Below are 144,179 nucleotides of genomic sequence, written 5' to 3'. Positions count from 1 at the left end.
CCTGTGTGGTGTAGGGGTATGCTCTCCTGTGCTACATATTATTATAATAACTCCAAATAAAAGGGTTATTATTATCCAAATTGTTTTTACAGGGGTTGCCATGTGCGGTGTAGGGGTATGCTCGCCTGTGCTGCATATTATTATAATAACTCCAAAAAAAGGGTTATTATTATCCAAATGATTTTTACAGGCTTGTGTGTGTGGTTTAGGGGTACGCTCTCCTGTGCCACCAATATTGTGCGTGTATTAGATATGGGCAAATTCTAGCACATCCCATGTTTTGCACATACAATTAATTTGGTGGTGCAGAATTTTTTGAGAAATGACAGGGGCGTGCAGGAGATGCTATCGGTGGGCCAAAAAATTGCAGGCCATGTTCGACATTCAGCCACTGCATGCCACTCCTAGATGGGCCAGGTATTTGTGCCGCACACTTGTGTTGCTTAGCTTAGCCATCCAGCTACCTCATTGCACCTCTTTTTCTTCTCTGCATGATCTGCTGTTTGGGGCCTGTTTTTTAAATCTGTTATCTTGTCTGCCACTGCAGTGCCACTCCTAGATGGGCCAGATGTTTGTGCCGCACACTTGTGTCACTTAGATTAGCCATCCAGCTACCTCATTACACCTCTTTCTCTTCTTTGCATGATGTGCTGTTTGGGGCCTAGTTTTTAAAATCTGCCATCCTGTCTACCACTGCAGTGCCACTCCTAGATGGGCCAAGTGTTTGTGCCACACACTTGTGTCACTTAGATTAGCCATCCAGCTACCTCATTGCACCTCTTTTTCTTCTTTGCATGATGTGCTGTTTGGGGCCCAGTTTTTAAAAGTTCCATCCTGTCTGCCACTGCAGTGCCACTCCTAGATTGGTCAGGTGTTTGTTCAGCACACTTGAGTCACTTAATTTAGCCATCCAGCTACCTCATTGCACCTCTTTTTCTTCTTTGCATGATGTGCTGTTTGGGGCCTATTTTTTGATCTGTCATCCTGTCTGACACTGCAGTGCCACTCCTAGATGTGCAAGGTATTTGTATCGCACACTTGTGTTGCTTAGCTTAGCCATCCAGCTACCTCATTGCACCTCTTTTTCTTCTTTGCATGATGTGCTGTTTGGGGCCTATTTTTTAATCTGTCATCCTGTCTGACACTGCAGTGCCACTCCTAGATGTGCAAGGTATTTGTATCGCACACTTGTGTTGCTTAGCTTAGCCATCCAGCTACCTCATTGCACCTCTTTTTCTTCTTTGCATGATGTGCTGTTTGGGGCCTAGTTTTTAAAAGTGCCATCCTGTCTGCCACTGCAGTGCCACTCCAAGATGGGCCAGGTGTTTGTTCAGCACACTTGTGTCGCTTATCTTAGCCATCCAGCTACCTCATTGCACCTCTTTTTCTTCTTTGCATAATGTGCTGTTTGGGGCCTATTTTTTTCAATCTGCCATCTTGTCTGACATGCAGTGCCACTCCTAGATGGGCCAGGTGTTTGTGCCGCACACTTGTGTCTCTTAGCAAAGTAATCCAGCTACCTTGGTGCAACCTTTTAGCCTAAAAACAATATTGTGAGGTGTGAGGTATTCAGAATAAACTGTAAATGAGTGGAAATTAATGTTATTGAGGTTAATAATACTGTAGGATCAAAATTACCCCCAAATCCTGTGATTTTAGCTGTTTTTGTGTTTTTTCAAAAATCATCCATAGCCACAACCAAAACCCAAAAGGGTGGTTTTGGCAAAACCAATCCAGATCCAAAACACGATTGAGGATCCAGATCCAAAACAAAAAACATGAAAAGTGCCCACCGCACATCTGTACAGGGTTGCTTGGCTGTCATATGTCTAGGGGCACATAAGGTGAATGGGGCATACACCCTCACTGTCTGTGCTGTGAATGATTTGTCACTTTAAAAAATAATAAGTCTGATATTGGCTGGCATTCTGCACCTCCAGCAAACTCGGACCCAATTACATATAACCCAATGACTTCTGCCATGTACATATTGATTGGAAATAAATTACTAGATCATCATATCATGTGAAATAACATGTTTACAAATTTCCTTTACTGTTTAATATTTAGTTTTTGCCCCAATTATCTCAAAAGAGCTTATCCACTTATTTTTACATGTAGACTGTATATTACAGGGTTTGTCATGGGCAAGACAACTTATAAAAAAATGGCACAAATGTTATTGTTCAACTAAGTGGCTGTAAATGCATAATGTAAATACTGTTTCTACTTGTATCCCTTCCCAAACATGTTGTGAAGGTAAAAATCTCTAAATGATCCTCCATTTCTCTAAACTTATGGAATAGCTTTAGTATGCTCTACAGGGTCAGCGCAACATGCTCAGCGAGGGTAGGCAAAGCAGGGAGGTGTCGAGCTGGAGAGGCAACCTCCCGGCTCTGCTACCCTGGTGTGGCTGCTGGCTGCTGCAATTGTCAAAATGTATGACAGGCAGCGGAATTGGCAGCATGAAGCATGACTCCCCACTGGGTAAGAGCTGGATGGCGGTAGGTTAGGTGGCAGAGCTAGGCACCACCCACACTCAGCCATGCTCTCCCCGTGTGATCCATGGGGGTAAGAGAGGTGACAGGAGGGGTGGTGGAACAGGACAGGGGAGAACAGGCAGGATGGAGGGCAAGAGAGGTGACGGGAGGTGAGATCAGTAGAGGGGTGGGCATGAGGTGACAGGGGGTAAGAGCAGGAGAGGTGAAAGGAGAGGTGGTGGGGGCATGAAAGATGAAGAAAGGGGAAGTGGGAGCAGGAGAGGAGAGAGCCAGCAGGAGGGAGAGAAAGATAGGTGACAGGATGGGAAACCAGTAGAGGGGTGGACATGAGGGGGGCCAGAAGAGGTTACAGGTGGGGTTGAGCAGGAGAGGTGACAGGAGGGGAGGTGGGGGCAGGAGAGGTGAGGGCAGGAGAGATGACAGGAGGCGAAAGCAGGTGAAGTGATGGAAGGAGGAGGCAGGATAAGTGACTTGGGGGGCAGGAGATGTTACAGGAAGAGGGACAAAAGAAATGACTGGAGGGGGAAGGCGTGGCAACAGGAGGGGGGCAGGAGAAGTGATAGGAGGTGAGAGCAGGATAAGTAACAGGAGGGAAGGGCAGGATAGGTGACAGGAGGAGTCACAAGTATAATGGCAGAAAGAAAGAAACATTCCAGTAATATTGTAGAAAATGGCAACAGGGCCGGCACAACCTGTCTAGCAAGAGCATGCATTGCAGAAAGATACTGGGCTGCAGAGGTGCTCTCCCCACTCTGCTACCCTGCTGCTGTTGTTGCTGGCTGCCGCTGCACAAGTCAAACTGTATGACAGACAGAATTGCCAGCAGCGTGAAGTACGGCTCCCCGTGTCCAAAGCCTCCGGCTTCCTCCTTCCACTCTCCTACCCACTGTACCCATCAAGCTGTGTAACAGGAAGCAGCAAAAGCAACTTGAAGAAGTGGATGTGCAGACTCCAATCCACCTGCTAATCTCCCATGTAAGTACCACACTCCACCCTATCTCCCCTCCCCTCCTTTGGGCATAATGTGTATAAGCTGCACTATTTTTGTGGGCTTTATGTGTATAAGCGGCACTACTACTGTGTGCATTGTGTCTAAGGAGCACTACTGTGCGCATTGTGTATAAGGAGCACTACCGTGGGCATTGTGTATAAAGAGCACTACTGGGACATTGTGTATAAGGAGCACTACTCTGGCATTGTGTATAAGGAGCACTACTGTGGGCATTGTGTATAAGGAGCACTACTGTGGCATTGTGTATAATGGGCACTACTGTGTAGCATAACATGAATAAGGGTCACTACTATGTGTCATAATGTGAATAAGGGACACTACTACTGTATCTGGTGCAATATAAAGTAGGACCACTAAGTGCGGTGTAATTGTAATAAGATTGTGCTACTGTGTGTTTAAATGTGGGAAAAATTGTGTGACCGTACCCTTTTTTTACAATACACCCCTTAGGCACATACTGTCCCTTTGTAAAGTAAGGGAGGGAAGGCACAAATTTATAGTTTGCAGGGGGGTGCTGAACATCTTAGCACCGGCCATGAGCTACAGTACATCCAAATTATTCATAGGAAGCTTGAATCATAAATATGTTTTAGGGTTTTAACATAGAGCAACAAGAAATGCAGTGAAATTGAGGTTTATTGATAAAAATCAAAATAAAATTTGATTCAAAACCTACTGCCATTTTTTATTGATTGAAAATAAATGACTGAAACTACATCATCATTTCACATTGTGTTACTTAACCACTTGCCTGGCATGGTCGCATCAGATGGTCGCATCAGATGGTCGCATCAGTGCTCTATCTGACCTGGTCGCACAGAATGTGACCAGTCAGATAGAGAGTGTTAGCAGCGGCGGGGAAGGGAAACTTCCCTCCTCTGCTGCTGTCAGAGGGACCGGAAGGTCCCTCTGCCCCCCTGCACTCCCCCCTAGTGATTGCCATGCTGCCGATCACTGCTGATTGGTTATCACGACAGGATCCCCCCCTCCAGCGGCTGCAGACAATGGCAGCCACCAGAGAGTGTAAATTAACCCTCCCAAACCACCCCCAGACCCCCCCCCCCCCTGTATACCTGGAGGCTGTCCCAGTTTTCAAAAATGAAAGCCGCGATGGTCGCAATGTTCCCGATCGATGTTTGAAAAAATATATAAAAAATAAATTAAAATAAATATTTTTTTTCTTTTTTTTTAACTAAAATCATTTGGGATAGGGTTAAATTCATATTCTTCACCTAATTCACTCATAAGAAAAAACAGACAATTTCGGAGCGGTTTTTGGCGAAATAAATCATCAGTTAAGTGGTTAAAATGATGCAAATTTCATTTACAGTTTAATACTTTTACAGACAATATTTTTCTCAAAGCCTTTTTCACAACTTTATTCCGTAGACTGTAGATCAGAGGGTTTATTGTGGGTGTAACAACTGCATACAATGCTGTAAAGACTGGTTCTAGGACACTAGAATATTTTGATGGGGGCATCATGTACGCACCCAAAGCCGTCATACAATACATAATGATAATGATGAGGTGGGATGAGCAGGTGGAGAAGGCATTCTTTCTTCCATCCTTAGATTTCATCTGCAAGATGACTCTGATAATTTTTAGATAAGATGTCACACTTAACATGATTGGGAAAACTCCAAATAGCAATAACTCCATGCAAATGACAATAAAATAGTCTTCACTGCCAGCACAGGCAATGCTAAACAGAGCTTTAACATCACAGAAAAACTGATGTATGATAGGAGACTGACAGAAGGACATGCGTGACACTGGGAATGTAAACACAAATGCATTTAAGCATCCTGATATCCAAGTGCCAGATACAAATAAGAGACAGTTTTTCCTGTTTAGGATATAGTGATAGTGTAAAGGATCACATATAGCAACATATCGGTCATATGCCATAATGAGTATTATTACATCCTCTGTGGTACCAGCCATAGCATGAAAGTACATCTGGGTGAAGCATTGTATTACAGACACTGTATTATCACCAGATAGTAACATGTGCAGCAGGTTAGGGACAGTAGTGGTTGTATAACACATATCTACTAAGGCCAGGTTACAGAGAAATAGGTACATGGGGGTGTGTAACTGAGCATCAATATATATCACTGTTATTATAATAGAATTGATGAGCACTCCAAATATATATAGGAAGAAAAACACACAGGTTACATTGCTGTGTAGTCAGATTTGGAGAAAAATGTCAACAAGTAGAATTCTCTAATGTAAGTCTGGTTCTTCATGTCATTAACAAGTTTATCTGTAGAGAAACATTATTATTGCTATACGAGAGGTCAATGTGTCGGATCAAACATTAAGTAAATGTTATGATAGAATGTAGTGACTGTGCACCTTTCATCCCCTTATGTCCAGCTCATCCTACTACATTGATTTACAGGTAAAACTCGATACAGTATCTCATAAAAGACATAAAAAAATATATAAACTTGGAAAAATAAATCAGATATAAATAAGTAGATCATCCCCCTTGAACTGTGCTTCCTACGGTAACTTTAAAATTCCCAAGTTACTGTACTGAAATAAACTGCAATATTCTAATGTTCATAAACATCAATTCTGCTATAATTATTTACTCATTTATAATTATATCTCTACAGGGCAAATGCAGTGTTTTTGGAGAGGGGCTTTCCAAATGTTTGAATTTAGAGCAATTGTCGCCAGCCAATGAATAATGCATTATTGGCATGTAACAAGACATAATCTGCCGCAAAGTGCGGTTACACACATACACACACACACTGGACCTGGTAGGGAAATTTGCCATTGCGCATGTGCATTCCTCATATTATACTGCATGTAGTGGACGCTGACTAGGGTAGAGAGGTTTCCAGGTAACTGGAACCTTCCCTTCATTTGCCTTAGCAATAATGGATTCCATTAGAAGTACCTAGTAACAACACTGGACATTAATGTAAACATTGGTCTTTTTATACACTATATACTGTAATATTTAACACTATAGATCACGGGTAGCCCACCCTGGTACTCAAGAGCTACCAACAGTTCGCGTTTTCCAGCTCACCTACCAGGTGCACAGGTGAAGTCATTACTCACTAACACATTTTAAAAGATCCACAGGTGGAGCTAACTACTTAACTTGTGATTCTGTGAGGAGACCTGTAAAACGTTCACAGTTGGTAGCTCTCGAGGACCACGGTTGGCTACCCCTACCATAGATTGACTATAGAATAGGCTGTATCAAATGTAATTAAATTATATGTATATATATATATATATATATATTTATATATATATATATATATATATATATATATGTGTTAATTGGTCAGGAAAACATGTATCATACCTAAATAAATAAAGTCAATAATTAAATAAATAAACCCTCAAACATAATGGCAACAGTACTGCACTTTCTAAGCACACATTCTTCCACCTAATGGTAAGGCTCCTGTCTCTTCTTCTTGCTAGCAGGTCTATGGTCCAGAGCACTGATTGAGATCCACACTCACAGCAAACTTGGTAGAAGTTCCTACCACTGGCCATGTGCAGAAGACCTGCTCTGTCACTTAAAGTGCATGATGTGACTGCAGCTCTTGTAATCATCAGAGATGTGCACCGGACATTTTTCAGGGTTTGTGTTTTGGTTCTGGATTCGGTTCCGCGGCCGTGTTTTGGATTCAGACGCGTTTTGGCAAAACCTCCCTTAAAAAATGTTGTCGGATTCGGACTTTTTTTTTCAAAAACCCCTCAAAAACAGCTTAAACCATAGAATGTGGGGGTAATTTTGATCCTATAGTATTATTAACCTCAATAACCATAATTTCCACTAATTTCCAGTCTATTCTGAAAACCTCACACCTCACAATATTATTTTTAGTCCTAAAATTTTCACCGAGGTCACTGGATGACTAAGCTTAGCGACCCAAGTGGCCGGCACAAACACCTGGCCCATCTAGGAGTGGCACTGCAGTGTCAGACAGGATGGCTCTTAAAAAAATTGGCCCCAAACATAACATGATGTAAAAATAAATAAAAAAGAGGTGCAAGATGTCCTTGGGCCCTCCCACCCACCCTTATGTTGTATGAACAGGACATGCACACTTTAACAAACCCATCATTTCAGCAACAGGGTCTGCCACACGACTGTGACTGAAATGACTGGTTGGTTTGGGCCCCCACCAACAAAGAGGCAATCAATCTCTACTTGAACAAACTGGCTCTACAGTGGCAAGATGTCCACCTCCTCCTCATCGTCTGATTCCTCACCCCTTTCACTGTGTACATCCCCCTCCTCACAGAGTAATAATTCGTCCCCACTGGAATCCACAATCACAGGTCCCTGTGTACTTTCTGGAGGCAATTGCTGGTTAATGTCTCCACGGAGGAATTGATTATAATTTGTTTTGATGAACATCATCTTCTCCACATTTTGTGGAAGTAACCTCCTACGCCGATCGCTGACAAGGTGAGCGGCTGCACTAAACACTCTTTCGGAGTACACACTGGAGGGGGGGCAACTTAGGTAAAATAAAGCCAGTTTCTGCAAGGGCCTCAAAATTGCCTCTTTTTACTTCCAGTATACGTACGGACTGTCTGACATGCCTACTTGGATGCTGTCACTCATATAATCCTCCACCATTCTTTCAATGGTGACAGAATCATATACAGTGACAGTAGACAACATGTCAGTAATCGTTAGCAGGTCCTTCAGTCCGGACCAGATGTCAGTTTTTGCTCCTGACTGCCCAGCATCACCGCCAGTGGGTGGTTTTGGAAATTTGATCTTTTTCCTGGCAGCTCAAGTGGCAGTAGAAAATGAAGGAGGAGCTGTTGGCAGGTCAAGTTCCGCTTGACTTGACAAATGTCTCACCAGCAGGTCTTTGAACATCTGCAGACTTGTGCCTGCCGGAAAGAGAGATACAACGTAGGCTTTAAACCTAGGATCGAGCACGGTGGCCAAAATGTAGTGCTCTGATTTCAACAGATTGACCACCCGTGAATCCTGGTTAAGCAAATTAAGGGCTCTATCCACAAGTCCCACATGTCTAGCGGAATTGCTCCATTTTAGCTCCTCCTTCAATATCACCAGCTGCTTCTGCAAAAGCCTGATGAGGGGAATGACCTGACTCAGGCTGGCAGTATCTGAACTGACTTCACGTCTGGCAAGTTCAAAGGTTTGGAGAACTTTGCACAACGTTGAAGTCATTTTCCACTGCGCTTGAGTCAGGTGCATTCCCCCTCCTTTGCCTATATCGTAGGCAGCTGTATAGGATTGAATGGCCTTTTGCTGCTCCTCCATCCTCTGAAGCATATAGAGTGTTGAATTCTACCTCATTAACACCTCTTGCTTCAGCTGATGGGAGGGCATGTTCAGGAGTGTTTGCTGGTGTTCCAGTCTTTGGCACGCGGTGGCTGAATGCCGAAAGTGGCCCACAATTATTTGGGCCACCGACAGCATCTCTTTCACCCCTGTCATTTTAAAAAAAAATCTGCACCACCAAATTCATTGTATGTACAAAACATGGGACGTGCTGGAATTTGCCCGCACAATATTGGTGGCGTTGTCCGACGTCACAAATCCAAAGGAGAGTCCAATTGGGGTAAGCCAATCTGCGATGATGTTCCTCAGTTTCCGTAAGAGCTTGTCAGCTGTGGGCCTCTTATGGAAAGCGGTGAAACAAAGCGTAGCCTGCCTAGGAATGAGTTGGCATTTGCGAGATGCTGCTACTGGTGGTGCCGCCGCTGCTGTTCTTGCTGCGGGAGGCAATACATCTACCCAGTGGGTTGTCACAGTCATATAGTCCTGAGTCTGCCCTGCTCCACTTGTCCACATATCCGTGGTTAAGTGGACAATGGGTACAACTGCATTTTTTAGGACACTGGTGACTTTTTTTCTGACGTCTGTGTACATTCTTGGTATCGCCTGCCTAGAGAAGTGGAACCTAGATGGTATTTGGTACCAGGGACACACTATCTCAAGAAATTCTCTAAGTCCCTGTGAACTAACGGTGGATACCGGATGCACGTCTAACACCAACACTGTTGTCAAGGCCTGAGTTATCCGCTTTGCAACAGGATGACTGCTGTGATATGTCATCTTCCTTACAAAGGACTGTTGGACAGTCAGTTGCTTACTGGAATTAGTACAAGTGGTCTTCCGACTTCCCCTCTGGGATGACAATCGACTCCCAGCAGCAACAACAGCAGCGCCAGCAGCAGTAGGCGTTACACTCAAGGATACATCGTAGGAATCCCAGTTAGGAAAGGAATCGTCACACTTGCCAGTGACATGGCCTGCAGGACTATTGGCATTCCTGTCTAAGGAGGAAATTGACACTGAGGGAGTTGGTGGTGTGGTTTGCAGGAGCTTGGGTACAAGTGGAAGAAGGGATTTAGTTGTCAGTGAACTGCTTCCGCTGTCACCCAAAGTTTTTGAACTTGTCAATGACTTCTGATGAATGCGCTCCAGGTGACGTATAAGGGAGGATGTTCCTAGGTGGTTAATGTACTTACCCCTACTTATTACAGCTTGACAAAGGCAACACACGGCTTGACACCAGTTGTCCACATTTCTGTTTAAAAAATTCCACACCAAAGGGGTGATTTTTTTGGTATTTTGACCAGGCATGTCAATGGCCTTATTCATCCCATGGACAACAGGTGTCTCCCCTAGTGCCTGACTTAAACAAACCACCCCTCCATCAGTATCCTCCTGGTCAATTTCCTCCTCAGCGCCAGCAACACCCATATCCTCATCATGGTGTACTTCAACAGTGACATCTTCAATTTGAATATCAGGAACTGTACTGTGGGTGCTCCTTCCAGCACTTGCAAGGGGCATGCAAATGTTGGAAGGAGCCACCTCTTCCCATCCAGTGTTGGGAAGGTCAGGCATCGCAACCGACACAATTAGACTCTCCTTGGGGATTTGTGATTTAGTAGAACGCACAGTTTTTTGCTGTGCTATTGCCAGCTTAACTCTTTTCATTTTTCTAGCGGGAGGATGAGTGCTTCCATCCTCATGTGAAGCTGACCCACTAGTCATGAGGAACATAGGAGAGGGCCTTAGCTGTTATTTGCCACTCCATGTTGTAAATGGCATATTGGCAAGTTTTGGCTTCTCCTCAGACACTATTAATTTAGATTTTTGGGTCATTTTACTGAACTTTAGTTTTTTGGATTTTACATGCTCTCTACTATGACATTGGGCATCGGCCTTGGTAGATGACGTTGATGGCATTTCATTGTCTCTACCATGACTAGTGACAGCAGCTTCAGAACTAGTTGGAAGTGGATCTTGATCTTTCCCTATTTTACCCTCCACATTTTTGATCTCCATTTTTTAATGTGTGGAATTATATGCCAGTAATATATCTGGAATTAGATGGCAGTAATGTCTGGAATTAGATCCCACGAGATAGATACCAGATACCACTGTGACTGGAATGATGATGACCTATGCACAGTGACAGGACACTACCACAGCACCCTACAGCAGCAAGATGCAGCACAAGACACTGGACTTTTAGACACCACAATGCAGCACTGATAATAATGAGCACAGATATTGAGCTCTGTTCAGGATAACAGAACTGACACTGGGCAGCGAGAACAGCACTGGACTACTGTACTGCTATATACTGGTCAGTGGTCACCACAATGCAGCAATGATAATAATGAGCACAGATAGATACACTGAGCACTGTTCAGGATAATAGAACTGACACTGGGCAGCGAGAACAGCACTGGACTACTGGACTGCTATATACTGGTCAGTGGTCACCACAATGCAGCAATGATAATATTGAGCACAGATACATACACTGAGCACTGTTCAGGATAATAGAACTGACACTGGGCAGCAAGAACAGCACTGGACTACTGTACTGCTGTATACTGGTCAGTGGTCACCACAATGCAGCAATGATAATTATGAGCACAGATAGATAAACTGAGCACTGTTCAGGATAATAGAACTGACACTGGGCAGCGAGAACAGCACTGGACTATTGTACTGCTTTATACTGGTCAGTGGTCACCACAATGCAGCAATGATAATAATGAGCACAGATAGATACACTGAGCACTGTTCAGGATAATAGAACTGACACTGGGCAGCGAGAACAGCGCTGGACTACTGTACTGCTATATACTGGTCAGTGGTCACCATAATGCAGCAATGATAATATAGTGGGCACAGATAGATACACTGAGCACTGTTCAGTATAATAGAACTGACACTGGGGAGATCAGCACTGGACTACTGTACTGCTATATACTGGTAAGTGGTCACCACAATGGAGCAATGATAATAAAATGAGCACAGATAGATACACTGAGCACTGTTCAGGATAATAGCACTGACACTGGGCAGCGAGAACAGCACTGGACTATTGTAATGCTATATACTGGTCAGTGGTCACCACAATGCAGAAATGATAATATAATGAGCACAAATAGATACACTGAGCACTGTTCAGGATAATAGAACTGACACTGGGCAGCGAGAACAGCACTGGACTACTGTACTGCTATATACTGGTCAGTGGTCACCATAATGCAGCAATGATAATATAGTGGGCACAGATAGATACACTGAGCACTGTTCAGTATAATAGAACTGACACTGGGGAGATCAGCACTGGACTACTGTACTGCTATATACTGTTAAGTGGTCACTACAATGGAGCAATGATAATAACATGAGCACAGATAGATACACTGAGCACTGTTCAGGATAATAGCACTGACACTGGGCAGCGAGAACAGCACTGGACTATTGTAATGCTATATACTGGTCAGTGGTCACCACAATGCAGAAATGATAATATAATGAGCACAAATAGATACACTGAGCACTGTTCAGGATAATAGAACTGACACTGGGCAGCGAGAACAGCACTGGACTACTGTACTGCTATATACTGGTCAGTGGTCACCATAATGCAGCAATGATAATATAGTGGGCACAGATAGATACACTGAGCACTGTTCAGTATAATAGAACTGACACTGGGGAGATCAGCACTGGACTACTGTACTGCTATATACTGTTAAGTGGTCACTACAATGGAGCAATGATAATAAAATGAGCACAGATAGATACACTGAGCACTGTTCAGGATAATAGCACTGACACTGGGCAGCGAGAACAGCACTGGACTATTGTAATGCTATATACTGGTCAGTGGTCACCACAATGCAGAAATGATAATATAATGAGCACAGATAGATACACTGAGCACTGTTCAGGATAATAGAACTGACACTGGGCAGCGAGAACAGCACTGGACTACTGTACTGCTATATACTGGTTAATGGTCACCACAATGGAGCAATGATAATAAAATGAGCACAGATAGATACACTGAGCACTGTTCAGGATAATAGAACTGACACTGGGCAGCAAGAACAGCACTGGACTACTGTACTGCTATATACTGGTCAGTGGTCACCACAATGCAGCAATGATAATAATGAGCACAGATAGATACACTGAGCACTGTTCAGGATAATAGAACTGACACTGGGCAGCGAGAACAGCACTGGACTACTGTACTGCTATATACTGGTTAATGGTCACCACAATGGAGCAATGATAATAAAATGAGCACAGATAGATACACTGAGCACTGTTCAGGATAATAGAACTGACACTGGGCAGCGAGAACAGCACTGGACTACTGTACTGCTATATACTGGTCAGTGGTCACCACAATGCAGCAATGATAATAATGAGCACAGATAGATACACTGAGCACTGTTCAGGATAATAGAACTGACACTGGGCAGCGAGAACAGCACTGGACTACTGTACTGTAATACCATATACTGGTCTCCATAATGCAGCACTGATACTAAGCACAGATATTGAGCTGAGATTTGCTAATAATTATTGGGCTATTTGGACAGAGAACGTAGCAACGTCCTCTCTCTATCTCGACAATGCACAATGCAGTGAAAATGGCGGTGACACGCGGTTCTTTATATGGAACCCGATTCTCGCGAGAATCCGACAGCGGGATGATGATGTTTTTCCCCATTCAGGTTTTGCGTTTAAGGCGTGAAGAACCGAGGCTGCCTCGGACCAGTGTAAACCCCATAAAGTTCGAAGGGTTTCGGATCTCGACGAACCGAACCTGCTCATCTCTAGTAATCATGTTATATACTATTGCTGTTGTCATCATTTGAGCCACTTTCCTGGAGGAGGGGGTTTCCGGGCTACTGGAACACCCCCCCACCCGTGCTTGCCTATGACTAACTACAGTTCTTCTCTCTTTTATGTCCATACTTTCTCTCATCATGGTGGGAAACTCAGCAGATACTGTGCTACTCTTAGAGGCTGATGTTGAGCATGCATCAGCATAGATTTTTTTTTTGCAAATCATGCATTTTTGAACTCTAAATGTGCATAACAAATGTATATGCTACACGTACCTGTATATAGATTTTGTTACATTCTGTGCTTATGATTCTTATGACACTCACAGGCTGGTTCAGAGGTGCATTAGATGGCAGACAACTGTCTGCAACTTTATGCTAATGCCACTACAAAGCCCTCCACTGGTGCATATACACCGTAGATGTGCAAGGACTGAGATATTAACTTTCAGTGTCAGCATGCACTGCAACACTGCCTTGTACATCCTTAGACAGCACCTACAGTATATGGCAGGTGCAGATTTAAAGCATGAGCATTGTTTTCAAAGTGAACAGTATAGCATCTCAGTACACACTTCAATGACACACCCACGGCACACCCATAGCATGCCCATAAGATGGTGCATCTCCATGTGTCTGTTTAGACACCTCCCATTCACAGCCCTGGGAATGCCCAAACATCTCTGAGTAACACATGCACTGTAAGAGATTTTAGGGCGATTGCACATGCGCAGTATCCAAGAGTCACTCAACTCTACTGACAACTTTTTCAATAATCATTGTCTTCTGCTATAGTAACATAGTAACATAGTAACATAGTTTCTGAGGCTGAAAACAGACGATTTGTCCATCGAATTCAACCTATTTGCGGTCTCCTACGCTGTATTATTTTTAGGACTAATTTTATCTGCTGTGGATGTCGGCCGTTGTGTTTATTCCTCTTTTTTTAATTATAGTGCGTGATCTACCCACCATAACCCTGTATATCCTTATCCATTAGGAATTTATCTAGCCAATACTAAAGTATTGACCGAGTCCGCCTTTACTACTCTCTGGTGTAAATGAGAATTATATACCACTGCGTTATACTGGAACATGTGTTACTGTTTTCTACTGTATCTATGCTGCCTTTTATAGAGTTGGATGCATTCAGGGAGTAGAGCAGTACAGATCAGTGGCGCACCCAGTGGGGTTTCCGAGCACCCAGAAACCCCCCTCCTCCAAAAAAATAATAATATTTTTATTTTATTTATTCTTTGCTGCATGAGTATTATGAATTGCTTTTTAGTGTCCTCTGCAGCCTGCTGTCTTCCTGGTGGGACTTGTAAGTGCTTAATAAAAGTATACTTTATTTTAATTATAGTACATATAGTACATATACAGGTTGAGTATCCCATATCCAAATATTCCGAAATACGGAATATTCCGAAATACGGACTTTTTTGAGTGAGAGTGAGATAGTGAAACCTTTGTTTTTTGATGGCTCAATGTACACAAACTTTGTTTAATACACAAAGTTATTAATTATATTGTATTAAATGACCTTCAGGCTGTGTATATAAGGTGTATATGAAACATAAAAGAATTGTGTGAATGTAGACACACTTTGTTTAATGCACAAAGTTATAAAAAATATTGGCTAAAATTACTTTCAGGCTGTGTGTACAAGGTGTATATGTAACATAAATACATTCTGTGCTTAGATTTAGGTCCCATCACCATGATATCTCATTATGGTATCTAATTATTCCAAAATACGGAAAAATCCGATATCCAAAATACCTCTGGTCCCAAGCATTTTGGATAAGGGACACTCAACCTGTATATCCATGTGCAACTTGTGCATACATATATACACATGCATATACATACATATAAACAAACACACACATATGATATATATACATTCGTAAATATACGTGTGTGTGTGTGTGTGTGTGTGTGTGTGTGTGTGTGTGTGTGTGTGTATATATATATATATAAAGTCCAGAAAGCGAGCTGGCACTCAAAGTATAATGCTAAGGTACCTGTGTGCCATTGCTATAATGTAAACTTCCCATCAAGTAAAGAACAGTGGTTCCAAACTAGGCACGGCACTCCAGGGATTTATTTTCAGGGTTTAATGTGCAAATTCAGATCCATATTAAAGCAGAGTCAATGCAGCATTTCGGAGCCAATTAAAGCTCCTTCATCAGGACATGGCTGTCATATATGGACAAATAAAGTGCTAAAGCAACAAACAAACATATTTATATATATATATGTATGCATGTTTAATATGCTATGTGTATATGTATATGTGTGTATATGTACAGATGTAGCCACCTTTATCTTGACTGTTTCTCCGCCGAGACGGGCGTCTAGCCACGCTAATGCGATAGCTGAGTTTCATCACAGGCAGGCGCGTTGAGACGATCTAGATACTCATCATGCATTACACATCTCCACCACTGTGTCGCTAATGCTCCACTAATCCAGTACTTTCGATCGTACAGTATAGCGGCGGATTGATCTACAGCTCTGGCAATACTGTAGGCGTAACGGGAGGCGGTGGAAAAAAGTATGGAGTACTGTACAGTATGTGTATGGAGACGCAACTACAGTAATTGTGTAAAAGGAAGAATGTACAGTACAATGTATAAACACCGTGCTTTTAAAATATATGAGCGTCTGAGTTCGCTAATGCATAATGGGAATGGAGGACTAGCAAATGCGAGCGTCCGAGTCCTCTAAGGCATAAACCAACAGCAATGGGGCGGGGGCCGGGCGCTGTTTGCAGTACTTTCACACATGAAATTGGAAATCTCTCATGAGGCGTCGTGGGCTAGGGGTGAAGGCTCCCACCTCCCTCGCTGGGAGTCCAGGGTTCGAGACCTGATGTGCTTTCTTTCTTTTTTTTTTTTTTTTCTGTAATAATGCACTGTATTATTTTATTTACATTGTAAGACAGTCAATGGAAGGATGCACACAGGTTTCACATAAATCAAAGTACATCTGCAGGAGCGATTCTTTACGCTAAATGCACCTAAACAGCGGGAATGAAATGAGTGTATTCTGACGCTACCAACTGAGCAAAACAGTACTGTACAGTAGATCTTCAGCGTTTGTGTATTGCACAGGACCTGAATTTCCTCCCTGTGCAGGCCCCCAGGGGGGAAGGGCGATGGGGGTAGGGGGGAGACGATGGAAAATACTGTGCCTTTGAAATGCAATTACATGAGCGTCCGAGTACACTACGGCATACTGTAAACCAACACCAATGGGAAGGAAGTGCCAACCTTATTTTTAATGTGTTCCCGTGACATTCACTTTAAAAAAAAAAAAATTATCTCCAATACAGTACATCCAATGGAAGGATGCACACAGGTTTCACATAAATCAAAGTACATCTGCAGGAGCGATTCTTTACGCTAAATGCAACCTACAGTACAGTACGGTACTGTAAGTGAGCAAAATAGTACTACAGTGGGCGTTTGTGTATTGCACATGACCTGCATTCCCTCCCTGTCTACTGCATGATCTGTGCAGGCTCCCATGGGGGAAGGGCAACAGGCTAGCAGGAGGCGGAGGAAAACACCGTGCTTTACAAATGCGAGCGTCCGAGTCCTCTAAGGCATAAACCAACAGCAATGGGGCGGGGGCCGGGCGCTGTTTGCAGTACTTTCACACATGAAATTGGAAATCTCTCATGAGGCGTCGTGGGCTAGGGGTGAAGGCTCCCACCTCCCTCGCTGGGAGTCCAGGGTTCGAGACCTGATGTGCTTTCTTTCTTTTTTTTTTTTTTTTCTGTAATAATGCACTGTATTATTTTATTTACATTGTAAGACAGTCAATGGAAGGATGCACACAGGTTTCACATAAATCAAAGTACATCTGCAGGAGCGATTCTTTACGCTAAATGCACCTAAACAGCGGGAATGAAATGAGTGTATTCTGACGGACTGTGCATCTTCGGTATTTGTGTATTGCATAAGAACTGTGAAGGCTCCCAGGAGGGAAGGGCGTAGGGCAAGACAGTGGAAAATACTGTGGTCAAAGAAAGGGCATATTTAAAACTAAGGGAAACTGTCACAAAGTACAGTAACTACAGTACTGTACGTTGAATGCCTGGACCGCACGACGTCTGAGACGCACGACGTCTGAGGCGCTCATTGAGCATAAGGACGGTTATGGCTGCTGCACGGGACCGTCCCTATGCTCTTGGTGAGCTGCGTCTCCTCGTTCGCTGGCGGGACAGAACTCTCGCCAGCAACGAGGAGAAAGTGAGGGCATACCGGAGGGCCAGCAGGGATATCCTCCGGACCTACAACCGGAGGAGAACGGTGAGGTCTCTCCAGAGGAGGTGGAGTGACCTCGTGAGGCGGACCCCACGACGCCTGCAGGCCATAAGGGATTGTAAGTACAGTACATTACTGTAGATTACTGTACTTTAAGTTACTGTAGTTACAGGTACAGTACATTATAGCAGGGGCTGCTGTAGCAGCAGGTATCCGGTCTATACAGCACTGTACAGTATTTGTGGTAAACAAATGGTTAAACAAGGACCAAACGTTAACCCGGGTCAAAAGGTCAATTTGTTTTTTTGCGTCGACCTAGATGGTGCGGCTTTTGAAATTGGTTGACACCAGTTACTGTAGGTTGACATGGTCGTTAAGTTGACATGGAAAAAGATCGACATGCGTTTTACAAAAACAATTGTTATTTTTTTAAACTTGTGTATATACAGTACAGTAGTTCTTTACAATCCAGGTGGTCTACGATTGTGCAGTGTACAGTATCATGCAGTGTACAGTATATGCAATGTATCACAGTGTATCGTGCTGCGTAATTGCAGCGTGTCATGCAGTGTACATTCAGAATATGGTATTGTGCAGTGAGTGTAATACATAGTGAATCACATCGTGCAGCAGAGCAGGCCTTAGGCATAGGCAAACTACAGTAGGCAAATGCCTAGGGCATTTGCTATGCTTAGGGGCACCAGCAGCTTCTGCTGATTAAAATGATATGCGGCATGCCTATATTTTGCGTGACTGCGGCTGTATCTGTACCTGGCTAGGGCCAGCACTGTCGTGCAGTGTACTGTATACACATGTGGTAATTGCAGTTTTTTGTGTAGTGTACATTGTATCATATTTTGCAGGGAAATGTGCAGTTTGTCATATCACGCAGTCGTGCAGTGCATTGTGTGGTTTAATTGCAGTGTGCCGAAATTTGTGTTTCAGATATGTAGTACAGTGTTCTAAGGGATGTTACTTTGGCAGAAATTATTCTAAGGGATGTTACAGTGGCCTAATGTGTTCTGACGTGCATTACTCTTGCATAAGGTTCATGACTGGCAGATCTCTACTTTGTGACGTAATGTGGATATACTACTGCACTACTGTGACGTACAGTAACGTGAATAAGGTGCTCTACTGTGTGACACAACGTGAATCAAGGACAGTACTGTGACGTGAATACGGTGCTCTACTGTGTGACACAACGTGAATCAAGGACAGTACTGTGACGTGAATAAGGTGCTCTACTGTGTGACACAACGTGAATCAAGGACAGTACTGTGACGTGAATACGGTGCTCTACTGTGTGACACAACGTGAATCAAGGACAGTACTGTGACGTGAATACGGTGCTCTACTGTGTGACACAACGTGAATCAAGGACAGTACTGTGACGTGAATAAACTGCACTACTGTGACATGACGTGAATAAGATGAATTCAGGTGAGTACTGCATCATCTGTCATGAAATCAATTTGTAATGTAATGAACAGTACTGAGATGGTTAAGGGTGGGAGGGCTGCATGCTGATGTGTGTCATAATGTTTATAAGGGCAATGCTTATGTGTGTTACAATGTCTATAAAGGTAGTGTTCTGTCTAATACCCTGGACCTACTGTACTGTAGCGATACTGTAAGTGTACTGTTTGTCACATTTAGAAATGTGCCCCTTAAGTTTTGAAGACAGTACAGTACACTATGCCCTCCTGAGTGATTAGGTGCAGGGTACTAGAATGAACAATTCCATTTATTGTGATGTCATAAAGATGCTGTCAATGTTGAATTTCATTGGCTGTACAGTATGCTGCCATTATACTGTATATATATTTTTACAGGGCTGGTAGCACGACGTCACAGGAGGCGGGACAGGCGCCGCCAAGCTCAGTCCTCAGGACCCCACACAGTGCAGGTTTTGCAGGTCTCACAGAATCACAAGTGAAAAAATTAGCTCCACCTACTGTATGGACCTTCTAAAATGTGTCAGTTAGTAATGAATACATCTGTGCACTTGCTGGTTTACCTGCAAAACATGCACTGTGTGGGGTCCTGAGGACCAAGTTTGAGAACCACTGCATTAGACCATGCAGTAGTGCCCTTTCCTTATGTTACACCAGAAAATATTGTAGTACACCTTATACAGTACACATACAGTACAGTAATGCCACACATTAGTAATACATTTCATATTTAAATTTTCTGATTTAATTTCATAGAGCCGCAGTCACTCACAGAATATAGGCATGTACTGTAGCATCTCATTTTATTCTGCAGAAGCTGATTATTCCCGTTTCGCTAGTTTGCCGCCTCTGTACAGTATATCACAATAGAAAAAAGTTATAGTGTCAGTGAAAAAAGCACCTCATGACAGATACTGTACACAAGCTCATGTCTAAATACTGTATACTGTAAGCAGTGACATTAAGGGGTACAGTACTGTATATGCAATTGCAGTCGAATTCCGGCAGGAATACGGAAAAAATGGACACGGGATCCCCCATCTTTTTAGAACCAGCACCGGGCTCTGCGCCTGGTCCTGGTGCAAAAAATAAGGGGGACAAAAAAAGCGTAGGGGTTCCCCATATTTTTTGAATCAGCACTGGGCTCCACTAGCTGGACAGATAATGCACAGCCGGGGGAGACTTTTATACCGGTCCCTGCGGCCATGGAATTAAATACCCAACTAGTCACACCTGGCCGGAGTACCCTGGAGGAGTGGGGGCCCCTTAAATCAAGGGGACCCCCCTCCAGCCACTCGATTATCTCTATCACCCCTGTGTATTGTAGCTAGGGGATTGTGACGCTCCTTCAGCATTGCCCCGTACCCTGCACAAAGTGGTCGTTTTGACAGTGTGCTATGCGATTGAGTCCGGTGTACCGTAATACTGTATGCAATCCTACAGTAGCTTATCCCTCCCCTGTGTATTTTGGCTAGGGGATTGTGACGCTCCTTCAGCATTGCCCCATAACCTGCACAAGGGTTCAGGGGCGGCGGCCATTTTGCCAGTGTGCTACAGTATGTCATCGAGTCCGGTGTACCATAATATGCATACTGTGTATTTTAGCTAGGGGATTGTGACGCTCCTTCAGCATTGCCCCATAGTCTGTACAATCTGGACTATTACTTGCTCCGTAGCCTAGGGCCTCTGTGGTCGTCCATGCCGCTGACTTCGTCCAGTCCGCTGCGGTCCTCCAGGCCTCCTCTGCGGTCCTCCAGGCCTCCTCTGCGGTCCTCCAGGCCTCGGTCGTCCAGGCCGCTGACTTGAACCGCTTGGTGGTGTGTTGCAATGATGGTGCGGCAAACTCCAACTTGCCATTCTTCCCTCGTTTGTTCAATGACTTTCTTCATGGCTTCTACCATCTGTTCCTTTATGCCTTCTTTAAGGCCAGCCACATCGGTCTGCAGCTGATTGACCTGTCCACCAACTTCTGACTCCATATTGGTCACCTTACTGAGTAGCTCCTTTAGTAAAACAGGACAGGTACACTGGCAGTCCTGCACTTTGGTGTTCACATCTGTGAAATGCAACCTTCTTCGTGGTGAATGTGTCATGTCTTCTTGTCCAGGGGTGGCTACATGGTCCAAAAAAGAAGCTTCCTGATGCAGCGTGTTTGTCACGTCCTCTAGCACCGGTATTTCCAGATTCATTGGCTGAACACTGTGATCTGCAGGAGATGGAACAATTACATCATTTGCCACACCACATATCAGCTCCAACGTATTATTCTTTGCCTTGGCATTTTTTCGTGGTTTCACCACATTTTCTTTCTGAGCCGCCTTGGCAGTTTTCTTCTTCTTTTGTGGGACTACTGCAGCAAGTTTCTGTGCCACTGATGGGTGGGTTTTGGCACTCCCGTAAAATCTGGTAGTCTGCATTCTTTGTCTTTTGTCTAAAAATATAAAAACCACAATAAGAAAACATGTAAAGCACAGCATGCTAAAAATAGCAAACAACTGTACATTTTCAAATAAAGTGCACAACAGTAAAGTGCAAATACAGTACTGTACAGTATTTGCCTTTTTTCCCTGTGCCTCCCAACAAGAACCTCTGCAGGAGGGACAGAATGCTCTGTTACGGACTTCAGTTTAAATATACAGTATGATTACCATCACCTGTGCGAACAACTATACTGTACAGTAGTTACTGTATTTGATAAGATAGGTGTTTCACCACAAGTGATAGCAATCATTCAGTACTACTGCACATAGTACACCGGGATAAGCGAGGTCTATGCACATTACGTTATACCGAGCTGGATCGCTTAGCAACCTGACAAAATGGCCACCGACCGTGAACTCCCAGCACATGGCAGCGCTTGGATATGGAGTGAGATACAGTATGGTACAGTCCAGGGGCAATGCTGAAGGAGCGTCACAATCCCCTAGCTCAATTACTAGAGCCATCTTAACAGCAGTGTGGGCCCCTGGACACAGCAATGCACTGGGGACCCTACCCACTCACCAGCGGAAGGGGTGGGGGGAGCTATCAGCGGCAGCTTTGATGCTCCGCGGGGGATAGGGGGGTTCTATCTTTCGCTCAGTATGTACAGTAGGACCTGGAGAAATAATTTCTGCTAATTATTCCTTTACTGCACAGATGGGGCAGGAAGGAGAACACTAAACTGTAGAAGGGGGCATTGTGCTGAATGAAGGGGCCCTGGTACATGACTTCCAGGGTGGTAGGGGGTGTTTAATACACAGGGGAGGAGTGGATAATGGAGTGGGCTTAATATTAGTGTTATGGACTGCAATTAGTTTCCTGTATGAAACAGATACAGTACAGTAAATAACCCTCCTTGGAAGTGCATGGGCCCTGTGAGACTTACAGTAGTGTACAGCATAAGGGTCGACTGACATGATGTACAAGCATTACATACAGTACATGTCAGTACTGTATGTAAATTCTTCAATTATTGCCTAACAACAATGCTGCTTACTGTATATTAAATACTGTAGGCCTAGAAATGTGCATCTCAATATAGTAGTTAAAAACACAGGGGCCTATGTGGATAAGCGAGTTCTATGCACACTAAAAATGGCCACCGACCGTGAACCCCCAGCACGTGGCAGCGCTCGGATATGTAGTGAGATACAATATGGCATACATTTCACAGTTCAGGGGGCAATGCTGAAGGAGCGTCACAATCCCCTAGCTCAATTACATTGGGATAAGCGAGGTCTATGCACATTACGGTATACCGAGCTGGATCGCTTAGCAACCTGACAAAATGGCCGCCGACCGTGAACTCCCAGCACGTGGCAGCGCTCGGATATGTAGTGAGATACAATATGGCATACATTTCACAGTTCAGGGGGCAATGCTGAAGGAGCGTCACAATCCCCTAGCCAAAATACACAGGGGAGGGATAAGCTACTGTAGGATTGCATACAGTATTACGGTACACCGGACTCAATCGCATAGCACACTGTCAAAACGACCACTACCCATGAACCCCCACCTCCTGAACCCCCACCTCGTGGCAGGCAGCAGTTGGGTATGGAATGAGAAATGGCATAAGCTGTGCAGGCTACGGGGCGATGCTGAAGGAGCGTCACAATCCCCTAGCTCAATTACATTGGGATAAGCGAGGTCTATGCACATTACGGTATACCGAGCTGGATCGCTTAGCAACCTGACAAAATGGCCGCCGACCGTGAACTCCCAGCACGTGGCAGCGCTCGGATATGTAGTGAGATACAATATGGCATACTGTACATTTCACAGTTCAGGGGGCAATGCTGAAGGAGCGTCACAATCCCCTAGCTCAATACAGTATCTCACGCTTACAGTATCTTACAGTATACGCTTACAGTATCTGTGTATTTTGGCTAGGGGATTGTGACGCTCCTTCAGCATCGCCCCGTAGCCTGCACAGCTTATGCCATTTCTCATTCCATACCCAACTGCTGCCTGCCACGAGGTGGGGGTGAATAAAAAAAATAATAAAGTGTGAAAAAAACTACAGTAACATGCATTAGTACTTAAGGAATCGAACCCTGGACTCTGAGTATAGGAAGCGAAACACTTCACCACTTCGCCGCAGACAAATGTATAAATCCGTTGGTTTTGATTATGCTGTAATGGCTACGGGATTAAGACGATAACATACTGTAGAAAATTCCTAATCTTGAGAGGCAATAGTGAACTTGTAACACACATCCATTTGCGACAGTGTACACTACTGGTTTTACAGTACTGTGTTTTGTCTGCGGGACTCGGACGCTCACATACAGTATTCATAAAGTATTGTAGATGGATCATATACTGTATGCTGTACTACTGTATTTGCGTCGGTGTCGTACTGTATATACTGTACAGTACTGTATTAAATAATGCAGCGTAATGAGTACAGTATTTGCTGTATGCAGCGTAATGAGACGCCTTAGTAAAGTAGTCCTTATTATGTATGTCAGTATTGTATTTTACGGGAGACCACACGCATGCGCAGTGGTGATTGTAAAAAGCGACATCTGGTGGCTGATCGCAGGTATTACACGTAAAGGTAACGCCAAACGTCAAATGTCTGTCTCCGTGCGATTAGATAGCCTCTCTGTGGCTATGCGCGCCTCGCTACGCCACAGTGCGCTGCGTATGGTCGAACGGGCCAACCGCCGCGGCCACTCAAGATAAAGGTGGCTACATCTGTATATGTGTGTATATATATATATATATATATATGTGTATATACGGTATATATATGTGTAGATATGTAAATATGTATGTATATATATATATATATATATATATATATACACACACACACACACACACAGACACACTAGTTTTATGGACCCAGCATATACTGGGTCGCCTCAGTCCCCACCCTCGTGCTTGGCTCCACCCAGTTCTGGAAAACCCCCATGAAAATCCTGCGTTTGCCACTGCAGATGGTCTAATGGTTAGCATTACTGCCTCACAGGAATGAGGTCATGGGTTCAATTCCCACCATTCTGCAAGCATGGAAAAAAAATTACAAACACCACACAAATAGGGCAATTGTGTGGAGTTTGTATTTTCTCCCCATCCTTTCATGGTTTTCCTCTGGGTTCTCCGGTTTCCTCCCTCAGTCAGAAATCTACTGTTGGGTTAATTGGCTTCCAACAAAATTAAACTCTGGTGTGTAAGTGTGTGTTTACATGGGCAGACTGGGTATGGTTCAATAGATCTACTGTACATTGAAAAGTTTGACACAATTTGTTTTTGTTTGTTTTGTCACTTTTTCCCACCAAAGACCCCATTAATGTACTGCACCACTCGCCACACTTTGGGCAAGGAGCCTCACTAGACTACTGATATGCATGGCACAGGTTTCTATTCCCATTTGTAGTTGATGTGGATGGAAAAGTTGCGAAAAGTGAAAAGAAAGTGTTTTTCAAAACTGTCTACCAAAGAGTATGTGTGTATACCACTGTCATGTTCACCTTTTGTACCTGTAGACCTGATGCATGTCAACCATTTTGGGCCGACATATTGACTGTCAACATTTTTACTGTCAACCTATCAACCGAATACTGAACAAACTAGATGGGCCAAGTAGTTCTTATATGCCATCAAAATCTATGAGGTAAATTTACTAAGATTCATGTTTCTGCTGATGTTGGCCGAGATCAATATTGGCTGACTTCAGCCTTTTAATTTTGCAACTTTTTGTTCATGTTTGTTCAATTCGAATTTTTAAATGTTGATGTAATTCGTAATGCAAAGCAATGTTTTATGGGGGTGTTTAGTATAACACTGCTGAAAATGTGGGCATGAAGCCAAGTTGGATCAGTGAGATTCGTGCAGGGCTTCTTTGTGTTAAGTATTTAAACAGTAAAAAAGAAATGTGGTCCACCCCAACTGAACATAACCACCCCATGGCTTTCTGAGCAGGTCCAGGAAAAAATTGCCGAGAACATATTAATACATGTGCCTGCAGCCATGTCATTACCTTCCCAACTAGTCAGCCCTGGTTGGAGTTCCCTGGTGTATTGGGGACCCCCAATAAAGTGACACCCCCTCTTAACAACCAATGGGCTGGGCTGAAGCCCGGGGCTGTCCCCAGCATTCCTGGGCTGTGAATGTGGGGTTTACAGCTATTGTATAAAATGAAGATAAAATATTGTCTTTAACTTGTTGAACTACAGGTCCGAGCAAACCTCCTCTCCTCCTACTTGAAGATTCATTCAGAGGGCAATTGGGTAAAGTACTGTACTTACTGGTGCAGATATTTGCGTGATATATATATAAATATAAATATATATATAAAACAAATGACAATGTCACTCACAGGACTTTTCTGGTACAAATATGTTCAAGTGTCTCCTCAAGTTTTCCAACATGTCAGGGCCCGTAGTTCCTTTGTCAAGGTGTAAACAAATACTATGTGTAGAAAGTCTTACCTTATAAAGTGAGTAGCCAACCAGTGAGAAGGAATGGAACCTGAGTTGCCAGCTCCGTTGGACTCCGGAAAAGTTCTGGTGTCCCTGGTTGATGATGTCACTCCCCTTGCCTGCCAGGTTATCATGGCACCAAACCCAGGCTACCGGGGTAGTATGCACTGGATCCATGCTAAAAATTAAAACAGTGCATTGTTTTCAAATTACAGTGTCCACTCCCATAAACACCATTATCAATGTTATGAAGGAGAACAGTTTTAAATACCCAAATTGGGCTAACTTAGTGCAGTGGGTTTTAGATAAGGAGAAAAAAAGTAAATTCTGATAGAGTCATTCAGTTGATTTCAACAACCGAAAGAAGAGGAGATACTGTTGCAACAATCCAGAATTGTAACATATAAATTAAAACTGTGGCTAGGCTAACTGTGGCTCTTAACAGAGAAATGTTTTGCCACCGGTTGATTTGTGACTTTACCTGCAAGGGCTACTCATTTTATAAGGTAAGACCATCTACACTGTATTTGTTCACACCTTGACTAAAACATTGAAAAAATTGATGTGACATTTGAATATATTTGTACCAGTAGAATCCTGTGAGTGTCAATGTCTTTTGTTTTGCTGCATAATGATTTTTACAGATGCCACCATGGCAAATTATGTATGTGTCAGGAGTGCCGAGCACCCAGACTGCATATATATTTATATATATATATATATATATACACACATATATATATATATACATACCGTCGCAAACCATATACCAGCTCCAAAAAAATAACTTGTGTCCAAAAGACCACTAAAACTCCAATTGTCTTCTACTGTGGAATGCAGTCATGTTGGCTGCTCAACCATCAAGAAGTAAACTATGGCATCCCTTAAACCTGCAGACAGTGAACAAATATGGCCAGAAATATGAAGGATTACAGCACCCAGTTCAGCCATTGGTGGTGCATGCACAAACAATAAAGAGCCAAAGAGGAAAACACTATATATTTCAAACACATTTGGTAAATTTAAGGTGTATACTCTTGTCACTAACGAAGAATATAGGTTCTCCGATAAAATGGAAGAATACAGAAATAAACAGAATAATGGAGATCTCATGTTATGTAATATGGGATATGTACCAAGCCTTGGGGGGAGATAAAGTGGAGAAATTGTAAACTATTTAATTCAAATATAAAAACTGTAAAAGCTTTATTACAACCAGATGTTGATGTACAGTATGTGTTCCCACATACTGAATTTGAGAGTAGGCTTAGATTTCCCCACAATTTTTTACTCTCATTTGCATTCTAGCAGGTGATCAACTGATGTAATTGCACAGTTGATAAACCTGGAAAAAGTGTAAAACGTTGAGTTGAGTTGCCTTGAGTTGATTTTCCATAATTAAATATGAGCTTACTTTTGGGGTGCACATATTTTCTGGTGAATGTTCTGGTCACTGCTAAGTCCAAGGGCCACTATTCACTTCTTATTCTTCTAGATCTCTCTGCTGCTTTTGACACTGTTGACCACTCTCCTCTCATGCAAACACTACAAGCCCTAGGTTTTCAGGAAACAGCCCTTTCTTGGTTCTCATCCTACCTAAAAATGTAGCCATGCTCATCTTACTGTGATGTGGCATGCTGCATTGATGCAAGCTGCATGGTATGCAAGGCTGTGACTATTTGCAGTCGGCAATTGCTCAATTAATTCTGTTAGGAATTAATGGAGAGATTTACGGCTGCGAAGAGTTGCAGCCCAACATGCCATGCATTGCAGCAAAGATTAGCATGGCTACATCTGTAATGAATTGGTCTTTCAGTGTCTGCTTCTGTGAATCCACCTCCCCTCACTACCTCTATCAGTTGGAGTACCACAAGACTCTGTCCTCTGCTTTTCTTAATCTATTCCACATACAGTATCTTGGCAAACTAATCAGCTCTTTTGGATTTCAGTATCATCTGTACATGGATGATACTCAAATCTACCTATAAGAGCCTCATTTGTCACCATCTATATTGGGCCGTGTCACTGAATGACTTTCTGCTGTTTCCATCTCGCCACCTCAAACTTAATATTTCCAAATCAGAATTAATTATATTTCCACTGACCAATAGTAGTTATCAACCTGATATATCTATCACTGTTGAGAACTTGGCAATCAATCCTACACTCAAGCTCACTGCCTAGGTGTCATGTTTGACCGTGAACTGTCCTTGGTTCCCCACATTCAATCTGTCTCTAAATCTATTTTCCTGCACTGTAAAAACTCTAACCCATGCTCTCATTATCTCTAGCATTGATTATTGCATTAGTCTTCTGTTTGTTATTACCAAAAAGAGACTACAATCCATTCTGAACGCTGCTGCAAGGCTACTCTTCCTAGCTAGACGTTCATTGTCTGTGGAGCCGTTCCTTCAGTCTCTCCATTGGTTACCTGTTTTCTATTGTATTCAATATAAAATACTTTTACTCACACACAAGGCCATTAACCATTAACTACACCAACATACGTTTCTTCGCTTATCTCAAAATATCTCCCAACATGACCTCTTCACGCTTCACAAGATCTGCGCCTTTCATCCACACTCATTGTTCGCTCCCATTCATCATTTTAGGACTTTCTTCGTGGCTGCACTCACTCTGTAGAATGCCCTCCCATGCACAATAGTCTACAAACTTTCAGCTCTTCAGGCAAGCTTATCAAATTCTGGAAATGCCCACACAACCTTCCTTAACTTTCCTATCCAATTACTTCCCCACTGTAAAGTCTGCTCATATACTCACATATTTTCCCATTTTTTGCTTTCCCATCATCCTGACCCCAGGCCAACATTGCTGTGTGACCCTATTATACAGCCCATGAACCGTTGCAATCTTGTGGACCTTTATGCAATAGATAACACCTCTCCTTGTGTATCAATGCCTACTTCCCTATAAATTGTAAGCTTGCAAGAAGGGCCTTCATAACTCTATAACTGCCTGTTATTACAAAGACTTGTTTTTTCACTGTTTTCACAAATGTTTTGTTTTCTGTTATCACTATTTCCAATTGTAAAGTGCAATGGAATTTGCTGTGCTATATAAGAAATTGTTAATAAATAAATAATGAACATGCTTGAAACATCTTACACATTTGATATTGACATTTAGAGTATTCACACTTCATTATTCTCTAAGCATCCTGACTGCCACAATGTTTTTTTAATATTGCATGTATTAAGGAAAACAAGATCTAGTTTACTAGGTAGTAAATTATTATGAATGGGGCACATTTGTGGAATACTTCAGCATTTCATGGTCGTATTCCTACTTGTTTTTTCACAACCACCAAATTGCTGGACAGATGATGTAAGTTTTTTCTTAATATCTATTCTGTTATAGAGATGTTTTCTTACATACTGGTTGTCTGTACATACAGTATATGATGAGAGAAGCCCACTGTGACTTAGATACTCAGAGAGTAGTAGCGTGCTATATTATTCTTTACTTTGTGCATCTTAGTCGCATCCCAGACACAGCGAGAAGTTACTCACAGTGTATCAGAGACTCTAAACTGTGACTGTAATGGAACAGAAATTGTTTTACACACATACAAATTTACAAATGAAGCACAACAGAACTTGGCTTGAGGAAAAGCCTCGGTAACTTACAGTACATGGGAGATCTTTATACACAGATTGAGATTCACACATAAATGTAATCATCATCATCATCATCATCATCATCATCATCATCATCACCACAATAATCATCATCATCATCACCATCATCATCATCCTCATCATCACCACCATCATCACAATAATAATAATCATCATCATCATCATCATCATCATCATCACAATAATAATAATCATCATCACCACCACCATCATCATCATCATCATCATCATCATAATAATAATAATAATAATAATAATAATAATAATAACAATCATCATCATCATTTATGTGGATAAGAGGCACATTTTGCCTAAAATGGATGTCGCAATGGACCTGGTGTACTGAGGGGAGCATGTTCTGAGATTTGGCATGACTGAAGAAACAGTAAGAAATTACATATCTGTACTCTAGAATTTCCTCCTACTGTAATGTTTTTTCTATTCCCCTAAGTGATTGCATCTTCAATCGTTATTTTTCCACTTCTTAACATGGACACTTTCAAAGTGTAAGTAGCATACTGTAGGTGTTTCTATCATGGGTGCAATGTGTGAGGTGCACACAGGCTCCTGGATCCAGCGGGGAGTCCATACCGCACACATTGCACCCATGTTGTTCTATACTTACCTTCCTGGAGTCCTGAGAGGGCTCTGCAACTGCAGCAGTCGAGGCAAAAAATCACTTCCAAAATGGCAGCCATGCATGCACAGTACTAAATTTGCCTCTGGATCATGGTAGGCACCATGTTTTAAAATTTAACTTTTAATAAGTTCATTAAGATTGTTCCAAAAAAGACGAAATATTTGACAATACAATACATCAAATACTAACTGTGAGTGAAATAACAAAATAAAGTGAAATTCTTAAAACCAAAGGCTCGCTACCTGTGTCATGTATTATATTATTCTACTTGATTAGTATAGTAAGAAACACTTACGGATCTAAATGTTCTGTTATAATTGATCTGTGGGATTATGATCAATCCACAGGTTCAGTATCTGCGCAAATATCCAATGTGTTCCTGAAGGATTACTGTATTACGGTTATTATGGTATAGTAGCCAATATGATCACTTATATGATGGCATTACATAGTTACAGTAATTGTATATTATCTTTATTATCAGTAGTGTGTAACTGTAGCTGGAACCCTTAAGAGTCAATATTTTCAGCAAATAACTATTTTATTACTGACAGGTAAACACAATGGATTATGTGACTATGATTGGGTAACACATCCACTGTTATATACAATGTAACTGTAATAAGAGAAAATCATCAGATAATGTAGTGCGTTAGTGTAGACACGCCCTGTTAGTAATATCATACATCAACATTAAGTACAACACTGGTGAATGCTGTAGCTAACAAATATTGTATTCTACAGCATTTCTTGGAGTATTATATAGTTGTAATAATTATATGTTGCCCTTATTGCTAACGGCTCTGCCAAACAGGGGTATACCACTGTAGCTAAATCACTTAGGAGCAGATACTCTCTGCAGATAACTGTTTCTATTGCTGACAACTAAACACAGTAAGGGCATACCTCCCGCACATATATTTTCTTATATAATAACATTGTATGATTACAGTAATTGTATATTACCTCTATCACTGTGTTAGTTAACAGTATGTAACTGTAACTGAATCGACAGCTACATATAATATGTAGCTGTAGCTACTTAATTGATTAGCAATTAATAATGATTGATAATTTGATAGCCACACTAAATTGGTGTATTAATATATACAATAGGTATCTTTCTCAAAAGTTACCAAAAAGACTGTCTATTTAAATCTTGTACTGGATCCATAAATATCAAAATATCTAGCCTGTTTTATTATTGGCAGTTGTATCAAATAAAGGTGTGTAGTAATAATTGGATCACTTAAGAACGAATGCTTACAATAAATGACTGTCTTATTACTAACAGCTAGACACCATATGAATATGTCATTGTAACTTCGCTTGAGAGTAAATGTCTTTGACAAGAAGCTGTGTTAACTGCTGTTGCATACAGTGTAGCTATTGAAATAAATGAAAACATCAGGTGGTATAGTATGTTAATATAAGCACATCCTGTCGGTAGTATTCCACAGCAGCATTGGATATAATACTATTAGATACTGCAACTAACGTGGATTGGCTTGAGAACAAGTGCTTTTAGCAGTATGATGTATCTTCCACTTATTTAGATACAGTGTAACAAAAAAGTTTTTAATAAATGAAATCACCAAGTGGTGTGATATGCAGCACTAGTGGACACTGCAGTTATCAATCATTATATTCTAAAACGTTCTTGCTAGCAGCTGAACATCATGTGGAAGTGTAACTGTAACTATCTGGAGAGTAAATGTTTTTAACAGGAAACTGTATCAGTTTCTATTGCATACAATTGTAGCTATTGAGATAGAGTGAGAACACCAGGTGGTGTAGGATGTTAATACGAACACATCCTGTCAGCAGTATTCTGCAGCAGCATTAGATATAGCACTATTAAGTACTGCAGCTATTGAGTTATAACATTCTAGAGCATTTCTAACACACATAGCATAGCACTAACTGATAGCGTGGAGCTCCTAATTCAAAACCACATTAAATTAGTGTATCAGTATATTCATTAGGTAGCTCTCACATGGATTGACCCAGACACTATCTATTTTCATATTGTACTGAGTCCGTAAGTGTCAGAGTGTTTAATCTATTAAATGCAAATCATTATGTTTGGACAAGTCAGGTAGCGGCCATTGTACCGCCGACACGTGTTTCGTCTTTTTAAAAAAACTTTTTCTAGGCTACTACTTTTAAAAAGACGAAACACGTGTCGGCAGTACTTAATAGTGCTATATCTAATGCTGCTGCAGAATACTGCTGACAGGATGTGTTCGTATTAACCCTTATTACTGTTTGGCAGAGCCGTTAGCAATAAGGGCAACATATAATTATTACAACTATATAATACTCCAAGAAATGCTGTAGAATACAATATTTGTCAGCTACAGCATTCACCAGTGTTGTACTTAATGTTGATGTATGATATTACTAACAGGGCGTGTCTACACTAACGCACTACATTATCTGATGATTTTCTCTTATTACAGTTACATTGTATATAACAGTGGATGTGTTACCCAATCATAGTCACATAATCCATTGTGTTTACCTGTCAGTAATAAAATAGTTATTTGCTGAAAATATTGACTCTTAAGGGTTCCAGCTACAGTTACACACTACTGATAATAAAGATAATATACAATTACTGTAACTATGTAATGCCATCATATAAGTGATCATATTGGCTACTATACCATAATAACCGTAATACAGTAATCCTTCAGGAACACATTGGATATTTGCGCAGATACTGAACCTGTGGATTGATCATAATCCCACAGATCAATTATAACAGAACATTTAGATCCGTAAGTGTTTCTTACTATACTAATCAAGTAGAATAATATAATACATGACACAGGTAGCGAGCCTTTGGTTTTAAGAAATTCACTTTATTTTGTTATTTCACTCACAGTTAGTATTTGTTGTATTGTATTGTCAAATATTTCGTCTTTTTTGGAACAATCTTAATGAATTTATTAAAAGTTAAATTTTAAAATTATTCAATGTGCGCCAACAAAGAGACATTCTTTGCTCTCCTTTTTTCTTCTGTATGATATCATTGTCTCAGGGTGCACCCCCAAATATCCAGTAAACACTGATTGTCTTATTGAAGGATATTGATTGGGGCCGTTTTCTGCAAATTAACATTGTCAAAGCTGGTGCAGAGCATATCCCATTTTCCCCATCCCTTTTATGCTTTAGGCACCATGTTTCCAGAGACCTGCGAATGCGCAGTAGACTCTGGCACAATGCCAAAGCCTATGGCGCCATGGAGAGGAGGGTTCCCACCCAGAGTTTGTACCCAGGCCCCCTCCTCTCTTGAGATGCCCTTGGCACATAGCTATTAGTATTTAATGATTTTACATAGTTCTTTAAAATAACTTTATGTTCTATGCATATTAAAACCAGGTCTTAGAATTTAATTTGTAATGAGTTAAGATTATGGGTAAAATCTAGATTTCTATCATTATTGTTAAATATTTTTTTAAAACTCTGTTAAAGTTTTAATTGCACTATTCCAGTCTATATCCAATAATATTGTCTATAGATTGCAAGGGGAACAATTTACTAAGAATCAATTTTAGGAAATATTGTGAATTATTTATAATCACCCCTTATCACACCTAATCGCTGTACAAACATTGCACATTTACTAACAAGAGTTATCACTTGCATCTTCGTTTTTAATGGTGTTTTCTGCCCCCACCCTGCAATGCACATAGTTTTGCCCAACTGCTTACAAATTTTTTGCTGCGATCAGATCTGAATTACCCCCATTGTGTATGTGTGATACAGTTAATAATCTGTGATCTGGATTTTTGGTAATACAAATGAAGGAATACAGTATATATTGTACCTACCAACAAAAATCTTGTATACATGTATTTCACATGAAATGAAGTCTTGTAATATTAATAAACATGAAAAAATGATCAAGAATTGAAATCTGCATTGTTTATTACATGCAGACTTTTATTGAAAATATTTTGTATAATCAGTCTTTTCGTACTTTGATTTCTACAAAGTTCCTCAAATTTTTTGTAGATTCAATAATATTGTTTCCATACAATCACACTCTTATATTAAATGAAAGGTTTTGTAATGTTGTTACTAGTCTCTCTTGGAAAAAAATATTTGGTATTAATTCTGTCGTGGTCCTATAAAGTTTGGAGAGGAAAAACTGTCTTTAAAAAAACCGCAAGTTATAGGAAACGTTACTGTTGCATCTTGTTGGCAAATTGCAGTTTAATAGAATACACAAAATAAAATTAAGAAATATAGCACAGTGACATTAGATTTTTTCATTGTAATATAATCATCATGACTCCCCAATAGACAAACATAAAAGAGAACACAGGAAAGGAAAGGTTCTTACTTATAGTGTGTGCATCCCTTTCCAAACTGTATTAAGATGTTACAATGGGGAGTTGAAGAGACTAAGAAATGATAACACCCTTACAATTTGCCCTCTGAGATTTGATCGATTTTTAAATTTAAGCAAACAAAAATAATTGTGTTCTAATTTTTATGATTAATTCTATTAATTAGATTTAGCTTTTGTTTGTTTTATGAAATAGTATTGATTTTCATTTCATATTGTACATTTAGATAAAGAATGGATTTACACAAAGTAATGAAAAATAGATACTTGGCTTAAACTGTTTCATGGGCAATATTATTAAGGTTTTAGTTTCTTTTTTTCATTCTTCTATAATATTCAGTGTTGCACCACTTGCAAGAAAAATAAAATGCAAAATAATTTATTCAGAGACTAAAGTTTTCAGGTTTGAAGTATTGTATGAGCAATGCTGTGTGTACTCTAATTAAAGGCATACTGTATGTATATTGATTTGGCTTCAAATTCAAATCTATTGTTTTAAAAGTGAATGTCTGAAGGTCACCTTGGATAATGTGCTAATATCCAGGATCTTGCTGGTAATGTAAATAACAGAAGTTTTGATCATGTTACTTCAAATCGCAGCCTATTACCCCTTCTGGCCATCTCTTTTATTTATATGACCTTTTTCATTTCCCTTAAAAATATAGCTTGTTCTAGCCTCATCCATGACTTAAATTAATGTGGAGATAGAGAGGGAAAAGAAGACTTTCTATAATAAATATAATTTTTGCTGTTGGTAACTTTTTGTATTTCATCATTATTTATGCACAAGTTAATGTTGTTACCCTTACTACATGCACCTGATTGGTACAACCTTCACCTCATTGAAAGTATTTCATGGCTCTTGACTGCAATTAAGTTCTGAGCACCAATAAGAAGTTATTCTGGTCATCACTTATCCCTTATGTCCGGGATATACTTACTCATAGTCTAAGGGGGGGAAGTTAGGTTAGGAGCAGTCAGTATTTCTGCCCAGAAGTCCAATATCACCTTCACTCTGATTTTGGAACACACCAGGAACCCAAATCCCTCTCTGTCCTTCTAGATTCCAGTACTGCTGAGAATTCCATTACCTTTGATTATACAGTATGTGGAAATTTAAACTACAGTACCTACTGTATAAAGCCTATCTCTCTTACTGATGTTAATGGCAGTCGAATTCTGGATAGTGACATCAAGCATCAAACCCTTCCTTTGAAAATGTGAATGGAAGCATTGCATTCAGAAGATCTGAAATTCTTGATTATTCCTGAAACCTTTCATGTCTTAGTCCTTGGCCTTCTATGGATTCAAAAGCATAATTCTCTGTTGGATTGGTCAAATCAGCAGATCACCTCTTGGGGACCTTAGTGTTTCAATTATTTTCTTCAATGTGTCATTCCGTTCCATAGCATGGATACACCCAAGTCAGAACATCTTCCTATGCTTTACAAATAGTTTGATGATGTCTTCTGCAAACAAGTTACTGATACCTTACCTCCTCATTCAGAGTGGAATTGTCCTATTAACTTAATTCCAGGGAAAACACCTCCCAAGGGTTGTACCTAACCTTTGTCTCTTCCAGAAATTAAGGCCACATAATTACAGATGTAGCCATGCTAAAAGTTCCAAGCATTAGAGGGAATACTTATCTTAATTGTATGTATGTTAACGCTAGAAGCCTTACAGAGAAAAAGGGGGAACTAGAAGTCCTTGCAGCAAACAAACAGTATGATATTATAGGTATTACTGAAACTTGGTGAGACGAATCTCATGATTGTACAGCTACTCTGGAGAATTACACGCAGTTCAGGAGAGACAGATTGAATAAAAGGGGTGGAGGGATAAGTCGTACATTCTGCGTCTAATTTACAATCAGCAATGAATTTCACAGGGTCAATATTGGAGGGCAAACATGCCCGTAGCACTGTCCGCCAATCTTTGTTTGTGGGTTCGGTGGCGTTACCTAGTTCTCTAATAAACCTCTGACATGCGGCTAGATCTTTTCTGGGATCGGGAAATTCAGACATAATTGTCCTCAATTCTGTCCGGGACCAGGGACAATGCATAGCAATGTTCCTGACGGGAGTGATTCCCTGAGCGTCAGTCTTCCCATTGGGGACTGCGATCACCCTGACAGGATTTAGTTCAATTACATCATTCTTGGTTGCTTCTACAATGTGAGGTGCAATTGTCTCTGCATAATGTACTGTGCCGTACTTACCTGTGGACACGACCTCACCTGTCCCTCCGCTAGGGGCCTTTGCTACTGTTCTTACTGGTTGGGCCGTGCCCACTTGTGTGTCTTGTATGGTGGCTGCCAGAGAGAGTGCCGATATCGTGCTGGGCTCAATTTCTTGGTCGCAGTCCTGAGGGAAGTTTAAGATGGGATACAACTTGCACGGGTTAGCATTAATACATTTATCAAGTTCACACTTATCATATATCAGTATGCCATTGTCTGTAGCCACTTTTTCCCCTGTAATATATGGTGGTGGTGGTGCAGTTGCAATCAGTTTCCTGCTAGGGTTGGAACCAGCTGCGTGAGCTAGTTCCCTTTGAATATCACTCTCTCGTTGCCATAAATGTAAACAGTTTGCATGTCTGATCCTTTCTTTTCGGGATTTTAACAGACATATCCTAATCCTTAAATTTTGCAACACTTCTGGATTAAAACTGCCTACCTTAGGGAATGGTTCCCTATCTTCCGCACTCATACGTTCCCATTCATTGCATAAAACCTCTGTGTGTGAGCCATATTTCTCACACATTATGTACCTCGCCGACCCCTTGGGCCGCGGAATATCAACCCGAACCCTAGTTGATCGTCCCTTACTTGAGCAACTGGCCCCCATCTTTTGCAGGTATTGCCTTCTCAGCAAGTTCCTACAAAAAAACAAAATACTCAGTAGTAAGGCAACGGTGAAAGTTCTCCGAGCGCTCTCACCCACTCACACCCACGTTGGCCAATACACCTAAACACTGTCGTCAGCGCCGGTCGTACCCAACCTCGGGCCCCTGTGTAACCTTCATTTACTGAGAGTGTGTAGGAGTGACTTACCCTTCCCAGTAAATATTGGTCGTTGGAGATTTCCTGAGTGACCAGCGAAACTCCCTTAAAACAAAAAAATTGTTACACAAATCACGTTGCGTGTGCTACACTTAGCGCCAATGATCCCGCGATTATTACGCACAACTCGTAAAAGGGTATCGAGGTGGGCTAAGTATCACACTCACGAACGCGCGGTACAATCGCACAGCGTATAGGTAACTGTTACTTATCCGCTGTACGACCAATGGAATCGTTATTCAGGCTGCGAAACCTCAGCCGGAGCGTATCTGAACGGGCCTATATGGGTACTACGCCAACCCCCTGGGCTGCGCTCTCTACACAAAACCTCGCTGACCTTTTAGGCCACGGTATTCAGAGCTTTGCGTGACTTTGTCAGCAGTTTTCTGACTTCGCTGACTTCTTGGTCTGCTGTTATACTAATTGCTCCTTTACACCTTAATCAATGTTAACGTGAGCAAGCCACTCTCACGCCACCAAGTGTCCACTCACCATGTGAGGTGATACAGTAAAAAAAGGTATTTAAACTAAATATTGGACACTGATCAATTTGTGCTATTATCGCGTGGCTACCGTTTTGCGCCTAAACTAAAACAATGCTATTGTGTGCTTTGTACTTAGTGGGCGTACCTTTACGCACGTTGCGTGAACACGCCACGTGTGAATGCCTTTACGTTGCGTACGCAGTCCTGTACGCTGCCCGAGACACGTGTACAATGGCCGTACGTCCGCAGTACTACAAATCCAACACTTCTATAAATGTAAGAGATATTTAACTATAATCGCTCACTTAACACACCACACAGTTTCTACTGTATAAACCTTTACAACTAGGCCAGGCTGCGTGTGCATCTTACACTTACTTCCTAAACTCTTAACTCTTTATTTTAACTAAATAGCAACAAATTTTCTCAGTACAGGTCAAAATGAATCTAGTAATCAATGCTTATGGCAATAATGCGAGCAGATATGCAAAGTACAAAATACAGGTGTATGCGTGTGTTGCGTGCGCATTTGGCGCCAAAACAGAAATTTAAAGATTTTAAAAAGAAAAATAGCTTTTGCGTTCTTACCTTACGGATCCCTCCAGCATCCCTTCAAACCATGCAGCGCAGACGCTTATCTAATCAGCACTTATTGTATCCACGGACCAAAAGAAGGCTTACAGGGGATACCTTTCCGCCCTTTGCTGATAGATAAAGTCTGCGAAACCCTGCTAGGCTGCGGGTATGAGGAAGAACCGGAAGAGCCTCCAATTGATAATGTCGATATTATCTTAGACCGCAAAGCTATACCTCTAAATACACTATTACTATGGAGCCGCTATGGCCGCTAGACTGAATACACGTGCTACGCACTTTGTACGCTATTTGCGTACAGAGTCCTGCGCATGGTACGCACTTGGCGTACACACGCCGCGCTGAGTGTACAGAGTACACACAGCGAGCGCACACACAATTGATAACCTTTAAACATTGTTAATGATACAATGTAATGATTTGATTGCACTTTAAACCCTTAGCAGCAAAGTACTGCAACGATGTTAACTCTTAAACCTTAAGTAGCGCTGATGGTATAAAGTACCCGCAGTGCGTACACCTTATCAATACCTATTCACCTTATACAGATAAGTACACTTTAAAGCCCTGGCAAGAAAGTGAAGACACCACACCGATTTGTAGTTGCAACCACAGGGTTCTAAGGCCACAGTGGATTATTTCCAAAAGGTAAAACAATACAAATCCTACACTACAGGCTAACAAGATAAATCTAAACAGAATAATGGCTACAGAGAATGTACATATGTGAGAATGTTCGCAAGAGCAACCCGGCCGGTCCTCCGCTGATCATACAGATAGCATTCAGAGTCTTCTGACCGGCCAGGCAACAATGGGCTTTTTATACACAACATGCATACACAATACAATGGTCAATGTAATCTCATTGTCCATTGTACACAGGGATGTGTCTTTACATTACAGAAGAGGTCATAGGTGGATTTGAAAGGGTGGTCGATGTCTTTCCCCAACTGCTCTTGTGGGTGGTATCCTCTGGATTCCCGCCGCATACATAATGTACAGTAAATACAGTTAATGTTCATATTCTGCTTCTGCGCATAACTATACGCAGGAACATGCGATCTTTCTCTAACCAACACCGGAATGTTACCCTCAAAAAAGCCTACAGCTGGATACTAGACATCACCTTCCAACCTTTATCTGACCCTTCCTATCATGCAAAGGTAAATCTCTCTGTCCAGGAACTGTTTAAACTATTAATACTCGCTGACATGGTCTAGGGGAACTATATCTACAATGTACACTATAAGGGTTAAATATGTAATGTTCTAATTACCCTCTATGCGTTCACAAACCCTACCGTAAATGTGCATACCACGCGCTAAGGCGCATGGCCGTGAAAAGCTCCGTTACGCAAATTGCGGATATGCGCACGCACGGCAGCGTGAGTGCACGCGCAGCGGGCATGTGCATGGGGTTAGTACAAGGCATATGCATTACAATATTTTTCGACTTTGACAAAGTCCAGTCCAGTGGTGCTGTCTTGTGCTGCATCAGTCCAGTGGTTGTGTCCTATGCTGTCATAGGTCCAGTGGTGGTGTCCTGTGCTGCCATAAGTCCAGTAGTGCTGCTGTATATGTCCAGTCCAGTGGTGCTCTTTTGTGCTGCATCAGTCCAGTGGTGGTGTCCTGTGCTGCCATAAGTCCAGTGGTAGTGTCCAGTGCTACCATAAGTCCAGTGGTGGTGTCCTGTGCTGTCATAAGTCCAGTGGTGGTGTCCTGTGCTGCTATACGTCCAATGGAGCTGCTGTTTAAGTCCAGTGCAGTGGTACTGTGTTGTGCTGCATCAGTCCAGTGGTGGAATCCTGGGATGTCATAAGTCCAGTGGTGGTGTCCTGTGCTGCCATAAGTCCAGTAGTACTGCCGTATAAGTCCAGTCCAGTGATACTGCCATATACTGTAAGTCCAGTGGTACTGCCGTATAAGTCCAGGGGTACTGCCGTATAAGTCCAGTCCAGTGGTACTGCCATAATAGTCTAGGTGTACTTCCGTATAAGTCCAAGGGTGCTGCCATATAAGCCCAGTGGTGCTGCCGTATCAGTCCAGGTTGCTTCCGTATAAGTCCAGGGGTACTGCCGTATAAGTACAGTCCAGTGGTACTGCCGTATAAGTCATGGGGTACTGCCATATAAGTCCAGTGGTGCTGCTGTATAACTCCAGAGACACTGCTGTATAAATCCATTCCAGTGGTACTGCCATATAAGTCCAGTCCAGTGGTACTGCCATATAAATCCAGTGGTGCTGCTGTATAAGTCCAGTGGTGCTGCCGTACAAGTCCAGGGGTGATGCTGTATAAGTCCAGGGGTACTGCCGTATAAGTCCAGTCTTGTGGTACTGCCGTATCAGTTCAGGGGTACTGCTGTATAAGTCCAAGGGTACTGCTGTATAAGCCCAGTGATGCTGCGGTATAAGTCCAGGGGTACTGCCATATAAGTCTAGTCCAGTGGTACTGCCGTATAAGTCAAGTCAAGTGGTACTGCCGTATAAGTCCAGTGGTGCTACTGTATAAGTCCAGTGGTGCTGCCATATAAGTCCAGTGGTGCTGCCGTATAAGTCCAAGGGTACTGCCGTATAAGTCCAGTCCAGTGGTACTGCTGTATAAGTCCAGTCCAAAGGTACTGCCACATAAGTCAAATGGTACTGCCGTGTAAGTCCAGTGGTGCTGCCATAAAAGTCCTGGGGTAATGCCGTATAAGTCCAGTGGTACTGCCGTATAAGTCCAGTGGTGATGCCGTATATGTCATGGGGTACTGCCGTATAAGTCCAGTCCAGTGGTACTGCCAAATAAGTTCAGTCCAGTGGTGCAGCCTTATAAGTCCAGGGGTACTGCCATATAAGTCCAGTACAGTGGTTCAGCTGAAAAAGTCCAGGGGTACTGCCTTTTAAGTCCAGGGGTACTGCCGTATAAGTCCACCAATATTGTGCGTGCATTACATCTGGGCAAATTCCAGCACGTCCCATGTTTTGCACATACAATTCATTTGGTGGTGCAAAATTTTATGAAAAATGACAGGGGCAGGCAGGAGATGCTGTTGGTGGCCTTAAAAATTGCGGGCCACATTCGACATTCAGCCACTGCGTGTCCCTCCTAGATGTGCCTGGTGTTTATGACGCACACTTGTCGCTAGTCATACAGCTACCTCATGGCACCTCTTTTTCTTCTTTGCATGATGTGCTGTTTGGGGCCTAGTTTTTAAAAGTGCCATCCTGTCTGATACAGCAGTGCCACTCCTAGATGGGGCAGGTGTTTGTGCTGCACACTTGAGTCGCTTAGCTTAGTCATCCAGCAACCTTTGTGCACCTCTTTTTCTTCTTTGCATCATGTATTGTTTGGGGCCTAGTTTTTAACAGTGCCATCCTGTCTGACACTGCAGTGCCACTCCTAGATGGGCCAGGTGTTTGTGCCACCCACTTGTGTTGCTTAGCTTAGTCATCCAGCTACCTCGGTGCAACCTTTTGGCCTAAAAACAATATTGTGAGGTGTTAAGAATAGACTCGAAATGAGTGGAAATGAATGCTATTGAGGCTAATAATACCATAGGATCAAAATTACCATGAAATTCTGTGATTTTACCTTTTTTTGTGTTTTTTTTTAATTCATCCAGATCCAAAACCAAACCCAGAAAGGGTGGTTTTGGCAAAACCAATCCAGATCCAAAACACGAGTGGGGATCCAGCTGCAAAATCAAAACACAAAACACGAAAAGTGCTTACCACACATCTCTAATCATAATTCACCTCCAACCATATGGTGCAAGACACCTGATGAAATTCTTGTGATGCATACTTTTTCCTCACTTTTGCTTCTTTTTCCACAACTTTGCTACTTTATCCTTCAACTTATTCCTTCATTGTGTTAATTTTTCAGTTTTGCATCTTATTTCTCAGTGTATTAGGTAGTTAGTGTCTAAGTCAAAAATATTACATAGCGAGAACATCCAAACTCCAGACTGATGAGTCGCTATGCTTGCGAATACGCACAACGTGCACATCAATATATGGTAACATACACACTCACACAGACATGCCACAAAGACATATTCAACACATAGTTCATACAGCACATAAATTGAACATATCAAGCACTAGACATTATAAGGTTTCAAATTATATAATGGAGTATAACGTCATGTATGTGTATTGTTGGAGCGGAGCAAAACGGACATGTCGTGCTTGGTGTCAAAGTAACCAGATTAATGTGTGGATTCATTTGATGTCAGTGATTAAGTTGTAGCTCATTGCAACAATTAGTTATGATTGATTGAATGGATGAAGATGAAGCCACAATTCAACTGAGAACAAAGGACATTCCATTTAAAGCATGTGGACAGGAAACCAGAGGCCAGCCCTTTTGATGTCTTCAAGGCTTGCATATGAACTGACATGAATGAGAAAGTTCCCTCCCCTAGACCAATAATAGAAGACCTTTACTCCCCCAATATACACAGTTTATTAGCAGAGCCCACACACACAGAGCTTCCTGTTTCTCCTGGGTGCTGATCGAGATGCTGTGTTTTGCTGATACTCTGCTGCTGTGAGGATGGAGAGATATGGAGAGCGGAGTGTGCATAGAGGGACAGGGAAAGGGTAATTGTATGCTGTGACTGTAACTGTAATGAATTAGTTTGTAATAACTGCTTCCTGTCTAAATTGTAACCATGTAACTATATATATACTGTACATGTGATATATTGTATACATATCCTTTTAATATCAAATATATATAGCAATGAGCTTTGGAAATTAGACAGAAATGTGTGCGTGTACTTATTTTCTCTTAAGGGATGTAGTGTTTGCGACGTACAGCGCACTTTTATCGTATATGGTAATAAGATGTGCCTTGCATCGGCAACATATATTAGCGCTGGCATTTTAAATGTTTGTTAGAAATTTAATTTGACTCTTACAGATGGGGGATTTGTCTGGGATATCACGTTATTAATGATTGCACTGTACAAATGCGGCTGTGGTCTACCAGGTAAAGATGGATGCATCTTGATGCTGTCGAATCACTTGCTGTTTTGTTTTTTTGTGTTATCAATAAGACGCTGATATGAAATTTAAGGTACAATGTGTTTCTCACATTATTTAAAATGCTACAGCGTATTTTTCTTGTTGTAAAACAAAGTTCAAATAAGTCATATTGTGATTGATTCAGATTGGATTGTCTATCTGTTAAGTAAATTTAAAAGAGCATTTAAAAAAAATGGTGCATAGGTATGATATAGCTGTGTTAGCATGCTGAGGCAAATTTGCATACTTTTAAACCTAAGCCTAAAGTAACTTCTGGTGCTTGTATAGTTGGTGACTTCTTTGTGACAAAGAAGCTGGCCACATGGTGTCCTCCATTTTATGCTAGCCACATGGTGTCCTCCATTTTGAGCTAGCCACATGGCCTGTCCACCATCTTGTTCAAGCACATGGATGGGAATAAGGGGGAGGAGCAGTGGCCATTTTAGGAAGATCACTTTATCGAACGTAGCTAAATAGCTGACCTTCAGTGTGGTTAAAACAATGCGTTTCCTTTGTCACAAAAAACAACATATATGTACAAATACAACACCATTTATAAGCTATCAATGAATTTATTTAACCCATGCCATAGTCAATTACAAATAGTTTCAATTGAGCCTAGTGAGAGTTAATAGTGAAATGCTTGACTTAATGTAAGAAATTATACACAGAAAAAAAGGTCTTTTCTTTTTTTTCTTTCCAGGATTTGGTAACTCTGTTTGCTAAAGTAGGATAGCCATTGAAATGTAAATTAACTTGTTTAACTATGAGTAGAGCAAGGCAGATATCTTTGATATGCAAATTATAGAGGCTCTGAGAGAAATTAAGTCATTCAGGGTGTTTACGAATACATATGAAGGGTCTCATAGGAGTGCAGTAAATGGTGTATATATATTATATTACTAAAATTATGTGTATATTTATATCAGTGTATGTTCTGCAAGATAGCTATCCAATCTGAATCATAGCATTTAAATTATAGTCAATAGTCATTATAGATCTGTGTGAAATCAGATACATTTATTTGCTATATGTATATATATATATATATATATATATATATATATATTTGAATTAGTGTGTTAAGGGAGTAATTATAAAAACACGAAACACAGTTCCAGCCTTTACGTTTAGGTATACACTCAAAAGAGGATTATCTTTGTGGGTAACTTCCAGCAAGTGTAAGTAACAATTGTGTGTTGTGTTAATGAGCGGTAGTATTTTGTTGCACACATTTATCATGATATAGTGTGGATTAGTGAGTTGTGAACGCATGTTGTACACGTGGTACGGTATGAGAGGGAAGTGTTAGGAGGTTGCGTGAAGTAGCGAGCGCAAGTTATAACCGCACAATAGCAGTTCAATTAAAGGCGGGATAGAAGACATTTATACAAATAGCAAATAACTATCCGATTTTAAAAAGCAGATTATTATAATACATTGTTTAAACTGTACTACCTCTGTGATAGGCTATCAATCAAAGGGAGTGATATTTTTCTGTACAGAAAAACACTGTGTATTTGTGTTAGTGAAAGTAGGAGTGAATGTATTGAACCCCGGAAGTCGGGATCCTGTGGATACACTGAGTTAGCAGAGGCTCAGCGGCGTAGGGACAAGCTACCATACGTTAATAGAGAAATACGCAAGTAGTGAGGAAACTTGCACAGGAGCATGATAGAGTATAGATTGTGAAGTATTTGAAGTTAAGGTTTTTGTGTTACGCCCCGGCTGTAGAGCGCAGCTTGTGAATTCGACTCCAGTGATCGTAGGGCAGATAGGTAACAAGTATCTATACGCTGTGCGATTGGACCGCGCATTTGTGTGTGCGATACATGGTGCAACGTGATATCATTTGCGTTCTTTTGCATTATCATATGCGTCGTGTAAAGCATACACAAACGTGATTTGTATATAGTGGAAGGAAGTTTTCGCTGTCTCTCTCTAAAGGAAACCTTCCTAGGTAAGACATTCACTGGAAAAGATGATCGATCCTACAAAAATTCCAGTGAATAGAAACCAGAAGCTCACTGGGTATGCGGTGGTCACTATTGGAGTGAGTCATGGTACGGCCAGCGGAGGCAGGAGCGAGTGAAAGCGCTAGGTTGACTTTCACCGTCTGCCCGTATTGTGCATTTGGGGATTGTGTTTAAAAAGTCTGCAATGGGAGCCAAGTGCACAAGCGGGAGGCGTTCGGCAGTCAGGGTTCAGGCTGGAGAGCTGCGGCCCAGGGGGTCAGCTTGGTTGATAATGTGTGGGAAGTATGGTCCACACGCTGAGGCTTTTTGTGACGGATGGGTATGTATGAGTGCGGGGGATAAGGCATCATTTCTTAGGGTTGGTGAGTTTGATCCTGAGGTATTGCAGGTAGTATGTCTAACCAAAGTCATATAAGACAAGAACGGAAATATAATAACTGTTTGAACTTGTAGCAATAATAAATAAGTAAAAAAAAAAAGAGAAAGCAAGTACACCGCCATATGTAGATGTAGAAGCAGTTACAGCCAGTATACAAACTATAGGAAATAATAAAAATATGAAAAATATGAATGTAACCTATATATGTACTAATGAATGTCAAAGTTTTATTTAGGAGAAAAAGGCGACCTGACTGGTTTCAGCCATTTCTGATTGCACTCAGAGGAGTATCCAACCGGTAAAAGAGGAGCAGTATCTTGCAGGGGAAGTGGCTGAGACCAGTGTAACTGGTAAGTATGGAGTCCTTCGAGTACATATATAGTAAACCCCCCCAAAAAAAATCAAGTAAGTAACGTCATAAATGGAGAATATCCTGTCCGCACATTAGTATTTGCCAGTAGGGAAGTGGACAGAGATAGGGTAACACCCGGGTATTTCTTTTTGTTACCACATAAGACGTATTCATTTCTAGTAATGCTCCTAGACAAGATGAGCTCGGAAATGTTTGTTGGACCATGTACAGACCCTTAATACGGGATGAGAATGATTGAATTAATACTTTGCATGACCTAGAAGCTTGTTGATTTTTTCTTTTTCTTTTGCAGTACTAGAAAATTCTCCATCTGGATAAGATCACGGGTAAACACTAATTTGGCAAATGGGAGGAATGAAAGTAGTGCAGCATTACCCTTTGACAAAACCTACTGAAGTTATGATTGTGCCTCTATGATGCTAAACCTTTTTTTCTTTTTTTTCCTAGCAGCAGTGGCCCCTGACTAACTTAATTGACAGGGATTTTGTTAAATGTGAAATACATATATTGTACTCCCGCTCAGGAAGTACAAAGTTTGTTAGACACCCTCAAAGACTAATGTTGCATTCCACTGTTCTAAATTCATGTCCATCACAGGTAGAGGAAATTATCTCACAGATACCGGGTTCCCTTTGAACTTAGGATGGACAGGACACTGGATTGATGGCTGAGGTAGTCCCAGTAATGACACAGTAAGCACAAGCTTTAAGGGGGGTAGACCAAGTAGTTAATCAATTCCCCGTAGTGCCCAATCCAGTTGTCATTTTAATAAAATCCCCTCCACCTCTACAAACTTATCTGTCACCAACCTCTATTCTTTTTCTCCACAGTTTCCTCTTCATCCTTTGCGTTCACACAGGGTGGTACAATACATGGACCTGACTCTACCAAGATTACGAGTGACAGCCTGAGTATCGTCTCCAAAGCCCTGCATTACTGTTTACAGTCCTTTCAGCCTGAGAGTGGGTTGGTGCTGATACAATATGTTGATGACTTGTTTTTGTGCGCTGATTCATTTGAGTCGTCCCTGGCAGATACGAAGCAGTTTCTGTTTCGTCTCTTCCAAACAGGACACCAGGTATCAAGGGATAAACTACAGTTGTGTAGGACAAGGGTCAAATACCTGGGACGTAGTACTGGTACATGATTTGACAGTTCCTACACCACATGCCTTATTAGTCCTTCAAAGTTCTGCCCGAACCCGGTATGTCTCACCAGCATGATGACACCAGTATATTACTGCAGTGGGCCTTGTCATGCACAAAGGGTGGAGGATGAGAATACTGGTGAAGGAAAATTTTGTATAGATACTGATATGCATGATGGTATGGAATATCTGAATCAGACTTTTACTACGAGACCAGACATAAGTGACAGCCCATTGGTGAACGCAGACCTGATATTTTCTTCTTCTTTTTCTCCTCTAGAGAATTTTTTTATTCTTTTTTTTTGAGTTTTACTCATGGTACTTTACATTGCAACACACAACAGCTAAATTAAGATGCAAATTTGTGTTCCCTACAGGAAAAAGAAGGTCTGGAAGTCGAAGGGGTATGGTTAGTAGTCCTCAGGACTCTGGAGAGATGGACAAGGTAAGCCAGTGGCCCCCAGGATGTATCTCCCAAGCCTAGCTGAGGCGGCATATGGTCTGACTCACCTACGGTAAGGAAGGTATGTGCAAATTGGTAAGAGCATACTGGCGTGTACCAGGATTCCCTTCACAGGCAAGCAGGAATGTAATGAACTGTCTTACTTGCATGAGGAAGAAGATTTGGTAAGGTAGCACCAACAGAGCCATCCCATATCCCTCCTGCAGATGGACCTTTTCAGGTAATACAAATCGACTTCATACAGTTAACACCCTTTAGGAATTATGGTTATGTATTGGTGTGCACTGATGTTTTCTCAAACTGGGTAGAGGCATTTCCTGCCACCACGGATGCTGCTGTGTTTACCACAAAGAAAATTGTGCAGAAGTTTGTGTGTAGATATGGTACCCCTAGGAGTAGGAGCAAAGTGATAGCTTGAAACTGGACTATTGTGGGCATAGACACTGCCACTAGTACTATGTAGCATCGGAAACCACTCCCAGATCCTCGCTTAACGAATCACCCTCTTCGAAATTTTTGTTTTTGTTTTTGTTTATGTTTTGTTTTTTTGGAAGACATCCTCATGTCATGATTGATCTGCACAATGATCAGAAATACACCAATGAGGTGACAGTACAGTACCTTATCGAGACGAGCCAGCATTTGAGAACTTGACAAAATAACTTGAAACTGTTGATTCCTGGTATGCCAATACTAATTGTCTTGATTGTAAACCAAGAGACTGTGTGATTGTTCTTATGCTCAGGTTGCCTAATAGACAGGTGGGAAGGACCGTACCAAGTTTTGTTGACAGCACGATCCCAGGGATAGTAGCTGAGAGAGAGACTTGGGTCCATGATTCCCATCACAGGAAAGTCGGCAGTCTGGAAGGAACTCGTAAATGGAGATCGCAGAAGTATCACCAGAGAGTCTGTTCCGTGAAAACTGAGAGGCGGCACTTTTGAACACTACCTGGGTGTACTAAAGGATTACAGAAAGATCAGTCGTAATTGATTTGCTATGGATAAAAAATTTTTGTTCTGTCTTTCTTTTTTTCCCGTTGACAAACATTTTTTTTTCAGGACATTCATATTTTTGTGAGGTTTTTCATGAAGAGTCAAGTGTGGGATTGGAACTGGTTCTGGAGGAAGGAGTGATGTCTTTATAGGATCCCAGGATCAGCCTATCACTTTGTTAAAGCCAGAGAAAATCAAAGGTCTAGTTGTTACGGAGTTCGGAGGTAACATGATAGGCTATTGCCTGAGGAATACTGTATTTTGTAGTTATTGTGACCCCATAATTAAAGATGAGTGCATCCAGATATATCAGTCTAGCAATAAGGCAGCATTTGACAGACATCTATTGAGTGATTACCACTCACTAGTGGGTAAGGTCTTAAACCAAATGGAATGTTGAATGTGCTCACAGGTACTTCTAAGACCAAAATGATGCAGGATTAGTGCCATATTCTTTAGAGTTAGCTGAGGTACTTGAATTACACAAAGAGGGAGGGGACCGGTGGACAAAGAGTATAATATAACTAGACCCCCTAGTCTTAAGATCCACCAGTACCATAGATAAATCCCTGGTATGTTTAAATCTCACCAATTTCAGGAAATCAGGAAATTGGGAGGTAATCAGGATCAATCAGACAATGGCTATTCACACATAACAGATAAAGAACTCATTAATATATGTGGAAGAAAGGTTTATGATGGCTCTCCCCGAACTCTGAAAGTTTGTGTTATCTAGGAAGGACACTACTAATAACCCTTGTTCAATGATGAAATAGACCTAGCTTACGCTCCAGAAATGGAAACAACGTTCAGAAAATGATAGGAATATATACCATGAAAATTTTATGTCTCTTTCACGATTTGTTTGAGTTTTCTCCCTCTACCCAGCAGAACCTCTATCGATTCTGAACATCAGTTTACAAAGACGTAGGTACATTTATGTGTGAAATGTTCGTTCAAATCAGACATCATAGGCCATAGCACTGTCCCAGCATACTCTATAGGTTGAATGTCATATCACACCTAACCAGTGGTCCCGTGACCACCGAGTGCATATAGAGGATGTCACGTCCTTCTCCCTGTCTTCCCCAAATATAGTCAAATGACTGATTTGCAAAATGAATACATACGTGTGTGTAGGTCACTGATTATTGTTTGAAATATTTTTCTTCTGTTAATAATTTATGGCAGTTATTGTTTATTGCCAAAGGGTGGACTGTCTAAGTCAAAAATATTGCATAGAGAGTACATCCAAACTCCACACTGATGAGTCGATATGCTTGCGATTACGCACAGTGAGCACATCAATATATGGTAACATACACACTCACACAGACATGCCACAAATACATATTCAGCACATAGTGCACAAAGCACATAAATTGAACATATCAAGCACTAGACATAATAAGGTTTCAAATTATATAATGGAGTGTAACGTCATGTATGTGTATTGTTGGAGCGGAGCAAGACGGACATGTCGTGCTTGGTGTCAAAGTAACCAGATTAATGTGTGGGTTCATTTGATGCCTGTGATTAAGTTGTAGCTCATTGCAACAATTAGTTATGATTGAATGGATGAATATGAAGCCACAATTCAACTGAGAACAAAGGACATTCCATTTAAAGCATGTGGACAGGAAACCAGAGGCCAGCCCTTTTGATGTCTTCAAGGCTTGCATATGAACTGACCAATGATTCATCATGAATGAGAAAGTTCCCTCCCCTAGACCAATAACAGAAAACCTATACTCCCCCAATATACACAGTGTATTAGCAGAGCCCACACACACAGAGCTTTCTGTTTTTCCTGGGTGCTGATCGAGATGCTGTGTTTTGCTGATACTCTGCTGCTGTGAGGATGGAGAGATATGGAGAGATATGGAGAGCGGAGTTTGCATAGAGGGACAGGGAAAGGGTAATTGCATGCTGTGGCTGTAACTGTAATGAATTAGTTTGTAATAACTGCTTCCTGTGTAAATTGTAACCATGTAACTATCTATATATATTGTACATGTGATATATTATATACATATCCTTTTAATATCAAATATATATATATCAATGAGCTTTGGAACTCAGACAGAAATGTGTGCGTATACTTATTTTCTCTTAAGGGATGTAGTGTTTGCGACGTACAGCGCACTTTTATCGTATATGGTAATAAGATGCGCCTTGCGTTGGCTACATATATTAGCGCTGGCATTTTAAATATTTGTTAGAAATTAAATTTGACTCTTACATTAATATTAGGATTTTTTAGAAAGTCGTAAATTAAGCGTAATGATGAAGTGTCACTGGTATCAAACCTGCCTTTTTACCTGGATTGTGTACTTTTTCCTCAATGTTGCTAGTTTTTCCTACTACTTTTCTATTTTTCCTTAAACTTTCATCTTAGTTCAAACCGCTTATCAACCAAAAGCACTCCTCCTATTTCATCTTTAACCTTACCACTGTACTCTCTTCATGCCCTCTTGTCTACTTCCTCCAACCAGTACAGTACATCAATTCCATCCTGGTAACTGTCTCCCATGTTTTCCTCCAAGATTTCACTTAAGCGGCCCACTCTTTTGGAATTCACCCCTCCTCTGAGTCAACACGTTTTTTTTTTCTATATCATAGTCATTTTTGGGATTAGAAATTCAAAAATGTTAGGATTGTTTAATTAATATATAGATTGTGCCAATGGTGATAATTGTTCTCAACCAATGATTGATAATAGTTTATAATAAACTCAACCAATCTACAAAGCATTACATTTTCCTTTATGCTCATTTTTACTAAAGGCTACCAACTCTCTTCACAACTGGACATTCTTCTCCCCTATCTCTCCACCGTGTATTCTTCCCTGTTCATCTCTCCAACTGTCTCTTCTCTTCTCTGTTTAGTTAAATATATTTAGGGGAGTATTTATCTAAACTTGGAGAGAGATAAAGTGGAGAGAGATAAAGTGGCACCCAATCAACTCCTAGCTACCATGTTACAGGGCTGTGTTTGAAAAATGACAGAAGCTGATTGGTAGTTTATCTCTCTTCACTTTATCAATCTCCAAGGCTAAGTTCATCTGCCCCTGTATTGCTTACTCAGTCTAGTGTGCCCACAGGTGACTATTACTTTTTATATTGTTGCTTATTCAAAAACCTGACAAGAAACTAAGTAGTTTTTGCTATTTAAATACAATTTATGTTGTTTAATAGTTGTATGTTACCAGTTTTATATGGTTAGATATATATATATATATAGGGTATTATGTATGTACATATGTCACAGTGCATCACACTTATTCTAGTTTTTCATGCTGGCCTCTTGGAGATTCAGTAAGGTGGTATGTCCAAGTAGGTGTTTTTGGGGAGTTGATTTAAGTAATGCCCCAATTCTCAGCAAATCACATCTTTATACCCACTCCCACTCACTTATTCCGTTTAATCCCCCATGTGAATGCCTCAAAATGTAAAATTCTGTTAGAGTAGGCAAGTACTGTATACTGTAAGTTAAATAAAAATTCTTAAATGTGCTATTTTACAGTGGGCAAATGTGTGCTCTCCTTCAAAAGCTTTCCTTCAAACGTATTGAGAAGTAAAGCGAGGATGACCAGAATAATCATATTATATTAATGTATTACATGTGCAGAGCTCACATTTTTCTTAATTGGTCTCTTTGATTAGCAAAATTTTGTACAATGTGGAAGGTGGTGTTTTCTCTTGGTTATATGTTTACCGGGCAGAAAATATACTGTATTATAATCAAAATCAGCTATAAATGGTAAAGCAATAAATGTATTGATACTTAAAAAGTTTGAAATTGGTTATGGAATAATTCTCAATGTCTTTTTAGTACACTCAATGGCCCTCATTCCGAGTTGATCGGTCGCAAGGCGAATTTAGCAGAGTTACACACGCTAAGCCACCGCCTACTGGGAGTGTATCTTAGCATCTTAAAATTGCGACCGAAGTATTCGCAATATTGCGATCACAAACTACTTAGCAGTTTCTGAGTAGCTCCACACTTACTCTGCCTGTGCGATCAGTTCAGTGCTTGTCGTTCCTGGTTTGACGTCATAAACACACCCAGCGTTCGCTCAGACACTCCCCCGTTTCTCCGGCCACTCCTGCGTTTTTTCCGGAAACGGTAGCGTTTGCATCCACACGCCCCTAAAACGCCGTGTTTCCGCCCAGTAACACCCATTTCCTGTCAATCACACTACGATCGCCGTAGCGATGAAAAAGCCGTGAGTAAAAATCCAATCTTCTTAGCAAAATTACTTGGCGCAGTCGCAGTGCGAACATTGCGCATGCGTACTAAGCGGATTTTCACTGCGATGCGATGAAAAAGAACGAGCGAACGACTCGGAATGAGGGCCAATATTCGCTCCCATTCTTCATGACTGCAGGACATTCTTCAGGCAGCACCCACTCTGTGGAATGCCCTCCCATGAACAAAAAAACTCTCCTCTAGTCTACAAACCTTCAAAACCTTACACAACTTAACTTTTCAGGCAAGCTTATCAAATTCCCTACCTGTCCACATAACCTCCATAAACTTTCCTATCCAACTGCATCCCCACTGTCTTCCATCCGCTCATATATTCACATATATTCTCCTACTTTCCCATCCACCTGACCATCATTGCTGTGTGATCATATCATACAACACACCAGAACATTTACAATCTGGTGGACCATTATGCAATACATAACACCTATCCTTGTGTATCCCTCCAGGCACGTGATGCACATGCCTAGGGTTGACACTTGCTGGGGGGTGGCACAGCAGGCTCACTTTTATGAAAGTCCTGCTAGGCCGATGGACAAATGAGGCCAGGTGAATCTTTTTTTTTTTCATTATGTAGAACTGATGAGGGAGGAGGGTTCAATGGTCAGCAAATTGTGTTGGTGGAGGGGAAGTGAGGTTGGTGCTGCTTTAGCAGTTGGGATGCCCCAAAATAAAGGGGATAGTGACATGATGGGAGTCAGTTGATAATGTTGTGCCTAGGGGTGACCTGACCCCTAAATTCACCACTGGTGCAGATATTGTAATGTTATGAGTATGTAAACAAATGCAGTGGTATAAATACTAGAGATGAGTGGGTTCGGTTATCTGAGAACCAAACCCTACCGAACATCACGTCACGATAACGGATCTGAGTCCGGCTCGGGACTTCCCGCCCGACTCGGAAACCAGAACAAGGCAAAATGTCATCATCCCATTGTCTTATTCTTGTGGGTTTTGGATTCCATATAAGGAGCCGCGCGTCACTGCCATTTTCACGCCAGTCCTGGAAAGTGTAGCAAGACGACATGTCTCCTCAGTGTCTGTGTGGGAAAGTTGTGTGGCTAGTGGGGTGGCGACCTGATCTCATATGTGTCATTCCAGTGCTGTCTTGTGCTGCATCAGTCCAGTGGTGGTGTCTTGTGCTGCATCAGTCCAGTCACAGTGGTGTGTCCTGTGCTGCCATAAGTCCAGTGTTGCTGTATAATTCAGCCAGTGGTGCTGTCCTGTGCTGCCATAAGTCCAGTGGTGGTGTCCTTTGCTGCCATAAGTCCATTGGTGGTGTCCTGTGCCGCCATAAGTCCAGTGCTGCCACCGTATAAGTCCAGGGGTACTGCCGTAAAAGTCCAGTCCAGTGGTGCAGCCATATAAGTCCAGGGGTATTGCCGTATAAGTCCAGGGGTACTGCTGTATAAGTCCAGTGGTACTGCCTTATAAGTCCAGTCCAGTGGTGCAGCCGTATAAATTCAGGGGTACTGCCGTTTAAGTCCAGTGGTACTGCTGTATAAGTCCAGTCCAGTGGTGCTAACTTGTGCTGCATCAGTACAGTGGTGGTGTCTTGTGCTGCCAATAGCTCAGTGGTGGTGTCCTATGCTGTATATTATTTACTCCAAATAAAAGGGTTATATACTTATATTATTATCCAAATAATTTTTACACGGTTTGCCCTGTGTGGTGTAGGGGTACACTCGCCGGTGCTGCATATTATTATAATAACTCGTAATAAAGGGTTTATTATTTTCCAAATATTTTTAAAAAGGGTTTGCCATGTAACATTGTAACATAGTAACATAGTATTTGAGGATGAATAGAGGCAAATTGCCCATCGTGTTTAACCTGTTTTAAGTTGTGATGATTCTTCATACTTGCTGAATAATGGCCCTCATTCCGAGTTGTTCGCTCGTTAGCTGCTTTTAGCAGCATTGCACACGCTAAGCCGCCGCCCTCTGGGAGTGAATCTTAGCTTTGCAGAATTGCGAACGAAAGATTAGCAGAATTGCGAATAGAAATTTCTTAGCAGTTTCTGATTAGCTAGAGACTTACTCCTACACTGCGATCAGTTCAGTCCTTTTCGTTCCTGGTTTGACGTCACAAACACACCCAGCGTTGGGCAGCCACTCCCCCGTTTCTCCAGACACTCCCGCGTTTTTCCCTGAAACGCCTGCGTTTTTCCGCACACTCCCATAAAACGGCTGGTTTCCGCCCAGAAACACCCACTTCCTGTCAATCACACTACGATCAGCAGAACAATGAAAAAACCTTGTTAGGCCGTGAGTAAAATACCAAACTTTTGTGCAAATTTATTTGGCGCAGGCGCACTGCGAACATTGCGCATGCACAGTTTGCGACTAATCGCTCCGTAGCGAAAAAAAATAACGAACGAACAATTCGGAATGAGGGCCCTTGTTTTATGACTAGTTAGCTACTATAACTCATGTTACCCCCGGATTACCACGTTGATATTTTAAGTATTATAACCTTATAGCATAGCATTTTCATTCAGAAATTTATCCATTCCTTTTTTAAATCCAATTACAGAGTACACCATTACAGAGCTTCCCTGGCAGGGAATTCCACATCCTGATTGCCCTAACAGTGAAGAACCATTTCCTCCGTTGTATTCAGAACTTTCTCTCCTCCAGTCGCAGTGAGTGCCCACGTGTCCTAAACAGTGTTATTTTAATAAATAATTCCTCTGATAACTCTTTGTGATGTCCCTTTACACATTAGAAGATATTAATAATATCTCCTCTTAGGTGCCGCTTTTCTAGTGTATACATAGTCAGCCTAGTAAGTCTTTCCTTATAGTCCAGTCCTTCTAGGCCTTTAATCAATTTAGTAGCTCGCCTTTGAACACTTTCGAGTTCACTGATGTCTTTTTTATACAATGGTGCCCAAAACTGAACACAATATTCCAGGTCCGGACATACCAATGCCTTTTACAGCGGCATGATTACATCCTCGTCCTTTGTCTCAATTCCCCTTTTTATGCACGCTAGCACCTTACTTGCCTTCTTTACTGCGTTTTGACATTGTGTATGGTTATTAAGCCTATTATCAATGAATACCCCCAAATATTTTTCCAACTCTGTTTCCCCTAGGTGCTCCACATTTAATATGTAGGATGCAAGTTTGTTTTTAGTCCCAAAATGCATAACCTTGCATTTGTCTGTACTGAACCTCATTTTCCATTTAGACGCCCAGGGTTCAAGTTTAGAAAGATCATTCTGCAAGGACTCCACATCCAATTCTGAATTAATTACGTTACACAGTTTAGTATCATCTGCAAAGATTGACACTGTGCTTTCCAGGCCTATTTCTAGGTCATTGATAAATATGTTGAACAGTAGTGGTCCGAGTATGGACCCTTGTGGTTTTCCGCTGACTACTGGGGACCATGTTGAGGACTTCCCGTTGACCACTACTAGCTGTACCCTGCTATCCAACCAGCTGCTTATCCATGTGCAAATAGTTTTTCCTAGGCCAAGCTCCTTTAATTTGATCATCAGTCTCCTGTGAGGATCTGTATCGAAGGCTTTTGCAAAATCTAGGAAGACCATATCCACTGCTTTTCCTTTATCAAGATTATTGCTCACTTCCTCGTAGAAGCTAATTAAGTTAGTCTGACATGACCTGTCCCTCACAAACCCATGCTGGTTCTTGCTAATAATCCTAGCATACTGTAGATACTCCTGTATGCTGTCCCTTAGAATTCCTTCCAATATTTTCCCCACTATAGATGTTAAACTAACTGGTCTGTAGTTTCCCGGAAGATTTTTGGATCCCTTTTTAAAAAATGGCACTACCTCAGCTATATGCCAATCCTTCGGTACCATGCCTGAACTAATTGAACTATTGAAAATCAAGTATAGGGGTCGTGCTAGTTGTGTTGTGAACTAAGCTCCATAAGAACCCTTGGGTGAAGTCCATCAGGACCAGGTGATTTGTTAATCTTAATTTTGATTAATCTCTCCCAGACTACATCTTCGCTTAAACAAGTATCTAACCATGAATCATTACTGTCGTAATTGTTATGCTCTACTCCCACCATCAGTTTTTCACTGGTGAATACTGATGAAAAGAATTTGTTCAGTATTTCCGCTTTTGTTTCGTCATCATTTATCAATTCTCCTAATTCATCTTTTAATGGACCTATATTCTCCTTTTTTAACCTTTTACCGTTTATGTATTTAAAAAACTTTTAGGATTGGTTTTACTCTCTATAGTGATTTGCTTTTCATTTTCCATTTTACCTGCTCTTATTGCTTTTTTGCTTTTCTTATTACACTCCTTGTAATACTTGAAAGACTCCTCCTTTCCACTAGATTTAAATGCTTTGAAAGCCCACTTTTTTTTATCCATTTCTGCCTTAACCTTCTTGTTAAGCCACATTGGTTTGAGTTTAATACTCCTACGTTTACTGCCCATGGGAATAAAGTTATGAATATTGCTATCCAGCAACCCTTTTAAAACATCCCACATTTCCGAAGTGTTCTTGTGATTAAACAGAACCTCCCACTCTATGTCGTTAAGTGGACATTAAAGCATACTGAAATTAGCCTTCCTAAAGTTAAAAGTTTTGGTGGAACCCCTGTAGCTATGTTTCCTGAAACTGATGTCGAATGTGATCATATAGTGATCACTGTTACCCAAAGTCTCCCCAACTTTAGTGTTTGATATAATGTCCACATTATTAGTAATTACTAGATCAAGGGTAGTTTTACCCCTAGTTGGGTCCTCGACTAATTGAGACAAGTAGTGATCCCTAAACATATTTAAGAACCTGCTGCCCCTCACTTTAGCACATGAATCGTTACTCCAGTTTATATCCGGGTAATTAAAATCCCCAATCACTAGGATGTCCCCCAATCCCGCAGCCATTTTGATTTGCTGCAATAGTTGTTCTTTCTCATGTATGCTAATATCCGGCTGTTTGTAGCACGTGCCAATTACTAGTTTTTTTGCATCAATTCCCCCACTTGAGATTTCAACCCATACTGACTCCACATTATCGCCAGTCTCCTCATGGATAACCTCCTTTAGGTATGGTTTAAGTGATAGTTTAACATAAAGACATATACCTCCTCCTCTTTTGTTAGCCCTGTCCCTCCTGAAAAGAGAATACCCCTCCAAGTTAGCAACCCAGTCGTGAGAGTCATCCCACCATGTTTCCGTAATACCTATAATGTCATACTCAGCCTTTGATGCTAACAAATCCAATTCCCCCATTTTACCTGCTAGACTTCTTGCGTTTGCAAGCATACATTTTAGCACATGTGTGTGTGTGGTTTAGGGGTACGCTTGCCTGTGCTGCATATTATTATAATAGTTCCAAATAAAAGGGTTATTATTATCCAAATTATTTTTACAGGCTTTGCTGTGTGTGGTGTATGGGTACGCTCGCCTGTGCTACATATTATTATAATAACTCCAAATAAAAGGGTTATTATTATCCAAATTATTTTTACAGGCTTTGCCGTGTGTGGTGTAGGGGTATGCTCGCCTGTGCTGTATATTATAATAATAGATCCAAATAAAAGGTTTATTATAATACAAATTATTTTTACAGGGTTTGACCTGTGTGGTGTAGGGGTATGCTCTCCTGTGCTACATATTATTATAATAACTCCAAATAAAAGGGTTATTATTATCCAAATTGTTTTTACAGGGGTTGCCATGTGTGGTGTAGGGGCATGCTCGCCTGTGCTGCATATTATTATAATAACTCCAAAAAAAGGGTTATTATTATCCAAATGATTTTTACAGGCTTGTGTGTGTGGTTTAGAGGTACGCTCTCCTGTGCCACCAATATTGTGCGTGTATTAGATATGGGCAAATTCTAGCACATCCCATGTTTTGCACATACAATTAATTTGGTGGTGCAGAATTTTTTGAGAAATGACAGGGGCGTGCAGGAGATGCTATCGGTGGGCCAAAAAATTGCAGGCCATGTTCGACATTCAGCCACTGCATGCCACTCCTAGATGGGCCAGGTATTTGTGCCGCACACTTGTGTTGCTTAGCTTAGCCATCCAGCTACCTCATTGCACCTCTTTTTCTTCTCTGCATGATCTGCTGTTTGGGGCCTGTTTTTTAAATCTGTTATCTTGTCTGCCACTGCAGTGCCACTCCTAGATGGGCCAGATGTTTGTGCCGCACACTTGTGTCACTTAGATTAGCCATCCAGCTACCTCATTACACCTCTTTCTCTTCTTTGCATGATGTGCTGTTTGGGGCCTAGTTTTTAAAATCTGCCATCCTGTCTACCACTGCAGTGCCACTCCTAGATGGGCCAAGTGTTTGTGCCACACATTTGTGTCACTTAGATTAGCCATCCAGCTACCTCATTGCACCTCTTTTTCTTCTTTGCATGATGTGCTGTTTGGGGCCCAGTTTTTAAAAGTTCCATCCTGTCTGCCACTGCAGTGCCACTCCTAGATTGGTCAGGTGTTTGTTCAGCACACTTGAGTCACTTAATTTAGCCATCCAGCTACCTCATTGCACCTCTTTTTCTTCTTTGCATGATGTGCTGTTTGGGGCCTATTTTTTAATCTGTCATCCTGTCTGACACTGCAGTGCCACTCCTAGATGTGCAAGGTATTTGTATCGCACACTTGTGTTGCTTAGCTTAGCCATCCAGCTACCTCATTGCACCTCTTTTTCTTCTTTGCATGATGTGCTGTTTGGGGCCTATTTTTTAATCTGTCATCCTGTTTGACACTGCAGTGCCACTCCTAGATGTGCAAGGTATTTGTATCGCACACTTGTGTTGCTTAGCTTAGCCATCCAGCTACCTCATTGCACCTCTTTTTCTTCTTTGCATGATGTGCTGTTTGGGGCCTAGTTTTTAAAAGTGCCATCCTGTCTGCCACTGCAGTGCCACTCCAAGATGGGCCAGGTGTTTGTTCAGCACACTTGTGTCGCTTATCTTAGCCATCCAGCTACCTCATTACACCTATTTTTCTTCTTTGCATAATGTGCTGTTTGGGGCCTATTTTTTTAAATCTGCCATCTTGTCTGACATGCAGTGCCACTCCTAGATGGGCCAGGTGTTTGTGCCGCACACTTGTGTCTCTTAGCAAAGTAATACAGCTACCTTGGTGCAACCTTTTAGCCTAAAAACAATATTGTGAGGTGTGAGGTATTCAGAATAAACTGTAAATGAGTGGAAATTAATGTTATTGAGGTTAATAATACTGTAGGATCAAAATTACCCCCAAATCCTGTGATTTTAGCTGTTTTTGTGTTTTTTCAAAAATCATCCATAGCCACAACCAAAACCAAAAAGGGTGGTTTTGGCAAAACCAATCAAGATCCAAAACACGATTGAGGATCCAGATCCAAAACAAAAAACATGAAAAGTGCCCACCGCACATCTGTACAGGGTTGCTTGGCTGTCATATGTCTAGGGGCACATAAGGTGAATGGGGCATACACCCTCACTGTCTGTGCTGTGAATGATTGTCACTTTAAAAAATAATAAGTCTGATATTGGCTGGCATTCTGCACCTCCAGCAAACTCGGACCCAATTACATATAACCCAATGACTTCTGCCATGTACATATTGATTGGAAATAAATTACTAGATCATCATATCATGTGAAATAACATGTTTACAAATTTCCTTTACTGTTTAATATTTAGTTTTTGCCCCAATTATCTCAAAAGAGCTTATCCACTTATTTTTACATGTAGACTGTATATTACAGGGTTTGTCATGGGCAAGACAACTTATAAAAAAATGGCACAAATGTTATTGTTCAACTAAGTGGATGTAAATGCATAATGTAAATACTGTTTCTACTTGTATCCCTTCCCAAACATGTTGTGAAGGTAAAAATCTCTAAATGATCCTCCATTTCTCTAAACTTATGGAATAGCTTTAGTATGCTCTACAGGGTCAGCGTAACATGCTCAGCGAGGGTAGGCAAAGCAGGGAGGTGCCGAGCTGGAGAGGCAACCTCCCGGCTCTGCTACCCTGCTGTGGCTGCTGGCTACTGCAATTGTCAAAATGTATGAAAGGCAGCGGAATTGGCAGCATGAAGCATGACTCCCCACTGGGTAAGAGCTGGATGGCGGTAGGTTAGGTGGCAGAGCTAGGCACCACCCACACTCAGCCATGCTCTCCCCGTGTGATCCATGGGGGCAAGAGAGGTGACAGGAGGGGTGGTGGAACAGGACAGGGGAGAACAGGCAGGATGGAGGGCAAGAGAGGTGACGGGAGGTGAGATCAGTAGAGGGGTGGGCATGAGGTGACAGGGGGTAAGAGCAGGAGAGGTGAAAGGAGAGGTGGTGGGGGCATGAAAGATGAAGAAAGGGGAAGTGGGAGCAAGAGAGGAGAGAGCCAGCAGGAGGGAGAGAAAGAGAGGTGACAGGATGGGAAACCAGTAGAGGGGTGGACATGAGGGGGGCCAGAAGAGGTTACAGGTGGGGTTGAGCAGGAGAGGTGACAGGAGGGGAGGTGGGGGCAGGAGAGGTGAGGGCAGGAGAGATGACAGGAGGCGAAAGCAGGTGAAGTGATGGAAGGAGGAGGCAGGATAAGTGACTTGGGGGGCAGGAGATGTTACTGGAAGAGGGACAAAAGAAATGACTGGAGGGGGGCAGGCGTGGCAACAGGAGGAGGGCAGGAGAAGTGATAGGAGGTGAGAGCAGGATAAGTAACAGGAGGGAGGGGCAGGATAGGTGACAGGAGGAGTCACAAGTATAATGGCAGAAAGAAAGAAACATTCCAGTAATATTGTAGAAAATGGCAACAGGGCCGGCACAACCTGTCTAGCAAGAGCATGCATTGCAGAAATATACTGGGCTGCAGAGGTGCTCTCCCCACTCTGCTACCCTGCTGCTGTTGTTGCTGGCTGCCGCTGCACAAGTCAAACTGTATGACAGACAGAATTGCCAGCAGCGTGAAGTACGGCTCCCCGTGTCCAATGCCTCCGGCTTCCTCCTTCCACTCTCCTACCCACTGTACCCATCAAGCTGTGTAACAGGAAGCAGCAAAAGCAACTTGAAGAAGTGGATGTGCAGACTCCAATCCACCTGCTAATCTCCCATGTAAGTACCACACTCCACCCTATCTCCCCTCCCCTCCTTTGGGCATAATGTGTATAAGCTGCACTATTTTTGTGGGCTTTATGTGTATAAGCGGCACTACTACTGTGTGCATTGTGTCTAAGGAGCACTACTGTGCGCATTGTGTATAAGGAGCACTACTGTGGGCATTGTGTATAAGGAGCACTACCGTGGGCATTGTGTATAAAGAGCACTACTGGGACATTGTGTATAAGGAGCACTACTCTGGCATTGTGTATAAGGAGCACTACTGTGGGCATTGTGTATAAGGAGCACTACTGTGGCATTGTGTATAATGGGCACTACTGTGTAGCATAACATGAATAAGGGTCACTACTATGTGTCATAATGTGAATAAGGGACACTACTACTGTATGTGGTGCAATATAAAGTAGGACCACTAAGTGCGGTGTAATTGTAATAAGATTGTGCTACTGTGTGTTTAAATGTGGGAAAAATTGTGTGACCGTACCCTTTTTTTACAATACACCCCTTAGGCACATACTGTCCCTTTGTAAAGTAAGGGAGGGAAGGCACAAATTTATAGTTTGCAGGGGGGTGCTGAACATCTTAGCACCGGCCATGAGCTACAGTACATCCAAATTATTCATAGGAAGCTTGAATCATAAATATGTTTTAGGGTTTTAACATAGAGCAACAAGAAATGCAGTGAAATTGAGGTTTATTGATAAAAATCAAAATAAAATTTGATTCAAAACCTACTGCCATTTTTTATTGATTGAAAATAAATGACTGAAACTACATCATCATTTCACATTGTGTTACTTAAAATGATGCAAATTTCATTTACAGTTTAATACTTTTACAGACAATATTTTTCTCAAAGCCTTTTTCACAACTTTATTCCGTAGACTGTAGATCAGAGGGTTTATTGTGGGTGTAACAACTGCATACAATGCTGTAAAGACTGGTTCTAGGACACTAGAATATTTTGATGGGGGCATCATGTATGCACCCAAAGCCGTCATACAATACATAATGATAATGATGAGGTGGGATGAGCAGGTGGAGAAGGCATTCTTTCTTCCATCCTTAGATTTTATCTGCAAGATGACTCTGATCATTTTTAGATAAGATGTCACACTTAACATGATTGGGAAAACTCCAAATAGCAATAACTCCATGCAAATGACAATAAAATAGTCTTCACTGCCAGCACAGGCAATGCTAAACAGAGCTTTAACATCACAGAAAAACTGATGTATGATAGGAGACTGACAGAAGGACATGCGTGACACTGGGAATGTAAACACAAATGCATTTAAGCATCCTGATATCCAAGTGCCAGATACAAATAAGAGACAGTTTTTCCTGTTTAGGATATAGTGATAGTGTAAAGGATCACATATAGCAACATATCGGTCATATGCCATAATGAGTATTATTACATCCTCTGTGGTACCAGCCATAGCATGAAAGTACATCTGGGTGAAGCATTGTATTACAGACACTGTATTATCACCAGATAGTAACATGTGCAGCAGGTTAGGGACAGTAGTGGTTGTATAACACATATCTACTAAGGCCAAGTTACAGAGAAATAGGTACATGGGGGTGTGTAACTGAGCATCAATATATATCACTGTTATTATAATAGAATTGATGAGCACTCCAAATATATATAGGAAGAAAAACACACAGGTAGTTATTGCTGTGTAGTCAGATTTGGAGAAAAATGTCAACAAGTAGAATTCTCTAATGTAAGTCTGGTTCTTCATGTCATTAACAAGTTTATCTGTAGAGAAACATTATTATTGCTATACGAGAGGTCAATGTGTCGGATCAAACATTAAGTAAATGTTATGATAGAATGTAGTGACTGTGCACCTTTCATCCCCTTATGTCCAGCTCATCCTACTACATTGATTTACAGGTAAAACTCGATACAGTATCTCATAAAAGACATAAAAAAATATATATAAACTTGGAAAAATAAATCAGATATAAATAAGTAGATCATCCCCCTTGAATTGTGCTTCCTACGGTAACTTTAAAATTCCCAAGTTACTGTACTGAAATAAACTGCAATATTCTAATGTTCATGAACATCAATTCTGCTATAATTATTTACTCATTTATAATTATATCTCTACAGGGCAAATGCAGTGTTTTTGGAGAGGGGCTTTCCAAATGTTTGAATTTAGAGCAATTGTCGCCAGCCAATGAATAATGCATTATTGGCATGTAACAAGACATAATCTGCCGCAAAGTGCAGTTACACACATACACACACACACTGGACCTGGTAGGGAAATCTGCCATTGTGCATGTGCATTCCTCATATTATACTGCATGTGGTGGACGCTGACTAGGGTAGAGAGGTTTCCAGGTAACTGGAACCTTCCCTTCATTTGCCTTAGCAATAATGGATTCCATTAGAAGAACCTAGTAACAACACTGGACATTAATGTAAACATTGGTCTTTTTATACACTATATACTGTAATATTTAACACTATAGATCACGGGTAGCCCACCCTGGTACTCAAGAGCTACCAACAGTTCGCGTTTTCCAGCTCACCTAGCAGGTGCACAGGTGAAGTCATTACTCACTAACACATTTTAAAAGATCCACAGGTGGAGCTAACTACTTAACTTGTGATTCTGTGAGGAGACCTGTAAAACGTTCACAGTTGGTAGCTCTCGAGGACCACGGTTGGCTACCCCTACCATAGATTGACTATAGAATAGGCTGTATCAAATGTAATTAAATTATATGTATATATATATATATATATATATATATATTTTTTATATATATATATATATATATATATATATATATATATATATGTTAATTGGTCAGGAAAACATGTATCATACCTAAATAAATAAAGTCAATAATTAAATAAATAAACCCTCAAACATAATGGCAACAGTACTGCACTTTCTAAGCACACATTCTTCCACCTAATGGTAAGGCTCCTGTCTCTTCTTCTTGCTAGCAGGTCTATTGTCCAGAGCACTGATTGAGATCCACACTCACAGCAAACTTGGTAGAAGTTCCTACCACTGGCCATGTGCAGAAGACCTGCTCTGTCACTTAAAGTGCATGATGTGACTGCAGCTCTTGTAATCATCAGAGATGTGCACCGGACATTTTTCAGGGTTTGTGTTTTGGTTCTGGATTCGGTTCCGCGGCCGTGTTTTGGATTCAGACGCGTTTTGGCAAAACCTCCCTTAAAAAATGTTGTCGGATTCGGACGTTTTTTTTTCAAAAACCCCTCAAAAACAGCTTAAACCATAGAATGTGGGGGTAATTTTGATCCTATAGTATTATTAACCTCAATAACCATAATTTCCACTAATTTCCAGTCTATTCTGAAAACCTCACACCTCACAATATTATTTTTAGTCCTAAAATTTTCACCGAGGTCACTGGATGACTAAGCTTAGCGACCCAAGTGGCCGGCACAAACACCTGGCCCATCTAGGAGTGGCACTGCAGTGTCAGACAGGATGGCTCTTAAAAAAATTGGCCCCAAACATAACATGATGTAAAAATAAATAAAAAAGAGGTGCAAGATGTCCTTGGGCCCTCCCACCCACCCTTATGTTGTATGAACAGGACATGCACACTTTAACAAACCCATCATTTCAGCAACAGGGTCTGCCACACGACTGTGACTGAAATGACTGGTTGGTTTGGGCCCCCACCAACAAAGAGGCAATCAATCTCTACTTGAACAAACTGGCTATACAGTGGCAAGATGTCCACCTCCTCCTCATCGTCCGATTCCTCACCCCTTTCACTGTGTACATCCCCCTCCTCACAGAGTAATAATTCGTCCCCACTGGAATCCACCATCACAGGTCCCTGTGTACTTTCTGGAGGCAATTGCTGGTTAATGTCTCCACGGAGGAATTGATTATAATTTGTTTTGATGAACATCATCTTCTCCACATTTTGTGGAAGTAACCTCCTACGCCGATCGCTGACAAGGTGAGCGGCTGCACTAAACACTCTTTCGGAGTACACACTGGAGGGGGGGCAACTTAGGTAAAATAAAGCCAGTTTCTGCAAGGGCCTCAAAATTGCCTCTTTTTACTTCCAGTATACGTACGGACTGTCTGACATGCCTACTTGGAAGCTGTCACTCATATAATCCTCCACCATTCTTTCAATGGTGACAGAATCATATACAGTGACAGTAGACAACATGTCAGTAATCGTTAGCAGGTCCTTCAGTCCGGACCAGATGTCAGTTTTTGCTCCTGACTGCCCAGCATCACCGCCAGCGGGTGGTTTTGGAAATTTGATCCTTTTCCTGGCAGCTCAAGTGGCAGTAGAAAATGAAGGAGGAGCTGTTGGCAGGTCAAGTTCCGCTTGACTTGACAAATGTCTCACCAGCAGGTCTTTGAACATCTGCAGACTTGTGCCTGCCGGAAAGAGAGATACAACGTAGGCTTTAAACCTAGGATCGAGCATGGTGGCCAAAATGTAGTGCTCTGATTTCAACAGATTGACCACCCGTGAATCCTGGTTAAGCAAATTAAGGGCTCTATCCACAAGTCCCACATGCCTAGCGGAATTGCTCCATTTTAGCTCCTCCTTCAATATCACCAGCTGCTTCTGCAAAAGCCTGATGAGGGGAATGACCTGACTCAGGCTGGCAGTATCTGAACTGACTTCACGTCTGGCAAGTTCAAAGGTTTGGAGAACTTTGCACAACGTTGAAGTCATTTTCCTCTGCGCTTGAGTCAGGTGCATTCCCCCTCCTTTGCCTATATCGTAGGCAGCTGTATAGGCTTGAATGGCCTTTTGCTGCTCCTCCATCCTCTGAAGCATATAGAGTGTTGAATTCTACCTCATTAACATCTCTTGCTTCAGCTGATGGGAGGGCATGTTCAGGAGTGTTTGCTGGTGTTCCAGTCTTTGGCACGCGGTGGCTGAATGCCGAAAGTGGCCCACAATTATTTGGGCCACCGACAGCATCTCTTTCACCCCTGTCATTTTACAAAAAAATCTGCACCACCAAATTCATTGTATGTACAAAACATGGGACGTGCTGGAATTTGCCCGCACAATATTGGTGGCGTTGTCCGACGTCACAAATCCAAAGGAGAGTCCAATTGGGGTAAGCCAATCTGCGATGATGTTCCTCAGTTTCCGTAAGAGCTTGTCAGCTGTGGGCCTCTTATGGAAAGCGGTGAAACAAAGCGTAGCCTGCCTAGGAATGAGTTGGCATTTGCGAGATGCTGCTACTGGTGGTGCCGCCGCTGCTGTTCTTGCTGCGGGAGGCAATACATCTACCCAGTGGGTTGTCACAGTCATATAGTCCTGAGTCTGCCCTGCTCCATTTGTCCATATATCCGTGGTTAAGTGGACAATGGGTACAACTGCATTTTTTAGGACACTGGTGACTTTTTTTCTGACGTCTGTGTACATTCTTGGTATCGCCTGCCTAGAGAAGTGGAACCTAGATGGTATTTGGTACCAGCGACACACTATCTCAAGAAATTCTCTAAGTCCCTGTGAACTAACGGTGGATACCGGATGCACGTCTAACACCAACACTGTTGTCAAGGCCTGAGTTATCCGCTTTGCAACAGGATGACTGCTGTGATATGTCATCTTCCTTACAAAGGACTGTTGGACAGTCAGTTGCTTACTGGAATTAGTACAAGTGGTCTTCCGACTTCCCCTCTGGGATGACAATCGACTCCCAGCAGCAACAACAGCAGCGCCAGCAGCAGTAGGCGTTACACTCAAGGATACATCGTAGGAATCCCAGTTAGGAAAGGAATCGTCAGACTTGCCAGTGACATGGCCTGCAGGACTATTGGCATTCCTGTCTAAGGAGGAAATTGACACTGAGGGAGTAGGTGGTGTGGTTTGCAGGAGCTTGGGTACAAGTGGAAGAAGGGATTTAGTTGTCAGTGAACTGCTTCCGCTGTCACCCAAAGTTTTTGAACTTGTCAATGACTTCTGATGAATGCACTCCAGGTGACGTATAAGGGAGGATGTTCCTAGGTGGTTAATGTACTTACCCCTACTTATTACAGCTTGACAAAGGCAACACACGGCTTGACACCAGTTGTCCACATTTCTGTTTAAATAATTCCACACCGAAGGGGTGATTTTTTTGGTATTTTGACCAGGCATGTCAATGGCCTTATTCATCCCATGGACAACAGGTGTCTCCCCTAGTGCCTGACTTAAACAAACCACCTCTCCATCAGTATCCTCCTGGTCAATTTCCTCCTCAGCGCCAGCAACACCCATATCCTCATCATGGTGTACTTCAACAGTGACATCTTCAATTTGAATATCAGGAACTGTACTGTGGGTGCTCCTTCCAGCACTTGCAAGGGGCATGCAAATGTTGGAAGGAGCCACCTCTTCCCATCCAGTGTTGGGAAGGTCAGGCATCGCAACCGACACAATTAGACTCTCCTTGGGGATTTGTGATTTAGTAGAACGCACAGTTTTTTGCTGTGCCATTGCCAGCTTAACTCTTTTCATTTTTCTAGCGGGAGGATGAGTGCTTCCATCCTCATGTGAAGCTGACCCACTAGTCATAAGGAACATAGGAGAGGGCCTTAGCCGTTATTTGCCACTCCATGTTGTAAATGGCATATTGGCAAGTTTTGGCTTCTCCTCAGACGCTATTAATTTAGTTTTTTGGGTCATTTTACTGAACTTTAGTTTTTAGGATTTTACATGCTCTCTACTATGACATTGGGCATCGGCCTTGGTAGATGACGTTGATGGCATTTCATTGTCTCTGCCATGACTAGTGACAGCAGCTTCAGAACTAGTTGAAAGTGGATCTTGATCTTTCCCTATTTTACCCTCCACATTTTTGATCTCCATTTTTTAATGTGTGGAATTATATGCCAGTAATATATCTGGAATTAGATGGCAGTAATGTCTGGAATTAGATCCCACGAGATAGATACCAGATACCACTGTGACTGGAATGATGATGACCTATGCACAGTGACAGGACACTACCACAGCACCCTACAGCAGCAAGATGCAGCACAAGACACTGGACTTTTAGACACCACAATGCAGCACTGATAATAATGAGCACAGATATTGAGCACTGTTCAGGATAACAGAACTGACACTGGGCAGCGAGAACAGCACTGGACTACTGTACTGCTATATACTGGTCAGTGGTCACCACAATGCAGCAATGATAATAATGAGCACAGATAGATACACTGAGCACTGTTCAGGATAATAGAACTGACACTGGGCAGCGAGAACAGCACTGGACTACTGGACTGCTATATACTGGTCAGTGGTCACCACAATGCAGCAATGATAATTATGAGCACAGATAGATAAACTGAGCCCTGTTCAGGATAATAGAACTGACACTGGGCAGCGAGAACAGCACTGGACTATTGTACTGCTTTATACTGGTCAGTGGTCACCACAATGCAGCAATGATAATAATGAGCACAGATAGATACACTGAGCACTGTTCAGGATAATAGAACTGACACTGGGCAGCGAGAACAGCACTGGACTACTATACTGCTATATACTGGTCAGTGGTCACCATAATGCAGCAATGATAATATAGTGGGCACAGATAGATACACTGAGCACTGTTCAGTATAATAGAACTGACACTGGGGAGATCAGCACTGGACTACTGTACTGCTATATACTGGTAAGTGGTCACCACAATGGAGCAATGATAATAAAATGAGCACAGATAGATACACTGAGCACTGTTCAGGATAATAGCACTGACACTGGGCAGCGAGAACAGCACTGGACTATTGTAATGCTATATACTGGTCAGTGGTCACCACAATGCAGAAATGATAATATAATGAGCACAAATAGATACACTGAGCACTGTTCAGGATAATAGAACTGATACTGGGCAGCGAGAACAGCACTGGACTACTGTACTGCTATATACTGGTCAGTGGTCACCATAATGCAGCAATGATAATATAGTGGGCACAGATAGATACACTGAGCACTGTTCAGTATAATAGAACTGACACTGGGGAGATCAGCACTGGACTACTGTACTGCTATATACTGTTAAGTGGTCACTACAATGGAGCAATGATAATAAAATGAGCACAGATAGATACACTGAGCACTGTTCAGGATAATAGCACTGACACTGGGCAGCGAGAACAGCACTGGACTACTGTACTGCTATATACTGGTCAGTGGTCACCACAATGCAGCAATGATAATAATGAGCACAGATAGATACACTGAGCACTGTTCAGGATAATAGAACTGACACAGGGCAGCGAGAACAGCACTGGACTACTGTACTGTAATACCATATACTGGTCTCCATAATGCAGCACTGATACTAAGCACAGATATTGAGCTGAGATTTGCTAATAATTATTGGGCTATTTGGACAGAGAACGTAGCAACGTCCTCTCTCTATCTCGACAATGCACAATGCAGTGAAAATGGCGGTGACACGCGGTTCTTTATATGGAACCCGATTCTCGCGAGAATCCGACAGCGGGATGATGATGTTTTTCCCCATTCAGGTTTTGCGTTTAAGGCGTGAAGAACCGAGGCTGCCTCGGACCAGTGTAAACCCCATAAAGTTCGAAGGGTATTTAGTTTTTGCCCCAATTATCTCAAAAGAGCTTATCCACTTATTTTTACATGTAGACTGTATATTACAGGGTTTGTCATGGGCAAGACAACTTATAAAAAAATGGCACAAATGTTATTGTTCAACTAAGTGGATGTAAATGCATAATGTAAATACTGTTTCTACTTGTATCCCTTCCCAAACATGTTGTGAAGGTAAAAATCTCTAAATGATCCTCCATTTCTCTAAACTTATGGAATAGCTTTAGTATGCTCTACAGGGTCAGCGTAACATGCTCAGCGAGGGTAGGCAAAGCAGGGAGGTGCCGAGCTGGAGAGGCAACCTCCCGGCTCTGCTACCCTGCTGTGGCTGCTGGCTACTGCAATTGTCAAAATGTATGAAAGGCAGCGGAATTGGCAGCATGAAGCATGACTCCCCACTGGGTAAGAGCTGGATGGCGGTAGGTTAGGTGGCAGAGCTAGGCACCACCCACACTCAGCCATGCTCTCCCCGTGTGATCCATGGGGGCAAGAGAGGTGACAGGAGGGGTGGTGGAACAGGACAGGGGAGAACAGGCAGGATGGAGGGCAAGAGAGGTGACGGGAGGTGAGATCAGTAGAGGGGTGGGCATGAGGTGACAGGGGGTAAGAGCAGGAGAGGTGAAAGGAGAGGTGGTGGGGGCATGAAAGATGAAGAAAGGGGAAGTGGGAGCAAGAGAGGAGAGAGCCAGCAGGAGGGAGAGAAAGAGAGGTGACAGGATGGGAAACCAGTAGAGGGGTGGACATGAGGGGGGCCAGAAGAGGTTACAGGTGGGGTTGAGCAGGAGAGGTGACAGGAGGGGAGGTGGGGGCAGGAGAGGTGAGGGCAGGAGAGATGACAGGAGGCGAAAGCAGGTGAAGTGATGGAAGGAGGAGGCAGGATAAGTGACTTGGGGGGCAGGAGATGTTACTGGAAGAGGGACAAAAGAAATGACTGGAGGGGGGCAGGCGTGGCAACAGGAGGAGGGCAGGAGAAGTGATAGGAGGTGAGAGCAGGATAAGTAACAGGAGGGAGGGGCAGGATAGGTGACAGGAGGAGTCACAAGTATAATGGCAGAAAGAAAGAAACATTCCAGTAATATTGTAGAAAATGGCAACAGGGCCGGCACAACCTGTCTAGCAAGAGCATGCATTGCAGAAAGATACTGGGCTGCAGAGGTGCTCTCCCCACTCTGCTACCCTGCTGCTGTTGTTGCTGGCTGCCGCTGCACAAGTCAAACTGTATGACAGACAGAATTGCCAGCAGCGTGAAGTACGGCTCCCCGTGTCCAATGCCTCCGGCTTCCTCCTTCCACTCTCCTACCCACTGTACCCATCAAGCTGTGTAACAGGAAGCAGCAAAAGCAACTTGAAGAAGTGGATGTGCAGACTCCAATCCACCTGCTAATCTCCCATGTAAGTACCACACTCCACCCTATCTCCCCTCCCCTCCTTTGGGCATAATGTGTATAAGCTGCACTATTTTTGTGGGCTTTATGTGTATAAGCGGCACTACTACTGTGTGCATTGTGTCTAAGGAGCACTACTGTGCGCATTGTGTATAAGGAGCACTACTGTGGGCATTGTGTATAAGGAGCACTACCGTGGGCATTGTGTATAAAGAGCACTACTGGGACATTGTGTATAAGGAGCACTACTCTGGCATTGTGTATAAGGAGCACTACTGTGGGCATTGTGTATAAGGAGCACTACTGTGGCATTGTGTATAATGGGCACTACTGTGTAGCATAACATGAATAAGGGTCACTACTATGTGTCATAATGTGAATAAGGGACACTACTACTGTATGTGGTGCAATATAAAGTAGGACCACTAAGTGCGGTGTAATTGTAATAAGATTGTGCTACTGTGTGTTTAAATGTGGGAAAAATTGTGTGACCGTACCCTTTTTTTACAATACACCCCTTAGGCACATACTGTCCCTTTGTAAAGTAAGGGAGGGAAGGCACAAATTTATAGTTTGCAGGGGGGTGCTGAACATCTTAGCACCGGCCATGAGCTACAGTACATCCAAATTATTCATAGGAAGCTTGAATCATAAATATGTTTTAGGGTTTTAACATAGAGCAACAAGAAATGCAGTGAAATTGAGGTTTATTGATAAAAATCAAAATAAAATTTGATTCAAAACCTACTGCCATTTTTTATTGATTGAAAATAAATGACTGAAACTACATCATCATTTCACATTGTGTTACTTAAAATGATGCAAATTTCATTTACAGTTTAATACTTTTACAGACAATATTTTTCTCAAAGCCTTTTTCACAACTTTATTCCGTAGACTGTAGATCAGAGGGTTTATTGTGGGTGTAACAACTGCATACAATGCTGTAAAGACTGGTTCTAGGACACTAGAATATTTTGATGGGGGCATCATGTATGCACCCAAAGCCGTCATACAATACATAATGATAATGATGAGGTGGGATGAGCAGGTGGAGAAGGCATTCTTTCTTCCATCCTTAGATTTTATCTGCAAGATGACTCTGATCATTTTTAGATAAGATGTCACACTTAACATGATTGGGAAAACTCCAAATAGCAATAACTCCATGCAAATGACAATAAAATAGTCTTCACTGCCAGCACAGGCAATGCTAAACAGAGCTTTAACATCACAGAAAAACTGATGTATGATAGGAGACTGACAGAAGGACATGCGTGACACTGGGAATGTAAACACAAATGCATTTAAGCATCCTGATATCCAAGTGCCAGATACAAATAAGAGACAGTTTTTCCTGTTTAGGATATAGTGATAGTGTAAAGGATCACATATAGCAACATATCGGTCATATGCCATAATGAGTATTATTACATCCTCTGTGGTACCAGCCATAGCATGAAAGTACATCTGGGTGAAGCATTGTATTACAGACACTGTATTATCACCAGATAGTAACATGTGCAGCAGGTTAGGGACAGTAGTGGTTGTATAACACATATCTACTAAGGCCAAGTTACAGAGAAATAGGTACATGGGGGTGTGTAACTGAGCATCAATATATATCACTGTTATTATAATAGAATTGATGAGCACTCCAAATATATATAGGAAGAAAAACACACAGGTAGTTATTGCTGTGTAGTCAGATTTGGAGAAAAATGTCAACAAGTAGAATTCTCTAATGTAAGTCTGGTTCTTCATGTCATTAACAAGTTTATCTGTAGAGAAACATTATTATTGCTATACGAGAGGTCAATGTGTCGGATCAAACATTAAGTAAATGTTATGATAGAATGTAGTGACTGTGCACCTTTCATCCCCTTATGTCCAGCTCATCCTACTACATTGATTTACAGGTAAAACTCGATACAGTATCTCATAAAAGACATAAAAAAATATATATAAACTTGGAAAAATAAATCAGATATAAATAAGTAGATCATCCCCCTTGAATTGTGCTTCCTACGGTAACTTTAAAATTCCCAAGTTACTGTACTGAAATAAACTGCAATATTCTAATGTTCATGAACATCAATTCTGCTATAATTATTTACTCATTTATAATTATATCTCTACAGGGCAAATGCAGTGTTTTTGGAGAGGGGCTTTCCAAATGTTTGAATTTAGAGCAATTGTCGCCAGCCAATGAATAATGCATTATTGGCATGTAACAAGACATAATCTGCCGCAAAGTGCAGTTACACACATACACACACACACTGGACCTGGTAGGGAAATCTGCCATTGTGCATGTGCATTCCTCATATTATACTGCATGTGGTGGACGCTGACTAGGGTAGAGAGGTTTCCAGGTAACTGGAACCTTCCCTTCATTTGCCTTAGCAATAATGGATTCCATTAGAAGAACCTAGTAACAACACTGGACATTAATGTAAACATTGGTCTTTTTATACACTATATACTGTAATATTTAACACTATAGATCACGGGTAGCCCACCCTGGTACTCAAGAGCTACCAACAGTTCGCGTTTTCCAGCTCACCTAGCAGGTGCACAGGTGAAGTCATTACTCACTAACACATTTTAAAAGATCCACAGGTGGAGCTAACTACTTAACTTGTGATTCTGTGAGGAGACCTGTAAAACGTTCACAGTTGGTAGCTCTCGAGGACCACGGTTGGCTACCCCTACCATAGATTGACTATAGAATAGGCTGTATCAAATGTAATTAAATTATATGTATATATATATATATATATATATATATATATATATATATATATATATGTTAATTGGTCAGGAAAACATGTATCATACCTAAATAAATAAAGTCAATAATTAAATAAATAAACCCTCAAACATAATGGCAACAGTACTGCACTTTCTAAGCACACATTCTTCCACCTAATGGTAAGGCTCCTGTCTCTTCTTCTTGCTAGCAGGTCTATTGTCCAGAGCACTGATTGAGATCCACACTCACAGCAAACTTGGTAGAAGTTCCTACCACTGGCCATGTGCAGAAGACCTGCTCTGTCACTTAAAGTGCATGATGTGACTGCAGCTCTTGTAATCATCAGAGATGTGCACCGGACATTTTTCAGGGTTTGTGTTTTGGTTCTGGATTCGGTTCAGCGGCCGTGTTTTGGATTCAGACGCGTTTTGGCAAAACCTCCCTTAAAAAATGTTGTCGGATTCGGACGTTTTTTTTTCAAAAACCCCTCAAAAACAGCTTAAACCATAGAATGTGGGGGTAATTTTGATCCTATAGTATTATTAACCTCAATAACCATAATTTCCACTAATTTCCAGTCTATTCTGAAAACCTCACACCTCACAATATTATTTTTAGTCCTAAAATTTTCACCGAGGTCACTGGATGACTAAGCTTAGCGACCCAAGTGGCCGGCACAAACACCTGGCCCATCTAGGAGTGGCACTGCAGTGTCAGACAGGATGGCTCTTAAAAAAATTGGCCCCAAACATAACATGATGTAAAAATAAATAAAAAAGAGGTGCAAGATGTCCTTGGGCCCTCCCACCCACCCTTATGTTGTATGAACAGGACATGCACACTTTAACAAACCCATCATTTCAGCAACAGGGTCTGCCACACGACTGTGACTGAAATGACTGGTTGGTTTGGGCCCCCACCAACAAAGAGGCAATCAATCTCTACTTGAACAAACTGGCTATACAGTGGCAAGATGTCCACCTCCTCCTCATCGTCCGATTCCTCACCCCTTTCACTGTGTACATCCCCCTCCTCACAGAGTAATAATTCGTCCCCACTGGAATCCACCATCACAGGTCCCTGTGTACTTTCTGGAGGCAATTGCTGGTTAATGTCTCCACGGAGGAATTGATTATAATTTGTTTTGATGAACATCATCTTCTCCACATTTTGTGGAAGTAACCTCCTACGCCGATCGCTGACAAGGTGAGCGGCTGCACTAAACACTCTTTCGGAGTACACACTGGAGGGGGGGCAACTTAGGTAAAATAAAGCCAGTTTCTGCAAGGGCCTCAAAATTGCCTCTTTTTACTTCCAGTATACGTACGGACTGTCTGACATGCCTACTTGGAAGCTGTCACTCATATAATCCTCCACCATTCTTTCAATGGTGACAGAATCATATACAGTGACAGTAGACAACATGTCAGTAATCGTTAGCAGGTCCTTCAGTCCGGACCAGATGTCAGTTTTTGCTCCTGACTGCCCAGCATCACCGCCAGCGGGTGGTTTTGGAAATTTGATCCTTTTCCTGGCAGCTCAAGTGGCAGTAGAAAATGAAGGAGGAGCTGTTGGCAGGTCAAGTTCCGCTTGACTTGACAAATGTCTCACCAGCAGGTCTTTGAACATCTGCAGACTTGTGCCTGCCGGAAAGAGAGATACAACGTAGGCTTTAAACCTAGGATCGAGCATGGTGGCCAAAATGTAGTGCTCTGATTTCAACAGATTGACCACCCGTGAATCCTGGTTAAGCAAATTAAGGGCTCTATCCACAAGTCCCACATGCCTAGCGGAATTGCTCCATTTTAGCTCCTCCTTCAATATCACCAGCTGCTTCTGCAAAAGCCTGATGAGGGGAATGACCTGACTCAGGCTGGCAGTATCTGAACTGACTTCACGTCTGGCAAGTTCAAAGGTTTGGAGAACTTTGCACAACGTTGAAGTCATTTTCCTCTGCGCTTGAGTCAGGTGCATTCCCCCTCCTTTGCCTATATCGTAGGCAGCTGTATAGGCTTGAATGGCCTTTTGCTGCTCCTCCATCCTCTGAAGCATATAGAGTGTTGAATTCTACCTCATTAACATCTCTTGCTTCAGCTGATGGGAGGGCATGTTCAGGAGTGTTTGCTGGTGTTCCAGTCTTTGGCACGCGGTGGCTGAATGCCGAAAGTGGCCCACAATTATTTGGGCCACCGACAGCATCTCTTTCACCCCTGTCATTTTACAAAAAAATCTGCACCACCAAATTCATTGTATGTACAAAACATGGGACGTGCTGGAATTTGCCCGCACAATATTGGTGGCGTTGTCCGACGTCACAAATCCAAAGGAGAGTCCAATTGGGGTAAGCCAATCTGCGATGATGTTCCTCAGTTTCCGTAAGAGCTTGTCAGCTGTGGGCCTCTTATGGAAAGCGGTGAAACAAAGCGTAGCCTGCCTAGGAATGAGTTGGCATTTGCGAGATGCTGCTACTGGTGGTGCCGCCGCTGCTGTTCTTGCTGCGGGAGGCAATACATCTACCCAGTGGGTTGTCACAGTCATATAGTCCTGAGTCTGCCCTGCTCCATTTGTCCATATATCCGTGGTTAAGTGGACAATGGGTACAACTGCATTTTTTAGGACACTGGTGACTTTTTTTCTGACGTCTGTGTACATTCTTGGTATCGCCTGCCTAGAGAAGTGGAACCTAGATGGTATTTGGTACCAGCGACACACTATCTCAAGAAATTCTCTAAGTCCCTGTGAACTAACGGTGGATACCGGATGCACGTCTAACACCAACACTGTTGTCAAGGCCTGAGTTATCCGCTTTGCAACAGGATGACTGCTGTGATATGTCATCTTCCTTACAAAGGACTGTTGGACAGTCAGTTGCTTACTGGAATTAGTACAAGTGGTCTTCCGACTTCCCCTCTGGGATGACAATCGACTCCCAGCAGCAACAACAGCAGCGCCAGCAGCAGTAGGCGTTACACTCAAGGATACATCGTAGGAATCCCAGTTAGGAAAGGAATCGTCAGACTTGCCAGTGACATGGCCTGCAGGACTATTGGCATTCCTGTCTAAGGAGGAAATTGACACTGAGGGAGTTGGTGGTGTGGTTTGCAGGAGCTTGGGTACAAGTGGAAGAAGGGATTTAGTTGTCAGTGAACTGCTTCCGCTGTCACCCAAAGTTTTTGAACTTGTCAATGACTTCTGATGAATGCACTCCAGGTGACGTATAAGGGAGGATGTTCCTAGGTGGTTAATGTACTTACCCCTACTTATTACAGCTTGACAAAGGCAACACACGGCTTGACACCAGTTGTCCACATTTCTGTTTAAATAATTCCACACCGAAGGGGTGATTTTTTTGGTATTTTGACCAGGCATGTCAATGGCCTTATTCATCCCATGGACAACAGGTGTCTCCCCTAGTGCCTGACTTAAACAAACCACCTCTCCATCAGTATCCTCCTGGTCAATTTCCTCCTCAGCGCCAGCAACACCCATATCCTCATCATGGTGTACTTCAACAGTGACATCTTCAATTTGAATATCAGGAACTGTACTGTGGGTGCTCCTTCCAGCACTTGCAAGGGGCATGCAAATGTTGGAAGGAGCCACCTCTTCCCATCCAGTGTTGGGAAGGTCAGGCATCGCAACCGACACAATTAGACTCTCCTTGGGGATTTGTGATTTAGTAGAACGCACAGTTTTTTGCTGTGCCATTGCCAGCTTAACTCTTTTCATTTTTCTAGCGGGAGGATGAGTGCTTCCATCCTCATGTGAAGCTGACCCACTAGTCATAAGGAACATAGGAGAGGGCCTTAGCCGTTATTTGCCACTCCATGTTGTAAATGGCATATTGGCAAGTTTTGGCTTCTCCTCAGACGCTATTAATTTAGTTTTTTGGGTCATTTTACTGAACTTTAGTTTTTAGGATTTTACATGCTCTCTACTATGACATTGGGCATCGGCCTTGGTAGATGACGTTGATGGCATTTCATTGTCTCTGCCATGACTAGTGACAGCAGCTTCAGAACTAGTTGAAAGTGGATCTTGATCTTTCCCTATTTTACCCTCCACATTTTTGATCTCCATTTTTTAATGTGTGGAATTATATGCCAGTAATATATCTGGAATTAGATGGCAGTAATGTCTGGAATTAGATCCCACGAGATAGATACCAGATACCACTGTGACTGGAATGATGATGACCTATGCACAGTGACAGGACACTACCACAGCACCCTACAGCAGCAAGATGCAGCACAAGACACTGGACTTTTAGACACCACAATGCAGCACTGATAATAATGAGCACAGATATTGAGCACTGTTCAGGATAACAGAACTGACACTGGGCAGCGAGAACAGCACTGGACTACTGTACTGCTATATACTGGTCAGTGGTCACCACAATGCAGCAATGATAATAATGAGCACAGATAGATACACTGAGCACTGTTCAGGATAATAGAACTGACACTGGGCAGCGAGAACAGCACTGGACTACTGGACTGCTATATACTGGTCAGTGGTCACCACAATGCAGCAATGATAATTATGAGCACAGATAGATAAACTGAGCCCTGTTCAGGATAATAGAACTGACACTGGGCAGCGAGAACAGCACTGGACTATTGTACTGCTTTATACTGGTCAGTGGTCACCACAATGCAGCAATGATAATAATGAGCACAGATAGATACACTGAGCACTGTTCAGGATAATAGAACTGACACTGGGCAGCGAGAACAGCACTGGACTACTATACTGCTATATACTGGTCAGTGGTCACCATAATGCAGCAATGATAATATAGTGGGCACAGATAGATACACTGAGCACTGTTCAGTATAATAGAACTGACACTGGGGAGATCAGCACTGGACTACTGTACTGCTATATACTGGTAAGTGGTCACCACAATGGAGCAATGATAATAAAATGAGCACAGATAGATACACTGAGCACTGTTCAGGATAATAGCACTGACACTGGGCAGCGAGAACAGCACTGGACTATTGTAATGCTATATACTGGTCAGTGGTCACCACAATGCAGAAATGATAATATAATGAGCACAAATAGATACACTGAGCACTGTTCAGGATAATAGAACTGACACTGGGCAGCGAGAACAGCACTGGACTACTGTACTGCTATATACTGGTCAGTGGTCACCATAATGCAGCAATGATAATATAGTGGGCACAGATAGATACACTGAGCACTGTTCAGTATAATAGAACTGACACTGGGGAGATCAGCACTGGACTACTGTACTGCTATATACTGTTAAGTGGTCACTACAATGGAGCAATGATAATAAAATGAGCACAGATAGATACACTGAGCACTGTTCAGGATAATAGCACTGACACTGGGCAGCGAGAACAGCACTGGACTACTGTACTGCTATATACTGGTCAGTGGTCACCACAATGCAGCAATGATAATAATGAGCACAGATAGATACACTGAGCACTGTTCAGGATAATAGAACTGACACAGGGCAGCGAGAACAGCACTGGACTACTGTACTGTAATACCATATACTGGTCTCCATAATGCAGCACTGATACTAAGCACAGATATTGAGCTGAGATTTGCTAATAATTATTGGGCTATTTGGACAGAGAACGTAGCAACGTCCTCTCTCTATCTCGACAATGCACAATGCAGTGAAAATGGCGGTGACACGCGGTTCTTTATATGGAACCCGATTCTCGCGAGAATCCGACAGCGGGATGATGATGTTTTTCCCCATTCAGGTTTTGCGTTTAAGGCGTGAAGAACCGAGGCTGCCTCGGACCAGTGTAAACCCCATAAAGTTCGAAGGGTTTCGGATCTCGACGAACCGAACCCGCTCATCTCTAGTAATCATGTTATATACTATTGCTGTTGTCATCATTTGAGCCACTTTCCTGGAGGAGGGGGTTTCCGGGCTACTGGAACACCCCCCCACCGGTGCTTGCCTATGACTTACTACAGTTCTTCTCTCTTTTATGTCCATACTTTCTCTCATCATGGTGGGAAACTCAGCAGATACTGTGCTACTCTTAGAGGCTGATGTTGAGCATGCATCAGCATAGATTTTTTTTTTGCAAATCATGCATTTTTGAACTCTAAATGTGCATAACAAATGTATATGCTACACGTACCTGTATATAGATTCTGTTACATTCTGTGCTTATGATTCTTATGACACTCACAGGCTGGTTCAGAGGTGCATTTGATGGCAGACAACTGTCTGCAACTTTATGCTAATGCCACTACAAAGCCCTCCACTGGTGCATATACACCGTAGATGTGCAAGGACTGAGATATTAACTTTCAGTGTCAGCATGCACTGCAACACTGCCTTGTACATCCTTAGACAGCACCTACAGTATATGGCAGGTGCAGATTTAAAGCATGAGCATTGTTTTCAAAGTGAACAGTATAGCATCTCAGTACACACTTCAATGACACACCCAGGGCACACCCATAGCATGCCCATAAGATGGTGCATCTCCATGTGTCTGTTTAGACACCTCCCATTCACAGCCCTGGGAATGCCCAAACATCTCTGAGTAACACATGCACTGTAAGAGATTTTAGGGCGATTGCACATGCGCAGTATCCAAGAGTCACTCAACTCTACTGACAACTTTTTCAATAATCATTGTCTTCTGCTATAGTAACATAGTAACATAGTTTCTGAGGCTGAAAACAGACGATTTGTCCATCGAATTCAACCTATTTGCGGTCTCCTACGCTGTATTATTTTTAGGACTAATTTTATCTGCTGTGGATGTCGGCCGTTGTGTTTATTCCTCTTTTTTTAATTATAGTGCGTGATCTACCCACCATAACCCTGTATATCCTTATCCATTAGGAATTTATCTAGCCAATACTAAAGTATTGACCGAGTCCGCCTTTACTACTCTCTGGTGTAAATGAGAATTATATACCACTGCGTTATACTGGAACATGTGTTACTGTTTTCTACTGTATCTATGCTGCCTTTTATAGAGTTGGATGCATTCAGGGAGTAGAGCAGTACAGATCAGTGGCGCACCCAGGGGGGTTTCCGAGCACCCAGAAACCCCCCTCCTCCAAAAAAAATATAATATTTTTATTTTATTTATTCTTTGCTGCATGAGTATTATGAATTGCTTTTTAGTGTCCCCTGCAGCCTGCTGTCTTCCTGGTGGGACTTGTAAGTGCTTAATAAAAGTATACTTTATTTTAATTATAGTACATATAGTACATATATATCCATGTGCAACTTGTGCATACATATATACACATGTATATACATACATATAAACAAACACACACATATGATATATATACATTCGTATATATACTGTGTGTGTGTGTGTGTGTGTGTGTGTGTGTGTGTGTGTGTGTGTGTGTGTGTGTGTGTGTGTATGTATATATAGTCCAGAAAGCGAGCTGGCACTCAAAGTATAATGCTAAGGTACCTGTGTGCCATTGCTATAATGTAAACTTCCCATCAAGTAAAGAACAGTGGTTCCAAACTAGGCACGGCACTCCAGGGATTTATTTTCAGGGTTTAATGTGCAAATTCAGATCCATATTAAAGCAGAGTCAATGCAGCATTTCGGAGCCAATTAAAGCTCCTTCATCAGGACATGGCTGTCATATATGGACAAATAAAGTGCTAAAGCAACAAACAAATATATATATATATATATATATATATGTATGCATGTTTAATATGCTATGTGTATATGTATATGTGTGTATATGTATATGTGTGTATATATATATATATATATATATATATATGTGTATATACGGTATATATATGTGTAGATATGTAAATATGTATGTATATATATATATATATATATACACACACACACACACACACACACAGACACACTAGTTTTATGGACCCAGCATATACTGGGTCGCCTCAGTCCCCACCCTCGTGCTTGGCTCCACCCAGTTCTGGAAACCCCCCATGAAAATCCTGCGTTTGCCACTGCAGATGGTCTAATGGTTAGCATTACTGCCTCACAGGAATGAGGTCATGGGTTCAATTCCCACCATTCTGCAAGCATGGAAAAAAAATTACAAACACCACACAAATAGGGCAATTGTGTGGAGTTTGTATTTTCTCCCCATCCTTTCATGGTTTTCCTCTGGGTTCTCCGGTTTCCTCCCTCAGTCAGAAATCTACTGTTGGGTTAATTGGCTTCCAACAAAATTAAACTCTGGTGTGTAAGTGTGTGTTTACATGGGCAGACTGGGTATGGTTCAATAGATCTACTGTACATTGAAAAGTTTGACACAATTTGTTTTTGTTTGTTTTGTCACTTTTTCCCACCAAAGACCCCATTAATGTACTGCACCACTCGCCACACTTTGGGCAAGGAGCCTCACTAGACAACTGATATGCATGGCACAGGTTTCTATTCCCATTTGTAGTTGATGTGGATGGAAAAGTTGCGAAAAGTGAAAAGAAAGTGTTTTTCAAAACTGTCTACCAAAGAGTATGTGTGTATACCACTGTCATTTTCACCTTTTGTACCTGTAGACCTGATGCATGTCAACCATTTTGGGCCGACATATTGACTGTCAACATTTTTACTGTCAACCTATCAACCGAATACTGAACAAACTAGATGGGCCAAGTAGTTCTTATATGCCATCAAAATCTATGAGGTAAATTTACTAAGATTCATGTTTCTGCTGATGTTGGCCGAGATCAATATTGGCTGACTTCAGCCTTTTAATTTTGCAACTTTTTGTTCATGTTTGTTCAATTCGAATTTTTAAATGTTGATGTAATTCGTAATGCAAAGCAATGTTTTATGGGGGTGTTTAGTATAACACTGCTGAAAATGTGGGCATGAAGCCAAGTTGGATCAGTGAGATTCGTGCAGGGCTTCTTTGTGTTAAGTATTGAAACAGTAAAAAAGAAATGTGGTCCACCCCAACTGAACATAACCACCCCATGGCTTTCTGAGCAGGTCCAGGAAAAAATTGCCGAGAACATATTAATACATGTGCCTGCAGCCATGTCATTACCTTCCCAACTAGTCAGCCCTGGTTGGAGTTCCCTGGTGTATTGGGGACCCCCAATAAAGTGACACCCCCTCTTAACAACCAATGGGCTGGGCTGAAGCCCGGGGCTGTCCCCAGCATTCCTGGGCTGTGAATGTGGGGTTTACAGCTATTGTATAAAATGAAGATAAAATATTGTCTTTAACTTGTTGAACTACAGGTCCGAGCAAACCTCCTCTCCTCCTACTTGAAGATTCATTCAGAGGGCAATTGGAAAGTACTGTACTTACTGGTGCAGATATTTGCGTGATATATATATAAATATAAATATATATATAAAACAAATGACAATGTCACTCACAGGACTTTTCTGGTACAAATATGTTCAAGTGTCTCCTCAAGTTTTCCAACATGTCAGGGCCCGTAGTTCCTTTGTCAAGGTGTAAACAAATACTATGTGTAGAAAGTCTTACCTTATAAAGTGAGTAGCCAACCAGTGAGAAGGAATGGAACCTGAGTTGCCAGCTCCGTTGGACTCCGGAAAAGTTCTGGTGTCCCTGGTTGATGATGTCACTCCCCTTGCCTGCCAGGTTATCATGGCACCAAACCCAGGCTACCGGGGTAGTATGCACTGGATCCATGCTAAAAATTAAAACAGTGCATTGTTTTCAAATTACAGTGTCCACTCCCATAAACACCATTATCAATGTTATGAAGGAGAACAGTTTTAAATACCCAAATTGGGCTAACTTAGTGCAGTGGGTTTTAGATAAGGAGAAAAAAAGTAAATTCTGATAGAGTCATTCAGTTGATTTCAACAACCGAAAGAAGAGGAGATACTGTTGCAACAATCCAGAATTGTAACATATAAATTAAAACTGTGGCTAGGCTAACTGTGGCTCTTAACAGAGAAATGTTTTGCCACCGGTTGATTTGTGACTTTACCTGCAAGGGCTACTCATTTTATAAGGTAAGACCATCTACACTGTATTTGTTCACACCTTGACTAAAACATTGAAAAAATTGATGTGACATTTGAATATATTTGTACCAGTAGAATCCTGTGAGTGTCAATGTCTTTTGTTTTGCTGCATAATGATTTTTACAGATGCCACCATGGCAAATTATGTATGTGTCAGGAGTGCCGAGCACCCAGACTGCATATATATTTATATATATATATATATATATATATATACATATATATATACACACATATATATATATATATATATATATATATATATATATACATACCGTCGCAAACCATATACCAGCTCCAAAAAAATAACTTGTGTCCAAAAGACCACTAAAACTCCAATTGTCTTCTACTGTGGAATGCAGTCATGTTGGCTGCTCAACCATCAAGAAGTAAACTATGGCATCCCTTAAACCTGCAGACAGTGAACAAATATGGCCAGAAATATGAAGGATTACAGCACCCAGTTCAGCCATTGGTGGTGCATGCACAAACAATAAAGAGCCAAAGAGGAAAACACTATATATTTCAAACACATTTGGTAAATTTAAGGTGTATACTCTTGTCACTAACGAAGAATATAGGTTCTCCGATAAAATGGAAGAATACAGAAATAAACAGAATAATGGAGATCTCATGTTATGTAATATGGGATATGTACCAAGCCTTGGGGGGAGATAAAGTGGAGAAATTGTAAACTATTTAATTCAAATATAAAAACTGTAAAAGCTTTATTACAACCAGATGTTGATGTACAGTATGTGTTCCCCGCATACTGAATTTGAGAGTAGGCTTAGATTTCCCCACAATTTTTTACTCTCATTTGCATTCTAGCAGGTGATCAACTGATGTAATTGCACAGTTGATAAACCTGGAAAAAGTGTAAAACGTTGAGTTGAGTTGCCTTGAGTTGATTTTCCATAATTAAATATGAGCTTACTTTTGGGGTGCACATATTTTCTGGTGAATGTTCTGGTCACTGCTAAGTCCAAGGGCCACTATTCACTTCTTATTCTTCTAGATCTCTCTGCTGCTTTTGACACTGTTGACCACTCTCCTCTCATGCAAACACTACAAGCCCTAGGTTTTCAGGAAACAGCCCTTTCTTGGTTCTCATCCTACCTAAAAATGTAGCCATGCTCATCTTACTGTGATGTGGCATGCTGCATTGATGCAAGCTGCATGGTATGCAAGGCTGTGACTATTTGCAGTCGGCAATTGCTCAATTAATTCTGTTAGGAATTAATGGAGAGATTTACGGCTGCGAAGAGTTGCAGCCCAACATGCCATGCATTGCAGCAAAGATAAGCATGGCTACACCTGTAATGAATTGGTCTTTCAGTGTCTGCTTCTGTGAATCCACCTCCCCTCACTACCTCTATCAGTTGGAGTACCACAAGACTTTGTCCTCTGCTTTTCTTAATCTATTCCACATACAGTATCTTGGCAAACTAATCAGCTCTTTTGGATTTCAGTATCATCTGTACATGGATGATACTCAAATCTACCTATAAGAGCCTCATTTGTCACCATCTATATTGGGCCGTGTCACTGAATGACTTTCTGCTGTTTCCATCTCGCCACCTCAAACTTAATATTTCCAAATCAGAATTAATTATATTTCCACTGACCAATAGTAGTTATCAACCTGATATCTCTATCACTGTTGAGAACTGGACAATCAATCCTACACTCAAGCTCACTGCCTAGGTGTCATGTTTGACCGTGAACTGTCCTTGGTTCCCCACATTCAATCTGTCTCTAAATCTATTTTCCTGCACTGTAAAAACTCTAACCCATGCTCTCATTATCTCTAGCATTGATTATTGCATTAGTCTTCTGTTTGTTATTACCAAAAAGAGACTACAATCCATTCTGAACGCTGCTGCAAGGCTACTCTTCCTAGCTAGACGTTCATTGTCTGTGGAGCCGTTCCTTCAGTCTCTCCATTGGTTACCTGTTTTCTATTGTATTCAATATAAAATACTTTTACTCACACACAAGGCCATTAACCATTAACTACACCAACATACGTTTCTTCGCTTATCTCAAAATATCTCCCAACATGACCTCTTCACGCTTCACAAGATCTGCGCCTTTCATCCACACTCATTGTTCGCTCCCATTCATCATTTTAGGACTTTCTTCGTGGCTGCACTCACTCTGTAGAATGCCCTCCCATGCACAATAGTCTACAAACTTTCAGCTCTTCAGGCAAGCTTATCAAATTCTGGAAATGCCCACACAACCTTCCTTAACTTTCCTATCCAATTACTTCCCCACTGTAAAGTCTGCTCATATACTCACATATTTTCCCATTTTTTGCTTTCCCATCATCCTGACCCCAGGCCAACATTGCTGTGTGACCCTATTATACAGCCCATGAACCGTTGCAATCTTGTGGACCTTTATGCAATAGATAACACCTCTCCTTGTGTATCAATGCCTACTTCCCTATAAATTGTAAGCTTGCAAGAAGGGCCTTCATAACTCTATAACTGCCTGTTATTACAAAGACTTGTTTTTTCACTGTTTTCACAAATGTTTTGTTTTCTGTTATCACTATTTCCAATTGTAAAGTGCAATGGAATTTGCTGTGCTATATAAGAAATTGTTAATAAATAAATAATGAACATGCTTGAAACATCTTACACATTTGATATTGACATTTAGAGTATTCACACTTCATTATTCTCTAAGCATCCTGACTGCCACAATGTTTTTTTAATATTGCATGTATTAAGGAAAACAAGATCTAGTTTACTAGGTAGTAAATTATTATGAATGGGGCACATTTGTGGAATACTTCAGCATTTCATGGTCGTATTCCTACTTGTTTTTTCACAACCACCAAATTGCTGGACAGATGATGTAAGTTTTTTCTTAATATCTATTTTGTTATAGATATGTTTTCTTACATACTGGTTGTCTGTACATACAGTATATGATGAGAGAAGCCCACTGTGACTTAGATACTCAGAGAGTAGTAGCGTGCTATATTATTCTTTACTTTGTGCATCTTAGTCGCATCCCAGACACAGCGAGAAGTCACTCACAGTGTATCAGAGACTCTAAACTGTGACTGTAATGGAACAGAAATTGTTTTACACACATACAAATTTACAAATGAAGCACAACAGAACTTGGCTTGAGGAAAAGCCATGGTAACTTACAGTACATGGGAGATCTTTATACACAGATTGAGATTCACACATAAATGTAATCATCATCATCATCATCATCATCATCACCACAATAATCATCATCATCATCATCATCATCACAATAATAATAATCATCATCACCACCATCATCATCATCATCATCATCATAATAATAATAATAATAATAATAATAATAACAATCACCATCATTTATGTGGATAAGAGGCACATTTTGCCTAAAATGGATGTCGCAATGGACCTGGTGTTCTGAGAGGAGCATGTTCTGAGATTTGGCATGACTGAAGAAACAGTAAGAAATGACATATCTGTACTCTAGAATTTCCTCCTACTGTAATGTTTTTTCTATTCCCCTAAGTGATTGCATCTTCAATCGTTATTTTTCCACTTCTTAACATGGACACTTTCAAAGTGTAAGTAGCATACTGTAGGTGTTTCTATCATGGGTGCAATGTGTGAGGTGCACACAGGCTCCTGGATCCAGCGGTGAGTCCATACCGCACACATTGCACCCATGTTGTTCTATACTTACCTTCCTGGAGTCCTGAGAGGGCTCTGCAACTGCAGCAGTCGAGGCAAAAAATCACTTCCAAAATGGCAGCCATGCATGCACAGTACTAAATTTGCCTCTGGATCATGGTAGGCACCATGTTTTAAAATTTAACTTTTAATAAGTTCATTAAGATTGTTCCAAAAAAGACGAAATATTTGACAATACAATACAACAAATACTAACTGTGAGTGAAATAACAAAATAAAGTGAATTTCTTAAAACCAAAGGCTCGCTACCTGTGTCATGTATTATATTATTCTACTTGATTAGTATAGTAAGAAACACTTACGGATCTAAATGTTCTGTTATAATTGATCTGTGGGATTATGATCAATCCACAGGTTCAGTATCTGCGCAAATATCCAATGTGTTCCTGAAGGATTACTGTATTACGGTTATTATGGTATAGTAGCCAATATGATCACTTATATGATGGCATTACATAGTTACAGTAATTGTATATTATCTTTATTATCAGTAGTGTGTAACTGTAGCTGGAACCCTTAAGAGTCAATATTTTCAGCAAATAACTATTTTATTACTGACAGGTAAACACAATGGATTATGTGACTATGATTGGGTAACACATCCACTGTTATATACAATGTAACTGTAATAAGAGAAAATCATCAGATAATGTAGTGCGTTAGTGTAGACACGCCCTGTTAGTAATATCATACATCAACATTAAGTACAACACTGGTGAATGCTGTAGCTAACAAATATTGTATTCTACAGCATTTCTTGGAGTATTATATAGTTGTAATAATTATATGTTGCCCTTATTGCTAACGGCTCTGCCAAACAGGGGTATACCACTGTAGCTAAATCACTTAGGAGCAGATACTCTCTGCAGATAACTGTTTCTATTGCTGACAACTAAACACAGTAAGGGCATACCTCCCGCACATATATTTTCTTATATAATAACATTGTATGATTACAGTAATTGTATATTACCTCTATCACTGTGTTAGTTAACAGTATGTAACTGTAACTGAATCGACAGCTACATATAATATGTAGCTGTAGCTACTTAATTGATTAGCAATTAATAATGATTGATAATTTGATAGCCACACTAAATTGGTGTATTAATATATACAATAGGTATCTTTCTCAAAAGTTACCAAAAAGACTGTCTATTTAAATCTTGTACTGGATCCATAAATATCAAAATATCTAGCCTGTTTTATTATTGGCAGTTGTATCAAATAAAGGTGTGTAGTAATAATTGGATCACTTAAGAACGAATGCTTACAATAAATGACTGTCTTATTACTAACAGCTAGACACCATATGAATATGTCATTGTAACTTCGCTTGAGAGTAAATGTCTTTGACAAGAAACAGTGTTAACTGCTGTTGCATACAGTGTAGCTATTGAAATAAATGAAAACATCAGGTGGTATAGTATGTTAATATAAGCACATCCTGTCGGTAGTATTCCACAGCAGCATTGGATATAATACTATTAGATACTGCAACTAACGTGGATTGGCTTGAGAACAAGTGCTTTTAGCAGTATGATGTATCTTCCACTTATTTAGATACAGTGTAACAAAAAAGTTTTTAATAAATGAAATCACCAAGTGGTGTGATATGCAGCACTAGTGGACACTGCAGTTATCAATCATTATATTCTAAAACGTTCTTGCTAGCAGCTGAACATCATGTGGAAGTGTAACTGTAACTATCTGGAGAGTAAATGTTTTTAACAGGAAACTGTATCAGTTTCTATTGCATACAATTGTAGCTATTGAGATAGAGTGAGAACACCAGGTGGTGTAGGATGTTAATACGAACACATCCTGTCAGCAGTATTCTGCAGCAGCATTAGATATAGCACTATTAAGTACTGCAGCTATTGAGTTATAACATTCTAGAGCATTTCTAACACACATAGCATAGCACTAACTGATAGCGTGGAGCTCCTAATTCAAAACCACATTAAATTAGTGTATCAGTATATTCATTAGGTAGCTCTCACATGGATTGACACAGACACTATCTATTTTCATATTGTACTGAGTCCGTAAGTGTCAGAGTGTTTAATCTATTAAATGCAAATCATTATGTTTGGACAAGTCAGGTAGCGGCCATTGTACCGCCGACACGTGTTTCGTCTTTTTAAAAAAACTTTTTCTAGGCTACTACTTTTAAAAAGACGAAACACGTGTCGGCAGTACTTAATAGTGCTATATCTAATGCTGCTGCAGAATACTGCTGACAGGATGTGTTCGTATTAACCCTTATTACTGTTTGGCAGAGCCGTTAGCAATAAGGGCAACATATAATTATTACAACTATATAATACTCCAAGAAATGCTGTAGAATACAATATTTGTCAGCTACAGCATTCACCAGTGTTGTACTTAATGTTGATGTATGATATTACTAACAGGGCGTGTCTACACTAACGCACTACATTATCTGATGATTTTCTCTTATTACAGTTACATTGTATATAACAGTGGATGTGTTACCCAATCATAGTCACATAATCCATTGTGTTTACCTGTCAGTAATAAAATAGTTATTTGCTGAAAATATTGACTCTTAAGGGTTCCAGCTACAGTTACACACTACTGATAATAAAGATAATATACAATTACTGTAACTATGTAATGCCATCATATAAGTGATCATATTGGCTACTATACCATAATAACCGTAATACAGTAATCCTTCAGGAACACATTGGATATTTGCGCAGATACTGAACCTGTGGATTGATCATAATCCCACAGATCAATTATAACAGAACATTTAGATCCGTAAGTGTTTCTTACTATACTAATCAAGTAGAATAATATAATACATGACACAGGTAGCGAGCCTTTGGTTTTAAGAAATTCACTTTATTTTGTTATTTCACTCACAGTTAGTATTTGTTGTATTGTATTGTCAAATATTTCGTCTTTTTTGGAACAATCTTAATGAATTTATTAAAAGTTAAATTTTAAAATTATTCAATGTGCGCCAACAAAGAGACATTCTTTGCTCTCCTTTTTTCTTCTGTATGATATCATTGTCTCAGGGTGCACCCCCAAATATCCAGTAAACACTGATTGTCTTATTGAAGGATATTGATTGGGGCCGTTTTCTGCAAATTAACATTGTCAAAGCTGGTGCAGAGCATATCCCATTTTCCCCATCCCTTTTATGCTTTAGGCACCATGTTTCCAGAGACCTGCGAATGCGCAGTAGACTCTGGCACAATGCCAAAGCCTATGGCGCCATGGAGAGGAGGGTTCCCACCCAGAGTTTGTACCCAGGCCCCCTCCTCTCTTGAGATGCCCTTGGCACATAGCTATTAGTATTTAATGATTTTACATAGTTCTTTAAAATAACTTTATGTTCTATGCATATTAAAACCAGGTCTTAGAATTTAATTTGTAATGAGTTAAGATTATGGGTAAAATCTAGATTTCTATCATTATTGTTAAATATTTTTTTAAAACTCTGTTAAAGTTTTAATTGCACTATTCCAGTCTATATCCAATAATATTGTCTATAGATTGCAAGGGGAACAATTTACTAAGAATCAATTTTAGGAAATATTGTGAATTATTTATAATCACCCCTTATCACACCTAATCGCTGTACAAACATTGCACATTTACTAACAAGAGTTATCACTTGCATCTTCGTTTTTAATGGTGTTTTCTGCCCCCACCCTGCAATGCACATAGTTTTGCCCAACTGCTTACAAATTTTTTGCTGCGATCAGATCTGAATTACCCCCATTGTGTATGTGTGATACAGTTAATAATCTGTGATCTGGATTTTTGGTAATACAAATGAAGGAATACAGTATATATTGTACCTACCAACAAAAATCTTGTATACATGTATTTCACATGAAATGACGTCTTGTAATATTAATAAACATGAAAAAATGATCAAGAATTGAAATCTGCATTGTTTATTACATGCAGACTTTTATTGAAAATATTTTGTATAATCAGTCTTTTCGTACTTTGATTTCTACAAAGTTCCTCAAATTTTTTGTAGATTCAATAATATTGTTTCCATACAATCACACTCTTATATTAAATGAAAGGTTTTGTAATGTTGTTACTAGTCTCTCTTGGAAAAAAATATTTGGTATTAATTCTGTCGTGGTCCTATAAAGTTTGGAGAGGAAAAACTGTCTTTAAAAAAACCGCAAGTTATAGGAAACGTTACTGTTGCATCTTGTTGGCAAATTGCAGTTTAATAGAATACACAAAATAAAATTAAGAAATATAGCACAGTGACATTAGATTTTTTCATTGTAATATAATCATCATGACTCCCCAATAGACAAACATAAAAGAGAACACAGGAAAGGAAAGGTTCTTACTTATAGTGTGTGCATCCCTTTCCAAACTGTATTAAGATGTTACAATGGGGAGTTGAAGAGACTAAGAAATGATAACACCCTTACAATTTGCCCTCTGAGATTTGATCGATTTTTAAATTTAAGCAAACAAAAATAATTGTGTTCTAATTTTTATGATTAATTCTATTAATTAGATTTAGCTTTTGTTTGTTTTATGAAATAGTATTGATTTTCATTTCATATTGTACATTTAGATAAAGAATGGATTTACACAAAGTAATGAAAAATAGATACTTGGCTTAAACTGTTTCATGGGCAATATTATTAAGGTTTTAGTTTCTTTTTTTCATTCTTCTATAATATTCAGTGTTGCACCACTTGCAAGAAAAATAAAATGCAAAATAATTTATTCAGAGACTAAAGTTTTCAGGTTTGAAGTATTGTATGAGCAATGCTGTGTGTACTCTAATTAAAGGCATACTGTATGTATATTGATTTGGCTTCAAATTCAAATCTATTGTTTTAAAAGTGAATGTCTGAAGGTCACCTTGGATAATGTGCTAATATCCAGGATCTTGCTGGTAATGTAAATAACAGAAGTTTTGATCATGTTACTTCAAATCGCAGCCTATTACCCCTTCTGGCCATCTCTTTTATTTATATGACCTTTTTCATTTCCCTTAAAAATATAGCTTGTTCTAGCCTCATCCATGACTTAAATTAATGTGGAGATAGAGAGGGAAAAGAAGACTTTCTATAATAAATATAATTTTTGCTGTTGGTAACTTTTTGTATTTCATCATTATTTATGCACAAGTTAATGTTGTTACCCTTACTACATGCACCTGATTGGTACAACCTTCACCTCATTGAAAGTATTTCATGGCTCTTGACTGCAATTAAGTTCTGAGCACCAATAAGAAGTTATTCTGGTCATCACTTATCCCTTATGTCCGGGATATACTTACTCATAGTCTAAGGGGGGGAAGTTAGGTTAGGAGCAGTCAGTATTTCTGCCCAGAAGTCCAATATCACCTTCACTCTGATTTTGGAACACACCAGGAACCCAAATCCCTCTCTGTCCTTCTAGATTCCAGTACTGCTGAGAATTCCATTACCTTTGATTATACAGTATGTGGAAATTTAAACTACAGTACCTACTGTATAAAGCCTATCTCTCTTACTGATGTTAATGGCAGTCGAATTCTGGATAGTGACATCAAGCATCAAACCCTTCCTTTGAAAATGTGAATGGAAGCATTGCATTCAGAAGATCTGAAATTCTTGATTATTCCTGAAACCTTTCATGTCTTAGTCCTTGGCCTTCTATGGATTCAAAAGCATAATTCTCTGTTGGATTGGTCAAATCAGCAGATCACCTCTTGGGGACCTTAGTGTTTCAATTATTTTCTTCATTGTGTCATTCCGTTCCATAGCATGGATACACCCAAGTCAGAACATCTTCCTATGCTTTACAAATAGTTTGATGATGTCTTCTGCAAACAAGTTACTGATACCTTACCTCCTCATTCAGAGTGGAATTGTCCTATTAACTTAATTCCAGGGAAAACACCTCCCAAGGGTTGTACCTAACCTTTGTCTCTTCCAGAAATTAAGGCCACATAATTACAGATGTAGCCATGCTAAAAGTTCCAAGCATTAGAGGGAATACTTATCTTAATTGTATGTATGTTAACGCTAGAAGCCTTACAGAGAAAAAGGGGGAACTAGAAGTCCTTGCAGCAAACAAACAGTATGATATTATAGGTATTACTGAAACTTGGTGAGACGAATCTCATGATTGTACAGCTACTCTGGAGAATTACACGCAGTTCAGGAGAGACAGATTGAATAAAAGGGGTGGAGGGATAAGTCGTACATTCTGCGTCTAATTTACAATCAGCAATGAATTTCACAGGGTCAATATTGGAGGGCAAACATGCCCGTAGCACTGTCCGCCAATCTTTGTTTGTGGGTTCGGTGGCGTTACCTAGTTCTCTAATAAACCTCTGACATGCGGCTAGATCTTTTCTGGGATCGGGAAATTCAGACATAATTGTCCTCAATTCTGTCCGGGACCAGGGACAATGCATAGCAATGTTCCTGACGGGAGTGATTCCCTGAGCGTCAGTCTTCCCATTGGGGACTGCGATCACCCTGACAGGATTTAGTTCAATTACATCATTCTTGGTTGCTTCTACAATGTGAGGTGCAATTGTCTCTGCATAATGTACTGTGCCGTACTTACCTGTGGACACGACCTCACCTGTCCCTCCGCTAGGGGCCTTTGCTACTGTTCTTACTGGTTGGGCCGTGCCCACTTGTGTGTCTTGTATGGTGGCTGCCAGAGAGAGTGCCGATATCGTGCTGGGCTCAATTTCTTGGTCGCAGTCCTGAGGGAAGTTTAAGATGGGATACAACTTGCACGGGTTAGCATTAATACATTTATCAAGTTCACACTTATCATATATCAGTATGCCATTGTCTGTAGCCACTTTTTCCCCTGTAATATATGGTGGTGGTGGTGCAGTTGCAATCAGTTTCCTGCTAGGGTTGGAACCAGCTGCGTGAGCTAGTTCCCTTTGAATATCACTCTCTCGTTGCCATAAATGTAAACAGTTTGCATGTCTGATCCTTTCTTTTCGGGATTTTAACAGACATATCCTAATCCTTAAATTTTGCAACACTTCTGGATTAAAACTGCCTACCTTAGGGAATGGTTCCCTATCTTCCGCACTCATACGTTCCCATTCATTGCATAAAACCTCTGTGTGTGAGCCATATTTCTCACACATTATGTACCTCGCCGACCCCTTGGGCCGCGGAATATCAACCCGAACCCTAGTTGATCGTCCCTTACTTGAGCAACTGGCCCCCATCTTTTGCAGGTATTGCCTTCTCAGCAAGTTCCTACAAAAAAACAAAATACTCAGTAGTAAGGCAACGGTGAAAGTTCTCCGAGCGCTCTCACCCACTCACACCCACGTTGGCCAATACACCTAAACACTGTCGTCAGCGCCGGTCGTACCCAACCTCGGGCCCCTGTGTAACCTTCATTTACTGAGAGTGTGTAGGAGTGACTTACCCTTCCCAGTAAATATTGGTCGTTGGAGATTTCCTGAGTGACCAGCGAAACTCCCTTAAAACAAAAAAATTGTTACACAAATCACGTTGCGTGTGCTACACTTAGCGCCAATGATCCCGCGATTATTACGCACAACTCGTAAAAGGGTATCGAGGTGGGCTAAGTATCACACTCACGAACGCGCGGTACAATCGCACAGCGTATAGGTAACTGTTACTTATCCGCTGTACGACCAATGGAATCGTTATTCAGGCTGCGAAACCTCAGCCGGAGCGTATCTGAACGGGCCTATATGGGTACTACGCCAACCCCCTGGGCTGCGCTCTCTACACAAAACCTCGCTGACCTTTTAGGCCACGGTATTCAGAGCTTTGCGTGACTTTGTCAGCAGTTTTCTGACTTCGCTGACTTCTTGGTCTGCTGTTATACTAATTGCTCCTTTACACCTTAATCAATGTTAACGTGAGCAAGCCACTCTCACGCCACCAAGTGTCCACTCACCATGTGAGGTGATACAGTAAAAAAAGGTATTTAAACTAAATATTGGACACTGATCAATTTGTGCTATTATCGCGTGGCTACCGTTTTGCGCCTAAACTAAAACAATGCTATTGTGTGCTTTGTACTTAGTGGGCGTACCTTTACGCACGTTGCGTGAACACGCCACGTGTGAATGCCTTTACGTTGCGTACGCAGTCCTGTACGCTGCCCGAGACACGTGTACAATGGCCGTACGTCCGCAGTACTACAAATCCAACACTTCTATAAATGTAAGAGATATTTAACTATAATCGCTCACTTAACACACCACACAGTTTCTACTGTATAAACCTTTACAACTAGGCCAGGCTGCGTGTGCATCTTACACTTACTTCCTAAACTCTTAACTCTTTATTTTAACTAAATAGCAACAAATTTTCTCAGTACAGGTCAAAATGAATCTAGTAATCAATGCTTATGGCAATAATGCGAGCAGATATGCAAAGTACAAAATACAGGTGTATGCGTGTGTTGCGTGCGCATTTGGCGCCAAAACAGAAATTTAAAGATTTTAAAAAGAAAAATAGCTTTTGCGTTCTTACCTTACGGATCCCTCCAGCATCCCTTCAAACCATGCAGCGCAGACGCTTATCTAATCAGCACTTATTGTATCCACGGACCAAAAGAAGGCTTACAGGGGATACCTTTCCGCCCTTTGCTGATAGATAAAGTCTGCGAAACCCTGCTAGGCTGCGGGTATGAGGAAGAACCGGAAGAGCCTCCAATTGATAATGTCGATATTATCTTAGACCGCAAAGCTATACCTCTAAATACACTATTACTATGGAGCCGCTATGGCCGCTAGACTGAATACACGTGCTACGCACTTTGTACGCTATTTGCGTACAGAGTCCTGCGCATGGTACGCACTTGGCGTACACACGCCGCGCTGAGTGTACAGAGTACACACAGCGAGCGCACACACAATTGATAACCTTTAAACATTGTTAATGATACAATGTAATGATTTGATTGCACTTTAAACCCTTAGCAGCAAAGTACTGCAACGATGTTAACTCTTAAACCTTAAGTAGCGCTGATGGTATAAAGTACCCGCAGTGCGTACACCTTATCAATACCTATTCACCTTATACAGATAAGTACACTTTAAAGCCCTGGCAAGAAAGTGAAGACACCACACCGATTTGTAGTTGCAACCACAGGGTTCTAAGGCCACAGTGGATTATTTCCAAAAGGTAAAACAATACAAATCCTACACTACAGGCTAACAAGATAAATCTAAACAGAATAATGGCTACAGAGAATGTACATATGTGAGAATGTTCGCAAGCGCAACCCGGCCGGTCCTCCGCTGATCATACAGATAGCATTCAGAGTCTTCTGACCGGCCAGGCAACAATGGGCTTTTTATACACAACATGCATACACAATACAATGGTCAATGTAATCTCATTGTCCATTGTACACAGGGATGTGTCTTTACATTACAGAAGAGGTCATAGGTGGATTTGAAAGGGTGGTCGATGTCTTTCCCCAACTGCTCTTGTGGGTGGTATCCTCTGGATTCCCGCCGCATACATAATGTACAGTAAATACAGTTAATGTTCATATTCTGCTTCTGCGCATAACTATACGCAGGAACATGCGATCTTTCTCTAACCAACACCGGAATGTTACCCTCAAAAAAGCCTACAGCTGGATACTAGACATCACCTTCCAACCTTTATCTGACCCTTCCTATCATGCAAAGGTAAATCTCTCTGTCCAGGAACTGTTTAAACTATTAATACTCGCTGACATGGTCTAGGGGAACTATATCTACAATGTACACTATAAGGGTTAAATATGTAATGTTCTAATTACCCTCTATGCGTTCACAAACCCTACCGTAAATGTGCATACCACGCGCTAAGGCGCATGGCCGTGAAAAGCTCCGTTACGCAAATTGCGGATATGCGCACGCACGGCAGCGTGAGTGCACGCGCAGCGGGCATGTGCATGGGGTTAGTACAAGGCATATGCATTACAATATTTTTCGACTTTGACAAAGTCCAGTCCAGTGGTGCTGTCTTGTGCTGCATCAGTCCAGTGGTTGTGTCCTATGCTGTCATAGGTCCAGTGGTGGTGTCCTGTGCTGCCATAAGTCCAGTAGTGCTGCTGTATATGTCCAGTCCAGTGGTGCTCTTTTGTGCTGCATCAGTCCAGTGGTGGTGTCCTGTGCTGCCATAAGTCCAGTGGTAGTGTCCAGTGCTACCATAAGTCCAGTGGTGGTGTCCTGTGCTGTCATAAGTCCAGTGGTGGTGTCCTGTGCTGCTATACGTCCAATGGAGCTGCTGTTTAAGTCCAGTGCAGTGGTACTGTGTTGTGCTGCATCAGTCCAGTGGTGGAATCCTGGGATGTCATAAGTCCAGTGGTGGTGTCCTGTGCTGCCATAAGTCCAGTAGTACTGCCGTATAAGTCCAGTCCAGTGATACTGCCATATACTGTAAGTCCAGTGGTACTGCCGTATAAGTCCAGGGGTACTGCCGTATAAGTCCAGTCCAGTGGTACTGCCATAATAGTCTAGGTGTACTTCCGTATAAGTCCAAGGGTGCTGCCATATAAGCCCAGTGGTGCTGCCGTATCAGTCCAGGTTGCTTCCGTATAAGTCCAGGGGTACTGCCGTATAAGTACAGTCCAGTGGTACTGCCGTATAAGTCATGGGGTACTGCCATATAAGTCCAGTGGTGCTGCTGTATAACTCCAGAGACACTGCTGTATAAATCCATTCCAGTGGTACTGCCATATAAGTCCAGTCCAGTGGTACTGCCATATAAATCCAGTGGTGCTGCTGTATAAGTCCAGTGGTGCTGCCGTACAAGTCCAGGGGTGATGCTGTATAAGTCCAGGGGTACTGCCGTATAAGTCCAGTCTTGTGGTACTGCCGTATCAGTTCAGGGGTACTGCTGTATAAGTCCAAGGGTACTGCTGTATAAGCCCAGTGATGCTGCGGTATAAGTCCAGGGGTACTGCCATATAAGTCTAGTCCAGTGGTACTGCCGTATAAGTCAAGTCAAGTGGTACTGCCGTATAAGTCCAGTGGTGCTACTGTATAAGTCCAGTGGTGCTGCCATATAAGTCCAGTGGTGCTGCCGTATAAGTCCAAGGGTACTGCCGTATAAGTCCAGTCCAGTGGTACTGCTGTATAAGTCCAGTCCAAAGGTACTGCCACATAAGTCAAATGGTACTGCCGTGTAAGTCCAGTGGTGCTGCCATAAAAGTCCTGGGGTAATGCCGTATAAGTCCAGTGGTACTGCCGTATAAGTCCAGTGGTGATGCCGTATATGTCATGGGGTACTGCCGTATAAGTCCAGTCCAGTGGTACTGCCAAATAAGTTCAGTCCAGTGGTGCAGCCTTATAAGTCCAGGGGTACTGCCATATAAGTCCAGTACAGTGGTTCAGCTGAAAAAGTCCAGGGGTACTGCCTTTTAAGTCCAGGGGTACTGCCGTATAAGTCCACCAATATTGTGCGTGCATTACATCTGGGCAAATTCCAGCACGTCCCATGTTTTGCACATACAATTCATTTGGTGGTGCAAAATTTTATGAAAAATGACAGGGGCAGGCAGGAGATGCTGTTGGTGGCCTTAAAAATTGCGGGCCACATTCGACATTCAGCCACTGCGTGTCCCTCCTAGATGTGCCTGGTGTTTATGACGCACACTTGTCGCTAGTCATACAGCTACCTCATGGCACCTCTTTTTCTTCTTTGCATGATGTGCTGTTTGGGGCCTAGTTTTTAAAAGTGCCATCCTGTCTGATACAGCAGTGCCACTCCTAGATGGGGCAGGTGTTTGTGCTGCACACTTGAGTCGCTTAGCTTAGTCATCCAGCAACCTTTGTGCACCTCTTTTTCTTCTTTGCATCATGTATTGTTTGGGGCCTAGTTTTTAACAGTGCCATCCTGTCTGACACTGCAGTGCCACTCCTAGATGGGCCAGGTGTTTGTGCCACCCACTTGTGTTGCTTAGCTTAGTCATCCAGCTACCTCGGTGCAACCTTTTGGCCTAAAAACAATATTGTGAGGTGTTAAGAATAGACTCGAAATGAGTGGAAATGAATGCTATTGAGGCTAATAATACCATAGGATCAAAATTACCATGAAATTCTGTGATTTTACCTTTTTTTGTGTTTTTTTTTAATTCATCCAGATCCAAAACCAAACCCAGAAAGGGTGGTTTTGGCAAAACCAATCCAGATCCAAAACACGAGTGGGGATCCAGCTGCAAAATCAAAACACAAAACACGAAAAGTGCTTACCACACATCTCTAATCATAATTCACCTCCAACCATATGGTGCAAGACACCTGATGAAATTCTTGTGATGCATACTTTTTCCTCACTTTTGCTTCTTTTTCCACAACTTTGCTACTTTATCCTTCAACTTATTCCTTCATTGTGTTAATTTTTCAGTTTTGCATCTTATTTCTCAGTGTATTAGGTAGTTAGTGTCTAAGTCAAAAATATTACATAGCGAGAACATCCAAACTCCAGACTGATGAGTCGCTATGCTTGCGAATACGCACAACGTGCACATCAATATATGGTAACATACACACTCACACAGACATGCCACAAAGACATATTCAACACATAGTTCATACAGCACATAAATTGAACATATCAAGCACTAGACATTATAAGGTTTCAAATTATATAATGGAGTATAACGTCATGTATGTGTATTGTTGGAGCGGAGCAAAACGGACATGTCGTGCTTGGTGTCAAAGTAACCAGATTAATGTGTGGATTCATTTGATGTCAGTGATTAAGTTGTAGCTCATTGCAACAATTAGTTATGATTGATTGAATGGATGAAGATGAAGCCACAATTCAACTGAGAACAAAGGACATTCCATTTAAAGCATGTGGACAGGAAACCAGAGGCCAGCCCTTTTGATGTCTTCAAGGCTTGCATATGAACTGACATGAATGAGAAAGTTCCCTCCCCTAGACCAATAATAGAAGACCTTTACTCCCCCAATATACACAGTTTATTAGCAGAGCCCACACACACAGAGCTTCCTGTTTCTCCTGGGTGCTGATCGAGATGCTGTGTTTTGCTGATACTCTGCTGCTGTGAGGATGGAGAGATATGGAGAGCGGAGTGTGCATAGAGGGACAGGGAAAGGGTAATTGTATGCTGTGACTGTAACTGTAATGAATTAGTTTGTAATAACTGCTTCCTGTCTAAATTGTAACCATGTAACTATATATATACTGTACATGTGATATATTGTATACATATCCTTTTAATATCAAATATATATAGCAATGAGCTTTGGAAATTAGACAGAAATGTGTGCGTGTACTTATTTTCTCTTAAGGGATGTAGTGTTTGCGACGTACAGCGCACTTTTATCGTATATGGTAATAAGATGTGCCTTGCATCGGCAACATATATTAGCGCTGGCATTTTAAATGTTTGTTAGAAATTTAATTTGACTCTTACAGATGGGGGATTTGTCTGGGATATCACGTTATTAATGATTGCACTGTACAAATGCGGCTGTGGTCTACCAGGTAAAGATGGATGCATCTTGATGCTGTCGAATCACTTGCTGTTTTGTTTTTTTGTGTTATCAATAAGACGCTGATATGAAATTTAAGGTACAATGTGTTTCTCACATTATTTAAAATGCTACAGCGTATTTTTCTTGTTGTAAAACAAAGTTCAAATAAGTCATATTGTGATTGATTCAGATTGGATTGTCTATCTGTTAAGTAAATTTAAAAGAGCATTTAAAAAAAATGGTGCATAGGTATGATATAGCTGTGTTAGCATGCTGAGGCAAATTTGCATACTTTTAAACCTAAGCCTAAAGTAACTTCTGGTGCTTGTATAGTTGGTGACTTCTTTGTGACAAAGAAGCTGGCCACATGGTGTCCTCCATTTTATGCTAGCCACATGGTGTCCTCCATTTTGAGCTAGCCACATGGCCTGTCCACCATCTTGTTCAAGCACATGGATGGGAATAAGGGGGAGGAGCAGTGGCCATTTTAGGAAGATCACTTTATCGAACGTAGCTAAATAGCTGACCTTCAGTGTGGTTAAAACAATGCGTTTCCTTTGTCACAAAAAACAACATATATGTACAAATACAACACCATTTATAAGCTATCAATGAATTTATTTAACCCATGCCATAGTCAATTACAAATAGTTTCAATTGAGCCTAGTGAGAGTTAATAGTGAAATGCTTGACTTAATGTAAGAAATTATACACAGAAAAAAAGGTCTTTTCTTTTTTTTCTTTCCAGGATTTGGTAACTCTGTTTGCTAAAGTAGGATAGCCATTGAAATGTAAATTAACTTGTTTAACTATGAGTAGAGCAAGGCAGATATCTTTGATATGCAAATTATAGAGGCTCTGAGAGAAATTAAGTCATTCAGGGTGTTTACGAATACATATGAAGGGTCTCATAGGAGTGCAGTAAATGGTGTATATATATTATATTACTAAAATTATGTGTATATTTATATCAGTGTATGTTCTGCAAGATAGCTATCCAATCTGAATCATAGCATTTAAATTATAGTCAATAGTCATTATAGATCTGTGTGAAATCAGATACATTTATTTGCTATATGTATATATATATATATATATATATATATTTGAATTAGTGTGTTAAGGGAGTAATTATAAAAACACGAAACACAGTTCCAGCCTTTACGTTTAGGTATACACTCAAAAGAGGATTATCTTTGTGGGTAACTTCCAGCAAGTGTAAGTAACAATTGTGTGTTGTGTTAATGAGCGGTAGTATTTTGTTGCACACATTTATCATGATATAGTGTGGATTAGTGAGTTGTGAACGCATGTTGTACACGTGGTACGGTATGAGAGGGAAGTGTTAGGAGGTTGCGTGAAGTAGCGAGCGCAAGTTATAACCGCACAATAGCAGTTCAATTAAAGGCGGGATAGAAGACATTTATACAAATAGCAAATAACTATCCGATTTTAAAAAGCAGATTATTATAATACATTGTTTAAACTGTACTACCTCTGTGATAGGCTATCAATCAAAGGGAGTGATATTTTTCTGTACAGAAAAACACTGTGTATTTGTGTTAGTGAAAGTAGGAGTGAATGTATTGAACCCCGGAAGTCGGGATCCTGTGGATACACTGAGTTAGCAGAGGCTCAGCGGCGTAGGGACAAGCTACCATACGTTAATAGAGAAATACGCAAGTAGTGAGGAAACTTGCACAGGAGCATGATAGAGTATAGATTGTGAAGTATTTGAAGTTAAGGTTTTTGTGTTACGCCCCGGCTGTAGAGCGCAGCTTGTGAATTCGACTCCAGTGATCGTAGGGCAGATAGGTAACAAGTATCTATACGCTGTGCGATTGGACCGCGCATTTGTGTGTGCGATACATGGTGCAACGTGATATCATTTGCGTTCTTTTGCATTATCATATGCGTCGTGTAAAGCATACACAAACGTGATTTGTATATAGTGGAAGGAAGTTTTCGCTGTCTCTCTCTAAAGGAAACCTTCCTAGGTAAGACATTCACTGGAAAAGATGATCGATCCTACAAAAATTCCAGTGAATAGAAACCAGAAGCTCACTGGGTATGCGGTGGTCACTATTGGAGTGAGTCATGGTACGGCCAGCGGAGGCAGGAGCGAGTGAAAGCGCTAGGTTGACTTTCACCGTCTGCCCGTATTGTGCATTTGGGGATTGTGTTTAAAAAGTCTGCAATGGGAGCCAAGTGCACAAGCGGGAGGCGTTCGGCAGTCAGGGTTCAGGCTGGAGAGCTGCGGCCCAGGGGGTCAGCTTGGTTGATAATGTGTGGGAAGTATGGTCCACACGCTGAGGCTTTTTGTGACGGATGGGTATGTATGAGTGCGGGGGATAAGGCATCATTTCTTAGGGTTGGTGAGTTTGATCCTGAGGTATTGCAGGTAGTATGTCTAACCAAAGTCATATAAGACAAGAACGGAAATATAATAACTGTTTGAACTTGTAGCAATAATAAATAAGTAAAAAAAAAAAGAGAAAGCAAGTACACCGCCATATGTAGATGTAGAAGCAGTTACAGCCAGTATACAAACTATAGGAAATAATAAAAATATGAAAAATATGAATGTAACCTATATATGTACTAATGAATGTCAAAGTTTTATTTAGGAGAAAAAGGCGACCTGACTGGTTTCAGCCATTTCTGATTGCACTCAGAGGAGTATCCAACCGGTAAAAGAGGAGCAGTATCTTGCAGGGGAAGTGGCTGAGACCAGTGTAACTGGTAAGTATGGAGTCCTTCGAGTACATATATAGTAAACCCCCCCCAAAAAAATCAAGTAAGTAACGTCATAAATGGAGAATATCCTGTCCGCACATTAGTATTTGCCAGTAGGGAAGTGGACAGAGATAGGGTAACACCCGGGTATTTCTTTTTGTTACCACATAAGACGTATTCATTTCTAGTAATGCTCCTAGACAAGATGAGCTCGGAAATGTTTGTTGGACCATGTACAGACCCTTAATACGGGATGAGAATGATTGAATTAATACTTTGCATGACCTAGAAGCTTGTTGATTTTTTCTTTTTCTTTTGCAGTACTAGAAAATTCTCCATCTGGATAAGATCACGGGTAAACACTAATTTGGCAAATGGGAGGAATGAAAGTAGTGCAGCATTACCCTTTGACAAAACCTACTGAAGTTATGATTGTGCCTCTATGATGCTAAACCTTTTTTTCTTTTTTTTCCTAGCAGCAGTGGCCCCTGACTAACTTAATTGACAGGGATTTTGTTAAATGTGAAATACATATATTGTACTCCCGCTCAGGAAGTACAAAGTTTGTTAGACACCCTCAAAGACTAATGTTGCATTCCACTGTTCTAAATTCATGTCCATCACAGGTAGAGGAAATTATCTCACAGATACCGGGTTCCCTTTGAACTTAGGATGGACAGGACACTGGATTGATGGCTGAGGTAGTCCCAGTAATGACACAGTAAGCACAAGCTTTAAGGGGGGTAGACCAAGTAGTTAATCAATTCCCCGTAGTGCCCAATCCAGTTGTCATTTTAATAAAATCCCCTCCACCTCTACAAACTTATCTGTCACCAACCTCTATTCTTTTTCTCCACAGTTTCCTCTTCATCCTTTGCGTTCACACAGGGTGGTACAATACATGGACCTGACTCTACCAAGATTACGAGTGACAGCCTGAGTATCGTCTCCAAAGCCCTGCATTACTGTTTACAGTCCTTTCAGCCTGAGAGTGGGTTGGTGCTGATACAATATGTTGATGACTTGTTTTTGTGCGCTGATTCATTTGAGTCGTCCCTGGCAGATACGAAGCAGTTTCTGTTTCGTCTCTTCCAAACAGGACACCAGGTATCAAGGGATAAACTACAGTTGTGTAGGACAAGGGTCAAATACCTGGGACGTAGTACTGGTACATGATTTGACAGTTCCTACACCACATGCCTTATTAGTCCTTCAAAGTTCTGCCCGAACCCGGTATGTCTCACCAGCATGATGACACCAGTATATTACTGCAGTGGGCCTTGTCATGCACAAAGGGTGGAGGATGAGAATACTGGTGAAGGAAAATTTTGTATAGATACTGATATGCATGATGGTATGGAATATCTGAATCAGACTTTTACTACGAGACCAGACATAAGTGACAGCCCATTGGTGAACGCAGACCTGATATTTTCTTCTTCTTTTTCTCCGCTAGAGAATTTTTTTATTCTTTTTTTTTGAGTTTTACTCATGGTACTTTACATTGCAACACACAACAGCTAAATTAAGATGCAAATTTGTGTTCCCTACAGGAAAAAGAAGGTCTGGAAGTCGAAGGGGTATGGTTAGTAGTCCTCAGGACTCTGGAGAGATGGACAAGGTAAGCCAGTGGCCCCCAGGATGTATCTCCCAAGCCTAGCTGAGGCGGCATATGGTCTGACTCACCTACGGTAAGGAAGGTATGTGCAAATTGGTAAGAGCATACTGGCGTGTACCAGGATTCCCTTCACAGGCAAGCAGGAATGTAATGAACTGTCTTACTTGCATGAGGAAGAAGATTTGGTAAGGTAGCACCAACAGAGCCATCCCATATCCCTCCTGCAGATGGACCTTTTCAGGTAATACAAATCGACTTCATACAGTTAACACCCTTTAGGAATTATGGTTATGTATTGGTGTGCACTGATGTTTTCTCAAACTGGGTAGAGGCATTTCCTGCCACCACGGATGCTGCTGTGTTTACCACAAAGAAAATTGTGCAGAAGTTTGTGTGTAGATATGGTACCCCTAGGAGTAGGAGCAAAGTGATAGCTTGAAACTGGACTATTGTGGGCATAGACACTGCCACTAGTACTATGTAGCATCGGAAACCACTCCCAGATCCTCGCTTAACGAATCACCCTCTTCGAAATTTTTGTTTTTGTTTTTGTTTATGTTTTGTTTTTTTGGAAGACATCCTCATGTCATGATTGATCTGCACAATGATCAGAAATACACCAATGAGGTGACAGTACAGTACCTTATCGAGACGAGCCAGCATTTGAGAACTTGACAAAATAACTTGAAACTGTTGATTCCTGGTATGCCAATACTAATTGTCTTGATTGTAAACCAAGAGACTGTGTGATTGTTCTTATGCTCAGGTTGCCTAATAGACAGGTGGGAAGGACCGTACCAAGTTTTGTTGACAGCACGATCCCAGGGATAGTAGCTGAGAGAGAGACTTGGGTCCATGATTCCCATCACAGGAAAGTCGGCAGTCTGGAAGGAACTCGTAAATGGAGATCGCAGAAGTATCACCAGAGAGTCTGTTCCGTGAAAACTGAGAGGCGGCACTTTTGAACACTACCTGGGTGTACTAAAGGATTACAGAAAGATCAGTCGTAATTGATTTGCTATGGATAAAAAATTTTTGTTCTGTCTTTCTTTTTTTCCCGTTGACAAACATTTTTTTTTCAGGACATTCATATTTTTGTGAGGTTTTTCATGAAGAGTCAAGTGTGGGATTGGAACTGGTTCTGGAGGAAGGAGTGATGTCTTTATAGGATCCCAGGATCAGCCTATCACTTTGTTAAAGCCAGAGAAAATCAAAGGTCTAGTTGTTACGGAGTTCGGAGGTAACATGATAGGCTATTGCCTGAGGAATACTGTATTTTGTAGTTATTGTGACCCCATAATTAAAGATGAGTGCATCCAGATATATCAGTCTAGCAATAAGGCAGCATTTGACAGACATCTATTGAGTGATTACCACTCACTAGTGGGTAAGGTCTTAAACCAAATGGAATGTTGAATGTGCTCACAGGTACTTCTAAGACCAAAATGATGCAGGATTAGTGCCATATTCTTTAGAGTTAGCTGAGGTACTTGAATTACACAAAGAGGGAGGGGACCGGTGGACAAAGAGTATAATATAACTAGACCCCCTAGTCTTAAGATCCACCAGTACCATAGATAAATCCCTGGTATGTTTAAATCTCACCAATTTCAGGAAATCAGGAAATTGGGAGGTAATCAGGATCAATCAGACAATGGCTATTCACACATAACAGATAAAGAACTCATTAATATATGTGGAAGAAAGGTTTATGATGGCTCTCCCCGAACTCTGAAAGTTTGTGTTATCTAGGAAGGACACTACTAATAACCCTTGTTCAATGATGAAATAGACCTAGCTTACGCTCCAGAAATGGAAACAACGTTCAGAAAATGATAGGAATATATACCATGAAAATTTTATGTCTCTTTCACGATTTGTTTGAGTTTTCTCCCTCTACCCAGCAGAACCTCTATCGATTCTGAACATCAGTTTACAAAGACGTAGGTACATTTATGTGTGAAATGTTCGTTCAAATCAGACATCATAGGCCATAGCACTGTCCCAGCATACTCTATAGGTTGAATGTCATCTCACACCTAACCAGTGGTCCCGTGACCACCGAGTGCATATAGAGGATGTCACGTCCTTCTCCCTGTCTTCCCCAAATATAGTCAAATGACTGATTTGCAAAATGAATACATACGTGTGTGTAGGTCACTGATTATTGTTTGAAATATTTTTCTTCTGTTAATAATTTATGGCAGTTATTGTTTATTGCCAAAGGGTGGACTGTCTAAGTCAAAAATATTGCATAGAGAGTACATCCAAACTCCACACTGATGAGTCGATATGCTTGCGATTACGCACAGCGAGCACATCAATATATGGTAACATACACACTCACACAGACATGCCACAAATACATATTCAGCACATAGTGCACAAAGCACATAAATTGAACATATCAAGCACTAGACATAATAAGGTTTCAAATTATATAATGGAGTGTAACGTCATGTATGTGTATTGTTGGAGCGGAGCAAGACGGACATGTCGTGCTTGGTGTCAAAGTAACCAGATTAATGTGTGGGTTCATTTGATGCCTGTGATTAAGTTGTAGCTCATTGCAACAATTAGTTATGATTGAATGGATGAATATGAAGCCACAATTCAACTGAGAACAAAGGACATTCCATTTAAAGCATGTGGACAGGAAACCAGAGGCCAGCCCTTTTGATGTCTTCAAGGCTTGCATATGAACTGACCAATGATTCATCATGAATGAGAAAGTTCCCTCCCCTAGACCAATAACAGAAAACCTATACTCCCCCAATATACACAGTGTATTAGCAGAGCCCACACACACAGAGCTTTCTGTTTTTCCTGGGTGCTGATCGAGATGCTGTGTTTTGCTGATACTCTGCTGCTGTGAGGATGGAGAGATATGGAGAGATATGGAGAGCGGAGTTTGCATAGAGGGACAGGGAAAGGGTAATTGCATGCTGTGGCTGTAACTGTAATGAATTAGTTTGTAATAACTGCTTCCTGTGTAAATTGTAACCATGTAACTATCTATATATATTGTACATGTGATATATTATATACATATCCTTTTAATATCAAATATATATATATCAATGAGCTTTGGAACTCAGACAGAAATGTGTGCGTATACTTATTTTCTCTTAAGGGATGTAGTGTTTGCGACGTACAGCGCACTTTTATCGTATATGGTAATAAGATGCGCCTTGCGTTGGCTACATATATTAGCGCTGGCATTTTAAATATTTGTTAGAAATTAAATTTGACTCTTACATTAATATTAGGATTTTTTAGAAAGTCGTAAATTAAGCGTAATGATGAAGTGTCACTGGTATCAAACCTGCCTTTTTACCTGGATTGTGTACTTTTTCCTCAATGTTGCTAGTTTTTCCTACTACTTTTCTATTTTTCCTTAAACTTTCATCTTAGTTCAAACCGCTTATCAACCAAAAGCACTCCTCCTATTTCATCTTTAACCTTACCACTGTACTCTCTTCATGCCCTCTTGTCTACTTCCTCCAACCAGTACAGTACATCAATTCCATCCTGGTAACTGTCTCCCATGTTTTCCTCCAAGATTTCACTTAAGCGGCCCACTCTTTTGGAATTCACCCCTCCTCTGAGTCAACACGTTTTTTTTTTCTATATCATAGTCATTTTTGGGATTAGAAATTCAAAAATGTTAGGATTGTTTAATTAATATATAGATTGTGCCAATGGTGATAATTGTTCTCAACCAATGATTGATAATAGTTTATAATAAACTCAACCAATCTACAAAGCATTACATTTTCCTTTATGCTCATTTTTACTAAAGGCTACCAACTCTCTTCACAACTGGACATTCTTCTCCCCTATCTCTCCACCGTGTATTCTTCCCTGTTCATCTCTCCAACTGTCTCTTCTCTTCTCTGTTTAGTTAAATATATTTAGGGGAGTATTTATCTAAACTTGGAGAGAGATAAAGTGGAGAGAGATAAAGTGGCACCCAATCAACTCCTAGCTACCATGTTACAGGGCTGTGTTTGAAAAATGACAGAAGCTGATTGGTAGTTTATCTCTCTTCACTTTATCAATCTCCAAGGCTAAGTTCATCTGCCCCTGTATTGCTTACTCAGTCTAGTGTGCCCACAGGTGACTATTACTTTTTATATTGTTGCTTATTCAAAAACCTGACAAGAAACTAAGTAGTTTTTGCTATTTAAATACAATTTATGTTGTTTAATAGTTGTATGTTACCAGTTTTATATGGTTAGATATATATATATATATAGGGTATTATGTATGTACATATGTCACAGTGCATCACACTTATTCTAGTTTTTCATGCTGGCCTCTTGGAGATTCAGTAAGGTGGTATGTCCAAGTAGGTGTTTTTGGGGAGTTGATTTAAGTAATGCCCCAATTCTCAGCAAATCACATCTTTATACCCACTCCCACTCACTTATTCCGTTTAATCCCCCATGTGAATGCCTCAAAATGTAAAATTCTGTTAGAGTAGGCAAGTACTGTATACTGTAAGTTAAATAAAAATTCTTAAATGTGCTATTTTACAGTGGGCAAATGTGTGCTCTCCTTCAAAAGCTTTCCTTCAAACGTATTGAGAAGTAAAGCGAGGATGACCAGAATAATCATATTATATTAATGTATTACATGTGCAGAGCTCACATTTTTCTTAATTGGTCTCTTTGATTAGCAAAATTTTGTACAATGTGGAAGGTGGTGTTTTCTCTTGGTTATATGTTTACCGGGCAGAAAATATACTGTATTATAATCAAAATCAGCTATAAATGGTAAAGCAATAAATGTATTGATACTTAAAAAGTTTGAAATTGGTTATGGAATAATTCTCAATGTCTTTTTAGTACACTCAATGGCCCTCATTCCGAGTTGATCGGTCGCAAGGCGAATTTAGCAGAGTTACACACGCTAAGCCACCGCCTACTGGGAGTGTATCTTAGCATCTTAAAATTGCGACCGAAGTATTCGCAATATTGCGATCACAAACTACTTAGCAGTTTCTGAGTAGCTCCACACTTACTCTGCCTGTGCGATCAGTTCAGTGCTTGTCGTTCCTGGTTTGACGTCATAAACACACCCAGCGTTCGCTCAGACACTCCCCCGTTTCTCCGGCCACTCCTGCGTTTTTTCCGGAAACGGTAGCGTTTGCATCCACACGCCCCTAAAACGCCGTGTTTCCGCCCAGTAACACCCATTTCCTGTCAATCACACTACGATCGCCGTAGCGATGAAAAAGCCGTGAGTAAAAATCCAATCTTCTTAGCAAAATTACTTGGCGCAGTCGCAGTGCGAACATTGCGCATGCGTACTAAGCGGATTTTCACTGCGATGCGATGAAAAAGAACGAGCGAACGACTCGGAATGAGGGCCAATATTCGCTCCCATTCTTCATGACTGCAGGACATTCTTCAGGCAGCACCCACTCTGTGGAATGCCCTCCCATGAACAAAAAAACTCTCCTCTAGTCTACAAACCTTCAAAACCTTACACAACTTAACTTTTCAGGCAAGCTTATCAAATTCCCTACCTGTCCACATAACCTCCATAAACTTTCCTATCCAACTGCATCCCCACTGTCTTCCATCCGCTCATATATTCACATATATTCTCCTACTTTCCCATCCACCTGACCATCATTGCTGTGTGATCATATCATACAACACACCAGAACATTTACAATCTGGTGGACCATTATGCAATACATAACACCTATCCTTGTGTATCCCTCCAGGCACGTGATGCACATGCCTAGGGTTGACACTTGCTGGGGGGTGGCACAGCAGGCTCACTTTTATGAAAGTCCTGCTAGGCCGATGGACAAATGAGGCCAGGTGAATCTTTTTTTTTCATTATGTAGAACTGATGAGGGAGGAGGGTTCAATGGTCAGCAAATTGTGTTGGTGGAGGGGAAGTGAGGTTGGTGCTGCTTTAGCAGTTGGGATGCCCCAAAATAAAGGGGATAGTGACATGATGGGAGTCAGTTGATAATGTTGTGCCTAGGGGTGACCTGACCCCTAAATTCACCACTGGTGCAGATATTGTAATGTTATGAGTATGTAAACAAATGCAGTGGTATAAATACTAGAGATGAGTGGGTTCGGTTATCTGAGAACCAAACCCTACCGAACATCACGTCACGATAACGGATCTGAGTCCGGCTCGGGACTTCCCGCCCGACTCGGAAACCAGAACAAGGCAAAATGTCATCATCCCATTGTCTTATTCTTGTGGGTTTTGGATTCCATATAAGGAGCCGCGCGTCACTGCCATTTTCACGCCAGTCCTGGAAAGTGTAGCAAGACGACATGTCTCCTCAGTGTCTGTGTGGGAAAGTTGTGTGGCTAGTGGGGTGGCGACCTGATCTCATATGTGTCATTCCAGTGCTGTCTTGTGCTGCATCAGTCCAGTGGTGGTGTCTTGTGCTGCATCAGTCCAGTCACAGTGGTGTGTCCTGTGCTGCCATAAGTCCAGTGTTGCTGTATAATTCAGCCAGTGGTGCTGTCCTGTGCTGCCATAAGTCCAGTGGTGGTGTCCTTTGCTGCCATAAGTCCATTGGTGGTGTCCTGTGCCGCCATAAGTCCAGTGCTGCCACCGTATAAGTCCAGGGGTACTGCCGTAAAAGTCCAGTCCAGTGGTGCAGCCATATAAGTCCAGGGGTATTGCCGTATAAGTCCAGGGGTACTGCTGTATAAGTCCAGTGGTACTGCCTTATAAGTCCAGTCCAGTGGTGCAGCCGTATAAATTCAGGGGTACTGCCGTTTAAGTCCAGTGGTACTGCTGTATAAGTCCAGTCCAGTGGTGCTAACTTGTGCTGCATCAGTACAGTGGTGGTGTCTTGTGCTGCCAATAGCTCAGTGGTGGTGTCCTATGCTGTATATTATTTACTCCAAATAAAAGGGTTATATACTTATATTATTATCCAAATAATTTTTACACGGTTTGCCCTGTGTGGTGTAGGGGTACACTCGCCGGTGCTGCATATTATTATAATAACTCGTAATAAAGGGTTTATTATTTTCCAAATATTTTTAAAAAGGGTTTGCCATGTAACATTGTAACATAGTAACATAGTATTTGAGGATGAATAGAGGCAAATTGCCCATCGTGTTTAACCTGTTTTAAGTTGTGATGATTCTTCATACTTGCTGAATAATGGCCCTCATTCCGAGTTGTTCGCTCGTTAGCTGCTTTTAGCAGCATTGCACACGCTAAGCCGCCGCCCTCTGGGAGTGAATCTTAGCTTTGCAGAATTGCGAACGAAAGATTAGCAGAATTGCGAATAGAAATTTCTTAGCAGTTTCTGATTAGCTAGAGACTTACTCCTACACTGCGATCAGTTCAGTCCTTTTCGTTCCTGGTTTGACGTCACAAACACACCCAGCGTTGGGCAGCCACTCCCCCGTTTCTCCAGACACTCCCGCGTTTTTCCCTGAAACGCCTGCGTTTTTCCGCACACTCCCATAAAACGGCTGGTTTCCGCCCAGAAACACCCACTTCCTGTCAATCACACTACGATCAGCAGAACAATGAAAAAACCTTGTTAGGCCGTGAGTAAAATACCAAACTTTTGTGCAAATTTATTTGGCGCAGGCGCACTGCGAACATTGCGCATGCACAGTTTGCGACTAATCGCTCCGTAGCGAAAAAAAATAACGAACGAACAATTCGGAATGAGGGCCCTTGTTTTATGACTAGTTAGCTACTATAACTCATGTTACCCCCGGATTACCACGTTGATATTTTAAGTATTATAACCTTATAGCATAGCATTTTCATTCAGAAATTTATCCATTCCTTTTTTAAATCCAATTACAGAGTACACCATTACAGAGCTTCCCTGGCAGGGAATTCCACATCCTGATTGCCCTAACAGTGAAGAACCATTTCCTCCGTTGTATTCAGAACTTTCTCTCCTCCAGTCGCAGTGAGTGCCCACGTGTCCTAAACAGTGTTATTTTAATAAATAATTCCTCTGATAACTCTTTGTGATGTCCCTTTACACATTAGAAGATATTAATAATATCTCCTCTTAGGTGCCGCTTTTCTAGTGTATACATAGTCAGCCTAGTAAGTCTTTCCTTATAGTCCAGTCCTTCTAGGCCTTTAATCAATTTAGTAGCTCGCCTTTGAACACTTTCGAGTTCACTGATGTCTTTTTTATACAATGGTGCCCAAAACTGAACACAATATTCCAGGTCCGGACATACCAATGCCTTTTACAGCGGCATGATTACATCCTCGTCCTTTGTCTCAATTCCCCTTTTTATGCACGCTAGCACCTTACTTGCCTTCTTTACTGCGTTTTGACATTGTGTATGGTTATTAAGCCTATTATCAATGAATACCCCCAAATATTTTTCCAACTCTGTTTCCCCTAGGTGCTCCACATTTAATATGTAGGATGCAAGTTTGTTTTTAGTCCCAAAATGCATAACCTTGCATTTGTCTGTACTGAACCTCATTTTCCATTTAGACGCCCAGGGTTCAAGTTTAGAAAGATCATTCTGCAAGGACTCCACATCCAATTCTGAATTAATTACGTTACACAGTTTAGTATCATCTGCAAAGATTGACACTGTGCTTTCCAGGCCTATTTCTAGGTCATTGATAAATATGTTGAACAGTAGTGGTCCGAGTATGGACCCTTGTGGTTTTCCGCTGACTACTGGGGACCATGTTGAGGACTTCCCGTTGACCACTACTAGCTGTACCCTGCTATCCAACCAGCTGCTTATCCATGTGCAAATAGTTTTTCCTAGGCCAAGCTCCTTTAATTTGATCATCAGTCTCCTGTGAGGATCTGTATCGAAGGCTTTTGCAAAATCTAGGAAGACCATATCCACTGCTTTTCCTTTATCAAGATTATTGCTCACTTCCTCGTAGAAGCTAATTAAGTTAGTCTGACATGACCTGTCCCTCACAAACCCATGCTGGTTCTTGCTAATAATCCTAGCATACTGTAGATACTCCTGTATGCTGTCCCTTAGAATTCCTTCCAATATTTTCCCCACTATAGATGTTAAACTAACTGGTCTGTAGTTTCCCGGAAGATTTTTGGATCCCTTTTTAAAAAATGGCACTACCTCAGCTATATGCCAATCCTTCGGTACCATGCCTGAACTAATTGAACTATTGAAAATCAAGTATAGGGGTCGTGCTAGTTGTGTTGTGAACTAAGCTCCATAAGAACCCTTGGGTGAAGTCCATCAGGACCAGGTGATTTGTTAATCTTAATTTTGATTAATCTCTCCCAGACTACATCTTCGCTTAAACAAGTATCTAACCATGAATCATTACTGTCGTAATTGTTATGCTCTACTCCCACCATCAGTTTTTCACTGGTGAATACTGATGAAAAGAATTTGTTCAGTATTTCCGCTTTTGTTTCGTCATCATTTATCAATTCTCCTAATTCATCTTTTAATGGACCTATATTCTCCTTTTTTAACCTTTTACCGTTTATGTATTTAAAAAACTTTTAGGATTGGTTTTACTCTCTATAGTGATTTGCTTTTCATTTTCCATTTTACCTGCTCTTATTGCTTTTTTGCTTTTCTTATTACACTCCTTGTAATACTTGAAAGACTCCTCCTTTCCACTAGATTTAAATGCTTTGAAAGCCCACTTTTTTTTATCCATTTCTGCCTTAACCTTCTTGTTAAGCCACATTGGTTTGAGTTTAATACTCCTACGTTTACTGCCCATGGGAATAAAGTTATGAATATTGCTATCCAGCAACCCTTTTAAAACATCCCACATTTCCGAAGTGTTCTTGTGATTAAACAGAACCTCCCACTCTATGTCGTTAAGTGGACATTAAAGCATACTGAAATTAGCCTTCCTAAAGTTAAAAGTTTTGGTGGAACCCCTGTAGCTATGTTTCCTGAAACTGATGTCGAATGTGATCATATAGTGATCACTGTTACCCAAAGTCTCCCCAACTTTAGTGTTTGATATAATGTCCACATTATTAGTAATTACTAGATCAAGGGTAGTTTTACCCCTAGTTGGGTCCTCGACTAATTGAGACAAGTAGTGATCCCTAAACATATTTAAGAACCTGCTGCCCCTCACTTTAGCACATGAATCGTTACTCCAGTTTATATCCGGGTAATTAAAATCCCCAATCACTAGGATGTCCCCCAATCCCGCAGCCATTTTGATTTGCTGCAATAGTTGTTCTTTCTCATGTATGCTAATATCCGGCTGTTTGTAGCACGTGCCAATTACTAGTTTTTTTGCATCAATTCCCCCACTTGAGATTTCAACCCATACTGACTCCACATTATCGCCAGTCTCCTCATGGATAACCTCCTTTAGGTATGGTTTAAGTGATAGTTTAACATAAAGACATATACCTCCTCCTCTTTTGTTAGCCCTGTCCCTCCTGAAAAGAGAATACCCCTCCAAGTTAGCAACCCAGTCGTGAGAGTCATCCCACCATGTTTCCGTAATACCTATAATGTCATACTCAGCCTTTGATGCTAACAAATCCAATTCCCCCATTTTACCTGCTAGACTTCTTGCGTTTGCAAGCATACATTTTAGCACATGTGTGTGTGTGGTTTAGGGGTACGCTTGCCTGTGCTGCATATTATTATAATAGTTCCAAATAAAAGGGTTATTATTATCCAAATTATTTTTACAGGCTTTGCTGTGTGTGGTGTATGGGTACGCTCGCCTGTGCTACATATTATTATAATAACTCCAAATAAAAGGGTTATTATTATCCAAATTATTTTTACAGGCTTTGCCGTGTGTGGTGTAGGGGTATGCTCGCCTGTGCTGTATATTATAATAATAGATCCAAATAAAAGGTTTATTATAATACAAATTATTTTTACAGGGTTTGACCTGTGTGGTGTAGGGGTATGCTCTCCTGTGCTACATATTATTATAATAACTCCAAATAAAAGGGTTATTATTATCCAAATTGTTTTTACAGGGGTTGCCATGTGTGGTGTAGGGGCATGCTCGCCTGTGCTGCATATTATTATAATAACTCCAAAAAAAGGGTTATTATTATCCAAATGATTTTTACAGGCTTGTGTGTGTGGTTTAGGGGTACGCTCTCCTGTGCCACCAATATTGTGCGTGTATTAGATATGGGCAAATTCTAGCACATCCCATGTTTTGCACATACAATTAATTTGGTGGTGCAGAATTTTTTGAGAAATGACAGGGGCGTGCAGGAGATGCTATCGGTGGGCCAAAAAATTGCAGGCCATGTTCGACATTCAGCCACTGCATGCCACTCCTAGATGGGCCAGGTATTTGTGCCGCACACTTGTGTTGCTTAGCTTAGCCATCCAGCTACCTCATTGCACCTCTTTTTCTTCTCTGCATGATCTGCTGTTTGGGGCCTGTTTTTTAAATCTGTTATCTTGTCTGCCACTGCAGTGCCACTCCTAGATGGGCCAGATGTTTGTGCCGCACACTTGTGTCACTTAGATTAGCCATCCAGCTACCTCATTACACCTCTTTCTCTTCTTTGCATGATGTGCTGTTTGGGGCCTAGTTTTTAAAATCTGCCATCCTGTCTACCACTGCAGTGCCACTCCTAGATGGGCCAAGTGTTTGTGCCACACATTTGTGTCACTTAGATTAGCCATCCAGCTACCTCATTGCACCTCTTTTTCTTCTTTGCATGATGTGCTGTTTGGGGCCCAGTTTTTAAAAGTTCCATCCTGTCTGCCACTGCAGTGCCACTCCTAGATTGGTCAGGTGTTTGTTCAGCACACTTGAGTCACTTAATTTAGCCATCCAGCTACCTCATTGCACCTCTTTTTCTTCTTTGCATGATGTGCTGTTTGGGGCCTATTTTTTAATCTGTCATCCTGTCTGACACTGCAGTGCCACTCCTAGATGTGCAAGGTATTTGTATCGCACACTTGTGTTGCTTAGCTTAGCCATCCAGCTACCTCATTGCACCTCTTTTTCTTCTTTGCATGATGTGCTGTTTGGGGCCTATTTTTTAATCTGTCATCCTGTTTGACACTGCAGTGCCACTCCTAGATGTGCAAGGTATTTGTATCGCACACTTGTGTTGCTTAGCTTAGCCATCCAGCTACCTCATTGCACCTCTTTTTCTTCTTTGCATGATGTGCTGTTTGGGGCCTAGTTTTTAAAAGTGCCATCCTGTCTGCCACTGCAGTGCCACTCCAAGATGGGCCAGGTGTTTGTTCAGCACACTTGTGTCGCTTATCTTAGCCATCCAGCTACCTCATTACACCTATTTTTCTTCTTTGCATAATGTGCTGTTTGGGGCCTATTTTTTTAAATCTGCCATCTTGTCTGACATGCAGTGCCACTCCTAGATGGGCCAGGTGTTTGTGCCGCACACTTGTGTCTCTTAGCAAAGTAATCCAGCTACCTTGGTGCAACCTTTTAGCCTAAAAACAATATTGTGAGGTGTGAGGTATTCAGAATAAACTGTAAATGAGTGGAAATTAATGTTATTGAGGTTAATAATACTGTAGGATCAAAATTACCCCCAAATCCTGTGATTTTAGCTGTTTTTGTGTTTTTTCAAAAATCATCCATAGCCACAACCAAAACCAAAAAGGGTGGTTTTGGCAAAACCAATCAAGATCCAAAACACGATTGAGGATCCAGATCCAAAACAAAAAACATGAAAAGTGCCCACCGCACATCTGTACAGGGTTGCTTGGCTGTCATATGTCTAGGGGCACATAAGGTGAATGGGGCATACACCCTCACTGTCTGTGCTGTGAATGATTGTCACTTTAAAAAATAATAAGTCTGATATTGGCTGGCATTCTGCACCTCCAGCAAACTCGGACCCAATTACATATAACCCAATGACTTCTGCCATGTACATATTGATTGGAAATAAATTACTAGATCATCATATCATGTGAAATAACATGTTTACAAATTTCCTTTACTGTTTAATATTTAGTTTTTGCCCCAATTATCTCAAAAGAGCTTATCCACTTATTTTTACATGTAGACTGTATATTACAGGGTTTGTCATGGGCAAGACAACTTATAAAAAAATGGCACAAATGTTATTGTTCAACTAAGTGGATGTAAATGCATAATGTAAATACTGTTTCTACTTGTATCCCTTCCCAAACATGTTGTGAAGGTAAAAATCTCTAAATGATCCTCCATTTCTCTAAACTTATGGAATAGCTTTAGTATGCTCTACAGGGTCAGCGTAACATGCTCAGCGAGGGTAGGCAAAGCAGGGAGGTGCCGAGCTGGAGAGGCAACCTCCCGGCTCTGCTACCCTGCTGTGGCTGCTGGCTACTGCAATTGTCAAAATGTATGAAAGGCAGCGGAATTGGCAGCATGAAGCATGACTCCCCACTGGGTAAGAGCTGGATGGCGGTAGGTTAGGTGGCAGAGCTAGGCACCACCCACACTCAGCCATGCTCTCCCCGTGTGATCCATGGGGGCAAGAGAGGTGACAGGAGGGGTGGTGGAACAGGACAGGGGAGAACAGGCAGGATGGAGGGCAAGAGAGGTGACGGGAGGTGAGATCAGTAGAGGGGTGGGCATGAGGTGACAGGGGGTAAGAGCAGGAGAGGTGAAAGGAGAGGTGGTGGGGGCATGAAAGATGAAGAAAGGGGAAGTGGGAGCAAGAGAGGAGAGAGCCAGCAGGAGGGAGAGAAAGAGAGGTGACAGGATGGGAAACCAGTAGAGGGGTGGACATGAGGGGGGCCAGAAGAGGTTACAGGTGGGGTTGAGCAGGAGAGGTGACAGGAGGGGAGGTGGGGGCAGGAGAGGTGAGGGCAGGAGAGATGACAGGAGGCGAAAGCAGGTGAAGTGATGGAAGGAGGAGGCAGGATAAGTGACTTGGGGGGCAGGAGATGTTACTGGAAGAGGGACAAAAGAAATGACTGGAGGGGGGCAGGCGTGGCAACAGGAGGAGGGCAGGAGAAGTGATAGGAGGTGAGAGCAGGATAAGTAACAGGAGGGAGGGGCAGGATAGGTGACAGGAGGAGTCACAAGTATAATGGCAGAAAGAAAGAAACATTCCAGTAATATTGTAGAAAATGGCAACAGGGCCGGCACAACCTGTCTAGCAAGAGCATGCATTGCAGAAAGATACTGGGCTGCAGAGGTGCTCTCCCCACTCTGCTACCCTGCTGCTGTTGTTGCTGGCTGCCGCTGCACAAGTCAAACTGTATGACAGACAGAATTGCCAGCAGCGTGAAGTACGGCTCCCCGTGTCCAATGCCTCCGGCTTCCTCCTTCCACTCTCCTACCCACTGTACCCATCAAGCTGTGTAACAGGAAGCAGCAAAAGCAACTTGAAGAAGTGGATGTGCAGACTCCAATCCACCTGCTAATCTCCCATGTAAGTACCACACTCCACCCTATCTCCCCTCCCCTCCTTTGGGCATAATGTGTATAAGCTGCACTATTTTTGTGGGCTTTATGTGTATAAGCGGCACTACTACTGTGTGCATTGTGTCTAAGGAGCACTACTGTGCGCATTGTGTATAAGGAGCACTACTGTGGGCATTGTGTATAAGGAGCACTACCGTGGGCATTGTGTATAAAGAGCACTACTGGGACATTGTGTATAAGGAGCACTACTCTGGCATTGTGTATAAGGAGCACTACTGTGGGCATTGTGTATAAGGAGCACTACTGTGGCATTGTGTATAATGGGCACTACTGTGTAGCATAACATGAATAAGGGTCACTACTATGTGTCATAATGTGAATAAGGGACACTACTACTGTATGTGGTGCAATATAAAGTAGGACCACTAAGTGCGGTGTAATTGTAATAAGATTGTGCTACTGTGTGTTTAAATGTGGGAAAAATTGTGTGACCGTACCCTTTTTTTACAATACACCCCTTAGGCACATACTGTCCCTTTGTAAAGTAAGGGAGGGAAGGCACAAATTTATAGTTTGCAGGGGGGTGCTGAACATCTTAGCACCGGCCATGAGCTACAGTACATCCAAATTATTCATAGGAAGCTTGAATCATAAATATGTTTTAGGGTTTTAACATAGAGCAACAAGAAATGCAGTGAAATTGAGGTTTATTGATAAAAATCAAAATAAAATTTGATTCAAAACCTACTGCCATTTTTTATTGATTGAAAATAAATGACTGAAACTACATCATCATTTCACATTGTGTTACTTAAAATGATGCAAATTTCATTTACAGTTTAATACTTTTACAGACAATATTTTTCTCAAAGCCTTTTTCACAACTTTATTCCGTAGACTGTAGATCAGAGGGTTTATTGTGGGTGTAACAACTGCATACAATGCTGTAAAGACTGGTTCTAGGACACTAGAATATTTTGATGGGGGCATCATGTATGCACCCAAAGCCGTCATACAATACATAATGATAATGATGAGGTGGGATGAGCAGGTGGAGAAGGCATTCTTTCTTCCATCCTTAGATTTTATCTGCAAGATGACTCTGATCATTTTTAGATAAGATGTCACACTTAACATGATTGGGAAAACTCCAAATAGCAATAACTCCATGCAAATGACAATAAAATAGTCTTCACTGCCAGCACAGGCAATGCTAAACAGAGCTTTAACATCACAGAAAAACTGATGTATGATAGGAGACTGACAGAAGGACATGCGTGACACTGGGAATGTAAACACAAATGCATTTAAGCATCCTGATATCCAAGTGCCAGATACAAATAAGAGACAGTTTTTCCTGTTTAGGATATAGTGATAGTGTAAAGGATCACATATAGCAACATATCGGTCATATGCCATAATGAGTATTATTACATCCTCTGTGGTACCAGCCATAGCATGAAAGTACATCTGGGTGAAGCATTGTATTACAGACACTGTATTATCACCAGATAGTAACATGTGCAGCAGGTTAGGGACAGTAGTGGTTGTATAACACATATCTACTAAGGCCAAGTTACAGAGAAATAGGTACATGGGGGTGTGTAACTGAGCATCAATATATATCACTGTTATTATAATAGAATTGATGAGCACTCCAAATATATATAGGAAGAAAAACACACAGGTAGTTATTGCTGTGTAGTCAGATTTGGAGAAAAATGTCAACAAGTAGAATTCTCTAATGTAAGTCTGGTTCTTCATGTCATTAACAAGTTTATCTGTAGAGAAACATTATTATTGCTATACGAGAGGTCAATGTGTCGGATCAAACATTAAGTAAATGTTATGATAGAATGTAGTGACTGTGCACCTTTCATCCCCTTATGTCCAGCTCATCCTACTACATTGATTTACAGGTAAAACTCGATACAGTATCTCATAAAAGACATAAAAAAATATATATAAACTTGGAAAAATAAATCAGATATAAATAAGTAGATCATCCCCCTTGAATTGTGCTTCCTACGGTAACTTTAAAATTCCCAAGTTACTGTACTGAAATAAACTGCAATATTCTAATGTTCATGAACATCAATTCTGCTATAATTATTTACTCATTTATAATTATATCTCTACAGGGCAAATGCAGTGTTTTTGGAGAGGGGCTTTCCAAATGTTTGAATTTAGAGCAATTGTCGCCAGCCAATGAATAATGCATTATTGGCATGTAACAAGACATAATCTGCCGCAAAGTGCAGTTACACACATACACACACACACTGGACCTGGTAGGGAAATCTGCCATTGTGCATGTGCATTCCTCATATTATACTGCATGTGGTGGACGCTGACTAGGGTAGAGAGGTTTCCAGGTAACTGGAACCTTCCCTTCATTTGCCTTAGCAATAATGGATTCCATTAGAAGAACCTAGTAACAACACTGGACATTAATGTAAACATTGGTCTTTTTATACACTATATACTGTAATATTTAACACTATAGATCACGGGTAGCCCACCCTGGTACTCAAGAGCTACCAACAGTTCGCGTTTTCCAGCTCACCTAGCAGGTGCACAGGTGAAGTCATTACTCACTAACACATTTTAAAAGATCCACAGGTGGAGCTAACTACTTAACTTGTGATTCTGTGAGGAGACCTGTAAAACGTTCACAGTTGGTAGCTCTCGAGGACCACGGTTGGCTACCCCTACCATAGATTGACTATAGAATAGGCTGTATCAAATGTAATTAAATTATATGTATATATATATATATATATATATATATATTTTTTTTTTATATATATATATATATATATATATATGTTAATTGGTCAGGAAAACATGTATCATACCTAAATAAATAAAGTCAATAATTAAATAAATAAACCCTCAAACATAATGGCAACAGTACTGCACTTTCTAAGCACACATTCTTCCACCTAATGGTAAGGCTCCTGTCTCTTCTTCTTGCTAGCAGGTCTATTGTCCAGAGCACTGATTGAGATCCACACTCACAGCAAACTTGGTAGAAGTTCCTACCACTGGCCATGTGCAGAAGACCTGCTCTGTCACTTAAAGTGCATGATGTGACTGCAGCTCTTGTAATCATCAGAGATGTGCACCGGACATTTTTCAGGGTTTGTGTTTTGGTTCTGGATTCGGTTCCGCGGCCGTGTTTTGGATTCAGACGCGTTTTGGCAAAACCTCCCTTAAAAAATGTTGTCGGATTCGGACGTTTTTTTTTCAAAAACCCCTCAAAAACAGCTTAAACCATAGAATGTGGGGGTAATTTTGATCCTATAGTATTATTAACCTCAATAACCATAATTTCCACTAATTTCCAGTCTATTCTGAAAACCTCACACCTCACAATATTATTTTTAGTCCTAAAATTTTCACCGAGGTTACTGGATGACTAAGCTTAGCGACCCAAGTGGCCGGCACAAACACCTGGCCCATCTAGGAGTGGCACTGCAGTGTCAGACAGGATGGCTCTTAAAAAAATTGGCCCCAAACATAACATGATGTAAAAATAAATAAAAAAGAGGTGCAAGATGTCCTTGGGCCCTCCCACCCACCCTTATGTTGTATGAACAGGACATGCACACTTTAACAAACCCATCATTTCAGCAACAGGGTCTGCCACACGACTGTGACTGAAATGACTGGTTGGTTTGGGCCCCCACCAACAAAGAGGCAATCAATCTCTACTTGAACAAACTGGCTATACAGTGGCAAGATGTCCACCTCCTCCTCATCGTCCGATTCCTCACCCCTTTCACTGTGTACATCCCCCTCCTCACAGAGTAATAATTCGTCCCCACTGGAATCCACCATCACAGGTCCCTGTGTACTTTCTGGAGGCAATTGCTGGTTAATGTCTCCACGGAGGAATTGATTATAATTTGTTTTGATGAACATCATCTTCTCCACATTTTGTGGAAGTAACCTCCTACGCCGATCGCTGACAAGGTGAGCGGCTGCACTAAACACTCTTTCGGAGTACACACTGGAGGGGGGGCAACTTAGGTAAAATAAAGCCAGTTTCTGCAAGGGCCTCAAAATTGCCTCTTTTTACTTCCAGTATACGTACGGACTGTCTGACATGCCTACTTGGAAGCTGTCACTCATATAATCCTCCACCATTCTTTCAATGGTGACAGAATCATATACAGTGACAGTAGACAACATGTCAGTAATCGTTAGCAGGTCCTTCAGTCCGGACCAGATGTCAGTTTTTGCTCCTGACTGCCCAGCATCACCGCCAGCGGGTGGTTTTGGAAATTTGATCCTTTTCCTGGCAGCTCAAGTGGCAGTAGAAAATGAAGGAGGAGCTGTTGGCAGGTCAAGTTCCGCTTGACTTGACAAATGTCTCACCAGCAGGTCTTTGAACATCTGCAGACTTGTGCCTGCCGGAAAGAGAGATACAACGTAGGCTTTAAACCTAGGATCGAGCATGGTGGCCAAAATGTAGTGCTCTGATTTCAACAGATTGACCACCCGTGAATCCTGGTTAAGCAAATTAAGGGCTCTATCCACAAGTCCCACATGCCTAGCGGAATTGCTCCATTTTAGCTCCTCCTTCAATATCACCAGCTGCTTCTGCAAAAGCCTGATGAGGGGAATGACCTGACTCAGGCTGGCAGTATCTGAACTGACTTCACGTCTGGCAAGTTCAAAGGTTTGGAGAACTTTGCACAACGTTGAAGTCATTTTCCTCTGCGCTTGAGTCAGGTGCATTCCCCCTCCTTTGCCTATATCGTAGGCAGCTGTATAGGCTTGAATGGCCTTTTGCTGCTCCTCCATCCTCTGAAGCATATAGAGTGTTGAATTCTACCTCATTAACATCTCTTGCTTCAGCTGATGGGAGGGCATGTTCAGGAGTGTTTGCTGGTGTTCCAGTCTTTGGCACGCGGTGGCTGAATGCCGAAAGTGGCCCACAATTATTTGGGCCACCGACAGCATCTCTTTCACCCCTGTCATTTTACAAAAAAATCTGCACCACCAAATTCATTGTATGTACAAAACATGGGACGTGCTGGAATTTGCCCGCACAATATTGGTGGCGTTGTCCGACGTCACAAATCCAAAGGAGAGTCCAATTGGGGTAAGCCAATCTGCGATGATGTTCCTCAGTTTCCGTAAGAGCTTGTCAGCTGTGGGCCTCTTATGGAAAGCGGTGAAACAAAGCGTAGCCTGCCTAGGAATGAGTTGGCATTTGCGAGATGCTGCTACTGGTGGTGCCGCCGCTGCTGTTCTTGCTGCGGGAGGCAATACATCTACCCAGTGGGTTGTCACAGTCATATAGTCCTGAGTCTGCCCTGCTCCATTTGTCCATATATCCGTGGTTAAGTGGACAATGGGTACAACTGCATTTTTTAGGACACTGGTGACTTTTTTTCTGACGTCTGTGTACATTCTTGGTATCGCCTGCCTAGAGAAGTGGAACCTAGATGGTATTTGGTACCAGCGACACACTATCTCAAGAAATTCTCTAAGTCCCTGTGAACTAACGGTGGATACCGGATGCACGTCTAACACCAACACTGTTGTCAAGGCCTGAGTTATCCGCTTTGCAACAGGATGACTGCTGTGATATGTCATCTTCCTTACAAAGGACTGTTGGACAGTCAGTTGCTTACTGGAATTAGTACAAGTGGTCTTCCGACTTCCCCTCTGGGATGACAATCGACTCCCAGCAGCAACAACAGCAGCGCCAGCAGCAGTAGGCGTTACACTCAAGGATACATCGTAGGAATCCCAGTTTGGAAAGGAATCGTCAGACTTGCCAGTGACATGGCCTGCAGGACTATTGGCATTCCTGTCTAAGGAGGAAATTGACACTGAGGGAGTAGGTGGTGTGGTTTGCAGGAGCTTGGGTACAAGTGGAAGAAGGGATTTAGTTGTCAGTGAACTGCTTCCGCTGTCACCCAAAGTTTTTGAACTTGTCAATGACTTCTGATGAATGCACTCCAGGTGACGTATAAGGGAGGATGTTCCTAGGTGGTTAATGTACTTACCCCTACTTATTACAGCTTGACAAAGGCAACACACGGCTTGACACCAGTTGTCCACATTTCTGTTTAAATAATTCCACACCGAAGGGGTGATTTTTTTGGTATTTTGACCAGGCATGTCAATGGCCTTATTCATCCCATGGACAACAGGTGTCTCCCCTAGTGCCTGACTTAAACAAACCACCTCTCCATCAGTATCCTCCTGGTCAATTTCCTCCTCAGCGCCAGCAACACCCATATCCTCATCATGGTGTACTTCAACAGTGACATCTTCAATTTGAATATCAGGAACTGTACTGTGGGTGCTCCTTCCAGCACTTGCAAGGGGCATGCAAATGTTGGAAGGAGCCACCTCTTCCCATCCAGTGTTGGGAAGGTCAGGCATCGCAACCGACACAATTAGACTCTCCTTGGGGATTTGTGATTTAGTAGAACGCACAGTTTTTTGCTGTGCCATTGCCAGCTTAACTCTTTTCATTTTTCTAGCGGGAGGATGAGTGCTTCCATCCTCATGTGAAGCTGACCCACTAGTCATAAGGAACATAGGAGAGGGCCTTAGCCGTTATTTGCCACTCCATGTTGTAAATGGCATATTGGCAAGTTTTGGCTTCTCCTCAGACGCTATTAATTTAGTTTTTTGGGTCATTTTACTGAACTTTAGTTTTTAGGATTTTACATGCTCTCTACTATGACATTGGGCATCGGCCTTGGTAGATGACGTTGATGGCATTTCATTGTCTCTGCCATGACTAGTGACAGCAGCTTCAGAACTAGTTGAAAGTGGATCTTGATCTTTCCCTATTTTACCCTCCACATTTTTGATCTCCATTTTTTAATGTGTGGAATTATATGCCAGTAATATATCTGGAATTAGATGGCAGTAATGTCTGGAATTAGATCCCACGAGATAGATACCAGATACCACTGTGACTGGAATGATGATGACCTATGCACAGTGACAGGACACTACCACAGCACCCTACAGCAGCAAGATGCAGCACAAGACACTGGACTTTTAGACACCACAATGCAGCACTGATAATAATGAGCACAGATATTGAGCACTGTTCAGGATAACAGAACTGACACTGGGCAGCGAGAACAGCACTGGACTACTGTACTGCTATATACTGGTCAGTGGTCACCACAATGCAGCAATGATAATAATGAGCACAGATAGATACACTGAGCACTGTTCAGGATAATAGAACTGACACTGGGCAGCGAGAACAGCACTGGACTACTGGACTGCTATATACTGGTCAGTGGTCACCACAATGCAGCAATGATAATTATGAGCACAGATAGATAAACTGAGCCCTGTTCAGGATAATAGAACTGACACTGGGCAGCGAGAACAGCACTGGACTATTGTACTGCTTTATACTGGTCAGTGGTCACCACAATGCAGCAATGATAATAATGAGCACAGATAGATACACTGAGCACTGTTCAGGATAATAGAACTGACACTGGGCAGCGAGAACAGCACTGGACTACTATACTGCTATATACTGGTCAGTGGTCACCATAATGCAGCAATGATAATATAGTGGGCACAGATAGATACACTGAGCACTGTTCAGTATAATAGAACTGACACTGGGGAGATCAGCACTGGACTACTGTACTGCTATATACTGGTAAGTGGTCACCACAATGGAGCAATGATAATAAAATGAGCACAGATAGATACACTGAGCACTGTTCAGGATAATAGCACTGACACTGGGCAGCGAGAACAGCACTGGACTATTGTAATGCTATATACTGGTCAGTGGTCACCACAATGCAGAAATGATAATATAATGAGCACAAATAGATACACTGAGCACTGTTCAGGATAATAGAACTGATACTGGGCAGCGAGAACAGCACTGGACTACTGTACTGCTATATACTGGTCAGTGGTCACCATAATGCAGCAATGATAATATAGTGGGCACAGATAGATACACTGAGCACTGTTCAGTATAATAGAACTGACACTGGGGAGATCAGCACTGGACTACTGTACTGCTATATACTGTTAAGTGGTCACTACAATGGAGCAATGATAATAAAATGAGCACAGATAGATACACTGAGCACTGTTCAGGATAATAGCACTGACACTGGGCAGCGAGAACAGCACTGGACTACTGTACTGCTATATACTGGTCAGTGGTCACCACAATGCAGCAATGATAATAATGAGCACAGATAGATACACTGAGCACTGTTCAGGATAATAGAACTGACACAGGGCAGCGAGAACAGCACTGGACTACTGTACTGTAATACCATATACTGGTCTCCATAATGCAGCACTGATACTAAGCACAGATATTGAGCTGAGATTTGCTAATAATTATTGGGCTATTTGGACAGAGAACGTAGCAACGTCCTCTCTCTATCTCGACAATGCACAATGCAGTGAAAATGGCGGTGACACGCGGTTCTTTATATGGAACCCGATTCTCGCGAGAATCCGACAGCGGGATGATGATGTTTTTCCCCATTCAGGTTTTGCGTTTAAGGCGTGAAGAACCGAGGCTGCCTCGGACCAGTGTAAACCCCATAAAGTTCGAAGGGTATTTAGTTTTTGCCCCAATTATCTCAAAAGAGCTTATCCACTTATTTTTACATGTAGACTGTATATTACAGGGTTTGTCATGGGCAAGACAACTTATAAAAAAATGGCACAAATGTTATTGTTCAACTAAGTGGATGTAAATGCATAATGTAAATACTGTTTCTACTTGTATCCCTTCCCAAACATGTTGTGAAGGTAAAAATCTCTAAATGATCCTCCATTTCTCTAAACTTATGGAATAGCTTTAGTATGCTCTACAGGGTCAGCGTAACATGCTCAGCGAGGGTAGGCAAAGCAGGGAGGTGCCGAGCTGGAGAGGCAACCTCCCGGCTCTGCTACCCTGCTGTGGCTGCTGGCTACTGCAATTGTCAAAATGTATGAAAGGCAGCGGAATTGGCAGCATGAAGCATGACTCCCCACTGGGTAAGAGCTGGATGGCGGTAGGTTAGGTGGCAGAGCTAGGCACCACCCACACTCAGCCATGCTCTCCCCGTGTGATCCATGGGGGCAAGAGAGGTGACAGGAGGGGTGGTGGAACAGGACAGGGGAGAACAGGCAGGATGGAGGGCAAGAGAGGTGACGGGAGGTGAGATCAGTAGAGGGGTGGGCATGAGGTGACAGGGGGTAAGAGCAGGAGAGGTGAAAGGAGAGGTGGTGGGGGCATGAAAGATGAAGAAAGGGGAAGTGGGAGCAAGAGAGGAGAGAGCCAGCAGGAGGGAGAGAAAGAGAGGTGACAGGATGGGAAACCAGTAGAGGGGTGGACATGAGGGGGGCCAGAAGAGGTTACAGGTGGGGTTGAGCAGGAGAGGTGACAGGAGGGGAGGTGGGGGCAGGAGAGGTGAGGGCAGGAGAGATGACAGGAGGCGAAAGCAGGTGAAGTGATGGAAGGAGGAGGCAGGATAAGTGACTTGGGGGGCAGGAGATGTTACTGGAAGAGGGACAAAAGAAATGACTGGAGGGGGGCAGGCGTGGCAACAGGAGGAGGGCAGGAGAAGTGATAGGAGGTGAGAGCAGGATAAGTAACAGGAGGGAGGGGCAGGATAGGTGACAGGAGGAGTCACAAGTATAATGGCAGAAAGAAAGAAACATTCCAGTAATATTGTAGAAAATGGCAACAGGGCCGGCACAACCTGTCTAGCAAGAGCATGCATTGCAGAAAGATACTGGGCTGCAGAGGTGCTCTCCCCACTCTGCTACCCTGCTGCTGTTGTTGCTGGCTGCCGCTGCACAAGTCAAACTGTATGACAGACAGAATTGCCAGCAGCGTGAAGTACGGCTCCCCGTGTCCAATGCCTCCGGCTTCCTCCTTCCACTCTCCTACCCACTGTACCCATCAAGCTGTGTAACAGGAAGCAGCAAAAGCAACTTGAAGAAGTGGATGTGCAGACTCCAATCCACCTGCTAATCTCCCATGTAAGTACCACACTCCACCCTATCTCCCCTCCCCTCCTTTGGGCATAATGTGTATAAGCTGCACTATTTTTGTGGGCTTTATGTGTATAAGCGGCACTACTACTGTGTGCATTGTGTCTAAGGAGCACTACTGTGCGCATTGTGTATAAGGAGCACTACTGTGGGCATTGTGTATAAGGAGCACTACCGTGGGCATTGTGTATAAAGAGCACTACTGGGACATTGTGTATAAGGAGCACTACTCTGGCATTGTGTATAAGGAGCACTACTGTGGGCATTGTGTATAAGGAGCACTACTGTGGCATTGTGTATAATGGGCACTACTGTGTAGCATAACATGAATAAGGGTCACTACTATGTGTCATAATGTGAATAAGGGACACTACTACTGTATGTGGTGCAATATAAAGTAGGACCACTAAGTGCGGTGTAATTGTAATAAGATTGTGCTACTGTGTGTTTAAATGTGGGAAAAATTGTGTGACCGTACCCTTTTTTTACAATACACCCCTTAGGCACATACTGTCCCTTTGTAAAGTAAGGGAGGGAAGGCACAAATTTATAGTTTGCAGGGGGGTGCTGAACATCTTAGCACCGGCCATGAGCTACAGTACATCCAAATTATTCATAGGAAGCTTGAATCATAAATATGTTTTAGGGTTTTAACATAGAGCAACAAGAAATGCAGTGAAATTGAGGTTTATTGATAAAAATCAAAATAAAATTTGATTCAAAACCTACTGCCATTTTTTATTGATTGAAAATAAATGACTGAAACTACATCATCATTTCACATTGTGTTACTTAAAATGATGCAAATTTCATTTACAGTTTAATACTTTTACAGACAATATTTTTCTCAAAGCCTTTTTCACAACTTTATTCCGTAGACTGTAGATCAGAGGGTTTATTGTGGGTGTAACAACTGCATACAATGCTGTAAAGACTGGTTCTAGGACACTAGAATATTTTGATGGGGGCATCATGTATGCACCCAAAGCCGTCATACAATACATAATGATAATGATGAGGTGGGATGAGCAGGTGGAGAAGGCATTCTTTCTTCCATCCTTAGATTTTATCTGCAAGATGACTCTGATCATTTTTAGATAAGATGTCACACTTAACATGATTGGGAAAACTCCAAATAGCAATAACTCCATGCAAATGACAATAAAATAGTCTTCACTGCCAGCACAGGAATGCTAAACAGAGCTTTAACATCACAGAAAAACTGATGTATGATAGGAGACTGACAGAAGGACATGCGTGACACTGGGAATGTAAACACAAATGCATTTAAGCATCCTGATATCCAAGTGCCAGATACAAATAAGAGACAGTTTTTCCTGTTTAGGATATAGTGATAGTGTAAAGGATCACATATAGCAACATATCGGTCATATGCCATAATGAGTATTATTACATCCTCTGTGGTACCAGCCATAGCATGAAAGTACATCTGGGTGAAGCATTGTATTACAGACACTGTATTATCACCAGATAGTAACATGTGCAGCAGGTTAGGGACAGTAGTGGTTGTATAACACATATCTACTAAGGCCAAGTTACAGAGAAATAGGTACATGGGGGTGTGTAACTGAGCATCAATATATATCACTGTTATTATAATAGAATTGATGAGCACTCCAAATATATATAGGAAGAAAAACACACAGGTAGTTATTGCTGTGTAGTCAGATTTGGAGAAAAATGTCAACAAGTAGAATTCTCTAATGTAAGTCTGGTTCTTCATGTCATTAACAAGTTTATCTGTAGAGAAACATTATTATTGCTATACGAGAGGTCAATGTGTCGGATCAAACATTAAGTAAATGTTATGATAGAATGTAGTGACTGTGCACCTTTCATCCCCTTATGTCCAGCTCATCCTACTACATTGATTTACAGGTAAAACTCGATACAGTATCTCATAAAAGACATAAAAAAATATATATAAACTTGGAAAAATAAATCAGATATAAATAAGTAGATCATCCCCCTTGAATTGTGCTTCCTACGGTAACTTTAAAATTCCCAAGTTACTGTACTGAAATAAACTGCAATATTCTAATGTTCATGAACATCAATTCTGCTATAATTATTTACTCATTTATAATTATATCTCTACAGGGCAAATGCAGTGTTTTTGGAGAGGGGCTTTCCAAATGTTTGAATTTAGAGCAATTGTCGCCAGCCAATGAATAATGCATTATTGGCATGTAACAAGACATAATCTGCCGCAAAGTGCAGTTACACACATACACACACACACTGGACCTGGTAGGGAAATCTGCCATTGTGCATGTGCATTCCTCATATTATACTGCATGTGGTGGACGCTGACTAGGGTAGAGAGGTTTCCAGGTAACTGGAACCTTCCCTTCATTTGCCTTAGCAATAATGGATTCCATTAGAAGAACCTAGTAACAACACTGGACATTAATGTAAACATTGGTCTTTTTATACACTATATACTGTAATATTTAACACTATAGATCACGGGTAGCCCACCCTGGTACTCAAGAGCTACCAACAGTTCGCGTTTTCCAGCTCACCTAGCAGGTGCACAGGTGAAGTCATTACTCACTAACACATTTTAAAAGATCCACAGGTGGAGCTAACTACTTAACTTGTGATTCTGTGAGGAGACCTGTAAAACGTTCACAGTTGGTAGCTCTCGAGGACCACGGTTGGCTACCCCTACCATAGATTGACTATAGAATAGGCTGTATCAAATGTAATTAAATTATATGTATATATATATATATATATATATTTTTTTTTATATATATATATATATATATATATATATATATATATGTTAATTGGTCAGGAAAACATGTATCATACCTAAATAAATAAAGTCAATAATTAAATAAATAAACCCTCAAACATAATGGCAACAGTACTGCACTTTCTAAGCACACATTCTTCCACCTAATGGTAAGGCTCCTGTCTCTTCTTCTTGCTAGCAGGTCTATTGTCCAGAGCACTGATTGAGATCCACACTCACAGCAAACTTGGTAGAAGTTCCTACCACTGGCCATGTGCAGAAGACCTGCTCTGTCACTTAAAGTGCATGATGTGACTGCAGCTCTTGTAATCATCAGAGATGTGCACCGGACATTTTTCAGGGTTTGTGTTTTGGTTCTGGATTCGGTTCAGCGGCCGTGTTTTGGATTCAGACGCGTTTTGGCAAAACCTCCCTTAAAAAATGTTGTCGGATTCGGACGTTTTTTTTTCAAAAACCCCTCAAAAACAGCTTAAACCATAGAATGTGGGGGTAATTTTGATCCTATAGTATTATTAACCTCAATAACCATAATTTCCACTAATTTCCAGTCTATTCTGAAAACCTCACACCTCACAATATTATTTTTAGTCCTAAAATTTTCACCGAGGTCACTGGATGACTAAGCTTAGCGACCCAAGTGGCCGGCACAAACACCTGGCCCATCTAGGAGTGGCACTGCAGTGTCAGACAGGATGGCTCTTAAAAAAATTGGCCCCAAACATAACATGATGTAAAAATAAATAAAAAAGAGGTGCAAGATGTCCTTGGGCCCTCCCACCCACCCTTATGTTGTATGAACAGGACATGCACACTTTAACAAACCCATCATTTCAGCAACAGGGTCTGCCACACGACTGTGACTGAAATGACTGGTTGGTTTGGGCCCCCACCAACAAAGAGGCAATCAATCTCTACTTGAACAAACTGGCTATACAGTGGCAAGATGTCCACCTCCTCCTCATCGTCCGATTCCTCACCCCTTTCACTGTGTACATCCCCCTCCTCACAGAGTAATAATTCGTCCCCACTGGAATCCACCATCACAGGTCCCTGTGTACTTTCTGGAGGCAATTGCTGGTTAATGTCTCCACGGAGGAATTGATTATAATTTGTTTTGATGAACATCATCTTCTCCACATTTTGTGGAAGTAACCTCCTACGCCGATCGCTGACAAGGTGAGCGGCTGCACTAAACACTCTTTCGGAGTACACACTGGAGGGGGGGCAACTTAGGTAAAATAAAGCCAGTTTCTGCAAGGGCCTCAAAATTGCCTCTTTTTACTTCCAGTATACGTACGGACTGTCTGACATGCCTACTTGGAAGCTGTCACTCATATAATCCTCCACCATTCTTTCAATGGTGACAGAATCATATACAGTGACAGTAGACAACATGTCAGTAATCGTTAGCAGGTCCTTCAGTCCGGACCAGATGTCAGTTTTTGCTCCTGACTGCCCAGCATCACCGCCAGCGGGTGGTTTTGGAAATTTGATCCTTTTCCTGGCAGCTCAAGTGGCAGTAGAAAATGAAGGAGGAGCTGTTGGCAGGTCAAGTTCCGCTTGACTTGACAAATGTCTCACCAGCAGGTCTTTGAACATCTGCAGACTTGTGCCTGCCGGAAAGAGAGATACAACGTAGGCTTTAAACCTAGGATCGAGCATGGTGGCCAAAATGTAGTGCTCTGATTTCAACAGATTGACCACCCGTGAATCCTGGTTAAGCAAATTAAGGGCTCTATCCACAAGTCCCACATGCCTAGCGGAATTGCTCCATTTTAGCTCCTCCTTCAATATCACCAGCTGCTTCTGCAAAAGCCTGATGAGGGGAATGACCTGACTCAGGCTGGCAGTATCTGAACTGACTTCACGTCTGGCAAGTTCAAAGGTTTGGAGAACTTTGCACAACGTTGAAGTCATTTTCCTCTGCGCTTGAGTCAGGTGCATTCCCCCTCCTTTGCCTATATCGTAGGCAGCTGTATAGGCTTGAATGGCCTTTTGCTGCTCCTCCATCCTCTGAAGCATATAGAGTGTTGAATTCTACCTCATTAACATCTCTTGCTTCAGCTGATGGGAGGGCATGTTCAGGAGTGTTTGCTGGTGTTCCAGTCTTTGGCACGCGGTGGCTGAATGCCGAAAGTGGCCCACAATTATTTGGGCCACCGACAGCATCTCTTTCACCCCTGTCATTTTACAAAAAAATCTGCACCACCAAATTCATTGTATGTACAAAACATGGGACGTGCTGGAATTTGCCCGCACAATATTGGTGGCGTTGTCCGACGTCACAAATCCAAAGGAGAGTCCAATTGGGGTAAGCCAATCTGCGATGATGTTCCTCAGTTTCCGTAAGAGCTTGTCAGCTGTGGGCCTCTTATGGAAAGCGGTGAAACAAAGCGTAGCCTGCCTAGGAATGAGTTGGCATTTGCGAGATGCTGCTACTGGTGGTGCCGCCGCTGCTGTTCTTGCTGCGGGAGGCAATACATCTACCCAGTGGGTTGTCACAGTCATATAGTCCTGAGTCTGCCCTGCTCCATTTGTCCATATATCCGTGGTTAAGTGGACAATGGGTACAACTGCATTTTTTAGGACACTGGTGACTTTTTTTCTGACGTCTGTGTACATTCTTGGTATCGCCTGCCTAGAGAAGTGGAACCTAGATGGTATTTGGTACCAGCGACACACTATCTCAAGAAATTCTCTAAGTCCCTGTGAACTAACGGTGGATACCGGATGCACGTCTAACACCAACACTGTTGTCAAGGCCTGAGTTATCCGCTTTGCAACAGGATGACTGCTGTGATATGTCATCTTCCTTACAAAGGACTGTTGGACAGTCAGTTGCTTACTGGAATTAGTACAAGTGGTCTTCCGACTTCCCCTCTGGGATGACAATCGACTCCCAGCAGCAACAACAGCAGCGCCAGCAGCAGTAGGCGTTACACTCAAGGATACATCGTAGGAATCCCAGTTAGGAAAGGAATCGTCAGACTTGCCAGTGACATGGCCTGCAGGACTATTGGCATTCCTGTCTAAGGAGGAAATTGACACTGAGGGAGTTGGTGGTGTGGTTTGCAGGAGCTTGGGTACAAGTGGAAGAAGGGATTTAGTTGTCAGTGAACTGCTTCCGCTGTCACCCAAAGTTTTTGAACTTGTCAATGACTTCTGATGAATGCACTCCAGGTGACGTATAAGGGAGGATGTTCCTAGGTGGTTAATGTACTTACCCCTACTTATTACAGCTTGACAAAGGCAACACACGGCTTGACACCAGTTGTCCACATTTCTGTTTAAATAATTCCACACCGAAGGGGTGATTTTTTTGGTATTTTGACCAGGCATGTCAATGGCCTTATTCATCCCATGGACAACAGGTGTCTCCCCTAGTGCCTGACTTAAACAAACCACCTCTCCATCAGTATCCTCCTGGTCAATTTCCTCCTCAGCGCCAGCAACACCCATATCCTCATCATGGTGTACTTCAACAGTGACATCTTCAATTTGAATATCAGGAACTGTACTGTGGGTGCTCCTTCCAGCACTTGCAAGGGGCATGCAAATGTTGGAAGGAGCCACCTCTTCCCATCCAGTGTTGGGAAGGTCAGGCATCGCAACCGACACAATTAGACTCTCCTTGGGGATTTGTGATTTAGTAGAACGCACAGTTTTTTGCTGTGCCATTGCCAGCTTAACTCTTTTCATTTTTCTAGCGGGAGGATGAGTGCTTCCATCCTCATGTGAAGCTGACCCACTAGTCATAAGGAACATAGGAGAGGGCCTTAGCCGTTATTTGCCACTCCATGTTGTAAATGGCATATTGGCAAGTTTTGGCTTCTCCTCAGACGCTATTAATTTAGTTTTTTGGGTCATTTTACTGAACTTTAGTTTTTAGGATTTTACATGCTCTCTACTATGACATTGGGCATCGGCCTTGGTAGATGACGTTGATGGCATTTCATTGTCTCTGCCATGACTAGTGACAGCAGCTTCAGAACTAGTTGAAAGTGGATCTTGATCTTTCCCTATTTTACCCTCCACATTTTTGATCTCCATTTTTTAATGTGTGGAATTATATGCCAGTAATATATCTGGAATTAGATGGCAGTAATGTCTGGAATTAGATCCCACGAGATAGATACCAGATACCACTGTGACTGGAATGATGATGACCTATGCACAGTGACAGGACACTACCACAGCACCCTACAGCAGCAAGATGCAGCACAAGACACTGGACTTTTAGACACCACAATGCAGCACTGATAATAATGAGCACAGATATTGAGCACTGTTCAGGATAACAGAACTGACACTGGGCAGCGAGAACAGCACTGGACTACTGTACTGCTATATACTGGTCAGTGGTCACCACAATGCAGCAATGATAATAATGAGCACAGATAGATACACTGAGCACTGTTCAGGATAATAGAACTGACACTGGGCAGCGAGAACAGCACTGGACTACTGGACTGCTATATACTGGTCAGTGGTCACCACAATGCAGCAATGATAATTATGAGCACAGATAGATAAACTGAGCCCTGTTCAGGATAATAGAACTGACACTGGGCAGCGAGAACAGCACTGGACTATTGTACTGCTTTATACTGGTCAGTGGTCACCACAATGCAGCAATGATAATAATGAGCACAGATAGATACACTGAGCACTGTTCAGGATAATAGAACTGACACTGGGCAGCGAGAACAGCACTGGACTACTATACTGCTATATACTGGTCAGTGGTCACCATAATGCAGCAATGATAATATAGTGGGCACAGATAGATACACTGAGCACTGTTCAGTATAATAGAACTGACACTGGGGAGATCAGCACTGGACTACTGTACTGCTATATACTGGTAAGTGGTCACCACAATGGAGCAATGATAATAAAATGAGCACAGATAGATACACTGAGCACTGTTCAGGATAATAGCACTGACACTGGGCAGCGAGAACAGCACTGGACTATTGTAATGCTATATACTGGTCAGTGGTCACCACAATGCAGAAATGATAATATAATGAGCACAAATAGATACACTGAGCACTGTTCAGGATAATAGAACTGACACTGGGCAGCGAGAACAGCACTGGACTACTGTACTGCTATATACTGGTCAGTGGTCACCATAATGCAGCAATGATAATATAGTGGGCACAGATAGATACACTGAGCACTGTTCAGTATAATAGAACTGACACTGGGGAGATCAGCACTGGACTACTGTACTGCTATATACTGTTAAGTGGTCACTACAATGGAGCAATGATAATAAAATGAGCACAGATAGATACACTGAGCACTGTTCAGGATAATAGCACTGACACTGGGCAGCGAGAACAGCACTGGACTACTGTACTGCTATATACTGGTCAGTGGTCACCACAATGCAGCAATGATAATAATGAGCACAGATAGATACACTGAGCACTGTTCAGGATAATAGAACTGACACAGGGCAGCGAGAACAGCACTGGACTACTGTACTGTAATACCATATACTGGTCTCCATAATGCAGCACTGATACTAAGCACAGATATTGAGCTGAGATTTGCTAATAATTATTGGGCTATTTGGACAGAGAACGTAGCAACGTCCTCTCTCTATCTCGACAATGCACAATGCAGTGAAAATGGCGGTGACACGCGGTTCTTTATATGGAACCCGATTCTCGCGAGAATCCGACAGCGGGATGATGATGTTTTTCCCCATTCAGGTTTTGCGTTTAAGGCGTGAAGAACCGAGGCTGCCTCGGACCAGTGTAAACCCCATAAAGTTCGAAGGGTTTCGGATCTCGACGAACCGAACCCGCTCATCTCTAGTAATCATGTTATATACTATTGCTGTTGTCATCATTTGAGCCACTTTCCTGGAGGAGGGGGTTTCCGGGCTACTGGAACACCCCCCCACCCGTGCTTGCCTATGACTTACTACAGTTCTTCTCTCTTTTATGTCCATACTTTCTCTCATCATGGTGGGAAACTCAGCAGATACTGTGCTACTCTTAGAGGCTGATGTTGAGCATGCATCAGCATAGATTTTTTTTTTGCAAATCATGCATTTTTGAACTCTAAATGTGCATAACAAATGTATATGCTACACGTACCTGTATATAGATTCTGTTACATTCTGTGCTTATGATTCTTATGACACTCACAGGCTGGTTCAGAGGTGCATTTGATGGCAGACAACTGTCTGCAACTTTATGCTAATGCCACTACAAAGCCCTCCACTGGTGCATATACACCGTAGATGTGCAAGGACTGAGATATTAACTTTCAGTGTCAGCATGCACTGCAACACTGCCTTGTACATCCTTAGACAGCACCTACAGTATATGGCAGGTGCAGATTTAAAGCATGAGCATTGTTTTCAAAGTGAACAGTATAGCATCTCAGTACACACTTCAATGACACACCCAGGGCACACCCATAGCATGCCCATAAGATGGTGCATCTCCATGTGTCTGTTTAGACACCTCCCATTCACAGCCCTGGGAATGCCCAAACATCTCTGAGTAACACATGCACTGTAAGAGATTTTAGGGCGATTGCACATGCGCAGTATCCAAGAGTCACTCAACTCTACTGACAACTTTTTCAATAATCATTGTCTTCTGCTATAGTAACATAGTAACATAGTAACATAGTTTCTGAGGCTGAAAACAGACGATTTGTCCATCGAATTCAACCTATTTGCGGTCTCCTACGCTGTATTATTTTTAGGACTAATTTTATCTGCTGTGGATGTCGGCCGTTGTGTTTATTCCTCTTTTTTTAACTATAGTGCGTGATCTACCCACCATAACCCTGTATATCCTTATCCATTAGGAATTTATCTAGCCAATTCTTAAAGTATTGACCGAGTCCGCCTTTACTACTCTCTGGTGTAAATGAGAATTATATACCACTGCGTTATACTGGAACATGTGTTACTGTTTTCTACTGTATCTATGCTGCCTTTTATAGAGTTGGATGCATTCAGGGAGTAGAGCAGTACAGATCAGTGGCGCACCCAGGGGGGTTTCCGAGCACCCAGAAACCCCCCTCCTCCAAAAAAATAATAATATTTTTTTTTTTTATTCTTTGCTGCATGAGTATTATGAATTGCTTTTTAGTGTCCCCTGCAGCCTGCTGTCTTCCTGGTGGGACTTGTAAGTGCTTAATAAAAGTATACTTTATTTTAATTATAGTACATATAGTACATATATATCCATGTGCAACTTGTGCATACATATATACACATGTATATACATACATATAAACACACACACACATATGATATATATACATTCGTATATATACGTGTGTGTGTGTGTGTGTGTGTGTGTGTGTGTGTGTATATATATATATATATATAAAGTCCAGAAAGCGAGCTGGCACTCAAAGTATAATGCTAAGGTACCTGTGTGCCATTGCTATAATGTAAACTTCCCATCAAGTAAAGAACAGTGGTTCCAAACTAGGCACGGCACTCCAGGGATTTATTTTCAGGGTTTAATGTGCAAATTCAGATCCATATTAAAGCAGAGTCAATGCAGCATTTCGGAGCCAATTAAAGCTCCTTCATCAGGACATGGCTGTCATATATGGACAAATAAAGTGCTAAAGCAACAAACAAACATATATATATATATATATATATATATATATATGTATGCATGTTTAATATGCTATGTGTATATGTATATGTGTGTATATATATATATATATATATATATATATGTGTATATACGGTATATATATGTGTAGATATGTAAATATATATATATATATATATACACACACACACACACATACACACACACACACACAGACACACTAGTTTTATGGACCCAGCATATACTGGGTCGCCTCAGTCCCCACCCTCGTGCTTGGCTCCACCCAGTTCTGGAAACCCCCCATGAAAATCCTGCGTTTGCCACTGCAGATGGTCTAATGGTTAGCATTACTGCCTCACAGGAATGAGGTCATGGGTTCAATTCCCACCATTCTGCAAGCATGGAAAAAAAATTACAAACACCACACAAATAGGGCAATTGTGTGGAGTTTGTATTTTCTCCCCATCCTTTCATGGTTTTCCTCTGGGTTCTCCGGTTTCCTCCCTCAGTCAGAAATCTACTGTTGGGTTAATTGGCTTCCAACAAAATTAAACTCTGGTGTGTAAGTGTGTGTTTACATGGGCAGACTGGGTATGGTTCAATAGATCTACTGTACATTGAAAAGTTTGACACAATTTGTTTTTGTTTGTTTTGTCACTTTTTCCCACCAAAGACCCCATTAATGTACTGCACCACTCGCCACACTTTGGGCAAGGAGCCTCACTCGACTACTGATATGCATGGCACAGGTTTCTATTCCCATTTGTAGTTGATGTGGATGGAAAAGTTGCGAAAAGTGAAAAGAAAGTGTTTTTCAAAACTGTCTACCAAAGAGTATGTGTGTATACCACTGTCATGTTCACCTTTTGTACCTGTAGACCTGATGCATGTCAACCATTTTGGGCCGACATATTGACTGTCAACATTTTTACTGTCAACCTATCAACCGAATACTGAACAAACTAGATGGGCCAAGTAGTTCTTATATGCCATCAAAATCTATGAGGTAAATTTACTAAGATTCATGTTTCTGCTGATGTTGGCCGAGATCAATATTGGCTGACTTCAGCCTTTTAATTTTGCAACTTTTTGTTCATGTTTGTTCAATTCGAATTTTTCAATGTTGATGTCATTCGTAATGCAAAGCAATGTTTTATGGGGGTGTTTAGTATAACACTTCTGAAAATGTGGGCATGAAGCCAAGTCGGATCAGTGAGATTCGTGCAGGGCTTCTTTGTGTTAAGTATTGAAACAGTAAAAAAGAAATGTGGTCCACCCCAACTGAACATAACCACCCCATGGCTTTCTGAGCAGGTCCAGGAAAAAATTGCCGAGAACATATTAATACATGTGCCTGCAGCCATGTCATTACCTTCCCAACTAGTCAGCCCTGGTTGGAGTTCCCTGGTGTATTGGGGACCCCCAATAAAGTGACACCCCCTCTTAACAACCATTGGGCTGGGCTGAAGCCCGGGGCTGTCCCCAGCATTCCTGGGCTGTGAATGTGGGGTTTACAGCTATTGTATAAAATGAAGATAAAATATTGTCTTTAACTTGTTGAACTACAGGTCCGAGCAAACCTCCTCTCCTCCTACTTGAAGATTCATTCAGAGGGCAATTGGGTAAAGTACTGTACTTACTTGTGCAGATATTTGCGTGATATATATATAAATATAAATATATATATAAAACAAATGACAATGTCACTCACAGGACTTTTCTGGTACAAATATGTTCAAGTGTCTCCTCAAGTTTTCCAACATGTCAGGGCCCGTAGTTCCTTTGTCAAGGTGTAAACAAATACTATGTGTAGAAAGTCTTACCTTATAAAGTGAGTAGCCAACCAGTGAGAAGGAATGGAACCTGAGTTGCCAGCTCCGTTGGACTCCGGAAAAGTTCTGGTGTCCCTGGTTGATGATGTCACTCCCCTTGCCTGCCAGGTTATCATGGCACCAAACCCAGGCTACCGGGGTAGTATGCACTGGATCCATGCTAAAAATTAAAACAGTGCATTGTTTTCAAATTACAGTGTCCACTCCCATAAACACCATTATCAATGTTATGAAGGAGAACAGTTTTAAATACCCAAATTGGGCTAACTTAGTGCAGTGGGTTTTAGATAAGGAGAAAAAAAGTAAATTCTGATAGAATCATTCAGTTGATTTCAATAACCGAAAGAAGAGGAGATACTGTTGCAACAATCCAGAATTGTAACATATAAATTAAAACTGTGGCTAGGCTAACTGTGGCTCTTAACAGAGAAATTTTGCCACCGGTTGATTTGTGACTTTACCTGCAAGGGCTACTCATTTTATAAGGTAAGACCATCTACACTGTATTTGT

The sequence above is a fragment of the Pseudophryne corroboree genome, chromosome 7 (genome assembly GCF_028390025.1).
Source record: "Pseudophryne corroboree isolate aPseCor3 chromosome 7, aPseCor3.hap2, whole genome shotgun sequence".
Taxonomy (NCBI): Eukaryota; Metazoa; Chordata; class Amphibia; order Anura; family Myobatrachidae; genus Pseudophryne; species Pseudophryne corroboree.
The sequence above is the reverse complement of the archived record's forward strand: the minus strand, read 5'-3'. Positions refer to the sequence as shown.